General features: G+C 33.4%; 1 protein-coding gene across 4 annotated transcripts; it reads right to left on the bottom strand.

Moving 5' to 3' along the window:
• Window positions 1–2421: 2421 nt before the first annotated feature.
• LOC124370981 lies at window positions 2422–67626 on the bottom strand. Of its 4 annotated transcripts, none has more exons than XM_046829295.1 (8): window positions 67553–67626; window positions 63418–63529; window positions 8513–8674; window positions 8224–8322; window positions 7949–8073; window positions 7248–7445; window positions 5063–5296; window positions 2422–3484 (listed from the first exon to the last, which is right to left on the bottom strand). In XM_046829295.1, the coding sequence occupies exons 2-7, from the start codon at window positions 63524–63526 to the stop codon at window positions 5210–5212; spliced, it is 780 nt and encodes a 259-aa protein (XP_046685251.1). In that variant the 5' UTR covers window positions 63527–63529; window positions 67553–67626; the 3' UTR covers window positions 2422–3484; window positions 5063–5209. The 4 variants fall into 4 exon arrangements, with proteins under 4 accessions (XP_046685251.1, XP_046685243.1, XP_046685265.1 ...); XM_046829287.1 differs by lacking the exons at window positions 63418–63529; window positions 67553–67626 and adding an exon at window positions 21733–21862 and having other exon boundaries at window positions 5063–5099; window positions 5228–5296; XM_046829309.1 differs by lacking the exons at window positions 63418–63529; window positions 67553–67626 and adding an exon at window positions 27817–27928.
• Between the last annotated feature and the right edge of the window lie 76553 nt (window positions 67627–144179).

Here is a 144179-nt window from a genome sequence, read left to right on the forward strand (position 1 = left end):
CGCCACCTAAAACAAAAGCCATCGTTATCTCCAAATGCGTACCCTTGAGCAGCCAAACGCTCTCTTTGCTGTGGTCAGACAATCACTACCTGTGACAATATCAGATTCCTGGGTCTCACATTTGATACCCGGCTAACTTGGGTGCCTCACCTGAAAGATCTAAAAAATCGATGCATGAAGCGCTTGAACATACTGAGAGCTTTAAGCGGAACAAAATGGGGGGCTGACAGGACCATGCATGCTCAGGTTCTACAAAGCCACCATCCGTTCCTGTCTAGATTATGGATGTCAAGCATATGGGTCCGCAAGACCCAGTGCTCTCAAAATGCTTGACTCAGTCCATAATCTGCTTTAAGACTGGCCACTGGAGCTTTTCGATCTTCTCCTATAACAGTCTTCTCGCAGAAACGGGAGAACCCCCTCTTTCGCATAGACGACAACAACTGTCCCTAAACTATGTTCACGCTCTTTCAGGGAAGCCAGAAAAACCCTGCGTTTGAACCGGTTCCTGCGAAATCCACTCTATAATTCTTTCCTAGCGAGACCAAATCTTCCTTCACCCTTAGGCGTTGGGCCAAATCCTACGCTTATGAAATAGGCCTAAACGAATACCAGTTTTAAAGTCGTTCATCAATGTGATATCCCACCCTGGAGCGTCTCAATGACCAAAAATTATTTTTTAAATCTCTCTAGGTTTAAAAAAGTCTCCACTCCAGAAACAGTCTACCAACAAGAATTCCGTCAAATACTAGGCAGCCTCGCACCTTGCGATGTTGTCTATACTGACGGGTCAAAGGAACGTTGTAGAACTGGATGTGCTTTCGTCACTGGGGGTAAGACGATACGGATTTCGTCTCCCCAACGACTCTTCTATTTTCACGACCGAATTAACAGCCATCCAAAAGGCCCTAAATATAACGTTTCCTATGACTAAAAAATTGGTTATCTGCTCCCCACTCCCTTAGTGGTATACAAGCCATCAGCGTACATGTTTTTTCCAAAAACATATCATCATCCGTGAAATATGGCACTCTTTGTCTTCCCTTCAGTCCGAAGGTGTTGCTGTTTTTCTTGTCTGGGTACCTGGACACATTGGAGTATCCGGAAACGAGCTGGCAGATAGAGGAGCTAAGGAAGCATTACAACTCCAGCCTTACACCGCACGGATGATTTCTTCCGACATTACCCCGGTAGTGAAGGCCAAACTGAAAGCCAAATGGAATAGCGATTGGCGGGCAGTCGTCAACAACAAGTTACGGCTTATTAAAGACTGCGTTTGGACTCTGGGAAACAGCGAACCGCCTGACTCGTCGTGAGGAGGTTGTGTGTGTCGCCTGCGGCTAGGCCACACGCTTCTCACACATGGCTTCCTCATGAGTTAGAGATGATCCTCCGGTCTGCAACACATGTGGACACTGTCATTACTGTCAAACATGTGCTTGTTGACTGCCCTCGCTATTCGGTACATAGCGCAACTCGAATCTGCCGGCTTCGTTGAACGATTTTCTTTGTGATGACGAGACGGCAACTCAAAGATTGCTGTGTTTTCTGAATGCAACGTCGCTGATTAATAAAATATAATTTAATTTTAAACTTATTTATTCAGATTATCTATTGTTGTTAATATTTATAAATCTTATTATATTATTTTATGTATCAATTCTTGACAGCTGCCAAATTAGCCCCTTTACAGCTAACTTGGTGGCAGTAAATTGTGTTAAGTTTTTACAGTTTATTTAATTAATGTATGTAAACTTGTCCTTATTTATGTTCTATTTATCTTTTAGTCCTTATATAGGTTAAGACCTCTCTACAGTCTTTCCCTTGTTATATTTATTGTTATCTAGTTTTTAAGTATAAATTATTTACTCACCTACTGTTGTAAATTCCTATTTTTTGTTATATACAATGTAATCTGTATGCACCTAATTGACACTACCAGATACGAGTAGGTGTCAATTCTTTCTTGAGGGCAATGATAACCTCAGCGTTTTTTGCCCCTTATAAAAAAAAAACCCTCCCGTTTTAATCTCTACAAAAACTTTCACTGCTTACTTCAAATTAAGTTTTTTTTCAGGCAGAATTCTCCTTTTGATTACATGATGAAGTAAAATTGGTGCTCACACAATAAAAATAAGCTTTTAGTTCCTAAATGATTTATTCACTTGTCTGGGTCAGCACAATTTTAGTACAGCATAAACCCTGTTACTATAAATTTCTGTGCCATTGTTGTATTTTGGAAGATTCTCTGTTATACGATGTTCTAAACCTTTTTCGAAGACCTCGTAGTGCTGCCTAAGGAACACAGAGTGCATTTTCTTGACCAGAAAAGTATGATGAAGTAAACAAAATAATTAAACTTGCATCAATAAATATAAATAGAACGTTTTAAATATGTGTGTGACAATAATTAAAACATCATTGAAACATAACTGTTAGTTTATTTTAAACAGACGTTTACATTGCAAAGGTAATTTGTGGAAACCTGCTATTGTCACAGTAAACAAATATAATGTCCTCACCAACTGTTATTTAACGCACTAACAATTAGTTTTTTGGTATTATGTGAAATGGGATGAACAATTTAGTTAAACACACAATTCTGTTTATACTTTTTGTTCAACAAAACCTCATTTACAGTGGTATGTTAATTTAATATAGCACTTAAATTTTTATAATAAAACACCACAGTACTGAAATGTATTATAAATATGTTACAAGTAATTAACAGATATGTACAAACTGTTTCAAGAATAGTATATTACAAATATTACATGAAAATATTTTATTTTGTTATTGAAGTTTTAATGTGTAAATACATTTAACAGACATAGACAGTAATTGAGGCAAGACTTATGCTCATTAATAACAAAAACCATTATTATATATTGTTATATCAGGTTTCTTTGAACTAGAACTACAACACGAATTTTTGTACATAAAATTAAAGTAGACTTCTCTTAGAGGTAAAAGTAAAATTGTTGAATAAGTGTTACCAATATAGTTACCTCTTTACATAAATTAATTTCCTAGCTATACAACTAACCAGACCATTATATTGTGCTTCCTATTTAAATCTTTCGTCAACAGTTTCTTAACCCATATATGTATACTACTTGTTTCCAACTGTTGCAATTGCTTTAATTGAATCACTAAATCCTTCTGGTTATGACACCTTACAATTTCTTACAAACATGTCAAACAATAAAAAAAACCATAATGTTAACTTAATAAACAGTAAAATGGAATGTTTGAGTTTACAAATTACAAGAATTAATCTAAGTAAAAAAATGTTTTCGCTCCAAAATAAGAATAAACAAAGAATTATTGAAAAATTAGCATAATATTAAATATTCTTTTATATGAATCTTATACAAATTCCATGGTCAGAGACGGGTAACATATCTGACAGACTGTTCCAGATGTTTCTGCAAACGTTCTTCATAACTTCGCTATCGAGAAAACCTTTGATCCTCAACTGCACCTAGAAATGTGACAATTAAATTATTTAAAAAAATGACAGAACAGACACTGGTTTTCCTCTGACATCGAGGACATTTCCTCTGACATGGTTTTCCTCTGTTACACAAATAATTGTGTAACACATTTGACTTGATATACAAAATAAACTTCTTTACTGTCACATATAATTGAGGGTCACGTTTGGTGAAGTCATGCAGATATGCTACACAATGAGGACAATTGTAATAGGCGATTACACATGCCGTTTCGATAGAAGTTTGTACAATCAGCTACCTTTCAACATTTAATTTTTCTACCTTCACCTACTACCTTTTCAAATGTCAAATCCTAAGGCATTCTGTATTTCTAAATATGTCAGAAATTTAATCAATCAGCAAAATATGTCGATGAACATGTAAAGTCGGACACGCACTAAAAATAGCACTGCACAATACACATACACTACTACAACATTGAATATTACACCACAGCAGGTAAGTAGAGACTGGTTGTTCATTTTTTAATTAATGTGCACGTTTTAACGCATTTCTCAACTTTTGACTCCTAAGGAGCACATGTAAGATTTTAGAAACAATGCTTCAGTTCATGTAGCTCACACACATTTCTGGAATTATGTTACCCTTTCATAGCATAGTCCGTAATTAATTTGTAAAAGGAAGCAATTGTGAGCTGTTCCAACAGCCTCAGCTGCGAACTGCGACAGGACTTTTCACTTGCCCTCAAACGGTGAACGAACAGATTAAAATTGATGTTTGTTGAACGTTTTCAATTTTAAACATTTTCACTAACTCTCAACAAAATTATTTGTTAAATATGTCATGAAATGTTCCCGACATGTTCATGAAAAACCTACTTCGAGTTATCTATAATCATATCCAGTTAAAAAGTGTAGGATTTTTTACAACTGCGCTGTTGTGGTAACAATTTAGGAAACATGTTGTAGCACTAATCTACTTTACAGTAGCTTCTTAGTGTTTCGATATGGCACACTCAGTAAACGTAAAACAATTATAAACACTATACTGATACAAAGCAGCCTTACTTAGTCGTACAGATAAAAAATATAACTTTAACATTCTACTTTTAAAGAGAGTAAAATTATTTTTAGGTGTCCCGAAGAATGTTCAGAATTTAAATGATATCAATGAAGATGTAAATTTCAATAAGGGCCTTACATACTAGAAACTACCTTACTTACAGAAACTCTAGACTTTACACCAAATAGGAGCAATATTAAAGCGGAACTATTCAGTTGAATACTTTGCTATCTAGCAATTTTGGTATCCGGCGATTACAAATATATTAAGATAGTATTGGTCTTAACTATCACTTTGGTGGTTTGTAAAGAAGATAAATGTTCAAATAATTCTGATTGAAAAATAGGTTTGCATGCATACAACAAATTGCATAACATTAGCAGGACGGGAGACTTCGATTATTTACCTTTATAACCAGCGATCAGTCAGCAGATTTCATTCTGTACACTGATATGTAGACCTTCATCCTCTCGGCCTGGAGTCTTTGCGTGCATATAAAAAACTACATAACACTACCAGAACGGGCAAAATCGATTATTTACCTGGATATCCAGCAATCCATCAGTCAGCAGGTGTCACCCCGTACACTGATATGTAGCCCGTCATCCTCTCGGCCCGGAGTCTTTGCGTGCATGTACAAAACTACATAACGGCAAAATCGATTATTTACCTGGATATCCAGCAATCCATCAGTCAGCAGGTGTCACCCCGTACACTGATATGTAGCCCGTCATCCTCTCGGCCCGGAGTCTTTGGGTAAAGTCCAGAAGTCTCATCTAGAAATGTTTTATTCTGTAAGTTTTGTCATTGGGCGTTATCACTGTCATATCATTTCTCAGTAATTTCACAGCATATACTGCTAATTTAAAACATCTAAGATATGCGAAATTTTACCGATGTTCTCATTTCTGAGGTTAAAGAGAAAAATAATGAATTTCTATTTGAAAAAAAAAATAATAAACTGTTTACAAAATCTATATTAAAAAAATAATGTGCATCATGATGGGGGATATTTTAAATTTTCTAAAATAATATATTAACATTCAAACTATGTTTGTAAAAGTATTTGTGCCATCAGCGCTGGGCAAATGTTACCAATCAGTGATCATATTGGTCGTGGATAATTACACATTTTAAATAAATTTTTGATAACTAATTCATTCATATCAACATCGTAATTCTATACATAGGAATTAAGCTCAGCTAACGGTAACCTATTCTGGATTCTTTTGCCTAAGTTACAGATTAAGATTGATTGATTACAATCACTTCACCCCGAATATGCGTTAGATGATTTTATTAAGTAGTCGTAACACGTATTTGTATTTTAAACGTTAAGATGTATATATTTTAAGATTTTAATAATTTTACTGTTCGTATGTTTTGGAATGATTTGTTAACTGACTTTACTAATAAAGTTATTAACAAATCAATTGTTTGTGTATATTATTATCTTGAATTTTTCGGTGTATGGTTACTATTTTTACTTTATATATTGCGAAATTATAATAAATAACATGATTAACGATAATTTCTTTTGTGATAGTATATTAAGTTTCTAGAGTAGATTTTCAAAACTATTGTATTAGATTTAACCTTTAATTTTATGAGATGCAGAAATGATGATTATGAGAGAAAACATAAATAACTACCACTGTAAACTAAAATTTTAATACTAATAGTATAGAACGTATTAATTATAGTATTAAAAGGTATATAGCAGTCAACTATTATTCTAAAATTACAGTAATCGTAATAGATATTACATTTTGCAACAAATAATTTATTCTGTTTTGTTATATACTTTCTGACAATATGAAGAATTTTTTATTTTTTAAAACATATTTTCAATGTTAGAGAGAGTACAGAATTTTTAATGAATTGTTTTCTAGTATTTATCCCTTAAACCGTACATATGTTGAGCTTTGTGTCGTAAAATATTACAGTAATGATATGTTAATAGTAGAACAGTAAAAGTATATACTGTCGTACCATAAGAAATACAAATCTAAACAATTTTAAAACATAAACCTCAAAATAATATGATAATAAATAAGTGAGTTGGATCGTAAACCCAAAGCCCGTAACCGTAAAGTCTTGCTCACTCATCTGTTACAGCGTGGAGGTAACCCAAAGAAAGAACTATTTTAGCTTCTTCAAAAGGTGAAGAATTACAGTTATCAAAGTAGTTGTATTTATTCTTGCAAAGACTAGGCTTCCAAAAGCCTTCTATTACGTAAGCGCTATAATATCGTACACGTTTTACCAGCTGACTAAGATTTTAGTTACAAAATATCGAGATAAGTTAAAAATGAAAAGATCTCCTGCTAGCGAGGAAGGTAATTCCGATTCTTGTAAAAAGTAATCCTGAAGTGAACTTGCCTTATAATAAAAAAAGAAAGCCCATTCCGGTAAACCCTTATTAATTCACACATTAACGAACGAGTTTGTTGTTCAAACTTCCAAAAAGACTTGCTATATCTTCATTCTTACTGATTCTGATACCTGATACTATGTTCAGTAAATGGTTTTTGATTCATGGAATTCATTGTAAAATATTTAAAAATGTTTCGTAGAACGGCTCAAAACTGGTTTGCGGTTACCAAACAAATATGCCTAGGATTATTTCTTGGCTACAAAGCTAGCCTAAAGGAATTTTGTCCCAAGTAGCACACAGTATCCCGGAAATCATCCTGAACTTTGATGAAGGAAGTTATTAATCTGTACCTTGGTGCCAAGTGTTACCTGCCGCTCTACGTTGGAGACGTTACAACATTCTACCAACACCACGTACAGGAACATGTTGAGGCTGTGAGGAGCCTCTCTGTGGTAGAAGCTGATCTTGCTGAGCCCCATTTCGTCAGGTAGGTACATATAGATATGTCGGGCACCCGTCCAATCCTTCCACGAGTCCACCATCACCTCCTGTAGAAACAGTGTCAAGGATATAGAGAGATGATGGGTTTCAGAGGCCTTTCAAAGTTTATATTATCGTTATTGTTTAAATTATATATTGTTATTTATTAATTTTGTATTATTGTTATTATCTGTAATCTTTAAGACGTTAATTAGTTTGTAAGCAACTTGCATGTTGCATCCTGTTTATGTAATTTGGACATTAAATAAAATGACTTAGATGATGACAAAAAAAGAATTGCCAAAAAAATGAAAGGCCCAAAATATCTATAATATAGACCAATCTAAACCATGTACATGTTTACAAATCTTTAACTTGTATTTGTGGAGTTTACAGTATAAAGTTAAATTCTTTTTATAAGACTTGTATAAGAAAGTCAGAGACTCAAGAGACAAAAATAATATTGACTATTTGCGGAAATTAATACAGTATGTCTAAATGAGTAAAACTGCCATTGTTTGTTTGCAAATAACCGTATATATTCAGTAGGTATAAATGTGGTATATGTTACCTGACTAAAATTTTTGTCCATGCCCTTGAACCCAATGACGATATAAGCGGTACTCTTGGGGTTACTGGCGTGTCCATTCTGTACAACGCCTTCTGGTCTGATACTTCTCACTTCTCTGTACACTCCTGGATAAGAGTAAAACCATATGACGATGTATTGCACTCTTAAATAATGATATAAGGAAATCGAAACAACTGATAGGCCTGGACTTATTTACAATGGTTCCAACTTTAATGGCATTGCGAATATGTTGATAATTTCGTGAAAGAACTAACCTTGATGTAGAACATAATCATTGTCAAGAGCGTGTTCATCCGAGAGACGTTTCTTGAGGGAGTCTCGGTCATCAGTGAAATGAATGACGGGGAACAGGACTGCAACAGTAAAAATACCCTTTTTAGTAGATATAGCATTAGTGGACACTTTAAATTATAGAGATGTTATTAATTTCGTCTCCTAAAAAGTAACCTATTGAAAAAATTAAATAAATTGTTGAATTTAATATGGGGACAAAGCAGTTCAACGTGGTTAGAATTAGTCGCACTATATAGAGCCGACACTAACCTCCCTTCTCTTTGGTGTCGAGGTAGATGCCAGTGTTGAAGTGACTCTGTAACGTGTGCCACAGCTGCTCCCGCTGCTCCCTGTCCGGCACCTTGTCGGTCCTTGTGGCGGAGACGAAGGAGAAGAGGGCGAGAGGCCCTAGCGGAGTTTCACTGTGATGACCTGCAAGTAAATCAGTTTCCGATTACATCGATGTGGTAATTATTTAATTAATTTGCCTATAATTATCATGATTTCATATTTAAATCGTACTCCAGAAGTTTCAGTCATGGAGATAATACGGAGATAATGCCAGCATTTACCCGCATTTCTCATTACCGACTAGTTTAGTTATCTGAGCAGTACTTATAGTTGACAAAGAGGAGTGCACTTTTTAATAAACCAATTTTGATTAACTGTCAATAGTTGAGCTATGTCGATGAACGGATAATATTAAATTAGATTAGACGGCTAATGGCTTATATACTTTGAGAGAAGACCCCATTTTCATTACCTGCTCGTCGTATCTAACTACTTTGACTGAGAAAGATAAAGATAAATATTGAAGGGCAGACGAGTTTCTACGAAGCCTGGACATTTACCTCAAGTGTCTCCAGTTATTGCGGAGTTAAAAACAAGAATAAACCATTAAGATGATTTGATTTTCATCTTATCTCTTGTGTACAGTGACACAAATTATACACTAAATATTAATTAAATTAATATTTTTGACGTATTCTCTGCTAATACGTTATAAATCGCCTCGGCACAAGATAATGAAACTTACACGGATACATTATTCTAACCAACGTTGTTAAATTTGAAGGACGAGATGAAAAATACGTATTGTGGACGTATTAAAATTTGAATAATAAAACCACAGTTTAGTTTAAAAATCAATTAAATAGCGTAAACAAAAATGCACGATATTATGCCGTAAAATACGGTTCAAAGAGCTACAAGTATGAGACATATCATTGCAAGCCTGGCTGTTTGGTTTGATTGTTTATTGATAATTTACATTTATGCCATTTTAAACGTAATACCACTCTAATGAAACGTAATAAAAAAATCTAATCCTCTATGCGCATGCGAAGTCTAAGCATTATACCTCAGGTCTATAAGTGCATTAAGCAACCGTTTATTTGCTAGAAGTCAGGCTTGCAATGATATGGCTAGTACTATAGTTCAGCTAATAGTAATAGAATGGCTAGCTGACGTTTTTGGTACTAAGTATAGCATTTATAAGTAATAATTTTAGTTATATTCTTAATTGATTATATCATGTGATAATGAAGTATAGTATAGTAGGATATTACAGAGTAATTAATTGATATAATTAAAATTTATATTTTGGGAAAGGGCTGTGGAAGATCATGTTCAAGGACTTTAGTCTAACATTTCAACTATGTTAACTGAAGATAATTGTACAAAGCGAGGCCGAAATATTTCCACATTGTAATTACACCAATTTTTCTATGCTATGCACTAATGCTAGTCTTGTGTTATTTGATAATAACATTGTGGAAGACGGATTATTTCAGTCCACTCTTTTTTGTTTAGAGAGGTTTGCAGCTAGTACCAGTGAACAGGATTTATTTTTGTCGAGTTAAATCTCATTAATGATAGTATTAGATCTAGCCGTCAAATTGCGTCGGAGACAATTGGCCCAGTGAGATCTGTGTGTCTTCTCCTTTCCGTAATATGAACATAAATTCGATTTAGTAACCTAATCCAGACAATCGAGTGTTTGCTTGCCCTATTGTTATAGCTGAAGTTTTGATTGGGATTTGGGATCTTCCAGAAAGTATCAAAATTTTGCTCTTACCGTCTTTTCTGTTAATGAAACAGTAAATTAATTTACATATTTTAATGACTACAATTTTAATTTCTACGTTTTTTATGTTATGATATAATGTTTAGAGCAGTTATTGCAAAAAGGGAATTATAACTGAATAATTACATTTATGAAAATAAAATACGATTACGTTAGTGCGTTCTGTTCAACCAACCTCACCAATATCAGGGGCTTGGTCCGGACTTAAGGCCCGGGGAATATAGTTAATGTAAATCTGTAATTCATAAATATGATTATTTGTTTTATTTAAGTGTTTAATCTGAAAATGTATAAAACATGGATGACTATTAAAAGGATTAGATTGTATTATTTTCTACAGACGATTGAAAAGGGGAACTGAGTAATGCTTGGATTGAGTATTGAACATCTAGATAATAATTTCAATCCAAAATTATTTACTAATTTCAAAACAAATTTTACTAACAGAAAAATGCTTGCTTTTTGAAACATTCCTATGGTTTGGTACGCGAGTGCTAACAGAGAGAAAAAATTCAGTTAAAATGGAGAATGTGGCTTTATAATCCACCGTCTACTATTACAGATAATTTTATTCCAGATAGGGTAGGGCAGCTTGAGCGGCCATGAGTGCCGCCATATTTAATGGCTACATGACCTGACCTGGTAGAGTGAGACATAACGGAGGGCGGGTCGCAGGAAGAGACAACGGCTGTTTAGCATAGAGTAATGAGCGAGAGGGCTGAATGATGTCATTGCAGCAGTGACGACGCCACAGAGAAATGGAATCGTCTACCTCTACAACTGTAGCAATCTGTATTACTCTGACCACAATTAATTACAGAGGAAAGGTAAAATACGTTAATACCTTAACATAAATGTACTGTAGAACTTAATATAATTACGTTTTGTTTAAAAAAAGATAATTTTCTGACAAAGTGCACATACAGTGGGCGTTATTCATTCTTAGCCGTAAATACTGTGTATTGACATATAAATATAATTTCCTGAGAGATATATAAGTAAATAATGAAGATTATAGTAACAAAACAGAATATACGCTTGCATGGACATTTTGACATACCGCATGATACCGCATACCGCTTCATCTGTGTCGATCTGTTGATATTAATTACCAAATAAATAACAACAGCGATATAGCGTGTGTTGTGCGACATGTACAGGTACAGTACACAAGTGATAAACACGCTGAACACTGCAACCCTCACAAGCGGTTCATCATGGCCACGACCTGAACTGTACATTAGCATGCTAGACTCGCTCTACACCACTTACACTGTGTCAAGCACTGCTGGAGAATATTAATTACCAAATAAATAACAACAGCGATATAGCGTGTGTTGTGCGACATGTACAGGTACAGCACACAAGTGATAAACACGCTGAACAGCGCAGCCCTGCAGCATCACAAGCAGTTCATCATGGCCACGACCACACCTGTACATAAGCTTGCTTGATCTCGCTCTACACCACTTACTCTGTGTCGGAATCTGGAGAATATTAATTACCAAATAAATAACAACAGCGATATAGCGTGTGTTGTGCGACATGTACAGGTACAGCACACAAGTGATAAACACGCTGAACAGCGCAGCCCTCACAAGCAGTTCATCATGGACACGACCTGAACTGTACATTAGCATGCTAGACTCGCTCTAAACCACTTACTCTGTGTCGCACTGCTGGAGAATATTAATTACCAAATAAATAACAACAGCGATATAGCGTGTGTTGTGCGACATGTACAGGTACAGCACACAAGTGATAAACACGCTGAACAGCGCAGCCCTCACAAGCAGTTCATCACGGCCACGACCTGAACTGTACATTAGCATGCTTGACTCGCTCTACACCACTTACTCTGTGTCGGAATGCTGGAGAATATTAATTACCAACTAAATAACAACAGCGATATAGCGTGTGTCGTGCGACATGTACAGGTACAGCACACAAGTGATAAACACGCTGAACAGCGCAGCCCTCACAAGCAGTTCATCACGGCCACGACCTGAACTGTACATTAGCATGCTAGACTCGCTCTAAACCACTTACACTGTGCCGCACTGCTGGAGAATATTAATTACCAAATAAATAACAACAGCGATAATAGCGTGTGTTGTGCGGACATGTAAAGGTACAGCTCACAAGTGATAAACACTCGCTTTGAACAGCGCAGGCCCAAACAAGCAGTTTCTTCATGGACACGACTTGAACCATGAAACATTAAGCATGCTTGACTCGCTCTAAACCACTGTACACACAGTGCCGCACTGCTGGAGAATATTATTTACCAAATAAATATCAACAGGCGATTATTGCGGTGGTGTTGTGCGACAATTGTACAGGTACTGCACCATACAAGTGATAAAGCACCGCTGATACCACCGCACGCCCTCAACAAGCAGTTCATTCATGGACACGACTTCTTGAACCGTGACATTAGCAAGCTAGACCTCGCTCTAGAACCACTTACTTCGGTGTGCCGGTCTGGGGGAGAATATTAAAGTACGCAAATAAATTACAACAGCGATTTAGTGTGTGTCGTGCGACATGATACATGTATCAGCATATCAAGTTGATAAACACGCTGAACAGCGCAGCCCTAACAAGCAGTTTCAGATCATCATGGCCACGACTTTAACACTGATTACTTAGCATGCCTAGACTAGACTCGCTTTACAACCTCTTACAACAACACTGAGCCCACTGCTGGAGATGAATATTTAATTACCAAATCAATATTTAGAACAGCGATATAGCGTGTGTTGTGCGACGATACGTACAAGGTACAGCACACAACAAGTGGATAAAGCACGGCTGAAACACTCGCATCCACTAACAAGCAAGTTCATCATTGACAAACGACCCTATGAACCGTACATTAAGCATTAGCATGCATGAACTCGCTCTACATACAAACATTACTCTGTTGTCGGTATCTTGGGGCGAGAGTGAAAATAGATATACCAAAAAATTTAACAACAGCGATATAGTAGTGTGTCCCGTGCGACGATGTACGTCTGGTACACAAGTTAACCATACAAGTGATAAACACGCACTGAAACACCGCAGACCCTCACAAGCATGTTCAACACCGGCCACTACCTGAACTGTAACATTTAGCATCGCTAGCTAGGACTCAGCTTTTAACAACCACATTACTCCATGTGTCCGGACTGGGGGGAGGGAATATTAATTACCAAATAAATACTAAACGGCGATTTGTAGCGTGTATTTGCACGTATAACGTACTGGTTTTCAAGTACAGAAGTGGATAAACACCTGCTGAACACAGCGCAAAGCCCTCACAAGCAGTTCATCACGGCCACAGACCAGAACTGTACATTCGCATGCGTAAGACTCGACTCTAGACCCCCACTTACTCTGTTGTCGGTCTGAGGGGAGAATTATTAATTACCAAATAAGTAAATACCTCACATACAGCGAGTGTTTATAGCGTGGTATTGTGCCGAAACGAACTCTGGTATCAGATACAGCACACAAGTGATAAACACACTGAAACAACCGCAGCACCTCACAAAGCAGTTCCAATCACGGGCCTCGACCTGAACTTAACATTAGCAAGCTAGCTAGATCGCTATAACAACCACTTCTACTCACTTTACTCTGTTCTGACTGGGGAAGATATTAATTAACCAAATTAAATAAACTAACCGGCAATGTATAGCGTGTGTTTATTGCACGAAACGTACTTTTTCCGCACACAAGTGATAAACACGCTGAAACAAGCGCAGCCCCTCACACGACGACCTGTTCATCATGGACACGCTAGCTAGACTCGCTTTACGCACTGTGCCGCACTGCTGGAGAATATTAATTACCAAATAAATAACAACAGCGTTAAGCGTGTGTTGTGCGACATGTACTCGGTAAGCACACCATGTGGATATAGAACACGCTGAACAGCGCAGCCTAACAAAGCTGGTCATCATGGTTCACGACTTGAACGTACGTAGAAGCTAGACTCGCTCTAAACCATTACACTGTGCCGCACTGTGGAGAATTATTTAATTACCAAATAATAACAACAGCGATATACGCGTGTGTTGTGCGACATGTACGGTACTCAGCACACAAGTGATAAAACACGATGAACAGCGCAGCCCTAAAAAGCAGTTTCATCATGGACACGACTTGCTACCGAATTGCATGTTTGACTCGCTCTATACCACTTACACTGTGCGCACTGCTGGAGATTATGAATTACCAAATAATATAACAACAGCCAATTTAGCGGTGTGTGTGTGCGAATGTTACAGGGTGACAGCATTACAAGTGTATAAACACGCTGAAAACCGCAGCCATCACAAGCAGTCAGTCATCATGCGACACGACTTGCAACGTACATTAGCAAAGCTTGACTCGCTCTCTATCCACCTTACACTGTGCCGCCACTGCTGGAGAATATTAATTACCAAATAAATACAAACAGCGATAGTAAGCGTGTGTGTTGGGCGACATTGTACAGGTACAGCACACAAGTGATATAACACGGATGAAAACAGCGCAGCCCTAACAAGCTGATCATCATGGACTACGACTTGATAACCGTACATTAGCATGCTTGACTCGCTCTAAACCAACTTACACTTTGCGCACTGTGGAGAATTATTAATTACCAAAACTAGATTCATCAGCGATTATAGCGTGTAGTTGTGCGACATTGTACAGTAAAGCACACAAGTGATAAACACGGTTTCTGAACAGCGGCAGCCCTAACAAGCAGTTCATCATGGACACGACTGGAACCGTAATTAGCATGCTTGACTCGCTTTCTCTAAACCACTTACACTGTGCCGCACTGTGGGAGAATATTAATTACCAAATAAATATCATACCAGCGATATAGCGTGTGTTGCGACGATACGTACTGGTTCAGTACACAAGTGATAAACACGCTGAACACCGCAGCCCTCACAAGCAGTTCATCACGGCCACGACCTGAACTGTACATTAGCATGCTAGACTCGCTCTAAACCACTTACACTGTGCCGCACTGCTGGAGAATATTAATTACCAAATAAATAACAACAGCGATATAGCGTGTGTTGTGCGACATGTACAGGTACAGCACACAAGTGATAAACACGCTGAACAGCGCAGCCCTAACAAGCAGTTCATCATGGACACGACTTGAACCGTACATTAGCATGCTAGACTCGCTCTACACCACTTACTCTGTGTCGGTCTGGGGGAGAATATTAATTACCAAATAAATAACAACAGCGATGTAGCGTGTGTTGCGACGATGTACAGTACAGTACACAAGTGATAAACACGCTGAACACACCGCAGCCCTCACAAGCAGTTCATCACGGCCACGACCTGAACTGTACATTAGCATGCTAGACTCGCTCTAGACCCCTTACTCTGTGTCGGACTGCTGGAGAATATTAATTACCAAATAAATAACAACGGCGATGTAGCGTGTGTTGCACGATACTTACTGGTTCAGTACACAAGTGATAAACACGCTGAACACCGCAGCCCTCACAAGCAGTTCATCACGGCCACGACCTGAACTGTACATTAGCATGCTAGACTCGCTCTACACCACTTACTCTGTGTCGGACTGTTGGAGAATACTGATCGTTTGTTAAATATTGTTTGTTATGTTAATAGTATTGTAACGTTCCTTATAGCCTGTATTAGTTACGTTTGCAAAAGTAAAACGCTGAACCGATTTTTGGGCCGTCCTTGCTAGTCACGCTCAACGGCCAGCCACCGATTACTATTTAATTTATTTCGTTATTACAAACTAGCGTACAATTTCGTATTCATATTATTATCGTTTGCTATTTTAACTTTTAAATGGCAAGAAGTAGTAACTAACATCTTCGTACTAAATTTATTAGCAAAATTACACCCTTGTTAAAGGTTTATATATTTCCCTGTGATAGTTTTGGAAGGGCTGGGCTCGTCTCCACTACTTTTGACATACGTTGTTTCACGTTAGTTACTTTAGCTATAGGACAGGTAAAATAAAATTGAAAGGAATCTCGAAAAGAAGTTCGAAAACCCTCGACACAAACCAGATATACTCTTCAAAGTAGATATGGGTGAATGCAAATCTCCAATGTTTGCTAATAACTATACGAAACACTAAATCATCATTATAACCGAAGGAGCCACAGAAAATTCAATCTGGACGCTGCAGTGTTGATTAACGGTCACTAAAGCTATTAACTGAGATGAAAGCTAACTCTCACCACGACAAGTAAATGAGTAAGCTAACACGTAATTTGGTGGACGAAATGTCCGGTTAAGCTCCTTTTCTCGATGTTACTATGAGGTCGATACTGCCTCTAAAGGCGATCTTTACTTGATTTTGGACAGGCCTGCCTTGCCCATCTATTTCAAAATTACCGTTCATATAAAAACAAACACTACTATTTTTAATAATTTATATTTATTTTACATGGACTGAATAAATTAGGTTGTGTTTTATAAATATAACGTTAGTCTGTTTATATCTTTTATAAGTGTATAGAAATCCACATTGTTACGATTAACGAATAAAAGTTATGATTTGGCAAATGTTAAATATAAGATCTCAATCAAAATTCATTAGTCATTACAGCTTTAATAAAAACAATTTTATACGAGTAAATAGCGACAAAATAAGTTTTACTGATTTCATTTAACAGCACTTTGCATATTGACGTACTATACTTTCATAATATATCAGTTGATAACCCCAAAAATAATATTTTTAGAAAGTATTAACTGAAAAGAAAGTTTTACAAAATTTTTCCAGTTAAAAATGGAAATCCAATAGTTTTTCGACACATTTAGTACCCAATTTACTACGGTTTGAAATAATAGTTAACAAACGTTGTATGGAAATGAGTTAATAAATCAACTCTTAATTTACAAATATGGTACTGGAGAGATTATATCTTGATTCCTATGACAATTTCTCAACAAAATACCAATTCCAGTGGTTAAGAGAAGTTACGCTCTCAAACCATAGTGTTGGATTGGCTGTATTGATAATACAAGGTGATTAAAAATGAATACCACAAGTTTAGAAATTTATAACACTGTAGGGAATAAAAGGAGAGCTAAGCACTATATGTCGGTAAATTAAGGAAGCTCTAAAGTTTAATTTAGTTGCTCATTTGTTCACTTTAGGCGCTTTTGATAAAGCGTCAGCGTCAGTTGATGCCAAGATGGCGACTGCTAAACAGAAACCTTATTGTGTTATTGAGTATGGCAGAAGTGAATCGACGACAGTTGTTCAGCGTGCATTTCGGACGAAGTATGGTGTTCAACCTCCTGATAGGTGGTGTATCAAACGTTGGTATAAACAGTTTATAGAGAATGGGTATTTGTACAAAGGGAAAAGTTCTGGACGGCCGCGCACAAGTGATGAAAATGTAGCACGCATAGGCCTATAGCAAGCATTTGTTCGCAGCCCGGGTAAATCGACTCGAAGAGCTAGCAGAGAGCTGCAACTTCCACAAACAACTGTATGGAGAGTCCTACAAAAAAGGTTAGTAATGAAACCTTATCGTCTGAAATTGGTTCAAGCCCTTTCTGCAGCTGATAAGATCAAAAGAATCGATTTCTGTGAGTTTATCCTTGCTCAAATAGAAGCAGATGAATCTTTCGTTTCGAAGATTGTGTTTAATGATGAAGCTACTTTCCACACAAACGGGAAAGTCAACCGGTACAATGTCCGTATATGGGGCACTGATAATCCGCGGGAAAAAAATTGAGCATGAACGTGGCTCGTCTAAGGTGAACGTTTTCTGTGCAATTTCAGCCAATAAAGTTTTAGGTCCCTTTTTCATCGAAGGTGCTACTGTAACTGACTACAGTATCTGGAGATGTTGGAGAATTGGCTGTTCCCTCAGCACGAAGAAGAAGCACAACAATTCATATTTCAGCAGATTGGATCGCCAACACATTGGCACTTATCTGTCCGTGATTACCTGAACGTCAACTACCCGAGGCGATGGATCGGCCGCCAGGCAGCCCGCGACAGAGCACTTCATCACTGGCCTCCAAGAAGTCCTGACCTTACCTCCTGCGATTTTTTCTTATAGGTTGTTTTTGGCCACCTCTCCCAGCCACCATTGATGATTTGAAACAAAAAATAACAACAGCTATCTAAACTGTTACGCCTGATATGCTACTGAGAGTTTGGAATAAGTTTGAGTATCGGGTTTTTTTTGCTCGAGTGTCTGGAGGGGGTCATATTGAATATCTCTGAACTTGTTTTTGAGTGAAAAAATTCTTTTTAACACTCTTTATAATCATGTATAACAGAGGTTCTATTATGTTTCTTCCATTAAATACAAATTTTTAAAGTTGTATTCTTTTTGAATCACCCTGTATACTAAAATTCAGTTTCTATCTAAATTATTAATCTAAATTTTCTTGTCCAAACTACTTTACAAGGCTAGGAGAATGCAGTAGGCCTGAGATGACATAAACGACGCCCACACACAGTCAACCCAAAGAAAAAAACCCCGCCACAACCAGGCAGATTGTTGTATACAGGATACGACAGCAAATTGAAAAGTCACGTCAGAAAACGGTGTCGGAGCGCGGACCAAGGGAACGTCCAGGAATGTGCACGCCCGCGGCACTCCGAGTAGATCACAGCCGTAAATTATTGTTTCGTGAGCACGCAGAGTAGACCGTGACCGTGACCGGATCCAAATGGTCACAGTCGTGGTCGCAATCTTTTGTTTCAGTTTTTTGTTCAATGCAGCTGTCTAGACACTATTTTCAGAGGTCAAAGCTTTTAAAATGTATCAATTAGAGACAATTAATGGTCGTCAATCGACAATACATCTATCAATTAATCATCTGCAGCACCCACTCCGGTTCAATTAATAAAATTTGCTGGATCATTATAAAGGTTACAAATAGTCACCATCCGCTACCCAAGGACGGCAAATAACATTGGCCGGTGCAGTAATGGCGGATTGCTTGTGTTTAGTGTAATAAACTGCTTACTAGAGAATATTCACTGGCATTGGTTTGTTTTGTTCGTCGCAATTATAACTGTGTACATTGGTTTTTGTCATCTGCTTTGAAATGTTTCTTTGAAGTTACTTGAACAACTCCTTAAACGTTTTGGCTCTCTCAACAATGCTTCATGCTCTGCTATCAGCAGCCATAAGCTACCAGTCTGTTATGTCTGCAGGTTATATAAGCCCCTGTTAAAGTTACTTGCCAAGGTTCCTACCAAAAGAATGAATAGCATTATATAGAATAACATATAAGTATTCACTACGTAGGAAACCTATACTCAGTATACAAACTATCGGCTATATACATAGCTTTTTCAAAACGGAAGTTTGAGAAACACAATATGGTAAATAAAGTAATTTTATGGTAACAAGGGTCTACGCAAACTGCAGGCACAACTGTACTTATCATTAAAGCTCAAGAGGTCTATTCAAAGCTTTATTTTTATGAATTTTACTGTTGTGTCATATAGAGGTACTAACGATATACGAACATAAAAGAAAACTCCAACAGCTTGCTCATGTGAGAAAATAATAAAAAAAAGTTCGTGTAAGTTGGGAAAAAGTTTTAAATTTGCCTACAATTATGTATTATTTAACGAATAAACAGATAACAACATACAATTCAGAAATAAAATATAAAATGGTTTGAATAAAGGATACTTAAAGTGAATATTAATTGTTATTTGGAACAATAGAAAAATATCTTAAACTATTGTACAAAAACGTAGTAAATGGCTATTTCAACAAATGTTGATAAACGTCTCAATCAATAATAGATTATAATATTATTTTATATATTGTAATATTATTTTCTGACGTTTTATGTATAAATACGCGTGTCACTAATGTGGGCAGCGTAAACTCTATAAGTTGTGACATTGTCTTCGTAAAGTGCGTAAGGCCAGATGATCTGGAAGGCCAGTGTACAATATTTCCGGCAAATACACTTAAGAGTGACGTCACCGTGGTGGGAGTGAATCCGCATCTCTTCGTACCAAATCTAGGAACTACTATCTAGCAAATTCTGCTAACTGGTCATAGTTACTAGGCTCGGTGATTCGATTGGTTCTAGATTGTCTTTGTTAACTACTCTTGGAAATTAAATGGTAAATTCCACGGATTAGATAATAAGATATTTTAAATCAAACATGCTTGTCTGTCATTAGGATAAATTGATGTATAATTTATCCATCTAAATAGATTTATCATAATATTTATTTCTACTTAGCAGTCTGAAAATGAAACTGATCAAAATACTATGATAAATAAGAGCTAATTAATTCTCGGGGCTGCTAAAATGTTTAGCTATATTCAAGATTTCCTCAAGAATCTTAATTGTTTAAACTGAACGAAGCCTAAAAACTTAACTCCAACTACAGTTCTCAAAAAGTCAACTAAACATTTAATACCTCGTATAAAACCTGTTTCGTAGAGAAAAGGGCGTGTCCAGTCTGTAACGTGAAATACACGATCTTGATGGTTAGAAACTCAACTAGCGTGAAATGCTCGAGTTCGATCCTCGGTCATTGACGGGCTTCATTCCTTGTTCGTTGACGTATCATATTTTGTGGCTTCGATATCAGGAGCCTGATGGCAGAAGTAATGCCCAAGAGAGTTGCCAGAGGATGTTATAATACTGGACACATACTGCTATGTTGTAGATGAACACTAACGCAATTGAAATTATGACATTGTGAATTTATTGTTGTGTGAAAACCAAACCATGTGTCGATTCATTTATACGAAACAGTATTTAAAGTTTGGGAACATTTGATGCGGACCGTTTTTAATAGTATTATTTTATGATCCACGAATACGCAGTAGAAAGTACAGAAACATTTTCAAACATTTTTGTACAGATGTATATTAAACCTGTACAATACAAATAAAATCAAAATTGTAACAACCATTATCATTATTACAGGCCAACACAAAAACTTCCATAAATGGTTATGATTGATTTAGTAGTTATATACATATACAGTTTCAGTATGTTAGTACATTTTTGTAATTTAATTTAAGGATCTAAATTTATAAGAAATTGAACAATTTGGAAAGGTTAACAAGAAGGATACATTGGGATTTGTTACTGAAAAGGCAAACATAAATTCCAACTATTAATTACTCTAACAAATGTTGACTTTGAAATAGTAACATTATTTTGCAATGTATGGATCTGTCTACTATGTAGTATAAAGGCAGTAAAATTAAAAAAAAAGAATAGTAAAAGTTATAACTGTAATGTTTAAGATTATAATCATATTTTACCCTTAAACTAGAAGACAGCCAAAATTTAATGGAAAATTGGTAGAATATACAATTTTGGCCATAAGCTTGACAGTAAAAAAAAACTAGGTTACAGTTTATAAAAATAGTGAGTAACTGAAAAACAGGGCCACCTGGCGAGGATGAAGCGCCGAACTCCGAGTTGTTGACACCGCGCCTAGGAGTAGAGCACATAGTCGTAGTACGTGTCTCATTGACAATATCACAGCAACTGACACATTGATCCATTGACTGATTGTCAGAGGCGTGGCCTCGGAGGTGGTGATGGCGTCACTGATAGTCTTATCAGTTTAGTCATCTCCCTGTTATCCGGTGAGTGAACTGGCACTGATTTCTCCTGTTACGCCATTGTTTGTGTACGATCGGTAATTGTAATCAGTGTAACCTACATTTGGAAATGACCAAAATGATCATTTTCCTATTTGCAGTAAAAGAGTTGGTATTATGGTATTATAACCTATACTTTTAGATGTATTAAACCGATATTATATACTCTGGCTTTAAGGTTTTAAGGGCTTTAAAATATCGATCTAAACTAGTTTAGAGGACAACCAAGAACTAATATTTTGCAGTGCAAATTATAGTGTAAATTGTGTTGAATAATAAATCATGCGTAGATGAATGGTCACTTAATTATGAAAGTTTCATTACTGTTTAACAATTTTCCTTCAAAATATTGATTAGCGAAAACAAAAAATGATTTACTAATAGGAACAAAAATGTAATATCTTAGTCCTTTATAAACAAAACGCCTTATTGATGTTTTTACCTATTTATGGTTTTAACTTTTACATTCGATACAGAGGTTTGACACAGAAGCATAAATTTTCAAGCAGTTATACAAATGTAATATTACAATATTGTTACCTCCTTCTTTAACAGAGCATCTTAAACAGGGTTCTAGTTTTTCTTGAGTTATAGTTTTAACTTTTACACAACTATATTTAATGATACAAACATAAACGTAATATCACAATATTGTTACCTTAGTTTTAGCAAGTGAACATCCTATACTTGTATTAAAGTTTTGACTTTACACAGCGGTATTATGTACTAAACGGCATAAAGTGTAATATCGCTATATTACAACATTCAGATATCAACTATCAAACGATTATTGTCATAGAATATCTAATAACTATGAAAACAATAACTGAACATTTATTTTCAAAATAATCTATTTAGTTTATCTCGAACTTCACTCACACGAACTATAAATAATGTATTCATTTTTTTATATAATGTTATGTTAACAAAAACGTTTACTCAGAAGAAAGGTTTACACCTGGCTTGTTTATACCTTTGAGTTGAACCTAGACTGGATACAGCAAAAACCGATAAGTTATTTACACGTGGGACACGTTATCGATATCCAGGATCGGTACATCACTAACCGTTAATGTTGAGACATTGAGGTCTAGTCTACTGTGGAGGATGAAGTGCTGAAGAGGGTGGAGCTCTCTTACTGTTAAAGGCAGCCTGGACATGAGAAAGTGTTGTCCCCGCTTGGACTGGAAGATGTGAAGCATATCTTTCTTCCAAGGTAACATGACTGATAGTGCTCGCTATCTCTCCTCATAGACAGGAGGATCTCTATCCCTAACCTTATCCATCATAAATATCCTGTCACTCTGGAAGAAAGCGCACAGATCCTTTTTAAGACAAAGAGCAATGAGAGGGGTTTCAGTTTCTTGTCTTAAGTTCTTTGATATGAAAATGTTTATTGAACTCGGAGTCCCTGATTACCCGAATAAATGTTCTATTAAACTGTTCTGTTGCTAAACTTTTCTATTGGATAATTTTATAAAAGTACATACATTTAGTGCTTCCAGATACAATTTTCATGATGAATTTAAATTCATTAATGACAGCTGTTCGTCATGCAACGAAACTCAGAAGTAAAAGTATTATTTAATGGTCTGCTAAATTCTTATTGTATGTTCGATAATAGGTATGACTCTATTATTCGAATGATAGTAATTATACAAGCATAATAGAATTTAACTGTCCAATAATCTTGTTAAAGTGTTAATTTGACTCAGTAACGCGGGGTGATGATTGAATAAATAATATTTTCTTTAATTTTATTTAAAACCTACTTTGGAAAAGAAACTGATTTAATATGATGAAGAAGTGATAGATTTATTTTATTTATCCGTGGGTCAAGAAATCAAACTTAAGATTTGATATGCTTTTACATTATTAAAAAGTAGAATGCACTTTATTTTTATCTTATGCTTGGAATAATATAATACAAGGTAGAATAATATAGTGTCTTTAACAAAAGTCAATCAGCTCACTGTTTCAAGTTTTGAATAAGCCAAAAAGCTAGAAACGAAATAAGATTGATTCTTGGAACTAATTAAAAGTTTCAGTATAACTTTCCCCGGCTGAAAATCAAACACGTTTTAAATGATTACGGTCATTAGGAGACGAGAGGTCTGAGCTGAGAACCCATTGCCACCATTTAGTCTGCTGATAATTGGTTCTCTTTGTGTAGATCAACTGTTGCTATCAGCACTTAGGCTGTTTACTGCTTCGCGCAGCTGCCAGCAGTGCTGATACAGAACTGGTTTACAGACTGAGACGTCAACTTTTTGTTTACAGCTTAATAGCTTCTCGAGATTCCTTGGAATTTAAATACCTTGATAGGAGAGCTATGGGCCTGAATGTGCCGTATATTCGCATTTACCTCAATATAATTACTAATGACTCCACTATAAGAATATATAAATCATGTAGAAATAAATACAATCCTGTAAATGATTGGCGGTATAGTTAAAAAAAATGAAAATATCTTTATTCCTTTTACAACATTACACTTCATGCATCATATAAAATGGTAGGAATATAAGAATATACTCCTATACAGTTTTGATGGCCGGCAGTCAAACAAAATACACTATTATCAGTCATTAATTTTACACACTGAGAATTGGTATTCGGCCTCTGTAGTGCTATCACTTTATTTGCTTACAAACTACTGTGGACAATCTTAAACCTTACTTATTAACATAAAATTAAGCAACCAAAACATAATTACTAGAACAATTTTACACACTTCTTATCAAATACTGCTACTTTCGTAGTTTATTTATTTTATTGTAACCCGTGAAAGTTAAATTTCGCTATACTTTATGTACAATCTTGTCAGCACTCACATGTATAAATTCAGAAATATTTTATTCAATTATATCTGTTAATAATTGTTTGGTTTCCTCAAAGTTCATCAGTAATTTTTTCAGGTGAGCTTTAAATGTTTTATTAGATTTACACTTTTTATATCAATTGGTAACATGTTAACAAACTTTGGACCTAAAAAACAAACGATTTAAAAAAGATTTATCAACTTTTGGTCTTATAACTGCTTTGTTTGTTACGTTCCGCGTCATGTACGAAGGCCTATGCTTATATAAATGTTCTGTTCCATTGCGTCCGCTTCTTTTGAAAAAATTGTAATACTTTATGAATAAATAAATGTTGGAGTGGTAAAATATTCAGCCTTTGATACAGAGTTAAAGATGATTCTCTTTTGTTCTTAAAATTATACGCAAAAAATGATTTTGGCTTGCTCTAAATTTTCCTATTGAATTTTTAAAAGCTCCTCCCCCCAGCTAACAAATATTCTCCGGTTTATTTCTCTGGATCGTAGTTTAACAATCCAGGGAAATAAACTACAAAAATGAGATTACTTAACTTAAAGCGGTTTTACGAGCGAATGGTTTAGACAATAATAATAATTTCATGATGGTGTAGTAGGTTGATGTTTTAAAAGCTCCTCCCCCCAGCTAACAAATATTCTCCGGTTTATTTCTCTGGATCGTAGTTTAACAATCCAGGGAAATAAACTACAAAAATGAGATTACTTAACTTAAAGCGGTTTTACGAGCGAATGGTTTAGACAATAATAATAATTTCATGATGGTGTTGTAGGTTGATGTTTTAAAAGCTCCTCCCCCCAGCTAACAAATATTCTGTTTATTTCTCTGGATCGTAGTTTAACAATCAAGGGAAATAAACTACAAAAATTAGATTACTTAACTTAAAGCGGTTTTACGAGCGAATGGTTTAGACAATAATAATAATTTCATGATGGTGTAGTAGGTTGATGTAGATGCAATAAAAACCGTGGAAAGTGACTGAGTGACAGCGGAAATACAAATTAAGAGTGTTTCTTCAAGCATTAGTGCTCCAATTGTTATTACACCTAACTAAATAATTGCCCGAGGAAGGTCAAAAGAATACGGTTTCCTTAAAGAGAAATAATTAATAATAATTCCAAGGCTACAAATAAAATCAGTCTTTCCGGCTCAGTCGGGAGAAGTAGGTAGATTTTCATGTACTCAGTATTTTAAAAACAGTTTGAGATACAAAAAAGTTTGTTATAACAAAATATTTATTAATTATTATAAGTATTTCAGAAAAACCTTTTATTTTCTCTCTAGGTTCATAAATAACGGAGTTGTCAATTTAGTTAAAGTTTGAAACGACCGCCATCTTGAAACGAAATGGTCGAGATATTTACAAGCTCAATGACTGAACCAAATTTCAGTTTGTTTAGGCTTTCTGTGGGATAGCTATAGTTTCCACAAGCCACACACTATATAGCATATAGCATGTTCGGTGAATTTATGCAAACATTTTCGTTAAGTGGTACCATAAGAGCAATTGTAATACGCTGATTTTATATATAAAATAAACATAATTTGGTAATGTTAAAGGGTTTTGAAGGGATTTATTTGTTTCCTACAAATGTGTCTGTGAATCGTCTCTTGTGGTAACTTCAAACAAAAGTACGTATACGAGTAGAGCTTTACCTGGTAATAAGCTAACCACTGAAGCACAGTTAAACATTACAATTAAAACAAAAGGAGCGCAGAGCGGAAGTAACCAGACTCCAGTATTTAAAGTGAGAACGACATCCATTGTTACCTGGTTAGTTGTCTGATTGTCTTCACTTTTGTTTGTGTAGCTTTGTTCTACATTTTCGCATAAATAGTTAGTTAGGAGCTTTGGACGTTTGGTTTTAAAACAGCGTTTTATATGGCGCAGTCATAATCCTATATAAACTCTATGGAAGTAATGTAAATATAGATAGTAATTCTTATTAAATTACAATATTTATATTGTAAACTATTATATTTATAAAAAAATCCAAATATTAAGCCTAGTCTAATGTTAATTAAGTACCCTCGAAATAATAATAATGAACTACTACGCATGTAGTTTTATTCAAATAACTTTATTATATGTCTGTGAATAATTAATATACTTTAACTTCTTAGAAAATTTAAGAATTATTGATATTCTTAATAGTTGTAATAATAAAAAAATTATATTTTTACTCTGATTAATTTAACATTTAGTACTGTCTAGTTCTAAACAGTTAGTATACATCATTAAAATAAGTTCATTACGTTTTATTACATTACTGGCTAAGGAAATATTTTTGTCAATCTCAGTAGTATTGTTTATTCACATCTTGTTAGCATAGAGTTGACAATGCTCTCAAAAGAGCAACATGTTCGTATAAGACATAAAATGGATTGAACCCAAGACGGAAACCTGTAGGGTCTCTGACAAACTCGCAGGTTTTTAGAATTCATTCCGAATACAATGGGACCACCGGCCCAATACAATTCTAACTATCTCAGGGATTTCGATTAGGCAAGAATTGTAATGCGATTTTTTTACATATATAAATACTACAGACATTACAACTAACCTCATTATGATTAGGAATTAGAATTGTATTACTAGTTGATGTGAGAAATAATAATACCTAACATTTCCTGAAAGTAAGCGTTCGTTTGAAATTAAATTTGATAAATTTCTAAAATTTTCCTACATAAATTGTGTACTGATGTCTGTAGTTATATTCAGAATTTATTTGTTCCCTAATTCTAATAAATAAAAGTTAGTGTTGCTCAATTTTTAAAAATTTCAACATCTATTCAACTCCACTGACTTGCACATTTTGGGTAAGGTTGTTTAAAGTGTAAGAAATACAAATAGAACTTGCAATTTTCTTTATTTAAAAGTTTGGCATTATTTTACTGTAGTGAAGATTTTTTGTTATGGAGAAACACGTTATGAATCACTAACGTAATTTATTATCTGCATGCTAGAATATTGCTAAAAAAATTCTCGTAACACAATATTTTGAACAGTGGACTCTAGTGTAGTAGTTAGTCTACCTGAGACGAGCGTGACGTAGTACGAGGACTCCTGAGACGCCGACGTCATGTTGTGGGCGCATGGCGCGCTCGCGATCTACTGCCGATCACAGATACTGCCGCGTGCTCGTGGGTGGGGAGTGCGAGCGTACACGGTGCTCTGCCCATTCATTACAGTCCATTTAATATTCAAATCTCGCTAGGGAATCTTATACTACCTTACTGCTTATGTTAAAACATGCGGATAACTATTCTATACAGTAATCGGCATTTCTGGTACTAGATGCTTCATAGTCAAAGAACAGCGATTGTTATGTTTTTGAATTAGAAATTATGACAAATTATGTGGAAATATGTCATTTGGGGAAAAATTGCGAATGATAATAATTGATGAAATTAGTAAACACATTATCGCTGCTGTGAGAGCCTTGCTAGGAGAAAAGTACATTGCATGGCCACTGCATTGAGAAATATGAGATTCACGTTACTTTAGAAGTAACTATCATATGAATTATCCCCTCCCCACACCCACATAGTCGTAACGAATGAAATCCAATATTACCTACTCGTTATTTTCTGTAACCATAAACATGTATTTTATGTTTATGTGTGGGTGTGAACTTCAATGAAATCAAAATAGTAACAATCACTAACAGTACATCTTGACAATGTTTGTTATTGTTATCGGATGATAAAATACTACGTTGTATTTGATTAGTTTTTGCATTCCACATCAAGTAAAGTACGTATTTATGAACCTAAAACAATAAATTTATAATAATATGACATTTTATAAATGAGATTTTGTTACGTATTGTAACACACGGAGGCCTGTTTCTCTCCAAATCCGTTTTTCTAATTAAAAACTTCTATGCTGGTCAAAAAAAACCAAGTGTAGATCAATTTATTTTAATTAGATTGAAACAATATATTGAAAATAAACTAGTCGATATACTGAACTGGAACATATCTATTATATCTAAATAATAATATATAATATTTTAGTATGTTTAATAATAGTAGTGGTTTTCTTTATTTTTGTATTTTTATATATTTTCGTTCATTAATATATAAGAAAAGTAGGGTTACAGTTCTAAAATCATTCATATAGTTAATTAATTTGTTAATAATTAGTTTTAATGCCTTTCAGTAGTTCTTAGGTATTTCAACTTTTACCGCTACACCACTTCGTACTACAACTCTTAGTATACTGTATACTGTAGACGATGATGGAAACCCAATATGCTCCCTAAGCTATACTGCACATGCACGGGTGTGATATAAAGTAGTATTCGGATTTGTAAGAATAAATATTTTCCTTCTACTTTAACATACAAAAAACAATGAATTAAACAAGGTTGAAACGCTGTGATAAAGATATATGACCATTTTTATCCATTTATAAAATTTAATTTAGATTTATCCTAGTTAAAAAAAATTCTTACTAACTTCGTCCACATTTGTATTGAAGCGAACTTGGCTACATTTACGAAACAGTTTGGGATTAGAGACATATTATGTAAACTTTTCTTTTATGTTGAGTTTTACGTCAATAGATCTCTTCTTCTCAACTATACAATAGTCCGAAGTTGGACACTTGACAAGTTAGTGACTCGAAACGGTCTGTTGTAGCTATTCAATCTCCCTGCACCCCGCGCCCTGATAGCAGACTAAGCAGACCTTCCCTTCGCTTCGCTATTGTACGAGAGTCTGGACCTCATTATGTCAATCAGTTTCAATGCACGTTCCTACGTGGTTAACTTTACAAGTAGTGGTTTATTCTCAGGATTCCTCTAACAGAGCTTGGATATGGACATGATTGGCCTACGTTTGCCGACCCTTGGGCCTTCTATATTTTCAAGGGAAACTACATACATTTTAAATTCTACTTATACAATATCTGACATTGTATCTACTTGAAATATGTTTGGAAATGAATAATAAATAAACAAATACTGTTTATTTAAAAAAAAGAAAATGTGAAATACATGGTTTAATTGAAATCTAATATTGTTTATTGAAAATAACTAGAAGGAATATTGTTTTTTTTTCTAATTTGTAGTGAACTCGAGAGATACTGTTGCTTGTTCATTCATAAATTAACACTTTTAACCTTCAACACTTTTAAAATAAGGAGTTCATACTCGATGTTGATTAATAATATTTTAAGTATAACATATCTTTCAAAAAAAAAAAAAAAAAAAAAAAAAAAAAATAGATGGGATGGACGAGTTCAAACATATCTTAAATAATTTATTTATTAAGGCTCTTTCTTACAGATATATGTATTTTTAACGAATAGTTCTTTTGTATAATATGCATTATGCGTAGAAGCTTTAATAATTAAATAAGAAATCCATAAGATAGTGAATGGACTTTCCCGTACATTCTTTGACGACTATTACAAGACAAAATTAGCTCAGAACAACTTCATAAAACAGATAAACCTTATATAAGCATTACACTACAGCAAATGTTGTAATATAAAACAGAAACAACAATGCAGGTCGATACAAAGAAACACCTGCAGAGTTCATCCACCGTATAAGACACACCTATAGTCTTTTCACGCATCAGGTCCGGTCTGGTTACATAATGCAAGGAACCACTAGTAGAGTAAACCACCACATACGGAACACCTATAGTCATTTCACGCATCAGGTCCGGTCTGGTTACATTATTCAAGGAACCACTAGTAGAGTAAACCACCACACCCGGAACATCTATAGTCATTTCACGCATCAGGTCCGGTCTGGTTACATGATGCAAAGGGACCACTGGTAGAGTAAACCACCACACACGGAACATCTATAGTCATTTCACGCATCAGGTCCGGTCTGGTTACATGATGCAAGGGACCACTGGTAGAGTAAACCACCACACACGGAACATCTATAGTCATTTCACGCATCAGGTCCGGTCTGGTTACATGATGCAAGGAACCACTAGTAGAGTAAACCACCACAACACGGAACATCTATAGTCATTTCACGCATCAGGCCCGGTGTGGTTACATGATGCAAGGAACCACTAGTAGAGTAAACCACCACATACGGAACAACTATAGTCATTTCACGCATCAGGTCCGATGTGGTTACATTATGCAAGGAACCAATAGTAGAGTAAACCACACCACACACGGAACATCTATAGTCATTTCACGCATCAGGTCCGGTGTGGTTACATAATGCAAGGAACCAATAGTAGAGTAAACCACCACATACGGAACAACTATAGTCATTTCACACATAGATCTGACCTGGTTACATTAATGCAAGGAACCAATAGTAGAGTAAACCACACCACACATACGGAACAACTATAGTCATTTCACACATAGATCTGACCTGGTTAAATAATTCAGGAACAACCAGCAGAGTGCATCGCAACTTACGCCACACCTATAGTCATTTCACGCATCAGGTCCAGCCTGGCTGCATAATGCATGTAATCACTAACAGAGTGCACCACCGTATAAGCCATACCTATAATCAATTCGAGCACCAGATCTAGTTATATGATGCTATCTGAAAGATGCAACCACCGTAAAAACACACCTAATGTTAATTCACGCATCAGTTCTGGCTTGGCTACATGATACAAGTTGAGTGATTACAAACGGAAGTTAGAAATAAATGATAAGGAGTTATTGTAATAAATAATATTATTTAATTATTATAAACCGATATTTACAGGGGTATTAGTAACTAAAATGGACTTTTATTTGAAGAGATAAGAGAAATATCGGTTTGGAATAGCTAGGATTAGCTAATATACATTTTAGACAAGAAATCATCTTTGTTAGCTGAGTACCCATAGCGCATAATTTATCCAAAACATAACAAAAACCAAACGTGAGTAACGCCCCCACACATGTGTACAATGTCTACCATCTGGCGTCTAGTAATACCGCGATATCAGCTCCTGTCTCTTGACCGAGTATTTGTCATGCAGACAGTACTGTGGTTTGTATCTAAATAAATGATTTGCTGGCTCTAGGTTGGTCAGTTGTAAACAGGGGCCCGCACATTCCGCGCCTACCTGTGAACTGTACCTGCTAATTATTCTGCAGTATACTTTGTCCTCGTGTAACGTTCAAGGTCATACGTCCAGTTCTTCATTAGCCTTATACACTGGATTAAAGGAGTGGTAGACAAGCGAGCTATTGTCTATTTGATACGAGGAAATCGAAGCGTTAAAATATTTCATGTTCTGTTTTGCGTATCATATTGTATTCCTAGTACTACGTGGATGTCCTGTACTCCATTATATGGCACAACCCATTTTATAGATTTCCAGGTTACGTTTGGGATTTCAATGAGTAGCATGGCGTTAATAACGTTTAGTACAGATATATGCTATATTAAACATTTCCTAATTTTATTCCTAGCTAGTACTAAGGCCTGACTTACAAGAATAAAAATACGACCTTTATTATGAAAGGTAGATAAACCAACTCAAAACTTGAGCTATACCAATTCTAGTTATAACTAGTTATTACAAAAAATCAAAATGTACTCACATTCCAATTCATGCAATTTTTAAAATAAAAAGAAATTGCATGTTAAAATATGAATTTAGTTAACATTTATTGGATAGGTTTGAAATATATGCAGAGCTGAAAAGTGTTAAAAGGTTGCCCATAAATAAAATAAATATTAATAAAGAGATAAAAAAATAATGTAATACGCCCAGCGATGGGCCGTGCCACTATTGAATCAAATATGCCGCCAGAAATACTTTACGGGTACTTTAATGAAACTCATTACTCTGTTGTAAATGTTTGATATTTTTCAACTATTCCCTAAAAATTGTTCAGGTATTTGTAGTTTATACAATTCAATTTATAATACCACTATTTGCCCACCCAGTACATTAAACTTGAATATAGGCTTGAGTATCAACTCAAAGAGTTCGGAAACGTTTGTATTCGATTTTTATATGCTCGAAACCGTTACGTTATATGATTTTAAATTCAATAATAAACTTAAATAATAAACTGTTAATGGCATAAATAAAACAAATATCATTAAAGACTTTCACGCCATTAACTTCAAAGTAGAAAACTTATAAAAAATATAAAGTTTTACTAAACAAATAATAGAATCTGGTCTAATGCTGAGGTGCGGTATGCAGAATGTAGGCTATGAGAGTTTTAACATAGAAATGTCACAGGCGTTGGGAAACTGTGACGTAACAAACAAGGGAAATGTCTTGGCATCAGCTGTGACCCTGAGACGCTGGACTTGAGCCAAGTAGGGTGGACAGTCTAGGGGTAACCTTGAACCAGAGGAACATCACGTATTGACTGATTTTCTGATCCGAGGATACCTTCCATTCAATGTATTAACTGGTAAAGAACTGTAAATGCGAGCGTTTTTAAACAAGCAGGTACTGAGGAGGTTTTGTCTTTAAGCTGTTTTTGCCTCCAAAAATCAATCAGGGTAATGTTACCGTAATTTATGTCAATCAAGAACACCATTCCAATTACACCAGGGAAATACCACTAAACATGCTATAATTCGGAGGGTTTACATTGTGGGAGGGTTTATGCTGTTTTATGAAATACACGTAGTTATTCTTACTGAAACAATTTTATTGGGCAAGTATTCTTAACATCCCACTACAGTATGTAGTTTTAAAAATGAATACATATTATGAGTAAACATATGCACGAAGAGGGAAATCTCTTGTAGCAAGGCAAGTAAACTTTTCCTAACTAAGACACATTTATCATGATGTGAAAATAGTACTCGGTAAGCTTAAATAGTATAGACTAAATGGTCTTAAATTATATTAAATTATATATAGCCGTTTCATCGGTTTATTGCTATCCTAAACATGTTTTGAACAGTTACTCGAAACTAATTGTACCCTAATATTCAGGAAATAGTACAGCTGAAAGATCTCCTCTCTTCTTAAAGTATAAAATACAGAGGAGTCGGATGAACCTATCTACCACATGATAATACTGTAATTTTCGGTTCATGTACCTCAAAAACTAATATAGACGTCTATTTTTTAATCACTAACACTTTCTAGGTATTTATGAAATAAAACGATTTGATTTGTCCTTTATTTACGATAGGTTTAATTTTAAATAAAATCAATACCAGATTGTGTAATTTTAAAATCGCGAACTATGTTTTATGAAACAGAGTAAATTAAAATATAAATTACCGGTCCCAAACTTAGTAACAGCTTACATGGTAACGACTATAATAACAGTACTGTATACTACAGTATTACGTAGCTAGTAACAGAAAAATACGTCTAACTCACATATGTAAGTATAGTTAAGACAAATTTATACTTGGAACCATTGAAATAACTTTAAACGTTATTTAAACAAATTTATCATAAAAATGTAATGTCCAACCAAAATCGAAACAAATTTAATTTATACGACACTAATTCACAAGGATGTCGGGTCGGTGAAATGTGGTGTCTATAAACATCATTGATGAGAAGAATATCCCGGTTCACACGAGGATGTAAAGCAGCTGATCTAAACATGTTGCGGACATCTGGGCACTGGCGATGACGTACTGAGGATATACATCCTCCAGCCAATGTTAATAATTTGAGCTGTGTTATGTTTATTACCAATAAACTTCCTGAATCCATTAACTTGTGACGCTTCCATACACCGTACTGTGGGATGTCAGGACTACAGGGACGGTCCTGATGACCGACTCTCCCAGGAATGTCTGAGTCAATCACCACGTCACACCACGACATTGTAACCTCTATCAGGTCTTGCGGTGGCGTAGTTATCGCAATATTCTTAGTTTCTCTTTTCTGTAAGTCTGATTCATATAACTTCTTCTTTAGCGTATTCCACTCCCATGGAATTTTGAAATGATTCAGACCAAATACTTCACAAATACAGACATGTATGTTTTTACGACTTTGAACTTGTGCAACAGACCTTAAATTGTATTCACATTAGTTTTTTATTTTAATATCTTTATTTTATCTAAAACACAAATAATTGTAAAAATTATCACTATTATGTAGCTTTTAAGATATACAATGTAAAGTAATGTACATATTTTGATTTGTAGCAATAGAACATTTGCCGAACTTCAATATAAAATTGTAAAGATACTCATATATTCGTTTTTCTGTAGATAGAAAGGTAATGGGATTTTAGAGATTCTAGGTTAAATTCAATATATCATCATATAAATAGTATTCATTTTACTAGCCTTAAATGGAAAGAGAATTATTTGTATCTAAGAGTTAAACAGTACAACGTCCAAGATCAATAACACAATAGAAATTTAACAGTATATAATATTACTTCACGTGTTCGACTCAAGACCCCAGGCATTGGTTTCATAGCCCCATAAAATAGTTATTACGTCAACATTTTTATTATATTTAATAAGTGATGTTTATAATGAGGAATGTAATTGATGCCTCCTACACATGTTACTATTGGGCCTGGCCTCATTGGTCATATGAATTTACAGAATTGGTTATATGAATAAGCCATTCATAAAATATCATGCCTATAATAATATATGTTTATTGATTGAGATCAGCGAGAATTAACTTTCTGTAGAATATTTCAAATTGTAAGGAAGGGATGGATTTGAAAGATTGCATGAAACTTCACTTCTGCATACGCAAGATCGATTTTCATAATAGTGCACGCCCTTTCATGGGATTTGAATGAACGTAGTGAAGGAGTATATTCGAGAAAAAATTGCGTTATTATTTAAATTTTATGTTTGAATTTCATTGAAGCCTGTTACCCGAAACGTGACTGGCTCACGTTAGTGCCTTGGACTGTAGGGTCGACTTAACCGTGAAATTATTATCAGAGCGTAATTGAAGTCTCAGGAGGCTGAAAAAAACTTATCTATTCAATGTCTGCGCTATCTGTCTATCCGCAGGATATCTCAAGAACGAATTGAATAAGATACCTACATGTTTTTATAAGACTTCTTGAAATTCCTATACAGACAAGACCGAGTTCGAGGATAATGCGTATTCCTTTATCTACCCAAGATTTTGTCAAGAGTTCGCACATGGCCTTCAAAGAGTGGAGTGGGGTATCTGGGCACGAACCCCCTGCCATGGTTACAGGGCACGTTTTAGTGCATTTTAGCCAAAGTTAGCTGAAAGTGGCAGCTTTCTTCTTTTATGTATGTCATTTATATACAATATCAGGCATGACATACAAGCACAGTCTCATGATTCTGTATTGCTATATTACTTTACGGGTGTAATTACAGTGGTATTTTCCAATTAAACTTTCATTATCTAATTGGCGTACATTTAATTTTGCTATATTATTCATTTTAATACTCGATGGGAGAAATTACTTTTCTTCAGAAATTTATACATTTGATTTCTTTTGGTTTCAGCAAAGCTAGCTCTTTTATGTCTCATTCAGTTACCCCAAATTGTTTATATGTAATACTTAGAAAGTGTGTTTTTTAGGATAAATTCTAAAAAAATAATTAAAAGGGGAAATTATGATTTTTCTTTTTCGACTTGGATAAATATGCCATACAATAATTAAAATATATAATTTCAGATATACAGATATTTTTCAAGGAGGGGGCTGAGACTCTCTCTCCATTGTGTTTAAACTTACTACCATTTCTAACAATGTAACACTTTTTAACTCATGAATAACTTCTTCAGATAAGAAACACCGCAAATATTGTTTTGGGGTAGATATAAATTGCAAAAGATACAGAAAACAATGTTTCCAGTAAATTAAAAAATTAAAATGTTTTATTAGAATACAAATTTACATCAGAATAGTTACTTTAAAGTGCTATAGTTTTAGATCTATCTACTTCAAAAGCTTATGCTACAAAGAACAGTAATGTTACATATAATATGGTTTAAATGAAACAAGATAAAACAATTTAATTGATTACTAGTAATTTTGTATGGATTTATAGTAACGTCTGTAAAGTGCATAAATGACTATAACTCTTATAAAACCTCCTTGATAATGAAATGTAACAATATATCTATGATGATTTTACGTATACAATAGTTCACACAAGTAATTAGGCTATTATTTAAATTATGTATGAAATATTGCTTAAATAGGAGGAGAGACTCAGTATGTAAAGAAGATTTGAATGGAAGCACCATAACATTCTCCTCTCACCTAGTAGGCTGTCTCGTGGCAGATAGACCACAATCACACAAATTGAGGATGGAATCGCAACTGTGAGATTCCATTTCTGGTCATAGATAGAAAGCCAAATTCGGCAGCCACTTCGACACCCAATTGGGAGAGAATGTGAGAGGCCATAATTCACACTGCTAGTAAACCTGATGGAGTTTTGATTATAGTATATCGTGTATTCATTTAAAATTATTATTTGTGTAAATTATATTTTATAATATCCTAATTTTTATAATCTTAGCGTTTGATAGAATGACAGTATTATTGTGTTGATTGAACTGAAAAAAACTATTTCGATTTTACCCAAGTTTTAGTGGATGTTACGATATTAAAAAATAATGGTTATTGTAAGTTAAATGATAATGATATGTATGATGAAAGATTATATCAAAGGGCATTATATAATTATAATTTGATGTACTCATTCAAATAAAATTTTTTTTATATTAGGACAAGAACCTAAGGCATATCAGACCTCATTGCACTTAGTCACAAAAGAACCTTTAATTTCAATTGCGTTCGGAGTAACAATGTATTCAGCGTGGGTAAAGATGGGTGTAATGGTCACCTCCTGTTAAGATTACATGGCGAGGGATAGCAAGCATTACAGTATATCTCAGTAATGTTACCTTGGAAGAAAAGGAGGCTAGTCAGTTCCTGCCTCTTCCAGTCAAAATGGGTAGGGGACAGTACTCTCTCAAGAGGAGGCTAGTCAGTTCTTAGCGAGATCATTTAACACTAAGGACATCAATCTACTCCAGCGGTCTTTTTCCGCTGTAAACTTTACATATACTCTTTCATTCCAATATCTCGACATTTGCTGTTAGTGGGTGAAATTATAAATTATGCAGATATAAATAACACATCGGTTTTTGTTACAACCAGTGTAGATTCTACTGGAAGTTACTTCATCTTCTTAGAGAATAAATGATATGCAAAGGGACATATACCAAAGGAAAAACACTCATTGCAAAATATTATACGTCAATAGAAACTAAAATGTTTTGAAAGACTGTTTGGGAGTCAATTGAATCCTAGGCATCAGTAAACAAGTGGCGAGTCTCAAGAATGAGTCACGACACCTCTTGGCTCATACTTCTCTCGAGTATTTGTTTGTGAGAGCCATTCTCCCTCTCAACAAAAACAAAAGACATGTTCAGATCTCTCTTACAGTTATTGCCCTTCCTGTAACTATTTGAGTTCTTATATTGAATGTCCACGATCTGAAACATAACATACTGGTCCAGAATATTATTGATTTAAACGTTATACATGTGTTACTGCAAAGCGGATACTATTCCTGATTGGCAATATCTTATAATAGAAGTCAATCCCTCAGACAATCTTATAGTCGCCACACTTATTATTGTCGGTGAGGTCTCAGTTGGAACCTGTTATTCTCTTGAGATGAACAGGTGAGGTCAACTGTGCAGCCATTAATTGACCGAGATGTTGTACTTGTGTACGTACAAGTCGGGTACTACTCCTTATTGGCAATTGCTTACTAGAAGCCAATCCCACGACAATTGTTTAGCCGCAGCCCGTAATTATTGTCAGGGAGATCTCAATTGGGGCCGCTTATCCTCTTGAGGCGAGTGGTTAGGTCATCTGTCCAATTAATAATTGGTATTGTTTTATATCACAAATAAGGACCGCACTGCAAAAGTAATAGTATTTTATTTCATTTTGTTCATTTTTGTATAATAACAAATTGCCGTATGTCATTAAAAATACATCTCACTTGAATGCTGATAAAACCTTTACATTAAAATCTTCTTATCACCCGGGCATAATTGGTAATTTTTGGAAAAGCATAACAATCATCTAGTGTTAAAATAATCTAGTTTTAAAGTACACAATTTTTACCGGATGGAAAAATTAAGAAATGTCAGTGACATGCATCATGACAAAATGCAGAAAATTGTAAGATGGAAACTGTAAAGTATTAGGAAGATAAAATAACTTGATATTAGACAATCATAATATCTTTATTCAGATTAGTTAGCATTTATTTCGTTTAGTATATATATATATATATATATATATATATATATATATATATATATATATATATATATTATATATATATTTTAATAAGGCTCTCACAGTCAAGTCTCACCTCACGACTTCTCATTAGCCAATCACGTCCTACCATTAACTCCAAAAATCATCTGAGGTCCAAAGGCATGAAAGGCCTGAAAATGAAGTATTACTTGAAAATTTCTGATTACGAGAATAAGACTCTTTTTAAAAGAACATTATCCCAGTCGTTATCTATAAAGTCAAAATTTTAAATGATATTCCCGTTGCCAGTACATCTACTTGTTACATATTTTAATATAGTTACTAAAAACGGATCTCTGAAACTATAGGTATACGTCAGAACTATTTAAAATATAGTTTTTTAGTTGATATACTTATGGAAGTCCGGTATTTACCCCAGACGATGGAGACATATATCGGTTCTGAGATCCGGTTGATCCACAGAACAAGAACCAAGTTTCTGTACTTGCTACCAACCTCCTCCTGCTGTTGGCAGCATATGTTCACTATTATATGTAACATAAAAATGTTAATGTTCATATGTATTCACTACTTAAGGTTTATCCTCGCATGTGTTCTTTATAAAAGATGTTCGGACGCAAAGTTCCTCAAATCTTTGAGCTCAACAGACTGACGTCAGTTAGAACTCCGCGATCAATACTGGCAGCTGGAATTGAGGAGAACCCTCTCCCGAAACTGGTGAATATGTTTCCAAATGTTAGACTTCAAGACTCTTTTAATAGTTCTAGAATCATGCCTTCTACAATCTATAGAAAAAGTTCTACTTTAATTCCTTTAAACCAGCTAGAATATATTAAATATTCGTTTATAACTTCAGAGCGCTTACATTTTCTATCAGTAAAACGGCTCTAATTAATTAAAGTAATCAAGTTGGTTAAAAACTACTTCACTGGACTGGTTGTCCTGCTAATGTAATGCAGTTGGCACATGAAATTAATCAAGGCTTCATTCATTAAATTAGCGGACCAACCACTCAGTCAACCTCCAGTTGAGATTAGTTTCCTATAGTAAAAAGACTAACGAAAATGGAAATCTAAAAGTCACAGAATAGAGAGTTCAAATAAAATGATTAGCAGTCACAATATGGTCCTAAGAAGTTCGTCTATAATGTACCGATGCACACGAAGCGCTCCTTCATGATTTACCGCTAACCTTGTTTCACCATGGCATTTGCCATTTGTTAATGCTACTGGTTAACTTTTCGTGGTTATTGCGAGCAAGCATAATGTGTTCCTCATTTCAGGTTTTAATAATTAATTTGTTGAAAATCATGGTTTAGAGACACAACATTAAAGTAGGTACCCATTTGACACACAACATTTATGTTGTAATTTCGGACTGCTGCATTTTAAATCGCATTTATATGATATGTCCACTTTAACGTATTTTCTAGTGTTAATATTTTTACGTTAGTTCTCCACCTGAAAAGACATAAGATTACACATCTCGTTATGCTGTTTGTTTATTTTGTTTAACTAAAGTTGGAAGTTATTAGCGTTTGCACTCAAAACAAGATCGCGGATTTATTAAAGGTAGACTAATTTGTAATTGATCCTATGGGATACAATTAGTTGTAGATAGGTTTCCTTTAAAATTCAAAACAAGGTTTATGATTCTCTATGAGTCATTCAGCAATCACCAATTTCTTACAAACCCTGTGTTGTGTTTAGAAATTTACAAGTATTTTTACATCTATTAAAATTGCTATTACACATTTTAGCACAATCCAATCTGAATGCGGTTATGAATATATTTGAATCCAGGAGAAATTATTTTGCGTAAGTTGCCTTAAATGTGCTGACACAACACCGACTCCCTTGATAGGAAGTATAGGAGGACCTCGTAGTTGTGATTACTAGTGTGGATGTTGTGTTACGGCTATCTACACACCAGTTACTATTATATCGATCACCGCGAGGCAGGTGTCGATACTCACACATTAACGCATTATATACCATGTGTAAGTTGCCTTAAAAGGTCAGAGATAGTGTCCGGAGGCAGTGTTGATAATGCTAACACAGTGACAGAACCTGCAATTTCATAAATCCGTTCGCATGAAACTTGGATTTGAATTTGCGGGATTAGAGATTTGATTACATTGTAAGGATTGATAGTTTTTAAAAATAAAACAAAACTGAAATGCATGAATGCACCTTTAAATCAATCATCTCAAGCATTAAAGGATCATTTTAATAAACGTCCAGAATTATTTTTAAAAGACCTTCCAAATTGGAAAATTTATTAGTTTATTCAAAGTATATTAAAAAAAGTACTATACATTTACTTCGACCCGTGTCTGCATATGCTGTAGAACACACTCAAAATTTTAGGAAATATTTGTCACTAATTGGAATCTAGAGATTTGAAAATTATGAAAATAAAGAACACACCATATGTCCGCCTAGAACATATGAACAAGCCCATGTATTATCTTTTCAAATAAAATCATCATTGGGATTAAATCTTAGACATAGTTAATTAAATATTTATTTCTCTTTGATAGGAAACGTGACATTATTTATTTCCTTGTCTGGATACAATATTGCTACTGGTGCCTAATATGTTTGTACCATTCATAATTTTTTAATTTTGTTTATTAAATAAAATTGGAATTTTAGCATTGCCAAATCAAAAGAATTCTTAAATCTAAAGTAATTAAAATTTTGAAAATTATGTATATATATATATATATATATATATATATATATATATATATATATATATTACTGACGAGTGTAGCATAATCTCTGATTAACATGTATATAAGTTGACACAGTTACTAACACCACAGCTGCCTGAAAGGAATAACCTGTCGGCTTTATCCGATAAAGAACAACTTTATATTCGCAACTCGTAGCTCCAGCTTGTTTGTCTCGAGATAATATTTATGAGGAGGATCTCGGACTGGTCGTGCCGGTAGAAACAGGGCAGACCTTGACTGGTATGAGGGGGAGGTGGAGGGAGTGGAGCAGGGGTACTTAACACGAGATCTCAGTATTAATTTGATGAATTATTACAAGTTAGCTTGTTATATATTTTTTGCATTGATGCTTATTAATGTAACTGACCAGAAAGAAAAGTTGACAACTTTATGTAAAGAGAGATGAATAAATTAGAACTAATATAATATCATCAAGGAACTCATTTACAAAGCTTTCTGAAATACAAACAGAAACACAGATGATTTTAAACACGCAGACCCAACACAGCCTACATACATTATAACCGATTGAATTATAACACTTTAAAAACAGGTTTAGACGCAGTGAATGTAAATTTTAAACATTAACGGTAACATTTGGAAATTATATTAATTAAAAAAGGTATTTATTTACATTTCAACTCACTAATTTCAGTCTAATGGTTTTATTCAAATATATTAGTAATTTTCAATAATCATACGAGTAGTATTTGTAGGTAGTTGTTGGTGTAATCTTAGTATTCAAATTATCACAATAAGTCAAGACAAGTCGTTGTAATACAAAAAGAATGTTTGGCGCCGTCAGGCCAGGTTGTGACATCTCATATTTGATGGCGAAAACAATAACTGCATCTATAAGAAGCGTAACTTCAATGTTGACAATTCAACCTATTTTATTTGAGTTTTACTACAAGCTTGGCGTGGCCGCTTCGCTGCCGCCGACATCGCGTCGAACCACCGCGGTACCAAGGTAAGCCTACATGGTTGAGGGGGAGAGGGGTGGAGATTGGCAAATTGTGGATTGCCCAGGGGCGGCATATCTTCAAATCCGCCTCTGGTTATCAGTGAATAATAATAAAACATATAGTTTGGGCAAGTGAAATGCAGGAGCTGTGTACGTAAGGTGGTGCGTAGTAATGTAGATGGTTATGTATAAAGCTGTAAGGGCATCGCAAGGTAGGACTGTGTACGTGAAGCGTTGCGTGATGTAGATAGTTGCCGATGAAGATAATTGCTGACGCCGCGCGGCAACTGCAAGAAGGGCGAGGCTCTTTTACATAACCGCGGTCGTTTGTTCTCTCAATAAGGAGAATTCCCGGCGGTAGTTACACGATATTCGCTAACTTAATCGCGATACAAGCTCCCGCCTGGGGGGCCTCACATTACAGGAAAACACGGTGCGGTTTTTAGTGTAGGTCTATAACAGCCAATTATGTTTATGTTATTCATTTGATGATCTCACTTGCTACGCTTAGCAAAAAACCGCTTGATTTGTACACCCGAAAAGATGAGTTTCAGATACAAGAACAATTTATTATGACGCTATGAGCATACGATGTATGTTATAAATATCTTTATGAGTTCTACCGCTTGTAAAGGCAATATAGTGTTTAGTAATAATTATAATATTTACTAAACCCACGTGCTGTGAGTCCAATGTGAACCTCTGACTTGACTGGCGGGCCTAAATGTTACATTACACCACAGAGTCCTTATTTCTTGTCTGTACAAATATAAGATTATATTACTGAATTTATTCACAGTTTACAAAATACAAAACAAAAACATGCCTAACATTAACTTATATGTGTATCTTCCCATTATTAACTTTTATAATTATTGTTTTCTTGAAAAATAAAAATGTACACTGTCAATAACAAACAAAAGAGTTATTTTGTGTTACTAATTTAAAACCATATACATACACAATTTATTAATAAAATAAAGCTAAAATCTAGCTTCCATATCAGTGAACCACTTTTATCGTATATGTTATAGACTGAATTTAGCTTCTATATTGATCGATCACCTCTACATCGTGTTTCTCGTATATAGTAATAGAACGACTATGGTTTCCATACTCGTCGAGCTTCTCTTTATTCAGCATTTATCAAATACTTCTGTTATATATGTTAGTAGAACAACTCTAGCTTCTTATGGTCACCCAGCTCTATCTTATAAATGCCTATAAAATATTGGAAAAACGGCTCTTAGTTTCTTTGTATCTACCAACTCTATATTCTGTGTCGTTTATATTCCTGTAGCATACGTGTTTGATAAAAACGTCTCTAAATTCTATGTAGGTCGATAACTAGTTATAATTTATTCCCATCATGCACCATTCTTCAAATTACACAAGTGATCTCTTACATTTAAGAAAGAATGTTGGTAGCAACGCATGATGTCGTGCCTGTGTATGGTTGATGCTCATGTTTGTGGTAACATTTCCCGATAGTCAGTTTTTGAGCCTGCCTCAATATTGTAAGGGGTAATAACATCGACCACTTTCAATAAGTCTTTAGACTGTAATTATTAATTGGTTTGGGTTAACCAGCGGAGACGAACACCTCAAGGGCGTTCCAAGGCAGCCAGGCTATTTGACCAAACAGAACAACAGACCTGAAGTACTTTGAGTCTGATTCTCCATCCCTTACTTCACCTGTTGCAAGCGTCGGCTCGATTCTAAAACTGCAGTAAAGCGATGACCAGTGCTTTTAAGTACCCATATTTTTTGCCCTATGTCTGACTCATCTCCCCCAATTTTTAAGGTCGTAAAAAAGTCTAAGATTAGTTAATATCCTATTTTAAAATAGTATATTATTAACTGTGTGTACGTTTTGATGTGGTAAAAACAAGCAGTTTTTATAATTTATGGTAATATTGAGACAATATTACGATAGTATAATATCTAAATGAAATTATTTCATATTGACAATTAAAAGTCAAGAGTTAAGTAATTGCAAGTTTTAAGGCAATTCTTTAAACGTGCTGTTAGCTTCTCGTATACTAAGAATAGTTCCGCGAGAGTGAGCTTCGTTATATTTTCAAGTATTTATTCTTTGTCACATAAATTTAGTATGTACCTACCTCATGACTAATAACAGAGTCGTGATTGATAATTCTGTGGCTCAAAACAAAGGCAAAAATGTTTTTGATTAAGTTGTTGATTTTGATAATTGACGGACATCCGCCCAAATATTACTTACTACAGCTACAGTAGCCACATATATTTTTATAATTCTACAATTATATTTTTCCTTGCATCTCAAATTATTATAAACGTAGTTAATGTCAACAGCTCGTGTTCCAAAATTATAATTTAAAAATTCCACAAAATGTACCAAACTCACTGCTCAGGTTATAACTGAATGTTAAAGTTCAATATGAAGAGACCTCGCGGCATGTCAATAGTTCCGTGACCACTTTAGTGTAACAACAATAATCTGAGTAACAATTCCTAAAGCAGTGCCGCCTCATTAAATAGTAAACTGTGTGAGAAAACAAAAAAATAGTTAAGCACGTAAATATTCCAATCCGCCACACCTCCCCCTCTCACACTGTCAAGGCCCGTGAGACCGGTATAACGCCTTCCTCATAAATATCTGTACAAATAAACAAACAAGAGCCGGAGACTCAATTGGTTGATTACGTCACGGCCTCTCGTTGCGGATGCTGTGTTAACTGTCTGAATAGGAAATTGTATTAAAATTCCACTATTAAATTAATTATAATTTTATTACCGGATGATACGTAAACTTTGTTTATAGTCGTGGTTAACGCAAGCTTTAAGAAACAATGTTATTTTGCGTGAGCGTCTAGATATATATGCGGCCTACGGAGTAGACCATGAAGAAAGTAGTACGTGGCAATTTTAGTATTAAATATTATTAAAATTTAAAATAAATTCTTTAATTTTATGTAGTTATTTTATAGACGGAGAAAGATTATACATAAATGCAACATTCTTTAAAAGTGAATTAAACATAAATTTTAAAACAGTATAAAGACGAAAACTACACGAACAGCAACTGAACAAAATATCGTAACTGTTTTTGAGTTTATAAGCGTTTTTAAATTTAATTAGGTTTATAAAAAATTCTGTCGGGATTGTTCGCGAACTGTATTTTTTTACCATTAAAGAAAGTCAATGAACTTAAAACGTCAGTTTCTATCCAATCATTGTAATTAGTCCTTGAAGTGAGACATCACCTAAACCATAGTTTTTGTTGACAAGTCGATTAAAAGAAAGGGTCTTGATACTATTCGGTCCAATAATTACTGACATACGTACTTTGTGGTTTCACTCCTACATCTGATACCTAATTGAAGACAGTGGCTCAATAATGGGAAGATTGACCATTAGGCGAGTACATTGAGTACTATAGATAGAGAAGTATTGTCATATAACCCAACAACTGGTTCGTCCGGCAATTGTTGATAAAGTTAACAGGCTCTAGAGACATGGGAACTAAACATTGATACGGAAATGCATAGTGTATAACAGATGTCAAGGAATCCTAGTGTATCCCTTTGACTACCATATCATTTAGTAATTACGAGTTTTAAACACATCGATCGACTGATAGAAAGAGGGCAGCCCGATAGTAGAACATCCTATACTAAAGCTAGTTAAATATCTCATATAGTCCTTTCACGTCTCATGGTATTAATCATTTGTAAATCACTGAGAGAAAATGTACGGTGTAAGAAAAAGGTTGGAAGAAAAAGTGTTAAATATTTGTATTAAAGATTCGATCTTACAAATTGCGTTAGGAATAAACTAAAGTAACAATTACACTATTTAATTAAATAAACTATTATTTAACAAAATATTTTAACTCTTTTTGAATTTATAAGTGGTTCTAAACTTAAGAATGGTAGAGACCATTCGCAAATTGTATGCTTTGAATTCAAGATGTTAAAAAGATGTATACAAAAACGGAACGGCATTTAAAAAATATTAATAATACAATACATTACTAAAGGGTAAAATCAGTAAAAGCCACAATAAAATTAACCGGTTCGTTCTACATGAACTGTTGTAGAAGTATTTCACAAATTGAAAATGTTCGCGTAATCAATTTAAAGTGCCTCCTAGGTCAGGAAACAAACCTGTTTTAGTGATGTAACAATTCCTTGGAGGTAAGGCAGTGCGGAATTTGGCATTGATTTCCCATGTTGATAGGCTACTTACGTAATATACGGATAAAGCATCTAAACATTCAAATTTTTTTAGTTGTTTAACGGATAATTTGGAAACAGTTTCAGTTGAGTACAAATCTTACCGGTGATAATAAAAGAGTAAATGGTGGCACAAGGTCGGCGAACGCCAAGCTATGAGGGACAGCACACATTTACATGTTTAACAATTTAAATGTTGCGACCTGCAAAGTGGTTATGACGTAGCAAGCACATTTGTCTCAGACAAATGGTTCCTAACCAAACAGGCCTAACACGCTAACTGTATTGTTGAACACATGAATGTTTCACAAGGCCTCTGGCTCTGTTTCTGTTTAACATGAATATTGTTGGTGAACATAACGTCCAGGGATTATATCCCATTTAGTGAACAGTTTTAGGTAGATTTTGTATACGCAGTCAGCCTGATATCTGACGCTTCGAGTGATATCATTCTCGGTTCGTTACTCGTACCGCTTGCTGGATTATAAGTACTTTTGGCACAAGGAATTCATTGTTACTGTCACTGCGTTATTGGGTTTTACTGTTCATTAATATACTATTATTTTATGATACTTATTATTGTGTTTGCACGTTTGTGAGACTTCGAGCTGGGACAAAATTACCGCTTTGTCTCAACTCTTTTGAGAAAAGTTTTTCTCTGACAACAAAGAAGTGGTTCATTAGCCCCGTAAGAAGAGAAGAGGCGTCACAAAAAATTTAAAAAATAGATAAAACGTTGATGTTTACTTATGAGTCCTAAAGTATCTAGTTCAAATAATTGTTGATTTTGTGCAATAATTAAATTGACCGTGCCAGAAAAACAAACTGATAATATTGGAATTATTTAACTACTAAATATTTATTATTTTCAAGCAGTATGTTCTTTTGACATCCACGTGAGTGGTTACAAAACTCGTACCCGTTTGCCAAATTATTTTTTAAATTTAAAAATGTATTTGTTTTTAGGCCACACAATTTGCAAAATTTATAGGTAAATAGTTGTAATTCAAGAATCAATCTTGAATAATGTTATAAAGCAGCTGCAATTATTCAACTGTTATGTACAAAACTATGTGGAATGTTGCATCTTTGGTTAAGGTTAACATTTGTATTACTCTACATATAATACAATATAACATTTATTTTTTATTTCGAAGAAACTTATGCAAAACAGCATCACAAGTAAAATGCGTTTGAAATTGTTAAAAACTGGATCAGTTATAATTTACTTAAAACTTATAATACTTAAAAAAATAAATATAAATAGTATAAGACTTAAATTTATATATTTTAGCATAAAAATCCAATATATATTATTTCTTAAGTTGACATATTTTAAAGATGCACTATTCCTTTATCACTGTGTGGTGGTTACATGTACTATCGAGTTCACTCATTATCATGCATTTTAAAAGTTAATGGATATGCCATTCATCATCTCGAAACATTCCAGCTTGAGAAAGATATGATGAAAGATAAACATAAAAATTTAATTGTTTGACGGTAGGATAAAAAACCTTGTTTTTAAGTTATAACACAACTTACAAGATATTAGTAGGCTACCTACTATAAAAAAATTTAATATATACTGAAATACACTGGTTCAACGGAGTATCTAATAATATAACACAAGGAAATGCACAGACGGACGCACTACAATTTTGCATTTGATCTCAGTATAAAAATAGCTCTCCCTTGGACAAAGAAAAGCTTTTATACAAAGTTTAAAGTCTGTAATTTAAATTTTCAATCGGCAGACAGACAGACGGACAGTAACATGATTATAAGAAGGCCCTTTTGGTGCTTAAGAAAAATAGCCCTTTATGTTAATGGAGCTATATACAAAAACTATTTTTTCATAGTACATTGTAGTAAGTATGGAAGTATGCAACGTGCAGTTGACCCATAGTCCTACATAGAACATACGTGAAATCCAAATTTTTAATTAGTGTTATAATTTAAAAATAATAACGTCTTTTAGCCTACCGTAAAATAACGTAATTTTTCACTTTTTTGTATTTTTATTTCATTATATCATTCTTTAGGTGGCATGTTTCGAGATGATGAATGACATCTCCATTACATTTTTAAATACATGATAATGATTGTACTCGGTACTACATGTAGCCAGTTTGTCTTTTGTATTGGTAGAACATAAAACAGCTAACGCACAACTTTAATTTGTTTAATAACTTCTTTTATATGAGTGCTAAATATCATAATACACCTTGGTAATAAAGTGTATTGTGCCAGAACTGCAATGGTGTACTGTGGAGCCCAATACGTCATTCTGCACTGAACAGTTGTAATATAACGAAGGACAATAGACGTAATTGTAGTGCCCCAATAGCGAGTTTTGAACAGTCTGTAACGAGCATTTCAGCCACGTCTCTCTCTCTCTCTCTCTCTCTCTCTCTCTCTCTCTCTCTCTCTTGCTCTTTGTTACTTCCATGACATATAAGCACTGCTAGATAATTTTCCGATGTAATATAAAAACCACCAGACAAAACACATTTTTCACAGGCATTATATCATGCAGTGTTGTAGTGTGAAGCCCAATACATCATTTTGCGCTGGACAGTTGTATTGTAATGAAGGACAATAGACTTAATAGCAGTGCCGCAATTGCGAATTTTGAACAGTTAGTATTGAGCATATTTCTATCACGTTCGTGCCTTGCTCTTGTAAATTTTTCAAGCCTTATGTAAGCGCTACGAGATAATTTTCCTCGATATTATAACACTGTATGACAGTACATCACAGACAAGAACGAGCAAGCTGTATTTTAATGGATTTTGGAAAAATCTATCTCCATCTTTAATCCAATCTATCTTCAATTTGAAATAATCTGCTGATCATATTTACCAATAATACGTAAAAAAATAAATGTTGACTATGTATTTATAACACAATTCGACAGCAGTATACTACTGGAAGAGATCTTTTTAATAGTAAATGAGAGGTGGGACCGTTGAAGGAAGTAGGGAAATGAATAAACGAACACCTTCTAGAATACGTTAAAGACTCTTTTACTGTTTATTTAACTCCAATAGGTCGTAGTTCAGCTTTTGATACTTAGTTCAGTTCATGATTCTCTTGGTTTTTAAGGTTTATAGAACAGCAGAAGATCTGAATGGTATATAAAAGCACGCAATGCATGTTTAATTTGCTATCGAATCTAGCGGAATTCAACATACAAAAATCGGTTTTAGATAATACTGCTAGAACAAGTAGTTGGAAGCATCGAAGTTGAACGACAGATAATTCGATTTTCACCTTTGCTATTCTAACTCTGAAGTTACCAATCCATTTTGTTGATAAAATATTCAAAGAAGACTATTTTGTTAGGGATAAGCGTGTCTTATGAAAAGTGCAATGTCGAGATTTTATAAAATGTACACAGCTTTAAATATTAACAAATTTTATTTCTATGTGTATACATATGTTGCAAACCAATTAAAATAAAATAACTTTTTAAATGTGGATTTGGAACATCTTTAAACACAACTCAACTGTCACATATGGGCAGTAAGTGTCATTATATGTTGTGATTTATGACAGTGTGGAGAACATATTTATGTATTAGTGTGAAATCAGTTTTTCTGTTTGTAATGTACATAAAATAATTGCCACCAGAATTAACAATTAAGAATGATTTGAATGACCTTATTAAATGCATGCTTCATCATGATTACCTCTTCATTGTTTAGCTCCTATACGGACGATTAAATTACCTTAGAAAGGCAATAGCTAGCCACTCATATTACCTAACGTACATGATTTTTAAGGTGAGTAAACTATATATGCAATCAAACCACTCCTCCTTAAATATATCGTACTTCATTAGGTAATAAATTGGTAATATTATTGAGCTGTCATGCCTCGAGGTATCATTGCGCCGTCAATATACTCGTAATTTCAGAGACTGCCTCGCCTCGTGCCGTATGGTTCTCGTGTTTTTCTCTCTCTCTCTCTCTCTCTAGTCGCTGGCCACACATTACTCTCATACCTGGTAAAGCGCAAATTGAAATTCCACCCGGGTGAGGTACCGCTTCTTCATTTGGCTCAGCTGGCGGGCGGGCGTCCCTGGAGAGGTCACGCCTGCCGCCGTGTCGAGCAGTCAACGGTTAATCGATTAGTTTTTATAATGGGCCTCGGAGCCGGCCCCTCCTCCAGTGGAGGTATTGCGGTTTAATATGGCAAGAATGGGTTCTGCTTGGATCTCACTTCGATTCTTGAGTTATTGCATAGTTTTACAATGTCTGAAAGTTCAGAATAAAGACAGTTCCTTCTCTTAACACTAGAACTGCTTCAGGTCAATATTAGATCCGTTCCGCAGACTCCCTTATTTTTTTAAATAAAAATGCAATACTTCGGGGAAATACAGAAAGGTTTAATCGGGTAAGATATAGATAGATATACGTTTGAGATCCCAAGTCTTGAAACGTATTTGAACTTTAAATGTACATATTGGAATCATTAAATTAAACAAAACATAAATAAACGTTTCTATAACAAATAAGTTGTAAAAATAGGTAACAATTGTGCCATAGATTTAATAAATATATCAATATTTAAATGTTATTTTGATAATATTTCAGACAATGTTCTGACATTACATGATGAACTCAAGGGTTGAACGATGTGTTCAGGCATTACATGATGTAGTTACGCTTTGCACGATGTAGTACAATTATCGGCGTTATACGACGTATTAAGACATTACACCAAATACATACAGTAAATTATACAGTAACAAAAAATTAGTAAATTATAAATATTCTAATCAAAAAGATAATGGATGTCATCAATGGACGCACTCATTGTTTCCTAAAGGGTTATACCCACAATTTTTTTACTATTAATGGTGGCAAATATGGAATCAGCTTATAATCACAATATAAACTTAGATATTACTTTACACTTCTGATTTTATAGTTATATTTTACTGTGATAACGATAATACAGTAAGTTGACTTCTCAAGGTTCAAAGTGGAACTATTTTATGATTCATAAAGACTACTGTAAGGTGGGATAGATTAGATTCTGTTTGTAGTTGTTTCCTTTCTGTATTCTGGAAGGAAACTGTGAGACATTCACTTTCACAATACTTGGTTTCTGCACAGTATTAATGGCTTGTGTTTATCTTACACACCTTGAGATTGAACAATGACTACGATTGAGCAATACTGAAAGAGTGAAGTGTGGAGTTAATTATTGACTTTAATTGTAGAGGTCCTTGTGGTTTTCTATCCCTGACAAAGCAAAGCAGAGAATATCGCAGTTAAATATGTACCAGTCTCTCGATTATATGTAATGACATATAGAAAACCTCAAGTACAAAGATTACCACAGATACCACAATAAAAAAAAAGGTTTTCTTATTTTTTAAGTTCTAATACAAAAGGGATAACGGATGTATATGGATCTTGTGGCTATTAAGTACCAGAACGTGTTAATATAATTTGAACTATTAAAATAGAACTAAAACCTGTACATGTTGTCAGTCCACATGGAAAAATCCTTTGACAGGCATTCAGTGGACCGCAAGGAGTCAGAGAAAACGATTTAATGGGAGCGTAGGTTGAGTAGCATATCACATCAAAGCTACTTATTAGCAGAATACAATGCCAAAAATCAAACCTAAAATCTTTCGTCCTAACTCGGCTCGGCGGCTTGTTGACATCTCAGAACATTCTTAGTATTAGCTTTTGTATTATTTTCATATTATCAGTGAAGAGCAAGTACAACAGAGAAAGAACTAATGTTCAAACTCCAAACTACAGATTTTTATTATAAAAACACAATTCAGCTTTATTTATTAATTCTTAAAACGCCAGGATACAGGTTATGTTCGTATAACGGATAATTAATGCCGCATGGTGATTATAAATTTCTTCGCCATCTGGGGAACCCGGGTTACCTACTTTAACTTAAAAAATGATTGTTTACTAACTAACCGTCTTTTCCTTACCGTGTTTTACTATCGATACTTTAGCCGTTTATTTAAATGTCATTGTACAATTCTTTACTTCTGCCTTTTACAAAGTAAATGATACATGAATAAATTAAAACATTAAGTTTAATCGGTTATAATCAACTGTTGTGTTGTTGTGCACCAACGTTTTGATACCTCTTATACGAACACGATATGACTGAAGTGAATACAGTTTGTGTCTACTTGTATGTGATATATAAGGAAATACTACAGTAATATTGATCATAAAGTCTAAGTTTACACCATAAAAATGTATTCATTCATTTAAAATTTGGCAGTAATGTCATTATACAGGGTGATTCATGAAGTATTCTCCCCCAACTTCTACAGCACATTGTACTAGTAAAAATAATGAAAAAATGTTATATAAATATAGGTCCCGAAAACGCTTCGTTAGCGAGTTACAGCTAGCGAAAGATTTCACCTGAATTCCCGGGTAAAGAGTAAAATAAAGCCATACTGAACTTTTTGGACAAGGTTAATTAAGTAAGAAATATCGTGGATTCTTATGTATTTTTACCTGATAAAGCTAATAAAATAGGTTTCAGAACTGTACCTGTAGTAGTTTTTGAGGATTCAGGGTTAAATGCAAAAAATTGGGGCACGAAACAATGTTTTTTTAAGTTTGATGTACAATAACTTTGTTAAATTGGTAATAAAATACATAAAATCAACAAACATTAATTGTAGAGAATTTAATTCTGAGAAAATTGATATAATCAAAGTCTAAATAAATAAAACAGAAATAAGTACCAAAAAAATCGATTTTATTCAGTATAATACATTACTAGTTTTTAAGCAAAATTAATCAGGTTGGGCCAACCGTACGCACCTTTTTATAATAGATGTTCGAAAATGAGGCCATCATTATCATACATTTTGCAGCACGTTTGTGTGCTTTTTGTTGCGTTTCTTAATTTTTTCAGGACTTCCCTGTATCTGCACAGCCGAATCCATAATACGGGCAATTAATTCATCACGAGAATTCACTTTTGTCTGTATACAATGTCTTTCATCCATCCCCAGATGCAATAATCCAATGGAGATAGATCTGGTGATCTTGGTGGCCAAGAGTGAGGCCCTCCACGACCAATCCAGTGTCCAGGAAATTGATGATTTAAGTAAGCAGAAACGGCACGTGAAAAGTGGGGAGGTGCTCCGTCATGCTGGAAGTACAAATATTTGTCTGAGATGTAAAGGAACATTCTCTAACAGCTGCGGCAACTCTTCTTGAAGGAAATGCAAATAGAACTCAGCATTTTAGGCGTCCAGGGTAATATGAAAGGTCCAATCAGCCGATTGTGCAAAAGGCCACACCAGACATTGACGCTAAATTCGGTGTTTGAAAGTTCTGTTTCCACTACCTCATGTGGATTTTCTTCTGCCCATGAGTGTTCATTGTGCAAGTTATTGACACCATCCCGAGTGAATTGTGCCTCATCCGTAAACAAAATACGCTTGTAGAGTTGATTATTAATATTCAAAAAGTTGCAAAACCTCCAAGCGAAGCGGGACCATCTCCCTAGCTGTAGATGTTGAACCTTTTGTTTATGAAACGGAATAAAATTTGTTTCGATTAAGTGACCTCCACCACCGTTGACTGCGAAACTCCTATCCGCCTAGAAATACGGTCGTGTACTTACAACACCTGGACTGCGATGAACAGCATTAATAACAATATCATCATCAAGTTGACAGCTCGTTCATAATTGGTTCTAGTACTTGGTAGTGATCCTGTTTCCCGAAGAGTTACAAAAAGTTCCTGAAATTGTTTTGGTATCTGGAATCCTCCTATTAGGGTAACGTAGTTCATATTCTTCTACAGCAGCTCTAGCATTACCCATTACAGTATCCCAAAATAAAAACTCTTAATCAGCGTATTCCTCTGATGTAAATAAGTAAGGCATTTTTTCGCTGAATAAAACAATCGAATTATAACTCACAGAAAAATTGCATTTAATAACACGATTCACTGAACCCGATCATTCCTGCTGTAGCTTGCAAAACACCACTAATACACAGTTCTAACGTACAGTACAGAATACCATTGTTGATCAGCTGTTATTCGTGCGTTAGCACTTAGAAATTAATAAAACAAAAAACTGCATTTCGATGATTAGTAAACAATAACGGGAAAATGTTTGCTTCATTTATTTTCGAACATTTGATGTAAATTTTATTAAAGAAAAAAATAACAACGTAATAAAACATGATATTTTTATTTACAAAAAAAATTTATTTAACAGTTAATCTTGTTTTCTCAAATTTAATCTCATCATTAAGGAACAAACATTTTGTTTTTGTTTTATTTTAACTAACAAAGCGTTTTCGGACCTATGTTTATATAACATTTTTTCATTATTTTTACTAGTACAATGTGCTGTAGAAGTGGGGGGAGAACTTTCATGAATCACCCTGTATGTAGTGATTTATGACAGTGTGGAGAACATATTTTGGTATTAGTGTGAAATCATTTTTTCTGTTTGTAATGTACATAAAATAAATTGCCACCCAAGAATTAACAATAAGAAATGATTTGAATGACCTTATTTTTAAATGCATGCTTCATCATGATTACCTCTTCATTTGTTTAGCTCCTATACGGACGATTAAATTACCTTAGAAAGGCAATAGCTAGCCACTCATATTACCTAACGTACATGATTTTTATAAGGTGAGTAAACTATATATGCAATCAAACCACTCCTCCTTAAATATATCGTACTTCATTAGGTAATAAATTGGTAATATTATTGAGCTGTCATGCCTCGAGGTATCATTGCGCCGTCAATATACTCGTAATTTCAGAGACTGCCTCGCCTCGTGCCGTATGGTTCTCGTGTTTTTCTCTCTCTCTCTATCGCTGGCCACACATTACTCTCATACCTGGTGAAGCGCAAATTGAAATTCCACCCGGGTGAGGTACCGCTTCTTCATTTGGCTCAGCTGGCGGGCGTGCGGGCGTCCCTGGAGAGGTCACGCCTGCCGCCGTGTCGAGCAGTCAACGGTTAATCGATTAGTTTTTTATAATGGCCTCGGAGCCGGCCCTCCTCCAGTGGAGGTATTGCGGTTTAATATGGCAAGAATGGGTTCTGCTTGGATCTCACTTCGATTCTTGAGTTATTGCATAGTTTCTACAATGTCTGAAAGTTCAGAATAAAGACAGTTCCTTCTCTTAACACTAGAACTGCTTCAGGTCAATATTAGATCCGTTCCGCAGAACTCCCTTATTTTTTTTAATAAAAATGCAATACTTCGGGGAAATACAGAAAGGTTTAATCGGGTAAGATGTAGATAGATATACGTTCGAGATCCCAAGTCTTGAAACGTATTTGAACTTTAAATGTACATATTAGAATCATTAAATTAAACTAAACATAAATAAACGTTTCTATAACAAATAAAGTTGTCAAAATAGGTAACAATTGTGCCATAGATTTAATAAATATATCAATATTTAAATGTTATTTTGATAATTATTTCAGACAATGTTCTGACATTACATGATGAACTCAAGGGTTGAACGATGTGTTCAGGCATTACATGATGTACTTACGCTTTGCACGATGTAGTACAATTAAATCGGCGTTATAACGACGTATTAAGAACATTACACCAAATACATACAGTAAATTATACGAGTAACAAAAAATTTGTAAATTATAAATATTCTAATCAAAAAGATAATGGATCTGTCATCAATGGACGCACTCATTGTTTCCTAAAGGTTTATCATATCCACAATTTGTTTTACTATAAATGGTGGCAAATATGGAATCAGTTTATAATCACAATATAAACTTAGATATTACTTTACACTTCTGATTTTAATAGTTATATTTTACTGTGATAACGAGAATACAGTAAGTTGACTTCTCAAGGTTCAAAGTGGAACTATTTTATGATTCATAAAGACTACTGTAAAGGTGGGATAGATTAGATTCTGTTTGTAGTTGTTTCCTTTCTGTATTCTGGAAGGAACACTGTGAGACATTCACTTTCACAATACTTGGTTTCTGCACAGTATTAATGGCTTGTGTTTATCTTACACACCTTGAGAATTGAACAATGACTACGATTGAGCAATACTGTGGAGTTAAATGATTGACTTTCATTGTAGAGGTCCTTGTGGTTTTCTATCCCTGACAAAGCAAAGCAGAGAAATATCGCAGTTAAATATGTACCAGTCTCTCGATTATATGTAATGACATATAGAAAACCTCAAGTACAAAGATTACCACAGATACCACAATAAAAAAAGGTTTTCTTATTTTTTAAGTTCTAATACAAAAGGGATAACGGATGTATATGGATCTTGTGGCTATTAAAGTACCAGAACGTGTTAATATAATTTGAACTATTAAAAATAGAACTAAAACCTGTACATGTTTGTCAGTCCACATGGAAAAATCCTTTGACAGGCATTCAGTGGACCGCAAGGAGTCAAAGAAAACGATTTAATGGGAGCGTAGGTTGAGTAGCATATTACATCTAAGCTACTTATTAGCAGAATACAATGCCAAAAATCAAACCTAAAATCTTTCGTCCTAACTCGGCTTTCGGCGGCTTGTTGACATCTCAGAAACATTCTTAGTATTAGCTTTGTATTATTTTCATATTATCAGTGAAAGAGCAAGTACAACAGAGAAAGAACTAAATGTTCAAACTCCAAACTACAGATTTTTATTATAAAAACACAATTCAGCTTTATTTATTTAATTCTTAAAACGCCAGGATACAGGTTATTTTCGTATAACGGATTAATAATGCCGCATGGTGATTATAATTTCTCCGCCATCTGAGGAACCCGGGTTACCTACTTTAACTTAAAAAATGATTGTTTACTAACTAACCGTCTTTTCCTTACCGTGTTTTACTATCGATACTTTAGCCGTTTATTTAAATGTCATTGTACAATTCTTTACTTCTGCCTTTTACAAAGTAAATGATACATGAATAAATATTAAAATATTACATTTAACCGTTATAATCAACTGTTTGTGCAGTAACTTTTTGATACCTCTTATACGAACACGATATGACTGAAGTTGAATACAGTTTGTGTCTACTTGTAATGTGATATATAAGGAAATGCTACAGTAATATTGATCATAAAAGTCTAAGTTTACACCATAAAAATGTATTCATTCATTTAAAATTAGCCAATACGAGGTTTAATGACTGAGAGAGTAGCGGAGTCTCTACCACTAGGTGACGATGAAGCAGTTCTGTTTGTTTGTGTCCGCCTATATACACAATAACTTTGAATGATCTAACTTATAGGGTTAAAACTTTGGTGTGAAACCCCACCTTTACAATATCGAAGCGAAATTGAAAACTGTAACCATCGTTCAGATGGCAGGTTGATAGATGATTGGTTACGCTTAAGCTATGATATCGCACCAACCAATCATCCTTGCAAATGTGGATTATTAGTAATGCAAGTTTTGATTTAACGTTTGCTGACAGAAGACGGATTTCCATTGCATAGCTGTTACATCTCAGGATTTTAATTACATTACAAATTCTTGATGATACGTTAACAGAAACACTTGGATGGTAGGGACGACAAAGGCCGCGTAAACCCAAACATTATGAGTAGGTTTATTTGCAGTGAAGCCCGAAGATTGTGAATGATTGGGCTTTAGCGAAGCCCGCACTTGAAATTTTTCACGATGCTTCATATTTATATGTGGAAATCTGAGGTAGATTATTGTGCATGTCACCCCATGGGATTTGGCTATGGATTAGTGTATATTGTTTTGGTCTTATGGGTAATCATGATGGAAACAAGAAAATAGCAGAATACGTATATTTTGAAACAAACTCAGTATACACTTAAGAGATTTTACATGTGGGCTATTTGGAAATATAGCCTAATTTTCCAACATATCCAATATAATTTTATGATGACTTGTTCAATAAACTTTAATTATTCACTGATGCGAAACCCAATTTAATACACAATTGAATGTACCTTTTGGTAAGATATCTTGAGAAAGTTTGCATGCAACTTCAATTCTACATAGACCACAATGAAGTCTATGATTTTGCATGTCCAACCTACCACTTAGTAGGCAGCTACATTTAATTTTTGTTTGCCAGTGAATGTAAAATTTTATTTGTCGAGTTATTTTTATTTTTGCATTGAACCTCAGCGAAGCCTGGCTACGCGATGCGTGATGTGGCGTATTACTGTCTTGTTTCCTATATAGATATGATATGCATTAATTAACATTGGCTACAAGGTCATTAATAATCGTATCATCGTATACACATATAAAATTACAATCATTGGTTTTTAACTATAGTGTTGATACATTAATAATTTGCATTAGATTTAATTTTTGTGTGTGTCAAAATAATTTTGTGATGTCCAGTTGAACGGAGAGCATAGACAGCATACATAGTCTGTCACCATGTCCGTGATGCTTTCATGCAGAGGAATTGCTCCCATGCTCTTGTTTCGCATATTGTATATATATATCCACTAAACTCAACACAGTTGGACTCGGGGAGATGAACTGTCACCATGTCTGTGTCTACTGTCATGTAGTCACGAGTGGCACCCCTTTCCGCCGCGCATATTCTACATAGAGCCGCCCGGTTCAACACAATCGACCTCGAGGAATCTGACTATCGCCGTATTCGTGACTTTTATCATGTACAGGAGTTGCTCCCCTTTTCTGCTCCGCATATTGTACGTTGAGGCATCCAACTCAATACAATGAACCTGGGAGAGACGGACTGTTATTGTGTCCGTATATGCCATCATATAGAGGAGTGGTATCCTTCATCTCGCCGCGCACGTGTATCTACAGTCACCCCAACTTGACACCATCGATCTCAGAGAAATGGACTGAAATCTTGTACGTATCTGATTTCATGTAGAGGAGTGGTACCTCTGGTCTAGGCTCTCTTATTGTATGTACAGCCACCCCAACTTGACACCATCGATCTCAGAGGAATGGACTGAAATCATGTACGTATCTGATTTCATGTAGAGGAGTGGTACCTCTGGTCTAAGCTCTCTTATTGTATGTACAGCCACGCCAACTTGACACCATCGATCTCAGAGAAATGGACTGAAATCGTGTACGTATCTGATTTCATGTAGAGGAGTGGTACCTCTGGTCTAAGCTCTCTTATTGTATGTACAGCCACGCCAACTTGACACCATCGATCTCAGAGGAATGGACTGAAATCGTGTACGTATCTGATTTCATGTAGAGGAGTGGTACCTCTGGTCTAAGCTCTCTTATTGTATGTACAGCCACGCCAACTTGACACCATCGATCTCAGAGGAAATGACTGAAATCGTGTACGTATCTGATTTCATGTAGAGGAGTGGTACCTCTGGTCTAAGCTCTCTTATTGTATGTACAGCCACGCCAACTTGACACCATCGATCTCAGAGGAATGGACTGAAATCATGTACGTATCTGATTTCATGTAGAGGAGTGGTACCTCTGGTCTAAGCTCTCTTATTGTATGTACAGCCACGCCAACTTGACACCATCGATCTCAGAGGAATGGACTGAAATCATGTACGTATCTGATTTCATGTAGAGGAGTGGTACCTCTGGTCTAAGCTCTCTTATTGTATGTACAGCCACGCCAACTTGACACCATCGATCTCAGAGAAATGGACTGAAATCGTGTACGTATCTGATTTCATGTAGAGGAGTGGTACCTCTGGTCTAGGCTCTCTTATTGTATGTACAGCCACCCAAACTTAACACCATTGATCTCAGAGAAATGGACTGAAATCGTGTACTTATCTGATGTCATTAGAGGAGTGGTATTTCTGGTTGAGGCTCTCTTATTGTATGTACATCCCCCCAAACTTGACACTATCGATCTCAGAGAAATGGACTGAAATTGTGTACTTATCCGATGTCATTAGAGGAGTGGTACCTCTGGTCTAGGCTCTCTTATTGTATGTACATCCACCCAAACTCGACACCATCAATCCCAGAGAAACGGACTGAAACCGTGTCCGTGTCTGCTATCTTGTAAAGGAAAGGGGCACCTAGACCCACCCAGCATATTATACGCCATTCTTTCTGGTATCGTCCTAGTGACATAGGTTATTGTATGCATTAAATCTTTTTTACGTTTACGATTGGATAGATTTTTCATCCAAGGGAAGTTTTATACTGTATCTAATAGTGACAGCTGATTTGACAATTTAGTTTGTTTGTAACATTGTCACGGGTACTATATGAGGTGGTTCGGTTGATCACAGATCTCTTGGGATGTTTAACATATAAAAGTTTTTGCTTTATTCCTATTAGAAACTGTTTTGTTTATCTCTAAACTTTTAATAGAATGGTGAAATTGTAGAACGTGTGTTCACATTTAATACTGAGGCCTAAGATTTATTCTATCTTCCATTAAGTTGCAATTATAATTCTGTAATAATAGTTACATAATGAAAATCCATTATCGTAAGTATTTAACACTGATGAGCTATCTGTCCATTCTTTTGGAAGTGTATATTCTTGAGTCTACAGTGAGCTTTTCTCAATTAACAAGATTAAAACAAATTTTTTTGTAAACAGCAATTTGCAATGGAAGTAAAATTAAGCCATCCAATAATCATTTAGAAAAATACATAGTATTAAAAACAACGTTTTAAAACTCTAGATTGCAATTAAACATAATTAATTAAAATTCATAATTTGTAACATAAACTACATAATAAACAAAAAACTAATAACTATTTAATACACAAAGATATAATAACTTGAAAAAGACTATTATTTTCAACAAAAAAGCTTTTGTAACTTTTAAAACAAGAAATAAGTATCTAATACAGGCAAAAATCAGTGTAGCGTTAGTCAACTCCTTCACCGGATGGACCGCCTGAAATTACGAACAGCAATTTAAAAACATTTATGAAATATTATTGCGTAAAAGAAATTGAAGGTGCTTACAAAACATCTCGTTCGCAACACAATCTCGAAACTCATTGCTTTTAGTAATGCCTATTTAGTTACCTTCGGCTGCTGTCCCGCCTTTTCAGGTTATTAATTGTTTAGTTTATACACCTACAGTATGTAATTACATCACATTGAAACGTTATGCTGGTTGAGGCTGGTTAACGAACTTATCCAAACCATTTGCAAGTTCATAAATACGAGTATTTCTGTAGGAAGTTCAGTCCAAATATTTCACAAATTATAACGTATGTTTACATTAAACTGCAAAAACCCATACATGATCAATTATTATGCTCATAACATTATATATATATATATATATATATATATATATATATATATATATATATATATATATATATATACGTTAAATTGTATAAATGGCAATAGCCTTATTTAATTTCAATAAACATTGAATCACAAAAAGTACTTGCTCCGCCGGGAGTCGAACCCGGATCTCTCACTTGCCGGGTGAATGTGCTACCATTACACACCACAGAGCGCTTACTTTTTCCGATTCAATTATTTTGTATTTGGCCGTATCTGTCACATATGCGTATCTGTCACTCCCGGCGGAGCAAGTACTTTTTGTGATTCAATGTTTATTGAAATTAAATAAGGCTATTGCCATTTATACAATTTAACGTAAATAAAAGTCGTTTGACAGGTGTTTTGGTCTTCCGATCATATGTTAGTTTGCTTATTTAAACGCATATGTGACAGATACGGCCAAATACAAAATAATTGAATCGGAAAAAGTAAGCGCTCTGTGGTGTAATGGTAGCACATTCACCCGGCAAGTGAGAGATCCGGGTTCGACTCCCGGCGGAGCAAGTACTTTTTGTGATTCAATGTTTATTGAAATTAAATAAGGCTATTGCCATTTATACAATTTAACGTAAATAAAAGTCGTTTGACAGGTGTTTGGTCTTCCGATCATATGTTAGTTTGCTTATTTAAACGCATATGTGACAGATACGGCCAAATACAAAATAATTGAATCGGAAAAAGTAAGCGCTCTGTGGTGTAATGGTAGCACATTCACCCGGCAAGTGAGAGATCCGGGTTCGACTCCCGGCGGAGCAAGTACTTTTTGTGATTCAATGTTTATTGAAATTATATATATATATATATATATATATATATATAAATTATATAATTTTATAAACTATTTGTTACTTCATTAGATTAATTTTTTTAATGTGCTGGTTTAGAGTTTTAGGAGTGATTTTTTGTAAATATGAAAAATATGCGAAAATTTCATTACAAGAGAGATTGAAATAAAAAAATTTGTATAAAGTTTACCAGGTAGATTTTAAAACATCTACGAAATAAACTGTTGTTTGGTTTAAAATCATATTTGATTAACAATATAGTATATAATGATTATAAAGCAATATTATTAACTCGAATTCCTGCTTTAAACATTGGTCTGGAATCTTTAGAAATAATGTAAAGGCAAAGAGTGAAATGTAATTCCGCCTACATCGCTATTTTAATGACACTTCTGGCGGTTTACCACAAGAAGCGTGAGCATATTTGAGATAGTTTCCTTAATTCTAGTGATTACCTGGAGATACACCAAAATGTCGGAATGGCGTCACTTTAGAGACTTCTGTCACTATAGTTTCTCTAAACTTGACTCCTTGAAGAGAGGTTAATTCTTCACCACTGTCCATTTCCTGGAGCAAACACAATTGTGTAGAATTACATAAGTTTCCTCGTAAAAGCTGTAACTTTTAACATGACCTGACCTAGCTTTAGTTATAGAACTACGTCTTGAGCTTGTGGTTACTGAGGCACTACAGTTCAAAACTTCTTTCCCAGACTGTAAAATCAAAATATATTTTGGAAAATCGTCAGTTGAAAAAAAATCTACAAGTACTGTGACTGACATAATTCAAACAGTAAATAACATTTAGATCCACCATACAGTAGGGTAAAATTAACAAATGTCAATACAATATTGTACTGTTATTGGAAGCATGAAACACAAAAAGTACGCCTAAGTACTTCAATATCATAAAATATTCAGAAGTAGATACATGTGAAATAAAATTATGTAAACATATGGACTCATGATTGAAAGAGGTTATTTTACATTTAAATAACAAGTGATGGTATTATTAAAAATATAATTGACATATACACGTTATTTAATACACGTGATTAAATAGGGAAATAGCTACTACACAGTACTGATCCCTTTTTACTGATAATCTTAAGTTCGATTGTACCAAGTATAATATTACAGACACATCATTAAATGTTAAATACCAACTACACAGTAACGATCCTTTTTTACATAAACTTCCATTGATCCAGAGTAATTGTTCTTGTTTTTATAACTGACAGATACAGACACGTGATAAATTGGGGCTACTACACAGTAGTGATCGCTTTTTTTCCCTTATAAGCTAATGTTCCATTAAACCAAAATTATTGTTCTTGTTTTTATAACTGACAGATACAGGCACGTGATTAAATGGGAAAGTAACTATTACACAGTAGTGATCCTTTTTTTTTATAATAAGCTTAAGTTCGGTTTAGCAGAAGTTTTCGTTCTTGTTTTTATAGTTGACATATACAGAAACGTGATTAAATGAGGAATTTGCCACTACCCAGTAATTATCCTTTTCTTGTAATAAGCTAAATATCTCGTTCATGATTTATGATTGATATATACAGACACATGATTGTATAGAGAAATAGCTACTACACAGTAGTGACCCCTTTTTGCAATAGGCTAAATATCCAAAGAGCTAAGGTTCTCGTTCATGTATTTAAAATTGACATATTGAATAGGGGAATAGCCACCACACAGTAGTCACGTCTTTCCTCTCATAAGTTTAGGTTTGAATGAGTTAAAGTTGTTCTTGTTTTAAACGGTAAATTGCCTAAATTAATAAACTCGGAGTCAAACGCAAGTGAATACCTCACTTTGTCAAAATAGAATTCGTTTATTACAAAATTAGTTTTGCAAATGATTTAGACTACTGTACTTTGCTTTGCCTATCTACAGTATGACTGTGATTGCGATTATAGCTGTCTGAATGTGATATCTCCGTGTCACGCCTAATACTGGATGGACGTGTACTATAGCGGTTAATGCCATGTACACCCAACTCTCGGGTGTGGGTTGTTGTTGATTGCTGGGATCAGAGACTGAAGCTGGTGAGACCAGTTCTCGAAGTGTAATTACACAGCTGATGGAAAGTCACTTGAATAAACTTCACGTTTATCCGTTTTTGGTTGGCAGTGATTTGTATTTTACATAAAACTGCCATAACTGTCTCGAATACCTGGGTCACCCTGGTACTAAAGTTGCAATATTTATAACATTTCCAGAAACCAAGTAAGACCCATAGCACAATATTTTAAAACCCTTCATGTAAAATTAACAAATCAAAAACTTTATTAAGGGATAAGAATTTTATAAAATTCACAGCCATAAACTACTGTCTCAGGACCTACAATCTGTTCAATAATATTGAAACTTGTGAATGAAATTATGTGGTTATTTGTAATGCAGATTGTGTTTCAGAGACTTTATATATTTTATATATAGTTATAGATTTTAAGCTAACAATCTTTAAGCTACTTTCTAACAATTCAGTAATTATTTGTATTTAGTTATGTAGTTCTAATTATTATTTGAATCAATGATAACGCCATCCTTTGATTTAAACGTTTTCACTACTATTGTGTGGTTGGAGTTTCCTCCAATTTTGAACTTGTTTCAAACTTCAACATGAGTCTTTATGAAAGTCAAATTTCCCAAGAAATTAAATGAAATGAAATATCCTTCATTAAGGACAACTGTCCTTAACGCTATGTCGTTGTCTGTCTGTCTGTATGATAATTCTTTATTGAAAAATCCTAGATACTTAAATATGGTACTTAGTTTCCTCGTGGTCCAAGGAATTTAGGACAATTAAAAGTAAAAATCAAACTCTCAAGAATATTACATTGACCTTATGGGTAAACATGGCGTCAAAGTAAATTCACGGAATAATCAAATTTGTAAATAAATAAAGAATACTGTGAACGTTTATCGAATGAAATTATTCAGTCAGTTATAAACACATATTATGCTATGTTACTTTGTTGGTTTGGTGGGTTTCGTAAAATAATTTGTAAAAAGTAATATATTGCACTGTTGATAGTTTTTTTTTTTATCCGAGAAAAAGTTAAAGAAAAAGTATTTTAAAACCACGAAACAATGAAACTAGAACAGGTACAGTTTGCGAATATTGTTCATAGGTTAGAGTTCATTAGTTGGTTCAAGATTTCTTATGGTAAGTATTACCTGGGATATTGTTCTATTTCCCAAAATTAACGCCACTAACTATTGTAGCATACAATCTCTGACCAGTTCAGTAACTAACCACTACTTTGTACTTTATTTGTCTGGTAGATTAAGTAATTCCTCAGATTAAGTAATTTCTCATTCTCGCACTAACATTGGCAAGTCATTTAAAGAACGATTTTTCAATGAAACATAAACACGGCCCAATATGAAGACATAATATTTCATATAGGTTTCGTTTAGACTAACTATTTATTTTTTAAGGGAATTTATTCTTAACTCAAAGTAATTTTGGTTATTTTTACGCTTTTATTCTTTATTTTTTTAATTCTTAATACGGAATCATGTAAGAATATTTACAACAACAATAGCTTCTTGTTTGGACCTATTTTTAACGAGATCTTAAGGAGAAACTATTACGCTATACAAAACGACAGGGAATTTAATATGTTAAAATATCTCGTTACGAAGTTTATTTTACCAGTGCCACAAGTTACGTATCAGACGATAGAAGATTGCATGCCAAATTGGTGGAAGGGAGGGGAGGGCGAAGGGCCCCCTACTAACTCACTAACTGTCTTCTCTAGATATACAAGCAGATCGGCTCTTTCTGTTGTGGGAAGAATTTAAAATTTACAGTATATTGAAACATTATTATGCTACTTACTGTACTATACTGTAACATATGTCCAAACAAAATAAAATGGTATGGCAGCCAAACACAATCAATCGTTTTGTGGAATGGCAGCATTCTACTGAATATTGTACTTAAATGAATGATGATCCTCCAGTTTTGGAATTGAGGGGAGGGATTACAAGAATTGGGTTCGGTGACTTATTAATTACACGTCCTCAAGTCCTAATTTGTGTTGAGTGACTGCTTGGAGTTGTTTATGCAATGTGCAAAATAAATGTGCAATTTATTTATTGCCTCACACGTATCAGGTGGATCCAATCATATAATATATCCAACCAGGTGGATATCTTAAGATAATTTAGAATAAAATCAGGCTAGTTATTATCAGGACGTCTGACGTCACGATCAGACCTTGATATGTGATAACACATTTTTCCATTGAAGCAACACAACTACTAAGCATAACTTACATGTAATCAATACCGCAAAACATATAAGAGAATTACAGTGACGAGCATTAATTTTTTATAAATCATTATATCCAACACGAATCGTGTATTGAAATTTTAAAAATAGTAAATGTTAACTTACAAATGTATTAACATCTAATTTACTATGACAATGGCAATGTTCGAATGTTCGTCTTGCATAATATTGTGGCCTATAGTGTAATATAGGCTTGTTATTTATTTTCTAAAGTAAGTAATTAACGTACCATCCGTAAGTAATTATTGTATATTGTACAAGAAACACACTTACGCGCTAGAGTAGATGCTTGTATACGTTGCGTTAGGCTGACGCACGGACTCTGCTACATACAGCGTGCCCGCGCAACAAACCTGAAAAGGCGAGGTCGGGGCAACCTACCCGCCTACAGGAGCGTGTATGCGTGTGTGTGCGTGTGTGTGTGTGTACGTACAAACAATGACAGACACGAGGCAGGTTATCCCACAATTACGGTTTTTATTTGAATGGTCTTCCTGGTATGTTAACCTTCATCAGTGTCAATAACATTTTGGAATCTAACTGTATCACTATTTATATATTTTAAAATTAAAAGAACGTATATTTCCATTAAATACATATCAAGGAAATATCATGAAAAGCACATTACAGCACACATAGATTTATTGGTGGCCATAATTTTGTGTTTGACGAAGAAAATTTTCACCAATATTCAAGAAATTAACATACAGAGTAATCGTACAGCCCACCTCCCTGATAATTTTAAAAAATATTAAAGAAAACAATTTAAATTTGGGAATGGTGTTTTTTTAATAATAATTAGGCAATAATCTATTGATTTTCATTGATGTTTGAAGTTTTCATCAATATTAATTTTCACGATACTTATCCGATTCTTATTTCCAAATGGTTTAAACAGTCGATTAACTCCTGAACACAATTATAAAATTATTTCAATAATTTAGACAACAGTTAAAATAAAAAAAATGTATTAAAAATACAAAATTGAATAACTCCACTATTTTGGAAAGGGTCAATGTACAAACCTATAATTTTCATAATCCTTTACCTCTACATGAAAAAAATAACACGTTTTGGGCAATTGATCCAAATTTTGGGACATCTATTGCGTTAATATAAAACAAACAAAGATTCATGCGTTTGGTACACTATAACTGCAATGTTTATATTACCCTCTGCTCTAATGCAACAGTTTGATTCATATTTCTGAGGTGTAGTGCTCATGGTGTTTAATTAAAATAAAGTAATATATAAAACCATGGCTACGGCTAATCGATACACAATACCGCTCTGACCTTGTAACCATCCTAGCCTATTAGCTTTTTTCATATAAAATATGCATTAATTGTATATTATTTAAGGATTAATATATTCCTGTTTACAATTTGTTTGTATTTATTAATTACAAAAATAATTGGTCTCGGATCTCAAAAATCGCTGTGGCGTTTACGGTGAACTCTATAAAACCACATATACCGCAGTGGCTTTCAAAGAAATAATTTTTAAATTTTTATCATTTACCATAATCATAATCTAAGACTATTTTATAGGAAAAAGGTTACAGTATTAATACACTATTATTTTTACATCCATTGATACAGTACAACCTTGATAAATAATAAACCTTATCGAGAATTATAGTCGCTTTAGAAATTTTAAACAACTTAAATTGGTATTACTTATTTAAAAACTATCAGAAAACACAATAACAAATAATAAAAATGCTGAATTACTTAAATAAAATGACGTGAAATTAGAAAGCACATATATAAAAAGAATGCTCAAATAACATTAGTAAAATATCCCAAAATAATCTAACCGTAGTCAGATTTAATCTGTTAATGTCCTTATTCGTCGAATAAAGTAAGGGAGATTTTTTTACAATGTGATATAAATATTATTCTTTAATATTTCCACGAAAGCGACTACAGTATGTAATGTAGGATGGAATTGCTAATAAACTCCCGCTGTAGTTATAGCCGGCGTGGCGGTTTTTTAATTCACGTAATACCATTAACGTGTATAAAATTATTGTCAGTAAGCAATGTTCTACTCAGCGTAACTCCTAAGCTATGAACATTATTGCCAATGTTCTCACCTTAATAAAATGTACACTAGCTTTGATCCACGGCTTCATTCACAGTTCCCTACTTTATCGCAGGAGTCTCATACTCTTATACATTTTCAATTTAAAAGCACTGATTTTCAATAAGTAATAACGTGACGGATTGCATTTTTTAGCCAAATTCCCTCTGAGACTTTTGAATTGCTATTGCTATTGCTAATTGCTATTGAATCATATAAGGTGAGTGGAGCGGAATTCTAAAGTTATATTCTATAAACCTTTAAATAATAATATTATATTTTTGAAAAGTAAATAAGGATATTTCACTTGAATCTTATTTGGATGTTTTGAATAAGTTAGTAAAACATTTCAACACATTTGTAAATAGTAGTTTTAACGCAATAGAAGTACAATACAAACTCTCACTTTTATAAAGTTCAAGGTTAGGAGAATTCCATAAAAGTTCATTACAGCCCACTTTGAAGAGGTCACCCAGTTAACTGTGCTAGTTTATACGCTTTTGTTCCCTGGAAAGTATGAATAAGCTCTATGTAAAAGTGGGTAGCATAGTGGAAGCATTAAATTAGCTTTCCTAACTCTGTTCATTGTATTATGCTAATTCCCTTTTCTTTATTCTAGGAATGATATCAATTTATACTCGCAACCGTCATGGCTGCATAACGAGTCGCTACACTCGTTGGTTTTCTATACCCTCGAAAACTTTAACTTCCTGCCTGGTTAATTATTTTATATTTTCGGGACACATGTTTCCTAGTTACCTCGAACACAAAACATTAATAAATAATTTTTAGTTTTGACATTGTGTGTAGAATTTGACTTGGGGTGTGTCAATGCCACGGCAAATCAGTGTTTTATTTCAGACTAAATAAACATGTCGTGCCACAAAATTAAAGAAGTTACATTAAATTGCTTTCCCTGTACAGATTCACATATTATTAATTTTGGTATATATAAATAGCAGTGTTTAAATAATATCTCCAATGCTTTAACTAGTCACTGTAATAAACATTTGCCGTTACTATTTTGAGTTGTAGATGTAGGACTGTATATTTAGCATTTTTTAATGTATTGTACTGCATTCTTTATTAATAACGATACAAAGTATTTTCAATTTAATTAATGCGCATTGAATTTTGAATGGTTGGAAATGAAAATTAAATTTACTTGAATACACGTGGATTTATTCTATGTTTGGAGTTTATTTTAGAAAACCTAAGATATATATTTCACTTACAATTCTTCTTGCTTTGAACATAACATTCATTCACACATAAAAAATAACTAATGAATCTGGATATCTTGCAAAGTTTAAAAATTCATCTACGGTACAGTATATTTAAGCATAATTGAAGCCGATTACCAAATGTTCTGGGTCAAAACTCTATGAACAAATTTTGCGGTTTGATGAGATAGAAGTGTCAAGAAGGCCAAATGTTTAAGAGATTTTCGCCACTTTCAACATCTCCATACATTTGAATTGGCCTGTATATACTATTTCAGGGTTTAATCTAAGTTTATATAAAATTTTGACTGAATAGGTTCAGTCAGCAGCCCTGGTATGATTACGTGTAACTATTAGTACATTTGGAGATAGTTAGATCGAGGCAGATTTTCATAAAAAGTGATGAACAATACCCCTTCAGTATGGCGTGATAATGCCCAGGCCTCATAATTTGGCAAAGCCTGTTACGACACATTATCTCTGGCGTACTCATATCTTGTATTAGTAGTGTATATTGTGTGACGCAAGAAGAACTTAGTGGGGTATCGGAGCTTTAACGGTTGCTTGTAAATTATTACCCATCGCTTAATAGAATATACGATTTTGGCTCACCATAATAATAACTGTTCTGATATTCTTTAATTTTACGATTCTAAAATACAAGTTCTTGTTTTTAATTTAGGACTTAACATGGGGTTTTAATACATAGCCCGAATTTGTTGAAGGTTCTTCTGTATACTAATTATATTATACAGTTATTTCTACTGTCAAACAGGCAACTTATTATTTAGTTATAAGGTACTATATTAAATTATGCCTTATACGCTATTGAGAAATTACCCAGTTATGTAGTTCTATCAGTTATTTATCAACAGTTATGAAATTCTATGGTAATTCTGGTTATAAATTGGTTATATAATTTGCTGTAAATCTTTATTCATTTATACCTTTAACCTTTCTTAATTTTATTGTTTATGATACACAGAGCATAAAATGATGCTCTGTGATCATAAGTTGGCGAACATGTTAAAGAATGTCTGTCTGTCTATCTATCCACATACAATTTAAGACTCAGTATACAAAATTAGTGCCCATGTATATCTTTGCCAAATTTGCCCCTTTTTACTGATCTTTTGCGTTTTTTGAAAACACACCTGAATCCCGACAAAGGATGGCATAGATTGAGAGGCGAAGGTAAGTTAATAGTTTCTTCTCGCCTTTATATTTTCAGAATCTCAGTGTCATCGTGTATGTACGTTTTTATAATTTACCTAGGGTTCCTAGTTTTTGTTTTTCTTGTCATTGGTAGCGAAAGTCGTGGTGCTGTTATTTAGCATTGCGCCATCAATGAGAGACTGGTTCGTGATGAAACGGCCTAAAGCTTAGTGTAGGTCGATTTATATGTTGAAGGATCTTGATCAGACTATAAAGTTCGGTTACATAAAGTTTGGGTTACATACAAATGAAAAATGTATAGAATTGGGTTAATGTTATTTTGATTACTGGTTTAAATACAAAATTCTATCCCTGTCTTTCTGTCTGTCCGTATGATATCTCGAAAATGAACTGATCTATAGATTTGAAATAGTTTATAAAGCTTAATTTCTATATGAGACAACAAGACACACTCACAAGGGATTTTAACATTTGACATGATAAAATATATAGCACACATATAGCATTCCTATCCCAACATAATCATACAACTTATGTAATGGTGTCTTGGTACGTAAACTTTTGTTATTCTACCAAGACACAAACAAAAGTGTCTTGTAGAACACAAATTGTTGAAGAATAAGTTGAAGAATAAAATTGCGAATGTATCATGTGGCAATCTCGAAAATGTTCATCTCTAGATTTGAAATGTTGGATGAAACTTCTAGATAAGAATGATTTTAATGGTGGTACACGCCAACCATGGAATTTGGTTAAGCGTCGCGTCGTTGAAGCCTATCACTCAGTACGATGACGCAATTTCTCTTGTGGTGGTTGGAGGATGTACATATTTATTTTCTTTGGTCATATACATATACATGACCATATACATCATATACATATGATGGTCTATTGTTCCATCTATCAGAAATGAAATGAGCTTTAGACTTAAAAGTTTGCATTGGATCTTAGCGAAGCCTGTTACGCGGCACGTGGGGTGGCTTATACCTATCTCCTATTTCTAACGAATACAAATTGTGGAAAGATTTATAAAATACATATTTAAATATATATAATTACATAATATGTAATTCTATATATTGTATCTGAATTCTACATAAAACAAGTATAATACTTTACATTACAGAAGAATATAAATGTAAAATTACCAACAATAAACAAAAACATTTTAAGTATTAATACGTTTAATGTTTTATCTCTTTATAATTGATTGAAACTTTTATGTTTAAAGTTGTTAAATTACTACAATTCCTACTTCTATTCTAATAAGATCGATAATTTTGGTTTTAATGAATAACACAATCTTATAATTATGACTGAATAAATTTATTTGGTGTTAACAGCGGTTTAGAAAACCTCTAAGAATTGCTTTGTCTCAACGTTCCCTTAGAACTACTACATTCCACCAATGTACAACAAACAATTACGTTGTAATTAAGTTCTCTCCCAAAAGCGTCAGGTTGGCGAGAAGACTGCACAATTAATTAAGGTTGGTAAAGCTACACCCTTTACATCATATTGTCCCTCGTCTTGAATAAAACACTACAGTAATATTTTATGGACCTTCAAACAATGAACCACTGCTGTAATAGAACAAAACAAATACTATAGACATTGTTTCATCCAAGCTTGTTTTGTTACATTCTTTTTATATAGGATTGTTTTTTTTACATCAATGAATCAGGCTCTACCACAGCTGGCAAAGTAGTATAACACACTGTGAACTAACATATACTGTAGTTACAAGTATTTAACTAAGGTTAACCTGAAGTAAGTAACACCAATAAAGTTCTATGTACTGAAAAATAATAGTGAAAAAATATATTAAAGATTTATACAACTAATTCTTTAACCTTCATTATATGAACCTTAGATAATTACACCAATTTTCAACGTCTCTTAAGTATATTGTATTTACAAACAGTTAAGTATTTCATCAATAACTTTAACCTTCTGATTCAATATTATGATGGTTGCATGATTAACTGTAATACTTCTAAAACAGTACTCTTATGACGTGTACGTTAACATTTATGCAAATTTACTGAGCCAATAGGATGTTATTATAGTTTAAATTACAAGCGGACAATTAATGTAACAGGAAAACAAGTAGTTCAAAGTGGAAAATATTATTACTACGAGTCGTATGTATCCGGAAAAAGGTAAAAATCTGAAACTCTTTCCCTATCTTAACCTTTGTTAATACCTTGAAAATATTAACAATTTACTGCACGTAACCCTAGAGAATCTAAGTTTCTTCACGAACTTGTTCAAACTTAGTTAAGAAACTTATTAAGAAATTGTCTAAAATAATAATAATCTATATATTATTCTTGTTATCTATACATTATTTTCTCAAAATTACACTACATATCACAATCTTCAATTTTTAACCCTAATAAGAACAATTACTCATAGTCAAACTTAAAATGTCACAAAAATTTCTAAAATATTTTCACTGTCCTCAGTTCCAGCCTTTCCGTATATCATATATCCCAGTGGCGAATCACAAACTCATTAGCAGAGTAAAATGCTTTGGACACCAAAAGCGTTTGAGATGAGTTTTAAACTAATTTGGGTTGTTGCAGTTTTTTTATACCTTCAGGGAGATTGTTGATTAATCTGACACTTGCTTGTTGTGGTATAATTTCACTGTATTTTCGTTGTTCCATTAAACTGAGTTTTTGACAGTTTGTAGCCTAACGAGTGTCTAACGTGGTCAGAAATTAATCGTGGCTATCACAGTTCCCTTTCCATCCATCACAGGATATTAGAGCCTTTTATTTAGTTGGTTTTTTTCTTTAGCCTTGGTTTAAGGGTAGTTTTATTTGCATTTGATTCAGAGATTTAATTAGTAGAAAAATCACAGTACTCAAAATTAATTTTTTGGACTAATGTAATTTTTTCTTAATATTCATTGCTGAAATGTATGTATTATGGGGTGAGATTGACTTTTTGACGTTTCTCTTTTCTTTCAAAAACTCAACAGTCCAGGAAATGTTTGTAGTAAGCTTTGTCCAGGTTCATTAAATCACAGATTAACAGATCACCTCTTAACAAGTGAACAATAAACAGTCCAATCAAATTGAATTAATTCTATCCAGTGAGTTTTCACTTAAAAGAGATGTTAGCGAACATTTGTTGCTAATTTAATTAAACTGAGAGTGTCCTGTAACTGCATTAACAGTTTATGCTGTAAAGTTGGATGATCAAAAAGATAAATAATTAAATTAACAATATAAAAATATGCATTAAACTCCTCTATAAAATTGGGATGTTAATGTATTTAAAATAACAGGAGTAATATTGAGTGATAACTAAATAAGTAAAAAAGGTCATTCCGATGGTATAAATTGTTAGTTCACTGGATATCGCTCCGTTATTGGTATAATTTCGTAAAATTATTCAAATAAGCTTTTTAACTCTCGTTCTGTGACCAAACGAACGTTGCAGAACATATACAAAGATGCACAATCCTGCTAATTGTACCAAGTCGGCAAAATCATCGGGAAGCATAAACACAAGATAGTTTTTGACCCATCGACGTAACATTCTTCTTTTTAGCGATACCATAATTTCTTCAGTGCTTTCCTTAGACTTACCACACTACCTCGAGTCCAAAAAATCTTTTAAAGTTTTATTGCATTTAGATTGAAATAAAATTGATACATTGTAATATAATAAAATAAATTACAGTACAAATGGATTTTTCTATTCTAACATCGCAATACGCAAAAAAATAAATAATTAATTAATCAAACTCGTATAGAATGTGATCAGATAAAGCATTGTATTCCGCAAACAGGATGAGCTTTAAACGAAAGTCGAGAAGGTTCAAGCGGGTAATCAAGTCGCTAATGTCAAAAATTAGTCAGCTTTTTTAAGAACACTCATATGGTTTTTCTATAACGCGGCGCCTACGCAACCTTTCAGTTTGAAAAAACTTTCATCAAATCTTATTAAATGTAAAAAAAAAAAAAAAAAACAATTACGTTGAAGGTAATTTACTACTATATAGTTTTATACCTCAAATTGCAGTTATATTAATTAAATTATGTGGAAGACATATACTGTAAGTCAAACATATATTTAATCCTCATATAACCACGGTTTGGCACAGGGATATGATACTGACGATAAGCAATATATATTCTAGTAGCAGAGGCGTGTTCAGGTGCCTCATACAATTCAAATACAAGGAGATCGTTGTATTACCTGTGGCGGGCGGTACCTCTTGTGAACTGCGTTGGGATATCACGGTGCTGTATGTGAACTGGGGAACAGGTAATACTCCACATCTGTAACAAAGCAGTAAGAATTTGTTATGAACAGAAAGTTACTTGTTTTATAAACTACATACCCATAGATAAGTGTAACAAACTTATGATTGTTAAATTAATTAAACATAAGGTTGTTCTAACATAAAAAATGTTTAAATAGAACAGTTGATTACATTCAACATACCCTTTCAATTAATAACAACAGTTTACTGTAAGGCAACTTTAAAAGACCAATATGGTAGTTTTTGGAACGTTTTTTACTGGTAGGGCACAGGGATATTCGAAATAAGAATACGCCTACATACCAGGCACCCTAAAAGTGTCCATGCAAAATTCGGTTGAATAGTTTACGCGTGAAAGCGTAACAAACAAACTCACTTTCGCATTTATAATATTAATTACGATATTCAAATAATTCTGATATGATGCTTTTACGCCTTCATTCTGACAATTCCTTGAATACTTTTTCAAAACCATTTCAGATTATGCCAAAAAAGATGGTTATAAGTAAATATTTCTGTATGTCTTCATTGTAGTTTTTAAATTCTCTTTCGTGCAGAAATGCCTTTAGGAGTTTGGAATTACAGACTTTGCCTTGCCTCTATATCCTGCAGGTAACCATGCATTATCGATACAAATGTTGTTGGGTACAGGGCTGTAACGTCCATGAAATAATACGAGGGCAAGGGACAACTTGAGAATTCTCAGAACGATGGATTATGAACAACTTCCATCTCGGGTTGGTGTCAAAGTGATCAAACGCACTGCGTCAAAGAATTGGCAACAAAGAAATGTTTTAAAGCTTGATTAAGAGATCTTTTAGTGTCGAAATAAAACTTTTTTAGCTCTATTTCCGAAATTAATGGAATTTTAACGTTGGAAATTGTAATGTAATAGATTAACGTAACATTAAAGATTAACGCAAGTCGAAATGGATGTTTTATACTTAATGCAAATTTTGTATAATAATATTAATGTAAGCTATGTAACTGACGCATGCAATACAATTGTAAAGTAGTGCCTACTGCAATAACAAATTTGAACTTGAAACTTTAAGAGGAACACTTCAACATACAATAACTCTTACTTTGACTGTTTCAAAGCTAAACTAGCCTTTCTTCTAACGAAAGTTGTGTAGTGTATATTAGTGAAGAAATACCTCTCCTTTTTATACTCTTCTTCTGTAGTTGCATTATATGCTACTATTGCTATAATTCTTGAAACTTTAGAACTTGAACACTTTATGTCAGTCACTTAAGCCTTTGATAAATGCCAAAACCTATTACTGTGTCTATTGGCAAGATATAAGCAAATATCAGCTGTTCTATATCTTTAAGGTATCACAACAAATACCTGAAGTAGAACATCGAGCTAAACAGTAGAACCAGAAAAGAAAATCCTCCATAAGCCTGTGAAAAGAATTATATTTAGAGTCAAGTATGTTTTTTAAGTGTTCTTTTACTTCACAATGCTTTTAACATATCGTTGATCGCTGCATATCGGCTTTCTGATTCTTATGCAAAAATGGTATAAGCTCATTGCAAAAGTCATAAAGGAAATGAGATTCTACACATTTCCCAGCCATATCAAAGATCACAATGGTAATGCTGGTAACGAGCAGGATGTACCAGTAGGGAGAGGGTACTCCGCTGACAATCGTAGTTCTGGGCCCGGATTTTATGCGAATGTAATGCATATGTCTCTTTACATGAAAGAGTTTCGACAAAGATCTATCAACTTGGCTACTGTATAGCCAACAAATTACTTTCCAAATAAAAGTATAAACTCATTTTAAATAATGACATCAGAGACCAAAGAGAGAGATATATTGGGCATAGGCGAGTGGTAAGAAGTAAGATCAGAGCAATAAGGAATGGGGAATACATTCATGAGCCATTTATTATCGAGGCTGTGTATTTCTCTAATTTCACTATTGTTGATTAGTACACTATTATTTTGTTTACTCGAACAATGGTAGCTCATTAAATAAAACAACATTAACAAATTTGATGTATTCTGAATTTATTACGTAAACAACAACCAACAGTTTATTGTATTAAACGTGGTTTGAGGTTTGATAAAATCTCGTTAAATATACATACTAAATTTTTTATGAACTTTCATACGCAATATGTAAAGACTGTAATATTATTTATCATTTAAAAGGGCTTTGCTATAGTACACGAGTTTCTTTTGAATAATCCATTTCAACTGTGGTTTCAAAATCAGGATATACATAGACCTTTTTCATATTACTAGACAACTGTCAACAAAAGCCACCCTAGAAAATTAATGGGCTAGTTTAAAGAAATAACATATATGTAGTAATGTTTCATTAATTCACATTTGTACTATATATTAATAAATTGTAATAACTTAGATAAAACAAAACCCCATTTATTATAAATATATATATTTAGAACGTAACACTTTCTTATATATACTTTTTTTGTTACGTCCAACGTACATTCACACGCCTCGTAACACACCGACTAGTTTACTATCAGCGTGATGTATTAGCAATGGCACAAACATAGGATGTGCTGTAATGTAACTAATTTGTTAACTAGAGATAAGATTAAATGGCTCTAATATTTTCAGTCAAGACCACTAACATTCGACAGTATTTATTTTTATAGTCATAAAGCCTGTCTGGCGCTTCTTTACATTTTGCATTTAATGAGTTATTCTGTACTATTATTTTCTTCTATTATGATATTTTATGTCAATAGAAATTAAGAAATATAAATTATAATTATAAAGTATTTAGCTGATAAGAATCAAGTCACAATTAAAACATAAATAAATAAATAAATAATGTTATAATATCAAGTAGTTATATGTAGTATATTTATAATGTAGTTGTATAATATATAATAAGCTCTGGTAGTTGTCATATCACACTAACCTATGGATGTTACACAGAATTTAAGGTTTATATGAAAGTAAAATTCATAAACGGTAAAATTATGAATATTTGGTTGCTAAGTATATTTACTGACTAATTGAATGTTAAGGTAAACAAAGTTATTCTTTGCACCGGTAATATGTTGAAGTTAAATAACAGTGGTATTGATACAACATGAAACATGGTAAAATGAGAGATTGCTACTTTATCTGTTAATAGAGACGATTTAATTTTAAATAATGCATTTATATCAATTTGAACGAAACGTAGTTTAATTAACGCAGGGGAAATCGTTAACATAAATTGTACGGACACAATGAGATAATTTTGCGAGTACAGTGTAAGGCTCGGTACAGTCTAATCTTAGGAGAATTTGTAAAATTTAAATATTTCTTTATTAGGATTGTGACTAACCATTTTTTGGACCTCCAACCTTATTTAGAACTCCTGCCTACTGCAGCCACAGTCCTCCGGCGGGTATTGGCTTCTGGTAATTCCACATATTAGGAAATTCTTGGATTTTCTAGAACTTACAAGCTCCTGGAAATTTAGAACGGTTTTACCAAGTTTCGTAAGGATGTATTAGAATTAGGAGCGCAATCGTGATGTTGAATAGAAATAGAAAATGTTTATATTTACACATTTCAATAGATAGATTAGCAACCTTGAAACGAAACAGACAGTAACCATAACAATGTTTACGGGGCAATGATGATATAATAGACAGGCTCAAGTTTGACCTACCCTCTATCACACCCGTCAGTCACAATCTTCTCGTGCCAGTAAGATGGATAATTTATTTTAATTGCATTTTTTGAAAAATATATTTTATTTATCATATGTATCTTATGTTGAAATATATTAAAAAACATTGGCATCCCCTTGGCCTCTTAGCCATGGGATCCAGATGAATTCCTCATCGCCCTACTTATCATTCCACGTTATCGAATGTGTTAGTTTTAGTGTAAAAATGTGCTCGTTTGCCGGTGGTCTTTTAAGGACAAGTGGTGGGCGCCTAAATTGAACCGGTTTACGTGGAACCTTAAGTGGGACTGTCGCGGAAACACAAAAATTCCATTCTAAGTAATCACTGGAGTGAGTCAAGGTGGGTCACACAGCTAGAGAAGGTAGAACAGACACGTAATTAAATTCTCCAGTTGGGTCAAACAAGTCTATTGTTGTGTTTTATAACTTTTTTTAAATAGCTAAAGTGTTTTTAATTCAAACACCTACTCACGATTTGAAATGTTACTATTAATATATTCCTCTTTAAAACTATTTTAAAACGATTTGTGGATCCAGCTACAAGGAGCATTCGAGCCATTATTTCATAGAGTCAGTGTTTAAATTATCAGGTATGTAAATAATAGTAAAGAGGAGAACGAATAAAACATTACACTGACACCTTACATCAGATAATTTATCTGATAATCATTAGATAAATAGTGAATAATCAAATATCACTAACGGAATACATTTACTATTATACCAACGGATCACTCCCAGAAAAGTAGTTGGTCTACATTTTTTACGCGAATGTTTTTGACTGGAAAAATTGGTTCACAAAGCCATTGTGAACTTGCCCAAAACGTGTCAAACTGAAAATTTGCCACCATTGGATTGGATTAACCATGACTGTACGCACTAATCTGAAAGGTAGCGGAAACATTAGACTGGCTTTTGCATGAAAATATGTTGTCGATTTAATAGGTAATGTGATTTAGGATTAGGCAAGTCTGTCGCAATGTTATCCTATTAATAATGAGAGGGAAGGCCGAGAATCATATATTTCTGGAAGTGTAAGTGCCATGGCCTGTTCAACGAAAAGAATATTAAAGGTGTGGTATTATGGAAACACGAGCTCAAACGATAAGAGGGCAGTGTAAGATGTTTATCTGTACAAATATTGTAAACCTGAATGTACGTAAATAAGTAATGGTTGTACAAACGCATACAGCGATTATTAATACATTTTTTCTATATTACTGTGAATATCCTGTTACAATAGTTTTTTAGCAGTAAGCGCAATGAGAGGGTTGTAAGCTTCTCGTCCTAAGTGAAAAATGACTTGTCGTTATTATAATTTACATTTAAACCAATATGTTTCAAATGTACTAAAATGAAAAACTCTCAATAATTGTATATTAATAAATAATGCATCATTGGTTTTTACAGCCAATTCTCTAACCAATCTCCAAATTTAGCCTTTATGAAGCTGCGGAGTTGTGTTGGAACGCGTAATCTAAAGTACTACAATAATCTCTTACAATCGCAGAATTGTGACATGTTACCATTTAATTACTTAGATATCTTTTGAAAACTTTTCATCAACATATTTACAAATGTTTCTATTAAGGACTGACGTTAAATTTGCAAATTGGCCTGATAAGAAAAAAAATCCAAGCCAAGAAAGATTTAGTGCAATTTAACTTCACCACTGATTCGTGCAGATTGAGAGATTGAAAGGTTAACTTAATGCAATATATTTATTCATTAATCATATTTAAGAAAACATATGTTTTAATAATAGCTTGTTGTGTAGAAAATAAAAGCAAACCAATTGACACGTGATGAACAGGCTGTAACCTGATTCCGCATTTAAACAATTTTAAACCCTAAATAAATTTACGTCCTTATTTTCTGTAGTAGTTTATAGGAGATACTTCATTTTAAACATATCAATACAGTTAAATCATGATTTAGATTTTTAGTTCTTTGTTTGAAGGTTATTTTTGACGATGGAAGGATTGTGAAGGAAACAGGATTTTTCCGGACATTTGCCATCGTTCAGTGAAACAAGAAATCAGTAACACTACGTTTCGAGATCTCAATCTGCAAGCGTTGTGGCACGCCTAAGTCAATAATTACAACCACCATGTTTTTGTCAACTTCACTAACTCTATTAACATGCACTTAATAAAAAACTATACACAACACTAATCATTAAAACTGAACTACGGAATACAGGTCACAATACGTCTTACTAATACATTCGTCTACTAACCACCTACGACTAACCAGAGGGCACTAACCAATGGTAATCGTCACGGCAGACAAAAACAAGATGGCGGAAATAAAAAGGGAAGGGGACAGGAATGGGCCCTTTCGTTATTATTGGTTCATGCGAGATGAACTTCTTAAAACCATATTGTGACTCCGCATTGGTTTATTACAAATATCTGATCAGTTTGATACTTTTGGTTTTCTCTTTAGTTCATTTTTTAGAATTGGAAACCAAAGCGGCCTAATCTCGACTGATGGTTGACTGATTGGTTGGTCTGCCAATTTAATGTATGTTGCCTCAATTAATTTCCTTTTGACGAAATGTGGTTCCCGATGTATTATGTTAGCTTCATCCCAATTCATATGATGGTCTTCGGACCAACAATGGCGTGCAATTTTTGACTTTTCTGTGAGACCCTTTCTCGTGTTTTCTTTGTGCTCTTTTATCCTTACGTTTAGTGGTCTTTTTGTTTCGCCTATAGATTTTTAGATACGGGGTTTAAGAAAATATTGTGTAAATACTAAAGAAAACAAAAAAATATATGAGAAAAATTTGAAACCGTTTGAAGAACTTGTTACTTGACTACCAAATACAAGGGTATAATCGTGTTTAAGGTTTAATATCGTTTTCATAGGGTAAAACTTGACTGCAACCGGTCTTAGGAGCATTTCTTTAACACTGTGCGGATAAACGTTGTTCTAATGAATTATTACATTGTATCTTATTGTAATTGTATTTGTATTATAATAGATTACATACATATAGTATGTTGTGGTAACAAGACCAAAGATTATAACTAACATTCTCATATGAGTTATACAGTTAAGCTAAACTACCCTCATTGCATGTATAGATAGGACGTAAAATGCGCTTAACAACACGTCTCGCTCTCGAGCCTTGTATAAGTAATAATTTGGCTTGTATAAGGGTATAATAGCTGTACGGCTAAATATACTCGCAAACCATAAACTAAAAACTTTTTTAGTTTACATTCACAGATATCGCGGTAAAAGATTAATTAAATCTGTGGTCTGCTGTTAGCGGTTTGTGGTTTGGATTGCAGTTGCATATTAACCTCCCTCTTAGTCAACCATAACTAACTTATGAATATAAATTTATACTTTGATTACAGTAAAATTAGTATATTTGTAGGTAAATAAAAGATGGTAAATAAAACATTTGCTACTTTGTGCGGAGCCTGTGCCCAGGGAAATCATGTAGTCTGAGTGGTGACAGTTGAGATGGATTTATGTCGGACATTGACATGACTTATGTCAGCTCTGTGGTTTGCGTGGTGTTGAGGGGAGGGGGTAGTGAGAGGGTGGCCGCGGGTTATGGTTTACAAATGATTTACAAATCACATTAGTTCACGCTTTAGTTTACAGTTACACAAAGTTGGAAATTGCATAACTTAAGCGGTCAGCTCGTACACCCGTCTACAGTAGAATGTATAACAAAGTATAAATACATAATAATTAATAAAGACTTAACAGACTAGTATCAGGCAGTATTATTGTCTGTATCTTATAGTTGGTTAGCCGACTATGTTATAGCTACATGGTATTCCTACTTCACACAATTTCTCTCGGACTCTTATTTATTTATATACATAGTATATTGTAAGCATAGGCTAATTGAAAAGGGCTGGTTCTTAAATTTATCAGCTCCAAGATATGATGAAATATACTCAATAATCATATCGTAGGTCAAAATTTCCTAACATGATGTTTCATAATTGAGTTTGTTATACATAAATATAGTGTATGAGCTTATATACTTTATTAATGTAGGAGATATTAGGTTTTCAACATACATTTTTCTTTACTTATTATCCATACATATAATCTTCAGTGAAGATTGAACTACAAATATTCTCCCTTTGGAGAATTGTTCATAAAGATTTATACATATTTTCCCATAAAATTCACTTCACTCAAGAACTGAAACACTATGATCATAGACAATGAAGAACGTATGCGTATTGGGTGTTTTAGCAGCAGGAGGTTGATGCAGAGTTTTCAGAGAACATTGTATTCTCTGATGCACATTTCAACCTCTCTGAGTATGCCAATAGATTAAATTATCGCATATGGGGTGATGAAAATCCTCATGTCTTGTATGTGATTTGCATACCTCAACCTTGCATACCCAAAAAAGTAACTGTGTGGTACTTATCATGGTCAGGTGGAGAAGTTGGACGCTATTTTTTTAAAACAATAAATGCCATACAGTAGCCGTCAATGGTGAGCGGGATAGCCGCATTATAACCGAGTCATTCTGGAATGAAACTGATCTGAAAGAAACTAAAAGATTTTGATCTGGTAAATTTGAACTTTTACCAAGACGGCGCAACTTGTCACTTATTATCTACAACTTGTGATGTTTTGCAACACTCCAGAGGTCACATTATTTCATATAACAGTGAGGTCAATAGACAACACCTCAGGATTTTTATGTGGTGATTTCTAGAGAGTCGTGTCGTAAGATAATAAACCTGCAATGTTGGATCAACTGAAAGCAAAAGGTTCGCCCAGTTATAGGCCAGATAACCCCCGCAAATTGTTAAAGAAAACTAGCTTGAAAGAATCAACTGCTATAGGAGGTCTAGAGGTGGCTATTATCTTGATATAATTTTTCATTGTTAATTAAAAATGCTAAATATTTGCTTAGTAAATGAATACCTAAATAAATGTAAAATTTTGTGTGTTCTATCTTAAATAAAATGTAGGAAACTTGTACATATGTACTGTAACTAAAAAGAGGAGCTCAACTTATTTTTTATTCAATCAACTAAATTTTACTTCGAAGTATCAAAACTTAACAACAAAGTTATGTTATGGCTTAAACGTAAAAAACAGGTTTTATTGATATGTTTATGTGTATAACTGAAGAAGAGTTGTACTGTGATGAATCCAAAATGAAACGGAGTTAGTGAAGAAATCTAATAAGACGAAACAACCAAAAGAAAATTTTTGAAATGTAAATAAGAACATTGAAATTAAACAACAATGCTTTCACTTTAACACCGCTTTCACAGAGAAGGTGTCAAGGTAATTTGTAATCCAAATATCAAAAGCTATATCGCCTTCAAAGGAACACATTTAACTGTAATTAGCATTTTAACCAAAGAGGCAATTAACTCCTATTAAGTATTCTATAATCAAGTCACACAAACAAGTGTTTTATTATTTTAATATTACACCGGACACAATAATCAGTTGAAATTTACGCGCTGCACACGAGAAAATACAGTTTTTTTAAGAGTGTCGGTGTCCTTTATATATACATATATAAATCAATATTGTTTATAATATGTAATATGTCAGAAATATGAATATATAACATCAAAGGCCATGTAAACTCAACGATCTAAGAATGACAAAATTATAGAATAAAATAGGTTAACTTTATTTGAAGAAAAACCTCTGTACTCTGGTCTCAAATTTAACTTCAACCTTTTCGGGACTTCCTATTACATAGCTATGAATAAAAAAGAACTGTTAAAAAAATTCCTACAAGCTGTGAATGATATGATTTATCAGATTTTCTTGGTCTTGATAAGGGGCAGCCTGTTCCAGTTACCCGACCTCGTGTCTCCTTCAACATCATTGCCTTGGCTGATGTTTCTCGAATCATATGAACATGACATACAAATGATAAGTGAGTAATACGTATATGGTTTAAGATACATCCCAGAAATGCATCGTAGTTTACGATATAACACGCAATTTTAATATTGTAGAATTAAAATTGCTGCTTTGGAACCAAAGGTATATAACGCTGCAATATTACAACCTCTGTTTCCAACGGTAATGTCTTTGCCACACAAAACACTAAAGGTATAGTGGATAGTCAGGTTTTGTTTGGGAAAAGCAATACGTAAATTAAATTTGATGCATGAAATCACGCTGAATTAAACCGAGTATTCCAAAGCTCCGTATACAAATTGACTTTTTTGATAAATTCCGCCTGCTTCACACACCTGCTTTGCTTTTAAGAATTCAGTTGCATGTCGCTCATTTGCAATGAATTCCATTTAATGAGATATGTTACATGCAAGAACTGAAAAATAGTTCTCTAGTCCTAAAAATTCTTCTTTTTTTCAAAAAGTGCAAATGTCCACAACTAAACAATTATTATAAAGTGTTTACGTTAAATGTCATCTCATTAAAAAATTCATTTTGAAATGTTTTAAATCCAAAACAGTATCTGACATTGAACACTTTTCATAATATACATTTAAGTATTTACCCAATTTGAAAGTATTAGAAAAAAATCGTAACAATCTCTAAGCGTGTTTGAGTAAAAGCTTTTCACTATTTAAAATAAAGACATACACATGTTGTACAATTCTATAATTGGTATGCTAAAAGCTAGTTGTAATGTGTAAGTAATGTTATATAGGCTACTAATCCTCATGAATGATTAATGGAAACAACTGTGGACTTTTTCACTAAACTTTAACTAACTGTGCCGCTAACAATATTTATTGCACATTACTAACTCAAATATGTCGGTATGACATTTCAAGGCAACTTCAGCATAGTTTCTCTTGTACCAATTACGGTGAGCCCTAACTAACTAGTTCTGAAACTTGTGGACCAAGCTTTCGAGAGTCCAGCTCCTTTGTACTAAATGTTGCCATTAAATAGTAAAGTCACAAAGCTCTACAGAGTAGTTCTCACATAGTTCTAAATTCTAACCACAGTTGGCGCGAGTATAACCAGTGTTACGCTGTTGAAAACAAACTTTACTTTCAGTTGAAAATGAACACTGGTGGAACGCGTTTATGTTTGAATGACATCCAACAATGCAAGAAATCCTTTCCTGTAAGTTATTTATAGGTAATTGTGACATTAAATTTGTTCATAATGGTGAAATAGAAATTAATCATCAGTTACATAAGTTATGCAATTTCAAACTTCTTCCTTTCATTCGTTTCTAATGAATTTCTTATTTACATTTTACCAATAAGAAGCGAGCTAGAAATAACTAAGGCCTACTTTTACCAGACTTTATTGACCCAAAATAATTTCTTATTCTCTTTAACTTAAAAATGATTGCTCTTTCAAAAAGAGGACTTCAGTGCAATTCTAAAAGAGTTGATCTGAAACTTAAGATCAATATTTAGATCTTCTTCATATTTTGCAAACAGGATACTCTCAACTCAGGAGGTCTCAACTCAATATTTAAGAAAAGAACCGTAATTTATAATGTAATATAATAGATCCGTGTTAGTTTAAAAAAAAGAAGTATGCAAATGTCTGGTACTTTCAGTGCCATTAGTATGAGATTCTAAAGTTAAATACAATTTTTAGTGGTTCATATTTGTTTTGAAAGTGTATAGCCATATATATCTTAGATAACACAGTTCAGTTTGCCTGTCCCAATACTTCCAGTCTATTTTATTTCTGGTGCCAGAGGTGACTTTGGCTTGTTGTCCTTGTAAAGAAAATAAATACATATGTTTTCAAGACCTAATTTGGTCAAAAGTGTTAAGTACCGGACTTTAAATCTGCTTTTCATAAGGATAAAGAAAATATACATATTTTCGTACGACTGAAAGTTTTCAAACACAAAAATGTGTATAAATCTTGACAGCATATCAGATAAGAGTCGTATGAATACCCGAGTATGTCTCTTAAATAATACAAACACGTCTCTGCTTGAAAGATCGAGGAATACAAAACATTTCCCCCTGTAGCCAAGGAGTATCTGTGCAATATTTATAAGCCATTTCTCTTCCCAACATTTGGTTGTAAATAAAAATTTTAGTATATTACGTCCAATTTATTGCAAGTTAGCTTGACAGTTACCTGTTACAGTCAAAGGATTCTACAACGACTATTTACATTCAATAACAGTGAAGTATAAATATAAATTATATTAGTTTTAAAAATTAAATTGCTAATTTAAGGACGGATGGTTTGCTTGCTTGGTAATTTGTCCTATCACGTTTAAATATGAAAAGTTTATACATTAAAACAGTGATGTAAAAATATAATAAATAACCTCACCTAATTTAATGAAATATACCAAACATTTTTATTTGTAGATTTATGTTTAAAAAAGTTTTATCTAGTTATCATTCCAAAAAATTTTTTTATTTGAAAAAAAAAAAAATTGAACAAAGATAAAAAAGGAAATAAGAAATAAGGAATTTGAGTAAAGTGCCATTCATAACACAGGAACCCTTATTTCTACCTGGATACAAATGACACACGTATGACGATGCTCTTTGAAAGCCATGTCATGATGAAGGTGTCCTAAAGGGTCCAGCTAAAGCTTGGACACGATTGATTATGATCCAAAATCCAATCATCGTGAGATAAAGCAGACGTTACCGTGACGTATACACATAGTTTGATGCGTATACAATCAATCTGTAACAACTCTTAGCCAACAACTAGAGTGACTGACAGCTTGTATTGTATACTAGATACGCCAATTGACAACATTGTTACAGACAACCCTTGCAATTCAGTTTCTATAATTACCGTTGGCAACGTTTGTATTAATTTATTTTATTTGTATAATTTTAAAGTGGTGTATGAAACTTTGATTTCTCTCGGGTTTTATGTAACTTGTGTATTCAAAAGAGTAAAAAATATAATGCATCAAAATAGTATGCAGCTATTGGAACTTTCATTTGTGTTCACCAAAAAGAACTTGTTCTATGACTGTTTCTAAAAAAGCGCTGAGATTCTCATAAATTAGTCTATTTACTATTAAAAATGTCTGTATGAGGATCAAGATACCTGTAAATTGTAGATTATTCATCTTTGAAAAGATTACATAAGAAAACTGTGTATTTTATGTTTTTCACCTCCTTATTATGATTACTTATTTAGTTGTTATGGGAATGGTTGAAATAGTCCCAGCTGTATTTAGTTTAAGATGTCTTAGCTTTGTGACTAATAATTACGAAAAAAATACAAATTTCTTTAAAAAAAAAAAATTACAAATTCACAATTTCAAATGTTTAAAAACATACGAGATAATTCGTATTAAATTGTACACAATTTAAAGTTTTTTCTAATCAGTGTAAGATAGCGAGATCTATAAATATACATGTCGTATGTTATAAGTAGCGTTTCATAAAATATATATTTTATCCTTAAAGACTCCATCAATATGTTGTTCAAACTTATAACACGATTACAAGTTATGTAATCGAAATATTGTAAGAATGACAATTAATTCAGTAAATAGTGTAAAGATTATTTACACCTAAAATATTCGAGACAGGATTTAAATCAAGCAGGTGTACAAGCAGGTTAAAGGTTAAAAATATCCCGAACTGAATGAAAGTAATGAAGTGAATCCGACGAAATACACATAATAAAGTATGGAGTTATCTCGACAGTGAGAGAATTTGTTATTAAAGCAATCTAAGGCTTCTTCGTCCTCTTTCTAGCAAGTTGCGAAGAAGTTAAAGTGAGTTTTCAACCACAACTAACCTGGCAGATATTTTCCTTTGTAAACTTCACCAAGATTAAAACTTTCTTACATTTCGTAGTCTATTTTTTTTGACTGAAGCGAATGCTTCAGTGTTATCTTTCTGAATTATAAGGTAAAATAAATCATATCTTTCTCAATTCTAAGGTAAAATGAATTACCACAAAGTTTCTTTATGATAGTAGAACTTTAAAAATGAAATCATGAAAATATGAAACTCATCTTTTAAAACAACGGAAACGTTTATAATTGACAATATAAAAACTAAAAAGTAGTCTGACCTATAAGTTTCGATTAAGTTAAACTATCATCCATATTTGTAGTAGCTGACTTCAGCTTAACAGACAGGGGTTGAAAGAGAAAATACCCATTTGTTTGTATGTTAGATTTGTATAATGTAAGGCATCTACTAAAGTTTTTTTTAACAAATAAGCAGCTAGAAATTAAGAGGTAACATTACCTAGTATTGTCTGACGCATCTGAGAGTCCGTTTTTAACATAGAGTAATATTTAAAAATGTTTTGTAAATAGCTACTTACCTCAAAACCATATAAATTTTCACCTCAGAATTGTAAACATACGAGTTTTTATAAACAATTGAAGTTTATTATTTATATTCAATATAAACTTTCCCATAACAAAATTAATACAATTAAATATAAATATTATAAATATTTATTACTAACAGATAATTGTATTTACAAACATCGATAGCGTTGAGATACTAAAATCTAACTGACTGAAGTGAAACAATGTGGAATTGAAACAAGTGCCTATCTTCGATACAGTTGTAATGTTTCACAATGTTAAAACAAAACCTCAGTTGTGCGACTGGATGCTGACTAGCGTTCCCTCTTAGTCTTAACTAACAGAACATTTATCCGGTTCGTAGTGGGTCCACACATTGCTTACACAATTAAATGCCTGAAATATCTCGGCCTCGCTGTGTACAGCTATCAACAGGCGCAAGTCACTGATAACAAACGCTATACCTAATATAATCTGCTAAAGAGAGTTGCCAATTGTGTGATTACACTTATTTTAGTATTGGAGTTCTTGCATTGGTAAAATTGGCATTCTGCTCTGGTGTTATACAGAGTTTACCAATGCAACCTTCAGAATTTGACAAACGCCGAAGCTGTGACCCTGGGGTGAGACCAGACATCCCTCCAACAACCACCCGTCTCAGATGTGAGGGTAAGCGTTTTAATTAATATGAACATTAGAGTTCTTTCCCTTTTTATTCCCATATAGTTCAGTATTTCTTTCCCTTAGTGTTATTTATATTTTAAATTAAAAATAAATACTCAGGATTTCATCTCTCACAAAAAAGTTCTTTCTGAAATTTTTCAGAAAGTACACCAAGAAGATTGTCAAATTTACAACGCAAAATTTCAATTGTATGGTTTATATGTTGTGTAATGAAAATATTTTAAGAACGATAATTGACTCTTTAAGCTTGTATATGTGAATTATTTATTCCATATTCCGTTTTTGCCTTCCCTAGTAAAGGTTCCCTTGTGTACTCGTACCAGTACTAAGTAAAGTATAATGTATTTGTAAATCCCGTAGGCAATCAGGGTTCAAGCATATCTAATACAAATCTAAAGAGAATAAAAATAGGGAGCCTTTGTTTGACTTCTTTAATAAAGCACGTTTTCTTGTACAAAGGGAGTATTTGTGGAGAAACCTTTCAGCTACTGAATCGCAACGATAAAGGTAACACGACAGTGTATTTGTTCAAGGATATAATGCGCTACTTTGACATGAAATGTAACAATTTAACTAATCCAAAACTTCCAGTCCATTGAGAATGAAAAGAATTTCGTTCTCTTAAAACTGTTTTTGAAGTAAAAATAAAGGGATATTTTATATACGATGTAAAACAGTTTTAATTTTATGCCAAACTAAACAAGATGGTAAATATGAAATTTAATTAATGTATTCCGATTAAATCTAGACTGGTACTGTTTTTCTCCTCATTTAATAATTATGCTTGACAACATTAATTTTGTTTTTATGACTACTTTACAGATCATTAGGCTCCAATATATATTGACATTTTTGTATGTAAAATAAAAATAAAAGTGGTTATTAATTTAGGAATAACAACAAAATGTTTTAGTAAAAACCTTTATACTGCTAGTTAAACCATTCGGCTGAAGTCAGATACTTTGGTTTTCTTTCTAGATTTTAACCAGAAGAGTAGTCATCACATAATCTATGTTAAATAATAATCTATAACATCCACGAAACAAAACAACTTTACGAGATTCTATACTACTAGAATATAATGTCGATATGTTATTACATAGTTACCTAAGAGAAACTAGCAGGTTGATAAGTAGTTAACACGAAACACAATTAAGTCATCTTCTGCCTACTTTTTATACGTTTATTTGTCTCTTACAATGAATCTACAATCTCCTCCTATTTTTAAATATTCTGAAATTCTTGGTTTTTATACCGACTCGCAGTTGTACATCAAAACTCTGTCGATGACACTCTTGGCCGTTTAAGTTGTAACGACTAGTGGTGAGTAGGCTTACCTGTAAATTTCTTAAGTTAAAACGTCTCCAAGGAAATTTAAGTAGCAGCGAAATGTAACAGTAAGAGTAAGAACGGTAAAAAGTTACATTGATTCTGACTAGTATTTTGTAACTACTAAAGTACTAGACATATCATTGCAAGCCTGGACGTTTGGCTTATTACTTATTAATAATGTAAATTGACGTCAGTTCAAATTTTAATACACAGAACTAATCTTCTATACTCGTAGAAAGTTTAATCAGTATATATTTCAGGCCTCAAGCATTAAACAACAGTAATTTGCTACAACACATGCTTGCAATGATATGTTTATCTGTTAAATAGCGAACTAAAGTGGTGAACGGTGAAATGAGCTGTGAATTTAACCTAAGTTACTTTCAAGGTAATTAACAATAGTCGAAAAAATATAAATACAACATGTTTATTTATAAAACAATTAAAATAATAATTATCTAAGATTTTGGTTATTATTTAGCACACCGGAATACTTTGTTTCAAGGTTATTTTTGACGATGGAAGGATTGTGAAGGAAACAGGATTTTTTCCGGACATTTGCCATCGTTCAGTGAAACAAGAAATCAGTAATACTACGTTTCGAGATCTGCAATCTGATCTCTTCTTCAGGTAAAGAACTAACCTAATACATAATTACAAACTAGGTTAAAATAAACAAATCATACCGAAACGTTGTGGCACGCCTAAGTCAGGAATCACAACCAACATGTTGTTTGTCAACTTCACTAACTCTAAAAACATGCACTTTAATAAAAAACTATATACTATGATTAGTGTTGTAGTTTTGTACTGGAATAGTACTGAACAATCACACCAATTATTAATTCGAAGTTATCAAATAGCAAATATTTAATCTTGTTGTTTATTTTATTGTTAAATTATATTCCTCAAATATAAACAGAAGAAATAACTATTATTCGAGATATTATTATATTCTTCACTTATAAAGAAGTGGCTTATAATTGTGGCTTCACCCACAATTTCGTAGGCTTTGCACGTGTATGAGAACTTCTGGTTCGATTGAATTATATTTCTGACGCCAATGTTGAGTTTGCCTTGTTGCCACAATCAAGAAATTTTGTAAAATGTATATATTTATGGTCATTAAAATTTACACTAGTATTTGTATTTTTGTCTCATAGTTGACTTCTTCCGATCAACAAATTATATACAATACACAGGACAGGGAAGTCTTCTGTCAAAACAACTAAGATGGGTTTTATAACAAACTAGGTTTGTAGCAAAAGTTAGATAGTAGATTTCTCTTTTATATCTATTACAGTACTGACCAAGCACAATATCCTTAAAATTTACTACAATGTACAGTTAAAACTATATTTTTATTAAAACGTTTAACTTAATTATCTGGATATTGTCTTACTGTATGCAAAACAGCGGTTTCAGAAAAGGTTGATATTGTTATGAGAAGTAATGAAGCTTACTCTTTGCTTTTAAGATTATAAATTAATGTAAAAAATAGAAAATAGTAGTTAAACCAATAATTAAACATATTGTTTTACTGTCATAAAACTATGTATACACAGAAAACCTGATTACATTTAACAGGCTATAATAATTAATAATACTTGTTTGCTGTAATGCAACTTCAGAGATCAGTGGAGCGTATATATGTAATAAAATATATGTAAGACTGAGAATCCTAATTCGGTCAAAAAGCCTCTACTTTAGGCAGTTTAAATTCACTTCCAGCTTAACGTATTTACGGTCTCAAATTTGGTTTTGATTTATTGTCCTGATCAAGACAATATAAACTTATGTAGGTCTCAGAAACCTACTTCGATCAAAAAGGGTCTACTTACACCTTTTACAACCTTAGATCCTCTTCTTTCTTAGATATTTCCAGTGCATTACACTATCACTAAGCACTGTATTTCTAATGTTTTCTCAAATTTAAATTTAAATAAATGTTTCTGCCTCTTTGATGAACTTCAGATGAAAGTGTTAACAGCTTTTAAGTATCAGCTCACTTTGGATTACTAGTCGTAAATATTTTAACTATTTTTCTGAATTCTTACAAATTCTGGATAAACGTTACTAACTTTTATCTTTATAAACCTTCCACGGTCTTCAATGAATATTAAAAAAAAATAGCCGAATTGGTCCATCCGTTCTGAAGATTAGCGCTTAGCAATACATTTAGCGATTCATTTTTATATAGTAGAAGTAATCGCTATAATATTTTAATGCTATCCCTTGGCACTCCGAGTTGTAATATATTTAATGTGTTCACGTTAACATAAAATATACTAGCAATATCGCCTGAAAAGTTAGTTACACTAAATCTATTGCTTACAGTGATGCAAGATTAGTATTAAAAAGTTGAAGGCGTGTTTCAGTTGCCATGTTTCACTACCGCTGACTTCCCAGTCCTTGTGATAGCACAAGCCGCACTACTGAACGGTCACAAGACAAAAGAATTTAGGTGCGTTTAACACAGCATCCGTAAATGGTATTAAGTGCCATATGAGCTTTCAGCCCCCAACGGGTTTTCTCTACCATAAATCTAAAATATTTTTGCTCTTCATTATTTGAATATTACAAAATTATAAACTATATAAGAAAAACTAAAGTGTTTGAAGACAAATTAATCGTATCTTAAAAATGAGAGTCGCCTTCCATTTTTCTTCGATAAAAAATAAGAGCTTAAAAGCTTTAGAGATTTGACATTGTTTCAATATGGTAAAATTCAAGATAGTTTCACAACAAGAGCACATTTTAGTTTACAGTTTTGTACAAACGCTGGTCCATATTTCTATATGAGAATGCAGGAATGTAAAGACATTGTTAGACGAAAACTAAATTATATTCTTCGCCGCTGCAGAGATGATTAACGTGTCATTTGCAATATCGTGTATGTGTTGCCCTACATTGTTTTTACTATTGGGGGTAGTTAGCAAGGCACTCCTATCTCTTGAATATTCTTTCTTTAAAGAAGTTTTGAGATTTACGTAATATTTGTAATATATTAGGATATTTTGTACATATTTTAAATTTAATGGTTTGTCTTCGTTCAAAAGACATAACATTTGCTTGATATATTTCCATTATTGCTGCGAATATTCTTTTTCTATTATTTTGCGTATTGAATCTGATGTAAGAACTGGTGCAGGGAGCAATTTAATTTACCACCTAATTATTTTAAAACTTATATCTGAACATATAAATAATCGCCTGGTCAAATGTCACTTTTAGTTAATGAAATAATCTGATTAATATTCTATCAAATAACAAGGACAAGGTTGATGATGATGAATGAAGAATATTTAATAATTATGTTCATTTTTAAACTTGAATATACAAATTAAATCACCGCATGTAGGCTATAGGCGAGCGGTTCACTCCCAAAATTAAACACTATTTGTCAAGTGAATATAACAAAAATATCTGGAACACATTTCTTTACTGTTTACAACTGAGGAAGTTTTTGTTGATAATAAAAAATTTCGGCCCACTCGGATCACATTAAAAATCAATTTTATGTGGTTCCAACCCACCACCCTATGGTCGGAGGTTCCCACCAAAAAATCATGCAGCTTTTTTTGGACGTGAACCGCTGGCCTACCTAAACGGATTCAATAACAACCAGATTCCAATGAAGATATTTAGTTTAGATGCAGAAGAGCATCATTTCACTAAATTAAAATAGTTAAAAAAAAAACATTTAGATGTATTTCTCACCCCCTTCGAGTCGTTAACATTAAACCGTTAACAGGGCTGAAGATTCTTGAGCTACTTTTTCTCTTTCTTTAGCTTTTTTACAAAACTCGGAGCCGGATGGTTTTTTTATATGATTTTAAATATTATTATTTGAACCAATAAAAAGAAAGAAAAATAAAACTAATAGGGACATATTACACGTATCCCTAGCTACTGACTGTTTCTATAGGTTATAATCAGCATATGTGTGGCGCACCGTATTTCCGTGACAATGGGAAACCCACGAATGGGAGATCAAATACAAATTTATTCCAATCCGTAATAATATGTTAGAGAACTTTATAAAAAGTCACTTGTTTCCTTTTTTGGAGCCCGGGGCTCCAGCCCTTACCCCTAGTTACGTCTCCCCGTTACCAACCAATAGAGTGTTTTGAGTAGTATGCTGACAACAACAATATCATGTTTCGAGGTGATTCGCCGAATTCTCTTGATCTATTTATACGCTCATTCCTCTAAATCAACGCAGTCCTTGGTTTTTGTAATACAGTTTTTCTTTATACGTAGGCAAATTAAAAATTATGCACTTTAGAACACAAAGGTACCTGATGGAGATTGCTGCTGTGCTGAGAAATATTAAATTTTTTGTATCGGGTTAAGTTTAATTTCTTGGAATATATAATAATAACAAGTTCAAATGTAGTTCTCGTATTGTACATATAATTCTCCAAATTAAGCAGCGCTATTATTCAACTGAGATAACTGCCTTCTTTTTAATATAAGATGTTATATTGATTTTCTTTTGGTGAACTGTTCCCAAGTTATCCTTTGAACGTCTTCATTTTAAAACAAGATTCCTAGCATAATATTTGCAGAAAATGGTTTTATTGTGGGGATATGCCACGTGGCTCCGGTTGGACAGATAAAGTGAGCTTGTTAGCATTTACAAGATAACTTTCATACTGCTTTTGTAATTTTGTGTAAACGGGACATAACCGCGGCATCTGTAGTGCTTACTGACAGACAGACGAACAAACAAGCAATACAATGTTTCGCAGTATGTGGAGTAAGTCGTAACTGTGTTCGTTCAACCATTTTGAGAGGTTTCCTTCAGTATTATAGAGTTAGTCAAAATTTATACATATATAACCATTTGTTTACTTTAGCAGTTAAATATCCAACAAAAAAGATGAGTTTTTCCTTGACGTGAGTGATATTTTTGCCCTTTATATCGCTAGAAGGCCCCGCCCAGTACCGCTACACATAAAACATGGATCTGACACAAAGCGGGTGTGATTATAACTACACCAATATGCTTCTAATATCAACACATTACTAACAGTTTAAATGGAATACCATCGTATAATTAAGTCTAGGATAAATCATAGAGTAATTTGCTGAATTTTGATAATTTGGCTTGGCCAACAATCAGGGGGCTGGTAATATTTGTCTTGTGTCTATTACCACAGAATATGACAAATTGTAAGGGAACTATTAGGAAAATAATACTACATACACAAATCGCATTCAATGTACTAATGTGAAACATATATTAAGTACTCATTTTTAATTCAAGAACTATTATCCCAGTAGTTGTTAAAATTACCATTTATGTTTCTTGTTTGAGACATTAAATTAAATAATAATAAATCTGAAATATTGACTGCAGCCTCATTTATACATAAACTAGCTGACCCGGCGAACTTCGTACCGCCTTAAAGGGTCCACAGCATCCACATTGGTGCTTGAAATGTGCAGAATAAAAGACAAAAGTAAAAAATAAATCAAATTAGGTACTTATGTGATTTTTTTTCCTTCACAACTAATCTGAAATTTAAATAGAAAAACAAAATATAAAACACAATTCGTAAGTTATATAAACTAATTTAAAATCGCAATAAGCAGCAAAGCCACATATACGAGTACATTAATTTATTAATATTGAATTCTCTTTCTTCAGTCGAGTACCTTGTGATATACATTTTTTGTCTTGTTATTAGGTGCAAGAATGAATAAAGCAGATGGTTTGCCGACACGTGAACATGCCACATATAGTTGGACTTTCTAAATTTAGTCCACAAACGCTCCAAAGATTGGGACATTGTTATTTATTGATCGTCATGGCAAATGCAAGACGAATCGGAAACTGAGTTCGTTTAAAATTCAAAAGGCATATCGGTAGGAATCATCGGAATCCTTGGAATAAGAACTTCCTCACCTTTAAATTTTCCTTTAAGAATCGTCGCGTGAATCACATTTATCATCAATTTTTTACAACCAAACGCGTTCCATTGCATAATTTTGGTTGATTTAGATTGCGAAGCATTATGAACTACTGCACCAACCTTCAAAAGTAAATTATGGGGTGGTGAGCCCGGGCACATCCAAAGAGTTTAAAAAATTCAGTTGGATAGTTAGTGGCCTCATCTTCATTTGTTACGCAATCAATAGATTTGAATGTTTTGCAGAGTACCATCAATTTGACTCTGAATAAAAAAGTTCAAGTCATCCACATCCTTGTTCTTAGCTGCCAAGATTGCTCGCTCACTCAACCAATTGTTATTTTTGTGATTAGTGATGGATCAAGAGGGGGAGTCAGTATTGGCCAATTTTACTTTGCCATTAAGACAACACAATCCAAGCGACACTCCTCCAACAAAATTCAATGCACTACAATGCCCACAAACAACATCCATTGGACCAATAAGTACAGATACATGCGAACTGTAATCATAAGTGCAATCATAACTAAATGATGCTCTAATTCAAATCAACAGCTGATGTATTCCTTCTTGCGTGTCGAACTTGATTTAGTTGTTGATCAGTACGATTAGCTCGCCGATTTCGCATAGCCAAGCGAGCTGTTTCACGGCTTCCTCTCTTTGCTCTTGAGATTGAGAGGCACGAAGTCGGGCCATACCAACACGACGCTCTTGTCGTCCGATTTCAACGTTCTTCTTCAGTAGAATTGTTCACAACGTTACGAAGCCTTCTTGCATTACGGCTTTGTTGAGACAGATTTGATCTTCTGGGTCGCGGCATCTTTATAATAATCCTCTCAATGTTCACAAACACTCGCAAATCGTTTAATTTCGTGCGAAACAAAGTTATCCGAACCGAAAGCAATCGAAGTAATAAGTTGTTTGTCTTTTTTAAAAACCAACAGATTATTGCTAAGGTAAAAAAAAAACATTATGGTTGCCTGTAAAGTCGGTTTTACGGGCGAAGATTTTTACGTGACAACGTCTTTTTCTCGGTAGAATATTTATTGATATGAATATTATTAAATTGCACAATAGGAACAAGGAATTGAATGAAAATAAGAATTGCACAAATTTTTAACTATAGAAATATATTTTGTTTACTAAAACATTGTACATTAATTTGAAATTAATTAAAATTTGTTATTGTAAATGGTAAAGTTGAATAAAACATTTACTAAAATTGGAATTTGAAATTCTTGCTAAACACAGTTTAAACTCCGCGCGTGGTGATTGGTCGTTTTAGGTTCGTTTGTTTGGTCGCACTGTTATGACAGGTTAGAGGTTATAATTTGTTATTTTTAAATGTTTGACTAGCAATACGCGCTGTTTCTTCTCAATCGACTGAATACGATTGATTGCAGAGTGATTTAAACTAATAGTTTACTTAACACTATCAACATTTGTCAATAGTATGACATAACCTATAAACTCAGTTTCTCAACTTTTGTGTCAATCTAACAATTAATCAATCAATCATAGTTTACGATAATGAAATATCAGTGTACAATTATTTACCTTATTTGTTGTAGTTGTTGTAAATGACGAATCTAAGCACTCCACATTTTCACGAATAAACATAGTTATCTGCTTTATCCCGTGCGGCGGACCCACAATTATCTGCTTTATCCCGTGCGGCGGACCCACTGGACGGGCATCGTAACGTTACCCGGGCGTTACACTTTTTTCATGAGTGACTCCGAGCCGCAACCTAATTTAAGACGTTGTCACGTCAAAAAAAAAAATCACTTCATGAATTGACTGATTATCAAGTAAAACTGAAAGGACAATCTATATGTCAGTAGCCATGGTTTCATTTTTTGTTTGACTGAGTAACCCAGAAAAATGACACAGGCAGCTGTCAAAGTTTCAATCAAATTTACAGTTGTTTGATTACATTTTGGAATTCAGGCAATTGTTTTTTTCAAGATACGGTTTTTTTACTTTATATGCTTTCAAACTATAGGTGTAAAGAAATTTAAAAAATAAAAAATAGTAATTAAATGATATAAACATATCTTTTTTCGCATTATATATGTTTACAAAGAACAGCTGATTAAATTTGAACAGGCTCTTTCATTTAATAACATATGTTTGCTGCAATGCATTTCCTAAGGGTATTTCCGTAACTTTTAGAGACCAGTGGGGCGGAATCCTGAATCGGGAACGGGATAAAAAGTATCCTATGTGTTTTTTCTCCCAGTTCTTAGCTTCCTCCCTACCAATTTTCAGCCAAATCGGATCAGCCGTTCTTGACTTATAAATAGTGTAACTAACACGACTTTTCTTTTATATATATAGATAAGATCAAATTCGATGATGGTTCATTCCCTCCAGAGGATTTGAATGATCATTAGCAAAGGCCTTAAATAATGTAGGTGGATATCTAAAAAAATAAATGAAACTGTACACCTTTTTAAGGTTCGCTAACACTTAGTAGGTTGGTAAAATCCTTCTTATTTCTGAATATTTATCTGTTTGCCTGTTTTCCAAAAGATATTTCGAGAGCGAATTTCTACTGAAGCAACATTGTGTTTGATGGTAGTGCATGTCTCTGCAAAGGACTTGTCTGACCGTCATCGAAGCCTATCACATAGAAAATTTCCCTTCTGTCTGTCTTGAGGCTGAACAATTTCTCTCTGATTATATATTTGTCTGTCTGTCCATACTTGGAATTTTGCATTCAACTTTAGCAAAGCCTATTAAGCGATATATGGTCTGGCGTACTCGGACTGGTTAATTAAAAGAAAATGATAAATTAAAATTAAACAGTGAAGAATTTCCACCTATTTAAGCGTCATGTATAAAGGTTAATGTTATTATGAGAATTAATTGGTTATCTGAAATAGATCTTTGTTTTGTAGTAGTATAGATTCTAAGGACTTTCGTTACTTTAAAATATCAAAGAGCTAAAAACAAATTTGATTAAGAATATTAAACGGAAACTGTCACGCTTCGTCCCCTTCTGGCTGATATTAATTGGTGTGAATATTTGAACCTAATTACGTAACTAATTTTCCACCGCCTCATCTTTGCCTCCAGATTAGGATGGAATTATTCTGTTAATCACAAAATACTGAGCGTACACTCTAATTTACAAAAGATAATCTATTTTATTGATAAACTTTCAGGTTATTGCAAAATATGCGTCAATAAAACAACATAACTAGCCCACTGCTGTTTAGACTTTATTGTTTTACTGTGTTGACGGTTAAAATTCACTGAAATATGAATGTAAGATTAAATTTAATAACTTTTATTAGATAACATAATTTACATTTTGGATAGCAATAACTAAACTTCGAACTCCCAATTATAACTAATTTTATATTAATTTATGGTAGAATTGCTATCTCTAAATGAATAAAAAGAAAGGGTTACGCAGTTTGTTTTTAATAAAACGGTCTACCATATCATCACTTTACTATTTATTTTGAGTTCTGAATTACATTTAACATGTTCCTGGTTAATATTAAGTTTTCAAGCAACTTCCGCATTTTTGGATTTATTCCAATCTTTCAAGAAGCTCATTTTGCGCAGAGTTCGTGGTGAGTACTGAGTAGGCTATGCAAAGTTTTTAAAGTATAACTAGGTTTCGGGCATTTGTCATAGTTATATGTTGCAAAAGTGAAATACACGTGCATAATAGTAGCATAGACTAATACAAGTATCATAATAGTAAACTCCCAAATATAACAAAACAACATATCAGTGAAATGACAAACAACACATCAATAGAAGAAAAATATAACAAGAGTTATATTTAAGTGTTATGCGTAATCTAGTAAAAATATATTAACAATTTATAACAATAAAAGGGAATATAACTAATTTCAAAAATATTATTATTAGCTATTGTTCTATTTTAATTATTACTTATAGGCTACAACGCAAAAAAAACTTGAGGTGTATGTGGTATTCGCCCTTTAAAGAGCCGTTAAAATAAAGAGTTTTACTCCCGAATTTCACAATATTTTGGGTAACTGGGAATGGCAGCTCTTCTGAAAGAACCTTGTCAGTCCACCAATACGGTTACCAATAGCCAGGATTCTTGGAATGTGATTGTGAAATAGGAAGTTAGTACCTACGTCCAACTTTGAAGGTGATCTAACATTTCGTTCCTGCATCTGAAATGTTTTACTGGTAATGGTGGGACAGTTAATGATGCCAAAACCGAGCTCCTCCCGATCCTACGTTTTGTTGTCTTTAATTAGTTAACATAAAAATATGAAACAGTGTTCTTACATTATATTAACACCAATTAAAGAGAATGAAAATAAAAGCAACAATTCAAAATTTATAATAAATAAATCATAAATACATATTCTTTAGATAATAAAATTGTGATAAAAATTAAAAACTCCTTATCTCTCATCTCTTCTACGAATATTACCGGACATCCTAAAAAGCATTAAAACATATTTTATAAAAATATTTACAATAGTTAAATATAATTAACTTATTATTTATCTTGAAATAAGAGGCTGATTCCATTTTATAATCTAAATAGGATATAGCCACTGATTCTAGAAATACAAGACTACTTTTTTTGTAATATTATTTTTCACACAACACCTTTTGCAAGTAAAACTTTCTATAAGTAGTTAATTTAACTGCAAAACGTTAAAGTTACACACGGTGAAGAAGAACGATCACAAAGAATTATTGCCTAAATTTAATCTTGCCGTACGCTACTTTGAAGCCTAACTTCAGCGAGAGAAAGTTACAGGTGTCGAACTTATATCTTGTGATATCCTCTTTGTTCGCCCGTAAGTACTAAATTGGATCTTTAACCATATAAAGGGATACAAGATATAGCAGTTGATGTTAGTGCAAATGTCTTATATTTAGATACACATGTTTTAAAGTTGTGTTTTCACTGAGAAATTAATTACGGAATATTATCCAACGATTTAACAAATGTCTATGAACAAAAATATCTCAGGATGCGTTTAGAGCCTATTTAAAATACTCCGATTGATTAGATTTCCATCTCAAATGATATGTAGAAGAAGGTCATGGGTAATAAAAAGGTTAATACACTCATGTTGTTCATGTGTAATGGTAATCATGACAATGGGCGTGCAGCGAGACAAACAACTATCGGATAGGGTTGTAAATGTTAACACCTGAGTAACCCCAAATAACAATAGTAGGCTGCGGTTAGTGAAAAAAAATGGTAGGAACATTTAGATCAGATTGATATGAGCATTTGGATTGTGTCGGATATTCTGGAAACGCCTCTTTTTACTTATAGTCCTAGTTGTCTGACCAACAGTCAATAGGTAGTTAACAAAGAGTTTCAGAGAGACGGGTGAAACAGTGATATGTAACAAGTAAATGCCATCTTTGTAAGTTTACATGTAGCAAATTACATTTCGTGTTGGAAATGACTTGGAATCTCTACTTCATGGATTCAAAACATGTGCGCGAAAGAATTTAAATGTGCAAAACAATCAGTGCAATAGCTTGGTGTCCAAGCTTCCAGATAAGAAGTTGATGGGTTGCAATTAAATTTTACATAGTTCTAGTGGCATAAAGGGTTTCGTATAAAAACTAATGCAGGAAACGTTCTCGTATTGTAAATGGCTAATTTGAGCGTGAATAATTACAAATAATTTATATATTAAAATAATAAATTATAAATAATGGTTCATGTATGTATTGCCTTACAATTTTTATATTTTGAAACTAGTAAAATGGTTTTATTGATATATTCACTGTTAATAAAAATAAGTATTCTTTTTTCTGATATTCAATTTACAATACCGGTACTGATTGTACAATAAATAAATCAAATTTTTTTAGATATTTCGCTACTAGTGCGCAGTTAAATACACCACGTCAGAAAGTGATTTTAATTCGGGTTTAGTAGTACAATATCAGTAAAACCTTTTAAACTTGTAATACTGCCAGTAACGGCTGGCACTTTTTTCAAAAGATTGTTATTCGTTACAATATTCCTGCTGTACTATTGTGCACAATCGCGCATAAAATACTTTATGAATGAACTGTCGATTTTATTTGCTTCATAAACACTGGGTTTTAGGGACGAGGAGTTCAATAACAGAGTTAGCTATTTAACTTATAACATATTTACGATAGCCTACATTTTCTTGTTATTTCCTACGTGGTGGACTTAGAGAAATAGTTTTAAACTTTAGTACGAATAATTCTAAAAGAATTATAATTTTAAGTGGAAAATCACTAATACTTGAAACACAAGCCAGCTGTGGGCGGAATATTGGTTTCCTAACCCGCTGTTGTTATCGACCTCTACAATGCTTCAGGCGAGGTTTGGTTCTGCCTTCGTTCCAATACTACACATCTGTTCTCTCTCTGTCTGTAATTCATAAGTTACTTAGACCTAGTTTGTGAAATAGTGATTTCTATGTTCTCACAATCCTACATGAAAATAAACTCAAATTTTATACTCCTGTAAAACATTATATCCTGTAGAGAAACTATCTACAATGACAAGGAATACCTATGGTTGTTTTAGCAACACATTGTACTGGCTCCAAGGTTTTGGATTCTACACGTAGTTCGGTAAAGTTCCTTATACTGATAATTAGTTTAGCTGCTAGTCTATTTTGTTTTTTAAATAAAGTGTTATTTCAGTTTTAACAAGATATGATGGAAACATTTGAAATCTTTTACATTATTGGATATTAAATGAGTTAACAACAATTTACTATCGTAACTAGAAACATAATCGTAACGTAACTGATGAGATTTATGTGTTGTACCTAGCTATACTGGTACAGTATCGTTAAAAATTAGGCCTCACTTAAAAGTGACTATTTCTGTTTAGTACTGATAAAAATGTATATGATCTTGCCGTAATAGATTTGTTTTACAAGGTGTTTTTGTGTTCCTAATACAAGGCCGTCACTCAACCTTAGACCTTACAAGTCATCTCATAATTGGACAATGGCACACGAGCTATATGTCGGAAAAGAATGGAGTGTCCAAAACCGTGAGTTCTACGCATGCAGACCTTGAGATAAATAAAGTTTTATTTATATGAATGCGAGAGTGTAACATAATCATATCTCACACTAATTATTCCTAGAACACTTGAGGCCAAGGATCTGAATAGCAAAATCAAGGAATATTTATTGTAAAAACTATGATGGATAGATGAAAATACTACTTTAAACTAAAACAGCGACTGTAAGTGAATTACCTACCATAGTGCATTGTGACAGTACTTCATTAGTTCAGGAAATATTTTTTTAGAGAATGAACTCATAAGCTGGAGGATACTGGGTCTCTAACTTCCCAGGAGAGCACGTTACGACAACACTACAGAACCCTTACTTTTCACGATTAAATGATTTTTTATTGAATATACATATATATATATGTGTGTGTATATAAATAACACATATGTAAATTATAAATATGTGTGAAACAAGAATCATTTTATAACATCCTGTATTTACTTGAAGATCAATGTAACACTTATTATAGCAACCTTCCAGGTATTATCGAGCGTTAGGAGAGTATTGGTGACGATATCTATTGCTCCCCAGAGGCTCTATGTGACAACAATGGCCACGTTAAACATACAATTCACCTGATAATATTATCGTCAGTCTTCTGATTTTGCCAGAGAGAAACAATAGTAATTTTTTCTCGTTAATTTATTAAATTATTATAACGACTTGGATTGTAGATATATTAATATTCCAGAGTATTAATATTTCAAATATCAATGAGACATCCAAGACGATATCAAATATTTTTTGATTAGTAAGCTCCTATTCAATATTATCTGGTTTGTCTGAAATAAAAATCACAGTTCTAAATAAAAACAATGGATTTATTTTTAAACTGGAAAATTAATAAGTTCAACGTTTCAGAATTTTCATCACTATATTTTCCACCGGTTAGTAAATTTAAAAGTTCCTTTGGCAAGAAATAAAAATATTAATCAAATATATTAAACTAAAATCAGAGCTCTCTTCTAAAATAAAATAATAAAGTTTTAAAATAAAAATCAAATACCACTTGGAAATAACTAAAATAAAAATATTCACTTCTAAGTACACTCAAAATTCAAAATAAAAATTTAAACTTCTCTTTCCACTAGTTGAACCTTAACTTTCAAGTCTCTGCAATTCAGATTACAACTCTCTCAAACAATTATTAAAGTTCAATTAATTACCAATTAACGATTCACAATAAAACAGTTTCAATTAAATATTAATAAATTACCAAATCTCAATTAAAGTTATTAACAAAGTTCAATCTTAATTCACTTTTCTTGCAAGTATGAACCAAATGTAAATTGAATGATTATATTATGCTCTATTGTTCATCGAGAATTAATTATGCAGATTGCTCTGTAGTTTCTATGAATTTAATTTTTTCCTATAAAAAAGACAACAAAATTAATTTAATATCAGATCTGGAAGACTATTTGTATAAAACGTACAATAAATTTGGTGCTTACCTCAAAATCCCTCACGGAAAAAATTTAAGAAACACGGCGCACTGTAATATTCTTAATAATACACGAAAATTACCAAAAGAAGGGCGAAAATTATGAGTTGGCGCTTTTATACTCCCTCCCTCCAAGCAACTTTGCAGGACATCCGCGGTGTTCTCTCATTGGTCCAGCTGTATCAAACAAGGAGAAAAATAGTCGTAACAAGACAAGTTCTAATCAATTCAAGGCAGTCAACCTGCCTTCCTAACAATTAAAACTACCATTACTAACTTGCCAAAGGATTACATGTTCGTTTTTACCCTGACTTTTCACAATCTAATTTAAAATTAAATCCCAATATTTCGTTCCCAAAATTTTTATTTAATTTAAGTTTCAATAAAAAATATAAACCAATGTAGCTTTAAAAACGCTACAATTATCAATAAGGTAAAAAAAATGTAAACATGATGATGTGTTTCATAGTATATAATACATTGTGTACTACATGTTTATTTATAATTTAAAATCAATGTATTTTTATAGTCCATGGGTAGTCTATTTCCTGTAGATTTAGAAATCTGAGCTTAGGCTGTATTGAAAGCTGAGACTGTGACTACTTAGTCAACCTACTACAACAACGCGACAGGACCACCCCGAGTTCTGCGGTGAAATTACCGGATGTAACGTGAATACGTTAACAAAAATCCGAGTGTCGGGGGAAACTTTACATTTAAACATATAAATAAACGATAATCGACAATTTAATATGTTTTGCATTATTACTTAATGCCGGAATAATATTATTTACACAATAAAATGTCACTAAAAATAAATGTTCCCTGGTTGTATTATTTAAAAGTTTTTACGTATACTATTATAGAAGAGCATACAAATGACGTATTCGTACAAAATGTAAAGATTTTAGTGAAGTGATTTTTACAGTATTTGAAGTATTTGTTAAAACTCAAAATGAAAGATATTAAAAGATCATTTAGATAGAAATTTGTTGTTCGCAATGAACCGATTTTACCATAAATTCAGTGCTGATGTAAAGATAGTAGAGAAGACGATACAAACAATTTCAACCCTCAAAGTAAGCTCATACGCCCGTCAATGTGCGTACAGTCATACATAAATTTGATTTCGTTCATCGGCAACTCAGAGTAGAGGCTGAGCGCTCAACGAACTAAATCGCCAAAAGTAATCGTAAAAAATTATATATCCCTGTTAATGAAGTTTCTTTTAATATTTTCAAGTGACGTGTCAAAAAGTATTAGTCACTAAAAATTTGGAAGAAGATACATTGGCAATGAATGCCCAATAAATATGGAAATAAAAACTAATATCGAACACACAACTTACATTTCCAGTGTTTTAAAATTACGTCTATTCTTAGGTGAGAATTATTGAATTGAATTGAATAGTAATTTACTTTACCCTCCCTGACTCCTTGATAACAGTACGTCATCAATGACTTTTAAATAGATTTTTTACACAACTACAATACGTGGCTACGCACCACATTGTGGAAAACGAATAACTGTCGAATCATGAAATTGAATATGAATTGAAATTCATATCATGAGAAATAAACACAGCATGCTCTCTACCATAACTGGCCACTATATTCAAATGTCAATGTTCAATTGTAATACTTCAATTGATTACCGGAAGCAGTAAGTTACTTTAATTTTTTCAGTTAAATTAACGCCTTTGATTCAATAACAGCTCAGACCAGCGCACTACATGGGGCAATAGACAATAAATCACTGTCTTAATTCAATATCCATTTCTTTTTCAGTAATGTCCTGTCCAGCTAATGGAACCAATTTAGGTCACTTCTATCTGTCAGTGTCTGTGTTATATAAAAAGTCTACTGAACCTGTCGCAATTCAGGTCATTTCTATCTGTCAGTGTCCGTCTCTTTATCAACAATCTCCTGGACCTCCAGAAATATAGGTCACATATATCTGTCAGTGTCAATCTCTACGTCAACAATCTGCTTAACCTGCAGCAATTCAGGTCTCTTCTATCTGTCAGTGTCCGTCAGTGTCTACATTAACAATCTCGCGACCTGGACCAATTTTAGTCACTTATATCTGTCAGTGTCCGTATCTACGTTAAAATCTGGCAATTATTAGTTTTCACGTAATAATGTCGTAATTATATTAACTCATGATATCTGAAATTTCACTTGAAGGTAACAATCTTCAACTATATTAGAATTATCACTTTACTGATTTCCACCTAATGACAATAATTTAAAGTCAAATAATAAAAAAAATCAGTGTAATTAAACAAACTTTTTAATATACCAGCTATTTTTTTTAATTTGTATACCAATTCCAACGGTAAACTCTGTAATGAAATCTATCAACGCATAAGGAAACTCGACCACTTTAATGATACGCTTGCACAAGACGGGAGCAACTAACAGCTAATACCTCTCAACTGATAAAATCTTTGTTGCTCCCATCTTGTGAAAGTATACCTATAAAGTGATCGTTCTCGCTTATGCGTTGCCGGATTTCATCATAGAAGATACCGTTGGAATTTATATAAAAATTATTAAATAGTTGGTATCTTGTGCATTCTTATAATTATACTGGTTGGTTTGTTATTTGACTTTAAGAAGTTTCAACAGGCACCATTTTTTTAATAATAAAAGCAAATAACATAATTATTTTTTAATATTTCCCTCTTACTTACTACTACCAATGTGGGATGTTTGATAGCTGCAGCCTTACTAGATCTAGAGATAATGATATCTTCGTAAAACATAAAAAAGTGGCTGCTAGTGGCTAAAAAAGACGATTATCAACCTATTATTATATAAAAGTTTTGTTTGAAATTATGTTTACCATCATCCACATAAGTTTGTGACGTCCCTTTTTGAACACCCTGTACTTAATTGGAATGAAGTTATATTTCCATACAATACGTTCATAAAGCGATAACCAACTTAATGATTTAAAATCTTGTCATTTTAATGCAATAATTGGAAAGTATAGATAACAAAGCTTGAAATATCAAAGATGAAAGGAAGCCTACAAGATACAGGATAATGTAAAGAGAGGGCCGGTGTATCGTATGGGACATTTATCTTACCCTAGGGTGAAGCAGAGCTCTCAGCTGTGATTCTATAATAAATACGGCTTTGTACAGAGCTCCATTGGGCGGGAAATCCGTTCTCAATAATACTTCCTGTGATTTACTGTACACTAGCTGTTTATATTCTGTTCTCCAAGCCACTGTAAAGTAGAGCACAGAGCGGTGATCGTATAAAAAAGAACTGGTTCAACAGACTTAATTGAATGTAGAATAAGTTTTCGATAATCCCGTGATTGATTGTACACTAGCTGTTTATATTCTGTTCTCCTGAGCCACGGTAAAGCGAAGCACAGAGCTGTGACCATATAAAAAAGAACGGTTTCAACAGACCTTAATTGAATGTAGAATCAGTTTTCGATAATCCCGTGATTGATTGTACACTAGCTATTTATATTCTGTTCTCCTGAGCCACTGTAAAGTAGAGCACAGAGCGGTGATCGTATAAAAAAGAACGGTTTCAACAGACTTAATTGCATGTAGAATCAGTTTTCGATAATCCCGTGATTGATTGTACACTAGCTATTTATATTCTGTTCTCCTGAGCCACTGTAAAGTAGAGCACAGAGCGGTGATCGTATAAAAAAGAACGGTTTCAACAGACTTAATTGAATGTAGAATCAGTTTTCGATAATCCCGTGATTGATTGTACACTAGCTGTTTATATTCTGTTCTCCAAGCCACTGTAAAGTAGAGCACAGAGCTGTGACCATATAAAAAAGAACGGTTTCAACAGACTTAATTGAATGTAGAATCAGTTTTCGATAATCCCGTGATTGATTGTACACTAGCTGTTTATATTCTGTTCTCCTGAGCCACGGTAAAGTGAAGCACAGAGCTGTGACCATATAAAAAAGAACGGTTTCAACAGACCTTAATTGAATGTAGAATCAGTTTTCGATAATCCCGTGATTTACTATACACTAGCTATTTATATTCCGTTCTCCTGAGCCACGTTAAAGTGGAGCACAGAATTGTGACCATATAAACAAGTACGGTTTTTGTTGGATTTAAAATCCGTTCTCAACAAGTCTCACCCTTGAATTGCTGTACACTAGCTACTTACGTATATTAAATTCCCCTAATCCTGAGTGAAGAAGAGCTTACTAATATGGTTTTACAATAACTATTGGTTTGTACAGAGCTTTTGAGTGACGATGCGACTTAGGTGTCTAACATACATTTAATAATGCTCCATATGTATTTATATTGAGGAAATTACACCTGCTTAAGTAAACTAAAAAAAATACCTCATAAATGACACACCTGACCATAAATATTTTATTTATCCAGAACCATTGTTTATTCACCACTTACGCCAGTTTAAGACATGATACCCCATTAAAGAAGGGTTCTGGTGGAAAAACTCAAATTCCTACGTGTTGTGACCAGGGAATTATGTATATATCTTTTGATCAGTGCAGCAATCTAAATGCTACTTAGACACCGGGAAGAAGATTGCAAGAACCACAAGTAGACACTTGCAAGAAGATAATCCACCCATAGAGGTCGAAATTGGATCGCAACCCCTAAAATAACTGTATTTTTGTTTTTAAACTTCCCAATATCCAACAACAATGACATTTCGAACACATGCGCCTTCCAAGGTTTCATTGTGAGTGGTATGCGTAGCTAATACGTTTTAGCATAATGAATATATTGCATTGTGTTATTCATACAGGAATACTTAAGATCACAGCGGATAGTGGAGTCACGAAGGAACAAATTTTAAACTACTGGTAAGAAATCTGTTGAATATTAATATAATTTGCAACTATAAGGCTGAAATAGTAAACAAGAAAACCGAAAGAAAAGCCATATTTGTCTTGGGAACACAATAATGTTGGGTTTGTTTCGAGTTCTGACAACTGCGTTTGTACCAAAGCTGCAGTTCATGTAAGACAGATCTCACCATGAGGAAATTTCCTTATCGATTATAATTTTAAACACAATGGATATTTGGAATTTTGTTACTTGCTTTGCGGGTTCTCTTAATCTCTTCTAGGTAAACTTGCTCCTCTCCTCTTTTCATAAAAGCTATTGTAAGGCTATGGAACAGTGGTGTAAGGTAGAACAAACATATGGAACAAAAGCTTTAATGATCACAATTAAGGAGTCTAAATTTCACGGTATGTGTCAAAGCTATTAAAATTTTAAGTTCCTTGGATGTAGTTTCTTGAATGATTTTAACCCTAAAATATAAGGTAAAATATACTCAATGAACAGTAAACATGTAATAATTTTGTGTTTTTGAAGACATCTTGACAATACAGCGAACAAAGGTTATTACAAGAGTACTGTCTCGTCTTTCTTCCACAACTTATTAGAAATTTGTAAAACTATATTACAGTTACAAAATAAACACCTCGACATTTTGTCCAGAGCTACTTCATTTTCATGCAGTTTTTAAGTCATTCACTAGACTTGATCACATAATTGTTCCGCCCTACAAACCAGGAAAATAGTGTTGTATTATTTGACTAAATGTTCTGCAACCCTTTGTCGGTAATTCAATGTATTATTTATTTATTTATCAACGGTAATACACCATTTTACAGATAAGGATACCAAGATGACAATACAAATTATAGAAAAACAATACAAAGGTATCAACAAAGAACAAAACAATAAAATATTGCAAGCACGTCAACCAACAACAAGCTAAATCAATAAACAAACTTAATAAACTAAAACAAAAATTCAATAACCAAGCATTCATTTTTTTTTTTTTGGACAACCAACAATAAGCTAATTCAATAGGCAAACTAATAAACTAAATCAACAATTCAATAAATAGAGGTAATACGAGGAAAGCAGTATAAATAATAACAATAACAGTTTAACAATAATAGCAATAGCTAACATAACAATGACAAGAAACAACGATAACATACGTAAACATAAAACAATAAGTAAGCTCGAGATATAATATATTTATTTATATAGGAGAACTCCATTCCGGAAAACAAACATTCACCGGGGAACTCGACTCTGGAAGACTCCTCTGATCACAGATTGGCTGTCATCAAAGAAGTCGAACTGGCGACACAGCTGGTTGCCCAGTCGATGCAAACGTGGAAGAGGACCGTGCATGATGTAGTTGGTGGGGTGCGACCGACCAAAAAACAGGTTACATGAGCGGGTCAGTCTTGAAGCTCGCAGATCAATGCGACAGATTAGGTCAGGACAATCGACCGTGCCACGAAGAACTCCCCATAGGAAAAGAGCATCAGCCTGTTGCCTTCTAGTAGACAGAGGGAGAAGTCCAAGAGAGGCCTCAACTAGATCAATGGGTACATCAAAATAGTTGTGACCCAGCCTAACACCGACAGCTCGGACGAAGCGTCGCTGGATCCTGTCTAGACGTTCAATGTGATTGTGCTGATAAGGAGACCAGACAACAGAACAGTATTCAAGTATACTCCTTACCAAGGACTTATATAGGATATTAAGTCAAGTCCATCAGGGAATATACCATCCTCAAGTAATCTATTGAAGATGACTGTAAGTTGAGGCGCAACAATGGGAGCACAGAAGCGCAAGACGGATGGAGGAATCAAGTCAGGCCCAGTTCCCTTGGAAGTGTCAAATGAAGAAAGTTTTCTCTCCACATCCTCAACCCCAAACGAACAAGACGACATATTGATCTGGGTAGAGAAGTCAAACTGAGGGATGAGGTCAGCCGAAGGTCTATATACAGATGCAAAATAATCAGCAAATAGGTTACATATACCCTCAGGACTAGATTCACGTTGATCATCCGAGAAATATTCGTTTGCTCTGGTAGACTCAGATTTCAAGTTCCTGACAAAACTCCAGAAAGCCTTGATATTTAGGGGAATAGAGTTGTTAACTCGCTCCATGTATGTTGCATGGCAAAGGTCACTCAGCTTCTTACAATGGTGTCGGGCCCTCTGGAATTCTAAATAATGCCCATAGTTACCAGTAGCCTTGTATTTTCTGTGCAAGATCTTTTTGCACACGACAGCACTCCTCAACTCAGGAGAAAACCATGATGGAAATCTACACACACACCGCCTCTCTTCAATGGAGTATGCTTCAGAACAATATCATGAATGGTCTTTTGAAACTTATCGAAAAAATCATGACTATCAGGTATATGATAAAACACCTCACCACAGCAAAGACTAAGCTCGTTGTAAACTTCTTGAGTGTTGCATTATTATTGTTTTACAACGTGACGAAGAATTTACATAATTTATTTCTAAATCATCACTTTTAACTTGTTAATTACCATTGTGCATTTGGCATAAAACATCACGTGCATTTGGCATAAAAGTCCGTCAGTAAATCTTGTACAATCATAGAATATTTTGAGAAACATTACTAGTGTTGTAGATTAATTCTTACCTAGATGTTCCTATGATAATTGATATTTAAACCCTTTTGATAATCTCCCATTCCGTCTTTTAATAAAACTAGCGTTGCTGACAATCAATTTCTTTGTTTCAGGGAATTCAATCCATTTCAAGAATAACAAGTTCCAGTTCCTATAAAATGCAAATAGGTTTTCTGCTCCTGGAATATTTACGTTGGTTTACAAAATATGATTCACTTAATATAAACGTCCGTCATATCGAATCATTTAATGAAATAGCACAATATTTCAACTTTTTCCTTATTTCCTTTAAAGCACAAGGAATATAATCAGCTTGCTAGGTTTGGTATCTCTGAAAACTACAATAAAAAAGAAACATCTATGACATATATTAAATAAAGAAAATAAGAGTATATACGTTGAAAAAGACTTTTATTGACGTATGAACTGTCTTAATTCCGAGACTGAATTGTAGTAATTGTTACTGTACAGTTTATCATGTAGCTTGTAATAGGACTTATATTAATTCTAAGTTAGTAAAGCAAATAGCTACCATTTAACTATTTACTCGACACTGTTTTGAGCCTTTATTTGCCAACTGTGACACAGAAAGAAATGTAGTTTTGAAACTACAGAACCACCTCATATTTAAATTGTGAAATTTCGTACGGTATCTAAACTTATTAGTAGAATTATTATAATTATTGTTATTTTATAAATATCATATCTATATGTCTTAATAATTAAATACAATAATAACATATTAAACATTATTAAATTGTGTATAATATTAAAGAATAAAACAAATAGATACATACAATATCAATAAATATTAACATTAGAAACTTATTACATTATTTTTCAACATTTAGTTTTTCGAACATTTGCTTATTCGTTACCGACTTCCCTTACTTGTATGGAAGGAACAATTTTATTTGGCTCAGTTTACATAAACCGAAACTACATTTAAGTAACTCGACCGAAAGGGGAAGACTTTTATTTGTTTCACTGATATCCGGCGCCAAGTTGAAGCGTGTTCCGGTATAAAATGAGGACAAGTCAGTATAACTAAGTTAAATTGAACGGAACCATCTGTAGAACAGTCTACATCCTGTGGCTCGGGGCGAGGAAGGAAAATTAGGTGTTAGAATCCAAACATATATATATCGCACTAGATTGTGGATATTGTTTTCAACAAAAATATGTTCGCAAACGTCTTAACTTTTACATTGCGTACAACTTGAAGTTCTCAATAAAACTACTTTCATTAATATGTGATTATAACATCAAAAGTGTACAAGAAGTTGTACTTAATAATCATGGAATTTTATCTATAACTTTATACAATACATTAATTAATGGGGCTTCAAATAAGATTTAAAGTTATAATTAGGCTTGGATTCATAGAGTGAGATTACATAAATAATAACTTTATGGAAAAATTTGGTAATGTGGAGCTTAGAGCAATCTTAACAGGATCCAAAAATAAAATTATCCTTTTCTTTTACTTATCTTTACGATGCATACATGAAAACACTCTGTCCCTTCCATAATACCGACTGAACGAGTTGATAAAAATGGATTTCAATTTACTTATAAGAAATATTTAAGAAACATCATTCAATAGTTGTAAGGAAAATTGTATTTTTTCAAATATTAAAATGATTGGTTAATATCATTTTCCAATCATACACTAAAAGCACGTTTGAGAGTTTCCTTAAACAAGTAGTAAATAGTTAAAATCATTAAAAGTTAGCTGTAGGAATCGTTTACTGCTTCTAAACTAGTATGTATCATTTGCATTTAATTGTTTGCTGTTAATATGTGAGCCAAATATAATATAAGCTCAACAAGACCTTGTAATTAGACGGACACGACCCGGCCGCTGTGTGTAACAATAGACCAATGGGTTTCTGATTGGCAAATTGCACGCTGTTCGGTTACCCCTGATAATTGGAATGACTATCCTTTGTTTTACAATTGGGCTCATGTGGTCTGGAACTCATCACTTTCAACAATACGACTAAAATACTGCGTAACTATTGCATATCAATAGTTTAACTGGATCTAATAAGTACAATTAATAATCTCTCATTTCATAATATCTAATCAATATGAGTTTTTAGTCTGTTCTCAGGTTATCAAAACACACATATACATATGTATGTTGTTACAAACCCCACTTAGTTGTCAGTTGATCGTAAGAAAATTGTCTAAAAAAATACAAATTTGAAAATTTTATCTGGAATGTTATATATTTCTTCTGTTTATATCGGTTATCTCACAGCTATTTAAGCTGCGTGAAAACAAAGTAAACACATTTAAGTATTGAGTTACTTTAGCTTGGCTGTGGAGAAACTTTCAATAAACAGATGTTAAAGTGACATTGCCAGTATTCGACCAAAGAGAAACATGACCAGAGATCGATATGGGTTATTTACCACAGACAGGCAACATTTTATAAACCAGAACTATCTTATTTCTTGAACTTATTTCCCATTTTTAATTTTATCCAAGGGTTCTGTCTCTACCCTTGGATAATACAGCACAGAGCAGGATCTGACACACCACTAAAAGAGTAGAACAATAGGTGGAAATTGAACTCATTTCAAGTAGTCCAGACAATGGTGGCATTTTGCTCAACGTATCCCACATAGTTTCTCTATTAGCATTTAATAAATAGAGCAAATAAAACTAGCGAACTTTATTAATACATTGTTGTTAATCTTTTTATGACCGTTTATTTTATGAATTGCTAGTTTTATTATTGCATTTCCAATACAATTATTTTAGATTAAACATTTAAGACAACAGTAAATCTTTTGAAGTAAAATTATTATTTCCTTCTAGAATAATAATTTGGATATCATTATAAAATAAGTATTTGGCATAGTTTCATCATTAGTTTATAAAAATAAAAGTATACAGGTCTTTTATTTAATTTAAAATTAGATCATTGCCTCATTAGTATTAGATTAGAACATAATTTGAAGTATTTAAAAGAACATTACGGAATAATTCCTCTATAATAAATGTTAACTTAAGGGTTAACACAATCATTAATGTTCATTTCGTGGACATATTTCATGTTAGTACATAAATATTGCTTTACCGGGTTGATAACACTATTTTAATATTTGTGTAACGTAAGAATATATATAATATTATCCTCATGAGTTTGCAAGGATTCTTATTTTACAACTTGTTACTGACGCTTTGTTACTGACGAAATTGTTTACAACTGACCAGATACGCTTGCATGCTAGTATCTGGGTGTATAGCTATTGTGTCCTTGATCGTCTATTGAGATACGATAAACGCAGATAAAGATGTTGAATCTGATAAGATACCATTCCACTGTGTTAAGAGCTGAAAGCGAAATTAACTCTAAATGTTAAACGGTTTCTCTATTACTACCACTAAGGAAGAGAAGCGATTTGTGTTTTAGGGCTTGCTTGAACTAATATTGGTTTTAGTATTCAATGAAATTTTAGGACAAAATTCATGTTTTGTAAAGAATTTCAATCATGTAAACCAAATCCATCAGAATAGGTATGCGAGTTCTTAAATGTTACGTTGCCAAACCATTAGATTGAACACTCTGAAATGAAGACAGACCTCTGTTGCGCTGGCCTAACGTTTGCCTAACTCAATTATTAGCAACTTATACTTGCTCCAATTCGTCAAGGACAGAGTTTTCTAACTTTCAATGCCTCAAAACCTGCGGCACGTAACAAAAGCAGAGCATTACTTAACACAGGAATGTGGCAATCTGTGTAGGTGGAGTTGGACTATCTACTTTGGAGAGTGACTAATGGTACTCATATTGAGATTAGTGTATAAACTTGTTAACAGAAAACATTCTTTGATGCAGGTTATATGATTTTGTGACTTTCAGTCCCCAAATTATTGTTTTTATAATTAGACATTTTTGAGCATTCTTTTTCAATAAACCTGAATTCCATTGCGCAATAATATCGGAAAGGAATATTTCGGGTGATTGTTCATAGATAAAGATAATTTTGTTGTTCTGCGTGTTTCAGTTATTACAGGACGCAGTAACGTTTGTTAAATACGGCACTGGTGTGATAAAATAGTACAACAATTTCTCCATATAAATAAATAACTGAATATAAAATGTACGACAGATGGTAGATGTGTGATGGTAGGACATAAGCTGTGTTTATCCGCGCGATAGTGACAACGGCCCGTGTTTTGTGGCTGCAGTTGAAACGAGTTGTAATTGATATAACAGCGCTGTGTTCTGTTGACAGAACCGTCACCATGTACGATTCTGTCATATTTACGACATATATGCTAGATGTGTGATAGCAGGACATAAGCTGGTTTTACCCGCGCGATGGTGACAGCGGTCCGTGTTTTGTGGCTGCAGTTGAGGCGAGTTGTAATTGACATAACAGCGCTGTGTTCTGTTGACAGAACCGTCGCCATGTATGATTCTGTCATATTTACGACATATATGGTAGATGTGTGATAGCAGGACATAAGCTGGTTTTACCCGCGCGATGGTGACAGCGGTCCGTGTTTTGTGGCTGCAGTTGAGGCGAGTTGTAATTGACATAACAGCGCTGTGTTCTGTTGACAGAACCGTCACCGTGTATGATTCTGTTATATATACGACAGATGGTAGTGTCGTATAATAATTATTATTATTCTCTCTGTATCTCTTTTACGGTAAACTATTGTATGTGGATTAAAATTTGTATTTGTAACTCACAGCCGGAATTTGTCTTTGGATAACGTTTTATCTTTCCTTAATTTATTCCCTGTAAATAACGGTTTGCAACTGCAGCTCTCTTTTGGCAAACATATGATAAAAGAACGTTGTCAATACTTTAAAAAGTAACATGATTCATAAATAAACAAGGTAGGAGTACATCACATTATGTGTTGTGTAACGCAGAAGTTGCCTTACAAGTCTTCGTAGGATTGACGTTTTCGTGATGACAGACAAAAAGAAAAACAAACCAATAGCGTTAAAAACAACACTCTTCTTGGTAATGAAGTGACCAAACTCAATATCTATATTACAAAGTGAAATTATAATCTTTTAATATTATAATTATTTAAGATTACCAAGTTTAAGAATCATTAAAAATTATTATGATACGCATAAACGGGTGAGTTTCTGTCACCCTATTCCATGTTATAAATATTAGCATATTACCTCTGACTTAGCTAAGAATAATTCTTTGTTGAAAATTTTCCGTTTAGTTGTAAAGTACGTGCTTAATATTCATAAACCTGGGCAATTAAATGTAATAATCTCTTACTAACATTAAAAATTTCATCTGTGTAAATATTAAATCAAGTGAACACTTTCTTATTTAACAGCCAAAGAGTGCCATATTACTTAAGTAAGGAAGGAATACGTAGTCTCTTTCTTATATTGATAGAGTAGACACCCAAGTTTACAGGCTAAAAACCACATTCCCTTTAAGTTTTGATAGTCTGGATTTATAAGATTGGATTCAAATTTAAAACTATGGATTTTAAAAACACCTTAGTATATAAGAAGTTAATGAATCGATAGCCTCAATTCCTATAAATCAAGAAGCTGTTATTTCTTTCTTACAAACAACCTTGCCGTGTATTATCTCGATCATAATTAAGCAAAAAAGACGTTTCATGGTTTTGAATTAATGAAATTCCTTTATATTAAGGGAACCATTTTGATAAACTAAAATATAAAAGTGTAATTTATATAAAAGCATGATACTTTTCTTCGTTGGGTTAGATTTGTACGTTACTTCAACCAAGAGAATTCGATAATTAGTTTTTGTACGAAGAAAATGTATTAAAATGTGAAAAATTTGCTGTTTATATAATTCAATATGAAGTAATCTCCTTTACCAAAAAAATAAAACAAAAATTGCTAAACTCTTTATGAATATATTTGTAAATATGTATACAATATTTTGTCTTAAGAAGTACGCTAAGACGTATGCAAATTCATAAAAGTTGATTAATTTGTGGTTTTGAATTTTGTAGAAGGAATTAACTCATATTGACATATATTATAATAAAATAAACTATCTTAAATAATTTTTTTAATGCTTATATGTTTTGAAACTGAACAAAAAAACTATACCTAATACATGTATTGGATCAAAGTACTGTGTATAGATCATTTATAGAAATGATTTATATTTAAGATTTATCTTTAATTTTACAAAAATTGGGTAGTTATTATTGTTAACCTGAATACTACATAGTTTATTTTATGGATATTTGTTATTGAATATTTGTTATTGGAAACGTATATACTGGGAAACAGTCATAAATATTATATAAATCTTCTTGAAGTTGAATTCCTGAATAGTTTATTTCAACATGTATGACTTTTCCGTTATTTATCGTTATTTGAAGTAACATAACGCTCTAAACATGCTAAGCATAACTATAAACATGTAAACAAATACAGATACGATATTTAAAAGTTACTTTATTTTACTGTATATTATTTAAGATATAAATACTACCTATTTATAAAATCTCAAAATAAATATGGAATATACAATTTTTAAGAATGAACTACGTTGATTTATATGGTTTGCTGTGCTGATTCAGAACTGATTACGCAATTATTAATCAGAGATAAAAATGATTAAAATTTGTTGTTACTCGAGAATGGACTTCATTACCTCGTAATTTCATTCCTCTGTATTCTGTGTGGTTTATGAAATAGACAAGTTTCTTCGTTTCAAATCTTTTCTCTGATAAGTTTCAATTTCATTATATATAAGAAAATTCTAACTAAATAAGTATCTAATTAAATTAATAAATAAATTTTCGAGACATATACGAGTATGTATGAATTTAATTATTAATAATTGTATATATATATATATATATATATATATATAATTATAAATATGCAAAATAAACTGTATAAATTATAAATATATAATATATATAATTATAACTATATATAATAAATAAATACATTTTTGATATCAATAAATAAATAAATATCTATTTATGGTGACAATTTTTTAATTAATAATTTTTTTTACATTTTTCAATTAATTTTTGAACACGAAATTAAATTTTTACCACTCAAAAATTCTCAGAGTCTATTGTCATACAATGTTTCACATAAAAAAACTAAATATGCCGTACATTGGATGTAGTAGTCTTTGATGAAAGTCTCTTAATGAAAAAGTGTAATCATGGACGTGACAGTTATTGTGTGCAGAATATTATTAAATTTATGAACAATATAATATTGCAGGAATGACTTTTATACCATAGAAATTGTAAGGTATCAGTAACACATTCACCACGGCTCCAATACGTGTAATGAAAACGCGTTAGCAGTAAGAGTAATCGTCTCACCACACCCAGTGTTTTGCAATCCCCTGAAGCCACCAGCAACTTAATTGAAACAGCTGTTGATGATATTTCTTCTGTTATTACTTTCTGTATTAAGGTAGTACAGTTGGTTCTCGGTCGTAATAGATTTTTTAATTAACAAATTGGCCACAACCCGTTAAGATTTGTTATTATTGCTCGAGAAGAGGTAATTTTAGTATATTTATAATGAGACTAACGGTTAAAAATAAGGATATAATATTTAAAAATTGTACTTAAAAGGTGACTGGAAGGAATGACATATTTTTATTTATTGTGAATGTAGTTTCTTTGAAAAAAAAAATCAACATTATTGTTTTATATTGAAGAATAAAAACTATTTACAAAATTTATAAATTATTGAAACACATCCAATTTCCTGAAATGTACATATTACTCTTTAACAGTTTTTGTTTGGGTATAATCATAAATTTGCATAATGTTTAATTTTAAAGGTCTGTAATTTCTCGTTGAGTAATTTAAACAATTTTCCTATGTCTGTGTGAAAGAATTTTAAAGGGCTATATATATTTAAAGACAACATTTTCCAGCCTATAATTGTTTCTATCACAACCACTATAAAATATGAGAATGCTTTATATACTATTATAAATTACAAGGCATCCGTAATAATTTATCTCCGTCAACAATACATGTAACACTGAATGTGCCCAGTGTTTTGCATTACCCTCAGGGCATAATTAAAACAGCTGTTGATGATTTTTCTTCTGTTATAATTTGTTATTATCAGTATATAGTTAATGGAACATAATACAAGATATTCTTGTGTTTTAATGGAAAAACAGTCTATATTTTATAAGTGTAAATAAGTATTTCTCTCATTATGCAAACTTGTTTAGAAATGAAATTTAAATCTTACTTGTAATTTGGTGAATTTGGACGACTTTGATAGTACATATCTTGATACTTTTGTAAATGTTATAGTTGAATATACTGAATGATATAGTATTGATTATCATTGTTTATTAGAGCCTACAACTTGAGTAGATTCTGAATATTCAATAGCATTTGTTGTATTTTAAAACTTCTTTTGAGTTGTAAATATATATTACATGGAGTAAGAAAAACACATAGGACCTACACTTAAAGATAGGAGCGGCACTTGTACAAGGAAATGAAGAGTGCGTATTTATAGGTTTGCAATAACCATCCCGTTGTAAATGTTTTCATTATATGGCAATATAACATGGAATACTAAGGGAGCTATTAGTATATAATAGAAAATGACACAACACACACTCCAGTGATTTCATAATGGTTTCCATTGAAAGGATTTTCGAAAACTTATAGTCTTAATGCAATTTAATTAGACTTTTCACTTCAGGCCTTGGATTAAATTTGCAATTATTAGGACTTAGCATGAAATTCAAATTTGCACTTCGAAGAAGAGATGAATTTTGTTGTATTTAGTTGTTTTTATTCAATCAATAAAAACAACTATCAATAAACCCAAAAATAAATCCAATAAATCTATAAATAAAAAAATTGTGATTTATTACCAACTTCTAAAAGTAATTTTAGCTATACTCGTTCTATTTAAAGGCCTTTAAAGTCTATTCTGCAGGGGGTATCTAAAGGCTAGGATGATGAAAATATGAAGTAGGACGTAAAAAAAGTTTCTCAGTGAGCATTCAAGAACTAACAAGAACTCATGCTAAGAGTTTAAATGGGATTCTGTTCAGTATTTTATTAAATCTTCTACTGGTTAATAAAAGCAGATATCTCGTACCATAGCTCGTAGAATATTTAAACATTTAAGACAACATAACAGTTGTTGATATCATCAGTTAAAATTCATCAACGAGGCTGAAAAATTTCTTTAGACTAAAATTTTAGAACAGTGTTTGATCGGGTAGAAGCAGATATCAAAGACAAAGTTAATATATTTTACTTCCAATTTCGCTAGTGACGAATTTAAAACTAAATGCATTATGAATTGTAATTAAACACTGCTATTACATTAACCTTGATGAACAAAGCTGTGAATGTTTATACATAAGTTACTGGTGGTCTTTCTTGACGTTATAAAATGTCATTTTTACAGTGGCTTGAGGGAAAACAGAGAAATGAACATTAACATGCCTTAAAGAACTATTCTTTACCAAACTACAGTCCGAAATAACAAGAGTTCTATAACTTAAAACCCTGTAAACGGTTATTTTGAAATTTGAAATAAACTTATTATGAGTCACATCATTGGAAGCCCGGCCACATGACCAGTTCCCTAAACATGCGGCATGCCGTTGCGCATTGTCACTCAGTGCTTCTCAGTGCGAGGTGACTCGACGACGCCTTGCTTGGTTCCGATTGTTTACATCCATTTTATTCCTCGGCGTTCAATTATTCTGCATGTTTTTATTTTGTTTATTATTTTTTATCATGTTCATGTTATAGCGTAAACACGTGTTAATTTAAAGCGTAAAGGAGTCGAGAAGATGAGAATATGAACAGTAGCGATCAATCAATTATTCAATTCAATCGTTATTCTCCCGTTACAGTTGGCAACACCGCTTGACAACCCTGGCCTGCATTGATTTGTCTCGTACTATAACAAGAATTTCTCCCTTATACCGGATGTAGGTAGGATTTCTCCCTAAACCGTATTGATCTTCTCAGTTATACATATATGTCTGCAGATTTTCCTCATTGGATCTATAAGAAAAACTCAAATATCGCAGTGGGAATATCTTTGAGCTAGAAGTAAACGCTTTTTTAACGAAGTAGATTTCTGAGACCTAAGTATTTATATTTTCTTGCTCAGTGCAACAGTGTAATCTCAATTGTAGCGTCGAATGTATGTAATGAATACAAACCAGACATTCTTCACGCGCAATACATAATATAAAAGTCAATTTTAACTTTAATAAAAAGTAGCGGTGTTTTAATCTTGACTTGACACTCAATCTAGAAGAAAGGAAAAATATGGAGGAAAGGTAAACCTTTACAGTAAATATATGAAATTCGAAATCATATTAATATGAAGGAATTACTAAAGTCAATAAATAATACAAAAAAATATATCATCACTTATTACAAAACAAACCGATAACAACAAACTATATTTAGAAATACATTGACTTCATAAATCGTTACACGTGTCAAAATATTTAAGTTACTTTTTGTCGTATGATTTTAATGTTAGCAGGATTAGTATACACTTTAAGTAGTTTTAAAAGTGATCGACAAATGTAAAGTTATAATCACAATAAATAGTGAAACACTGACGCCGATATTGTAGAACGAGGTTGGCTAAACAGTGGAGTACGGTTGCTACAGATTCTAAGCCAGTTAATAGCAACCATAACACGGACTGATGCTCCCAGATAATTGTTATTGCTCTTGAAGTACTAACTGCTGTGACTTAATATATTATCCAAATTAAACATCTATCTCCTTCTTGATTTATATTATAGTTGCAATATTCTTATGAAGTAAGATGCATTTATATATAAAGAAATATTAAAATGTGTATATAAATAGTTTATCTATTTTAGTTATAATATTTAGTTTTAGAAGACTTTAGCTGTAGTCAAAATCCTAATAATATTATAAATGTGAAAGTATCTGTTTGTTTATTTTGTTTTCACGCATAAACTACTCAACCGATTGTACTGAAATTTTTATGGACATTCTTAAATTTCCTGGGGTGAATATAGGCCTATTCTTATTTTGAAAATACCTCCACGCTACGCCCCACTGGTCTTTAAAATAACGAAAAATACTATCTATGAAAACTTTTACTATAAATTTAAAGACTGATATAAAATCTGTTATAGTTCTCTTTTGACGTAAGTATGTTTCTCTGATCTGTAATATAGTTTAATGTAATTTAAATTAAAGTAATTTAAAAGTTTACTTTTACAGTGACCAATATATATTTATGTTTGTCAAATACTGCAATAAAGTTTTGTTCTATTCTGTTTAACCTTAATTCTTAGAGATCAATATGTTGGGGCGTTTAGTGGTAGTGTCACCGCCTAGAATTATGTAAGGCAGAGGAGGAGATCTTACCTAAATAGCTCGTAGAGATTCGGATAGACAGTCGGACATTTAAATAAAAGTTATAAATGTAGTTTATTTTTTTAGGAATTTAATTTAATTTCACTACTTTCTTCACTTCAAATTTAAAAATGTTTGTTACGTTCTAAACAGTACATTGCAACTATTTTTACAATTCGAACTAGCTTATTTTAACTACGGGCGTTATCTCAAAGTCAGGATGGCTCATCCCATTCTCCGAAGAGCTGCCTTGACCTAACTTTCACCAAAAAGGACTAAATGTGACCGGTAATGATGGCTGGAGGTCTGATATCATCGTATAACTTTTAATATTTTAGTGGGGTTCTAAAATTTCACATAAGAAAAATAAACTATGAACTGCATTTACAGCTTTATATTTGATTACGAAAATGTAACACAACGCATCTTGATAACAAAAGTAACATAATGATGTGCATTGTAGTCAAGTTAGAGAGAGGATACCAAAATAAACTAAATACTGAGAATCATATAACAGTGAGATACGCAATTGAACACAGTAATTGGGTGCCCGGGGAAATACAAATTGTAAACTGAATCTGAACTCTATAACTTGCAGAAGTTATTGTTGGCTGTACTAATATTTGAGTTAATATTACAAAATGCCAAGCAGATAACCCGTTCAATGTTCATTCACTGCCTACAAGTTATCAAATTAGAGTTTTGATTGGATGTAAGAGTTTTATGCGTACAGTGCTTGATAACTACTTTGGAGGTACTGTGATCAATTAAAGAGTGAGAAAAGGAAAACTTCAAATGCAAATAAATACTTACCACTGGTGTAATAATTTATTGGAGCATCTCCCATTAGTAGCAACTGTAAGTATACTTTTAATGGACACAGAGGAACTAGAAAAATTACCAAGAGCTCTACTAATCCATGTATTAAATGTTATAGAGAAAGTTGCACATTTGGCACTCTTCCATACAACACTCTCAGGCATTACTAAAACAAAAAAAGTAAAAAAAAGCCGTAGGACAATTTTATAAAATTTTGATCACATAAGTTAAGAAATATATACTTTTCCCGAATAATAATAGTTGGTCTTAAAGCCACAAAGAGTTGGGTTTCATAGTTTTATTCTTGAATAGCAGTTATGAGTGGTTTCGAACGCAACTACCTGCTAAATAACAAGACATGGCATATCAAAAACTCGTGACAGAAGTAATGGTCACTGAAAGACATTCAAAAATTTACTTTGGTTAAATAGCTTCTACGTCTGGCCATTTAAATCTAATTATGGTCTAATAATGGATTTTCAGTGGCATATATTAGTTGGCCGAGTTTGCTATGTTGTCCATGCTTATATTTGTATGTGTACATACAAAATTTAGTATAAACGTTAATTTAAACAATTAAGTCTTATTGTTTTTTGGTCTGTCGATGTCGGTTGGAAAAGAATGGCGCCCTAAGGCGTTTTATTATGTCTGTTCCTCTGTTATAAACAACGCATAGATTTATTTATATTTATAAGAGGTACTTATCAATATATATTTTATATATGGTTTTATTAAATATTTCACTCTTACCTCTAAACAGGGACGATTTTGAAGTCTCGCAATGAGGGGAGAAGAGTGATGCGGAAACCTGGACGTGTTAAACGTTATCGAACGTTTTTTTAAACGTATAAACTGATCAGAGAAAAATGATCGTATACTTTGGTTGGGGTGTAATATTTGTTGTTGTTGGCTCCACTGCAAATATCATTGTCACCACTGTGTTATATTATTGTTTTCCGTTATCTTTAACGGAAGGAAACGGGAAAAAGGAGAAGACATTTAATTCTCTTGATTTACGAGGATCGTGAGCATGGTATGGCTGGGGAAACTTGATTAATTTGCCTATAAATCTCTCATAATTGTGACCATTTTATATTATACTACAAAGTAAAAAAACTTAAACAACATAAAATCTTTCTTCTATTTTAACTATGCACAGTGAACTTCACTTGTTTCCTAGGAGGACGCTGCTGGTTTCTCCACTAAGCAAATAAACGCGAGAATTGAACGAGAGGGAATTTAGTAGCTTTAATATTTAGCTTTAAGTTTATTTTAACTATGCACAGTGAACTTCACTTGTTTCCTAGGAGGACGCTGCTGGTTTCTCCACTAAGCAAATAAACGCGAGAATTGAACGAGAGGGAATTTAATAGCTTTAATATTTAGCTTTAAGTTTATTTTAACTATGCACACTGAACTTCACTTGTTTCCTAGGAGGACGCTGCTGGTTTCTCCACTAAGCAAATAAACGCGAGAATTGAACGAGAGGGAATTTAGTAGCTTTAATATTTAGCTTTAAGTTTATTTTAACTATGCACAGTGAACTTCACTTGTTTCCTAGGAGGACGCTGCTGGTTTCTCCACTAAGCAAATAAACGCGAGAATTAAACGAGAGGGAATTTAATAGCTTTAATATTTAGCTTTAAGTTTATTTTAACTATGCACAGTGAACTTCACTTGTTTCCTAGGAGGACGCTGCTGGTTTCTCCACTAAGCAAATAAACGCGAGAATTAAACGAGAGGGAATTTAATAGCTTTAATATTTAGCTTTAAGTTTATTTTAACTATGCACAGTGAACTTCACTTGTTTCCTAGGAGGACGCTGCTCGTTTCTCCACTAAGCAAATAAACGCGAGAATTAAACGAGAGGGAATTTAATAGCTTTAAGTTTATTTTAACTATGCACAGTGAACTTCACTTGTTTCCTATGAGGACGCTGCTGGTTTCTCCACTAGGCAAATAAACGCGAGAATTGAACGAGAGGGAATTTAATAGCTTTAATATTTAGCTTTAAGTTTATTTTAACTATGCACAGTGAACTTCACTTGTTTCCTAGGAGGACGCTGCTGGTTTCTCCACTAAGCAATTAAACGCGAGAATTGAACGAGAGGGAATTTAATAGCTTTAATATTTAGCTTCAAGTTTATTTTAACTATGCACAGTGAACTTCACTTGTTTCCTACGAGGACGCTGCTGGTTTCTCCACTAAGCAAATAAACGCGAGAATTAAACGAGAGGGAATTTAGTAGCTTTAATATTTAGCTTTAAGTTTATTTTAACTATGCACAGTGAACTTCACTTGTTTCCTAGGAGGACGCTGCTGGTTTCTCCACTAAGCAAATAAACGCGAGAATTAAACGAGAGGGAATTTAATAGCTTTAATATTTAGCTTTAAGTTTATTTTAACTATGCACAGTGAACTTCACTTGTTTCCTAGGAGGACGCTGCTGGTTTCTCCACTAAGCAAATAAACGCAAGAATTAAACGAGAGGGAATTTAGTAGCTTTAATATTTAGCTTTAAGTTTATTTTTATATTTTGTTTGTGAAATTAATAAATTCAGGCTACTAGTGTTTTCATGGTCGGGAATAAAACACATAAGTGTGTAAAATAATGCTGGTATGTACTTCTTCGTATCTGACAGTTAAGATTGTAGTGCTAGAGAACTCCGAGTTACTGTCTCGGGTGTGATCTTTAATGCCCATCAAAAGTTCTTAGTTGTAGAAATCATGTATGGATGTTGTTAGGGTCATACAAATTTACCAAGTCCTAAACTCTAAATTCGGTTACAACTTTGGCAATAACGGGCCGCCAAGTCCGCTTCGTACGACTTGTTCCCGTTCTGTCCTGTCTATCACATCGGCCATTAGAGTTAATGTGTTGCTTCTTTTTTGGAGTTTACATTTTTACACCAAAATCATTTTACTTGAAGAAAAGGGATACAAAAATAAGTTTACATAATGTATATTACGCAAGCGGTTGCAACTGCAATGAGGCACTTACTTCAAAGCTGTGTCTACGGATAAAGCGGAGGAGTATTTATTTGAATCTTATAAATTATTCATGTTCAAGCAAATAATTCATTATAGTTTTATCTTTGTTATTCCCTGTGCATAATCCATCTCTGGATCTATTCATAATGCATACACTCTCTATGACAAGTTTCATTTGGCACAGAAGGATTTGGGTTCTGCAATTTCAAATACCGCTCTCTTAAACAATATATTTTCATACGGAGTAAAAGGTAGAGATAATTTATCTGATATAACGGCAAATATAAACCATCCGGCACAGGAATATTAAGTAGTGTAGTTAATACATTATCACATATGTGCGCTCGATCGGATCAGGAAAAATGTGTTCATAATCATTCTGTGTATCCAGGAACGTATGCAGTTCTCCCCTACGCCATACCCCACACCACCCTCATTGGCCAAGGTCGCGGGAATAGGTAGTCGCCTCCTACGGTAGAAGAATTATGGTTGTAGTACGAGTAATATATTAATGTAATATATCATATGCAGTGTCAGAAAATACCTGTCTTATTTTTTTATAAATTTACAATATGATATGTAAAATAAACGTAATCTGGCGATATGTTATCTTTCAATCTGTAAACATTTTTTAAATACTTAATTTTTTATCTTACAAATGTAGAACTAAGTCTATGACTTCAGCTACTTATGAAATGAGTTACACAGAAGTCAGTTAATTATACTCATTTACTAATTAATTGTGTATACTCGTATAACAAAGAGTGTAATGTTATGCGGGATATTTAATCATTAAAAACAAAAACCGCCTCAGTCTACCTGTTATGTGATGAATTGTAAATAATAAGTAACTAATTAATTATGATCAGGATAATGCTAAAAGTCCACCTATTTCGTAAGGGAAATCGCGGTGACGAACAGCATTAGTATGTAACTTGTTCTTACTGTCTGTACACTATGGCTGTACTTTTAAATAGCACTTTGGTTTTCGACCAAGAAGTCCCTTTAGACTTACTACAACACTTTAATGAAGCGCAAGTTTTACGATCCTAAATATAGTGTTATATAGTGTTTATGTACTGAACTATGTAACAGAATAATCTCAATGATCTTGCTGCGCAATGGCAAAATGTATAAACTGGGAAATGCTGTGTCATATTTTTGGATTAATCCATTTCAAGTGGTAGAGTATTATAGTTGTCCGGTAGTAAAAGTGCATTTATAATTAAAGAAATTTCTCATAAGCTTAGAATTGGTAAAAACAATGCATGCACAAAATTAAATATAATAAAACATGTACTACATTTTCCTATACTCATAATGTTTTTATTTATTAAATGCGTTATTAACAAGTAAGAGTACCGAATGAAAAACACTCCTCCAGCAATTACAGCTTGAAGTCACGTCTGATTTCGTTAACTATATAGTTTTAAGTAAAGTTATAGTTGAGTATGTCACCATCGTTGACCTCTGGTGCAAGATGACGCTCGGCCACAATAATTGTCGCCTGATGACATAGACTGGACTGTACTCCCGCAGCCACTGTTCAGCCGTTTAAATACAAAAACTCTTTTGGATTATATTCTATTTGTGGAACGGTGTAGAATTGAATTACCACGAATTCTATTTAGTTTTCATAACCAACACGTATAGGATCTCACTCACAGTCTTCAAAACATTAAAATTATAACTAATAACCGATATCTGGTATATCGAACTTCAAGATATATACAACAAATTCTGTATAAGAAGTTTTTTTATTCTCATTACTTTTGTAATAATAAGTACAAGTGGACAAAGCCTAAATTTTAAATTGAAAGCCATGTTTTTGGAAATATGTTTGGTTATCGCAATCCAAAATAACACTCAAAATATTTTTATTTCGCTAAAATACATGGAAGAATACTGCTTAAACAGTAAAACATTATATCCGAGACAACATAGGTGTATATTTTAATGTGGTAGACGTTTGAAGTGAGATGTTTAGCGTGTGAGAGAGGTCATTGAGATGTGGATCCGTCAAGGATCTTCTTTGGAAAACAAACTGTAAATATATTATTGGAGCCCTCAGTGAATGTGTCAGTTTACAATGCACAACACAATGTACGAAGCCCAAGGCAATGCTTTCACTGTGCGCACAATAGACATTGTTACCATATTTGGGCTCGTATTATCAGTTCCATCTTGTAAACATCGCAGCTCAAATAAACAATAACAGCAATAGTGATATCGCAAATGTTCATTTCCCTAACGAAACCGAAGAACCTCTTGGAGTGAGAAAGTGGAAAAAGTAGTTGTTTGCGTCCATATTAATCACCTACGTATTAAATAATGTATGAGATCAAAGCTGCATTTAAACATCACCCAGTACCAAGTATTAAATAATACTAAAAATGGCATCTAGATTAAATAACTGTATTTATCTACAATATAAAATGGGACCAAACAACACGCTAACAATCCGAGATACGGTTGTTGTCACGCGGTCTATGATATCAGTGTTCTTGTATGTAAAGTCCTTTTATTAGTGATAAGTAACATGAACTTGTATACTAGTCACTAGTTAATGATGAGCCTTACTTTTACCTTTAGGCTATGACGGTTATATCCATGATTCTAGGTTGCATAGCTTAAAAGATGTCAGGTATCCCTCTTATTCAAAATAATAAATTCGTACATATTCGTATCTAAAGTTCAAAAAAATTTATAACAACATAGTCCGGTAAAATAAGGATGCAACCTCGGAATGAAAGATAATAAGCTAAAAAATTTGCATACGTCTTTATTTTGATGGTATAAAACTTACCTCAAAAGTCTCATATAATCACGTGTACGCGTCTTTAGATATTTAAGGTCAAAGTTCATGAAAATCAGTTTTTTTGCAAATATCTCGTTTACCTTACGCTAAATGACTTTGAAGGTGGGTAGAGAAATTGTAGAACGGAAAATTCTCTTCAACTTTTGTCTGAAGTAATTTTATGTACGTTCAACCCTTTTTGAGATACAGCGCATAGAGTAGGGGACCGCTTACCTGTATATACGGCATACGGTAATGCGAGGTCAGCCAGTAGAATACAATAAATAAATGAGTTATATTGTTATTTATTCACTACCTATTTATTATTATCATTACTTAATACTATTATTATTTTTAACATTATTATCATTATTTTTAGCATTATTATCATTATTATTAATATATTAATGTTAATGTAATATACCATATTTATAGATATTAATTATGAATGATGTATTCTCTGAATAATACATATTTTATTTTTACCAAACAATACAATATTAAAAGAAATATTTCAAATGAAGTTTAATTATAATATATTTATTTATTGATCCAATAATCAATTTATTAAAATTAAAAATATAAAATTTTGTTTTCATGATTAATGATTAATATTTTTGTTTTAAATTTTCTTCTTGTTCATCGTCTTCTTCTTCTTCTTCTTCTTCCTCTGGCTGTTCAATATCGGATTCATTATCATCATTCTCGTTTACTAAATTATCAGAATAGAAAGATTCAAGAATATCAGGTGCATATTCACTTTCTTCATTGAAACCATCTGAAGTTGATGAATCGTTGAGGCATGATTGTTCATTACACTGCCCACAAATTAAAGTGCAATCGCAATCCTAATTTCCTGCATCCGCAATTAGAACCACAACCTTTCTTGCAATTGCAAAATATTGTATTCAGCAGTTCATCTGGTGCTGATGGTAATAATGTTGTTATTGGTTCCAGGAGTTCATTTTGTAGTACCCAGCCGAATTCCTGGCATTTGGGTTTGATAATAGACACGAAGGATATGCTGACGAGCTGCTGTAACTTAAAGGAGGAAGACTTGATAACTGCACTGGTTTGTTGAGTCTTGTTGATTTGATGAACTGGGTGTATCGAAAAGAGTCTATATCGTCTTCTGATTTCGGAGCATTATACGTTGCTAAGAAAATACGTACTCCATTTTCAAATCATTCTTGTACAGAGCAGTTTTTTTTGTTTAAATAGTTCAGCTGATTGATTTAAATCGTGATGTTTTTTCGAACATTTTTAATAAACGATATTTTACCTTTTTTATAAAGCGCAGAAGTCGTATCACATCCACTAAATGCGTGTAAAAATAATATGTGTGTTTCTTAGAATGAGGGTATTTATCAAAACTTTTCGTTCTATCACGCAACGTCCTATCAAGATAACTAGCAAATCAGTATCTTCGCCTACAATGACAGAAGTTTTTCTTTTTAAGTTCAGACTCCAGCGTCTACAATAGCTGTTTCTTCAATGAGAGCATCAGCATCATCTCTGGCTTGTTTTGTAGTGATATTAACAGTTTTTTAATTTGTTGATAAGCATGTCTATAAATATTTCTTATTAGATATATTCGATAAAAACTTTTTTCTTAGCTGATTGGCACCCTCCATTGTTTTCATCAAAGCTGAGTTCGTAAGATTTTGAAACACCAGCAGTTTTTTCTTAATTGTTCCATTGCTTTAATGTTTTTAGTGTAGTCTGAGTAACCATCAACAACGATACTTGACCCATAATGTGTTTGTAAATATTTGACGTACTCAAAATATCATATATAGTATCATCTTTATTCCATACAACGCGATGCAAGACAAAAACCACCATCGATGATAGGCTATATGTTGTAGTGGTTTCCGTATCGGTATATTAAATAATAAATAATAATAAATATTTAATAATAATGATAATAATAATAATAATAATAGTATTGAGAGTAATAATAATAATATTCAATGAATAATTAACAATATAAACTCATTTATTTATTGTATTCTACTGGCTGACCTCGCATTACCGTATGCCGTATATACAGGTAAGCGGTCCCCTACTCTATGCGCTGTATCTCAAAAAGGGTTGAACGTACATAAAAATTACTTCAGACAAAAGTTGAAGAGAATTTTCCGTTCTACAATTTCTCTAACCACCTTCAAAGTCATTTAGCGTAAGGTAAACGAGATATTTGCAAAAAACTGATTTTCATGAACTTTGACCTTAAATATCTAAAGACGCGTACACGTGATTATATGAGACTTTTGAGGTAAGTTTTATACCATCAAAATAAAGACGTATGCAAATTTTTAGCTTATTATCTTTCATTCCGAGGTTGCATCCTTATTTTTGCCTTATTTTACTGAGTTAACAAGATAATAATTTAAACCTAAAACCTAACTTTACAGAAGTTAATACAAATTGATCTAACCAATAAAGTAACTGTTATCATTTCATTCTTTATTTTCTTAATCCTTGTATAATGCAGGCTCTTTGAAAATGTCAAACTGAAGATGATTGATACTTTGTAATTTTATTTGCACAACACTGATGGTACGATGACTCGAGATGGAATATTAATATAGTATAAAACCTTGAAATACTTAGAATCTTTAATAGAAAAAAATTGTTATAAGAATAAAATATATAAAATTATGGACTTGATTTAGTTACAATGAGTTCAAAACTATGTTTTTAAACATAATAAATTACAATCAATGCTTTTGAAAACTTGCAGAACTTTTGGACAGTCATCATTTTGAAACCTTAAGAGATATTGAATAATGTATGTTTAAAGTTCAACTGAGTTCCAGGAAAAATATCCAAGTAAATGTAAAAGGTGTATACTGGAACTAAGCACTCAGTTGAAGCAACTCAATTGAAGCGAAGCATTATTAACTCAGTCTAAGTTTAACAGCTACTGGAAAATCATACTCTGAATGGCTGAAAGACCACTTACTGTTTCTACTGCGCATTGGGCAGCATAATCTTTGAAAGTTACATTCAAGCCTATATTCATTCTCTTGCAGATCTCACTAATTTAATTATTACTTGTCAGATTAAATTTAAATAAATTAAAATACAAATAAATTTATGAATAATTATATTAGGGATTCTAATCGTAAAATATTTGCTGTAAGACACAGTTTTATAGCTTTTGCAAGGTAAAACCTATTAAATATCTTTATCAAATAGCTATCAAAATACTTGCGAATTAGTATTAATTATTAAGCACCGCAACAGAACAGTTTAATCATGTGTGACGTAATATAAATCTGAAGTTATCATGCGACTCTAGGTCTGTATTCGTTCTACTCCGTCGAAAATTACTCGTAATACACATAATGCACAACTTTAGACATAAATATATTGTATAAATAAGCTATAACCTTTCCACTACATATTAACGAACTAAACGAATTATTTAAATCTCTAAAGAATGATTTTTTATGTATAACGTAGGGCCATTTATTGCGTAGTCGATAACGAGCTGTAAAGCGATAAGTGAAACATACACTTAAATATTTATCATTACTAATATCCGTTAATGTATTATTAATTAGATTATCGCCACTTATTAATTATTGTTTTATATTTGTCTGCCTGCTTAAATCGATGCCTTAAGATTTAATACCTGCAGACAAGCATAAATTACAATCCTCGAAACAAAGACGTACACTTGGCTAGAGCTAAACTCGGGGGAAAGTATGCACACTGGAAATAGTAGCCTATGAGTACATGATATATACCTTCTGTCGTATATAATAAATGCATTGCATTACAGGTGATATTTCATAGTAATAAATGTACGATAAAGAAATAATACATTTATAATTATAGAAACTCAAGATAACATTTGGAATAAATATAACCAGTAATGTTAACAGTGAACATTTCAAAGGATTGTAGTTTCATAGTAGATTTTCGACAATTGATTACAACATAAAGAAACGATAACAAAAGTTAAACCAATTTTTTACGCTTAGTAAAATGTAGCGTTATTAACGTTACAATAATTGCTTCATTGCTTCGATAAGCTAAATTTCGGATGATAAAAAGCTCATGTTTGCTTGTCGGATATCTGACTCGTGTCCCAGTGAAACTTTACTAATCGAAAGTGTGACGTGTGCCTGACGGATAGGTGAGGACAACTCGCGGAACCCACAAGAAGTGGAAGTCCGCTCTTACCTGGAGTTAAAATAAGTCTAATTAGGTACACTACTAAGAAAAAACGAGGCAATAAGTTATTTGATTTAATTAGTCGAGAAGAAAGTTTGTAGCTTCAGTGCACGTCTGACTGTGGCCAATGGAATTTCCTTGGATTAAAAACAACAATACTAATTAGATTAATTACTAAGACTGTAGAGAAAGGAACATGAGTTGTTTTCATAAAAACAATGTTAAGCCTCATGCAACTTAACGCCCTTATTTTTGATTCTCATTATAAAGATACTTTGAATAAACATTCAAATGCGTTTGAGTCATTTCTGTAATAAATAAACTTCTTTAATCTTGTAAGAAGGAAGTAAACACATACCACGTTTTCTTAATAATAACATTATCGAGAAAAACTGTTTGCATTAATGTTTACAAATTACGATAAGGTCCTAAAAGTGCATACAGTTTAACATTGTTAAAGTTAAGATGGCCGCTACAAGAGCCGGCTCTCTAGGAATCGTGTAGGAATACAGATCATAAAAGCTATTCATAGAAACTAGTACACATAGCTATCTTTGCTTGTCAAAAATATATTGATTACATAACATATTTATTGCTTCTACGTTTTTGAAAAAAAAACAGTCACGTACACACTTATTCAGGCTACTTTGAAATCTTCATGTGTGATAACCTATAAAATTATATTTTTTAAATGATTAGTTATAATAAAGATAGTGTGAAGTTAAATAAATATAGTTAATTAAGTATATATTCAAGGAATCCGTAAAACACATCAAACTAACATTTTTTACCACATCAAACTATGTAAAGGAGCAGACACACGCTATCTGGTTTGTGAATTGTTTGGATTTTTTTGTGATCACATCGTGTAGAAAAGACCGAGAGAGGTAAATTTGGACGATGCGAGATTAGAAGGGAAGGTTCAGGACCCGACCATTGTCCAGATCTCTGTCAACCATTTTTCTGATTTACAGGAATCCCTTTTTATTGCATCTTTCAGTCCTCATGTCACTCTTACTCTTGTATGGTGTGTAATATACTTTTATCAGTTTTTCTTCTTGAAATAGAGATAATAGTGAACGATTTAAGTAACCCGAATTATAAAACTAAACTAAGAAAGACTTTTATTTGTCATAGATTTTCGTTTATTTTATTGAAAATATTGTTAGTAGTATAAATTTAGTTGACGAATTTTTTTAACTAAAATAGTAAGGTTGCTTTATAATTTATTAACAGTTTATCAAATTGTGTTTAATTTTCTATTAATTCTTAGCAGTTAACCGCGGCTTCACATTCAATTTCTTACGGAAAAACATCAAAATTGTAGGCATATTCCTTTGAAATGACAATCTAACCACTCACGAGTTAGGTGATAATAAGCGAAAAATATTCCAATTTTCAGATCTATTTCATGTTTAGGTTTAAAAAATAATGATTTGGGGCCGTTAAGTCGGAGATTGCAACATAAGTCTCGTGGAATAACTTGAATTACCCTACTATGTATTTCACGATAAACCGTTTTAGTAACAATTTATCTATTTTGTTACTGGTCTCCAGGCCAGCGTGGACAATCCTAAAGTCAACATTCGTAACTTTTCAGTTAACACACTCATGATGTATTTAATATATGTCATACCTGTATATGATGGGCTCAATGGAGTTTTGAAGCGGGAATTGATTTTTCGGAAGACAAATGAGGCGTAGCCCGAAGTCCAGTTACGGAGTTTAGAAATACTAAGTCAATTACGCAAAATTTTTTAAAACTACAATGTTCATACAAATGGAACTACTAAAACATACTAATAAATATTATGTGGGAAATATGTTTAAAGCCTTCCTATTGGAAGGAAAATAAATTGTCCAATAATATTTAATGTTGTAAATCAGAATTTTCTGTTAAAATAAATACATAGAATACAAGTTAAAATATTAAGAAAATAAAATACATAAATTATAATATTAAATGAACGTACGTTAAAAACTACACTAGTAAACAACAATAGTAAGTGGATACAAGGTAGTAAAACAAATACGTTCATTAACTTCAGGGATCAGTTAAAGTTTGTTAGTCTGCTCTAAGAGACTCGTCCATTGAGTAATTGAATCAAATCAAATCTTTTTTATTGCGAAGACAATATTTACATTGTATGGCAAACGTCATGGGTTTTTTTTTAAATTTCTTACATTCATCACAACAATAAACACTCACACTTACAATTTTGCAGTTACGCCTCTTTCATCCATCGCCAATGCTACCCACTTAGTACAGCGGAGTCAGTCTTCTAATTGGGCGGTCTCCCAGTCGAATGCCAAAAACTCACCTGCATTATAGAATGCTTGTGACACCAATAGGCGTTTAAAGGTGAGTCTTTAACGCCTTAGGCGTTGGGGCATCTTTAATTGAATTGGGCAGTCTGTTGAGGAAATGAACACCTGCCTGCGAGGGCAGGCGTTCATAAACCACCGTTCTGTGTCTCCCAGTTCGGTAGTTAGCACTCCCACGTGTCCTCATACATGTGTATGTCTCGGCCTCTGGTTAAGGCACATTTACTTATACAAAAAAAAGTTGTTTCCAAAATGTAGAGGCACGGCAGAGTCAACAGCTGCAAATTTCTTGAAAGCTTCCCTGCACGACTCTCTAAATTTGATTTTGGCGATTATTCGAATTGCTTTTTTTTGAAGTCTGAATACTCTTTGAAACTGTGTGTTTGCGCAAGCTCCCCAAAGGACCACACCGTAAGCCAGAGGGGTAAATCAGTCCCATAATACGCCGTAAATCAGTACCTGACTCGGGCAGTATTTGGCTAAAGATCTCAGAACAAAAATTCCAGAGCAGACTTTGGCGCAAACATAGTCAATATGCTCATTCCAAGTCAGCCCTCGATCAAGTGCATTCCTAGGAATTTTGAAGAGCTGACTTCTTCCAGTGTGGAGTCATCTAACAAAATGGCAGGTCCACACTGGTTGCCTGCGGTGCGCAAGGCAAAATTCAAAACGTTGGTTTTTGAAGAGTTTGTTGTAAGATTGAGGCTGTGAAAGTATTGGACACAGTTGTTGATATCAACATAAAGCCTGTTGTTCCAACACTTCACTTGATGTTGCATTGAAAAAGAGAGTCGTATCATCGGCAAACTGCACTAATTTTCCATGCAGAAGCGATGATTTAAGATCATTGACGTAAAGCAGGAAAAGCACAGGACTGAGGATGGATCCCTGTGGGACTCCGTAACTCAGTTCTATTTGTTTGGACGACTTGCTAGATATCTGAACAACTTGGGATCTGTGAGTTAAAAACGAACAAAGCCATTTAAGAGGCACGCCTCGAATACCGTGGGACTCAAGTTTGTCAAGCAGTGTACCGTGGTCAAACGCAGTCGAATGCTTTGGACAGGTCTAAGAACACACTCATTGAGTGGTTACGACATTCAATCCCCTCTACATTCATATCGACAAGACTCACGACTGCGTCTGTTGTCGATTTGCCCTTCCTGAATCCAAATTGTTCACTTGAGAGCTGATATTGCATTTGTCCAAAAACCGAAGCATTCTTATAAGAAAAAAGCTTTTCAAAAATTTTGCTCAGCACTGGCAAAATTGAGACAGGCCGGTAGTTAGTGATTGAAGTTGGGTCGTCCTTCTTGAAAACTGGAACAACTTTAGCAATTTTCAGGAGAGAGGGGAACACACTCCTGTTTGGAATGAATAGTTTACCAATTGAGTTAAAGGTCTCACTAAATGCTTGCAGCATTTTTTTTTATGAGCCACGGGGACATTAGATTGAGGTCATTTGATTTTTTGGCTGGGAGCTGCTGAATAATTCGTGTGAAGCTCATCCTCAACGACAGGAGCCAACCGCCATTGACGATTTGGGGCTCTGTCTTCGCGAGGAGCGTACTTGGGGTTCAGATGGCCCGAGGACCCTGCCCACCAGCAACGGATGCGAAAAATCCATTGAACTGATTGGCAATCTCTGTTTCGTCCTCCACAAGCCTATCCCCAATTTTAATTTTAATTTCTTTGTGAGCTTTTGTTTTATTGTTAATGATGCCCCAAATTGTTTTTGGAACGTTTTTGGAAGAGAGAATGGATTTTGAGACATCATATGCTTTTGCGGCTTGGATCACTTTCCTGTACATTTTTTTATAATTTTTGAAAAAAATTTGGAATTGTTCGCTTGAAGTATTTTTATAAACTTCGGAGAAGAATTTTTGTTTCTCTCTAGAAACTAAAATAACAGTTGTGATCCAGTTGTTTTTTTTAAATTTGTGTGCAAACATTGATCGTTTTTGTAGGGCAGCAGATGTTAATGTGGAAATTTAGAGTGTCGTTAAACAATTTAAATTGCTGCTCTACAGGTTGAAGTGAATTTATAAAATCCCATCTTTCGTTAGAAAGGGAAATGTTGAGGTGAGCAATGTTTTTCTGGCCTTATGTCTCTTACTGTTTGTTTAATTTTGGACTCCCTTTGAATTGTACCCCACTAATGATGGCTTCTTGGCCATAGTGGTCTGAAATAGCTGTATCCACCACAGACACTGCGACACTTTGGGTGGTTGGTTATGATGTTGTCGATAGCCGATTTTGTTGTAGCCGTCACTCTCGTCGGAGTTTTGACTAGCAACTCCAGGTCAAATGACCTAAGTTAAATCGACTAATCGAATTGTGGAATGGTGGAGTGTTATCCAAGGCGTCTATGTTGAGATCCCCCCATCACGACAAATTCTTGACGTTGTTTAGTCAGGCATGTCAATAATTTTTCGAATTTAGAAAAAAGATGTCTTCATTACCACTGGGAGACCTATAAATTCCGATCACGAGTAATTTTGATTGTGTCGTTTGAAGTTTGATCCCGACTGCGACTGCTTCAAAATCTTTTTCGGTTGATTGTTGGATCGGAAAAGGTGTAGATTAACAAATTTTTTTTTAAGAAAAAATAGCAATCCTCCTCCTTTTGGAGTGGTTTCGACAAAACGCGGAAGCCAATTTGTAATTTGGGATTTTGCACAGTGCGATGTTCTCCATGTTGAAACCACTTTCGGTTACTACAAGCAGATCAGTTTTCAGATCCTCGCACATAAGTTGAATTTGGTCCAGTTTTGTTGGTTGCAAATTGAGAATTTTGATGAAGCAGTCTGAATTCAGTTTGTTTTTGAGTGTTTGTTTGTTTTTAATTGCGTTTTGTTAGTCAATTTTGTCCGCTGTTTCCAAGTGGGGTCCCTAAAAAAACAACGTTTGATTGAATCCTTTTCATCAGATGCATGACGTACATTTGGAGATGAAGATCTTACTGCATCTGCGTAGCTGTCGTGGGGTAGTGTCCAAGGTGTAGTCGGACTGGGTGGCACACAGGGAACCGCAGTGTCAGTAGTCAACCCCGGCGACAGTGTCGGCGGAGACTGCGGCTCCGCGGTGGTGATGCTCGGAGACCCAGCCGGGGCAGCATGATGACGGCAGAGGCGGTGTTGAAGTCCAGCAATACGGATCCTTCACATCTGGCACACAACTCCCTGATGTAGTGGTTGACCAGGTTAGTCCTGCTTGTTTATGGGGTGGTCGGTGGAGAGGTCGTGGCGATATGGCACCGTCGACACCACGACCTTCGCTGTGGAGGTGCGCACGATGATCTGCTGCTCCAGGTGCTGAAAGATTGGAGATGATTCGCCGGCTCCGACGTCATTCGCTCCGGCAATGAGGACACAGCAGCTTCCCGGAAGAGGGGACTGCCCGCCCTCAACCACACCTAACAGGCCGGCCCCAGGCTTGCACACCCCCGAACACACCCTCGTCTTCGCGGTGACGAGGGACTGGACAAGTCCAGCCAAAGAGCGAACATGGCTATCCCCCCTCGACAGTCACTGTTGAGAAGACCACTGGCGTAACAGATGTCTCGGTGTTGCGTGTTTTTCTGCTTGGGTTGCTTTTTTTGTCGTTTTTGTTTATTTTTATTTTGTTCATGCTTTTTCATGTTAGATTTTTTTAAAGTAGTTATTTTAGGAGTGATGGTTTCAATTACTTCCGCGGTTTTACTCAATATGTCATATTTGTTTTGTATTTTTATTGTTTGATTCTTTTTATTCCTGCAAACAGTCCATTGAGTGGAATTTTCCTCTTTCGCCTCTTTACATGTGCAACTGCTTTTTCCCGATTTCAGTACTTCGATCTCCGCTTCCAACACTTCGATGGTGGTTTTGAGGCTACAAGGTTACAAGGTCGCGAACCTCAGTGCACTGTTTGTTTTTGCATTCGGATGACCGCTGCTCGCCGGGTTCAATCGGTACAGTTTCAGCTTCGGAAGATGAAGTTGAGGGTGTCTCATTCCGCGAGGGATTCACAACGAACAGTTCATCAGTAAACTGTAGCAGGCGCCTATCCGACTCAATCGTATGGTCCAATACGTCATGCAACTGCTTGCGGAGTTCGGCTACCTGAGTCCTCAGAGAGGAGTTCTCCGCTTGTATCTCAGTCAAACAAGTTGATTTAGGCGTATTAGGGTGAGGGCCGTCTGGTAATGAGGATTCCACATTACTTGTAGTCGGAGTCGCGGGCTGTGTCGGCGTGACAACAGCGTTACTAGGAGCAGCAGCAGACGAAGGTGTGTGGACGCCGCGGAAGTGTGAGGCGAGAAGTTCGCAGTCACAGACGACAGTGAAAACATTGTGAAACATTACTCAATGGACGACGTCTCTTAGAGCAGACTAACAAACTTTAACTGATCCCTGAAGTTAATGAACGTATTTGTTTTACTACCCTTGTATCCACTTACTATTGTTGTTTACTAGTGTAGTTTTTAACGTACGTTCATTTAATATTATAATTTATGTATTTTATATTCTTAATATTTTAACTTGTATTCTATGTATTTATTTTAACAGAAAATACTGATTTACAACATTAAATATTATTGGACAATTTATTTTCCTTCCAATAGGAAGGCTTTAAACATATTTCCCACATAATATTTATTAGTATGTTTTAGTAGTTCCATTTGTATGAACATTGTAGTTTTAAAAAATTTTGCGTAATTGACTTAGTATTTCTAAACTCCGTAACTGGACTTCGGGCTACGCCTCATTTATCTTCCGAAAAATCAATTCCCGCTTCAAAACTCCATTGAGCCCATCATATACAGGTATGACATATATTAAATACATCATGAGTGTGTTAACTGAAAAGTTACGAATGTTGACTTTAGGATTGTCCACGCTGGCCTGGAGACCAGGAACAAAATAGATAAATTGTTACTAAAACGGTTTATCGTGAAATACATAGTATTAGATAGCACAGTGTAATGTGGTTATTTCTTACTTTTAACTAATTTTTGGCTACTTTTAAACCATCCTGAGTAATTATTAGTCAATAATAATTGGTGGGAATTATAAATTATTCTCTGCAAGAATTTAGGAAGAATAGAGAGAGGGAGTTAAAAATGTATTTTAAATTTTGTAACTCTATTTAAATAAAGAAATTCTTGATAATATTATTTTGTGATATAATAATTTATGAGATAGTTTTATTTTATTTAATAATGTATCGACAAATGTTTAATTTGGTAAAATAATCTACTTTTTATGTCTACTACTTTTGGAGAACGGGGCAAATATTGTTGTCAACTTCCAAATTCCTGCCAATCAGGGGACACTCCAGCAGTGGGCACTCAAGAACCCGCCAAGTATTTCTCTCGTAATGGTCACTCAAGTGCGTAATGGAGCACTTTGAAATACGTCCAATCATTCCGCTGTTCTTCCAGACGGCAGTTCCATAAATTCTTAGAAAAAGTATGTACTTTTAATAAAATTACAATAATGTTTTGTTTCACAACAATCATTGAATAACTTTAACATTAGTTTAAAGTGTAATGATATAAGTATGATAGTATTACACGTAATAAAAGTATTCTTGATTTATTTACTTCAAGCGAAACATAACTGGTATGTACCACCAGGGAAAGGAAATATTGCCCAATACCCGTCGGCCCCTATATATTTGTCTTCTATACCCTTTGTTGACGTTGACTGAGCACTGTCTTAGGTGACATATGTCCTTATTTCTTAGATACAACTTATCTTATTCCTGCCAATTTCATGGATTTTAAGATATACACTGATTAAATAAATATACACTTGCAGAATGAAGTCGATGATATCAACTGCACCAAAATTAGATATTCATCAGTGTAATATTTCTCATGAAT

Source organism: Homalodisca vitripennis, chromosome 1, assembly GCF_021130785.1.
Source record: "Homalodisca vitripennis isolate AUS2020 chromosome 1, UT_GWSS_2.1, whole genome shotgun sequence".
NCBI classification, from domain to species: domain Eukaryota; kingdom Metazoa; phylum Arthropoda; class Insecta; order Hemiptera; family Cicadellidae; genus Homalodisca; species Homalodisca vitripennis.

Coding starts and splice junctions, on each gene's coding strand:
- LOC124370981 (XM_046829287.1), bottom strand. CDS start 21,847: ATGGATCAATGTGTCAGTTGCTGTGATATTGTCAATGAGACACGTACT. Junction 8,323..8,512: donor CGACACCAAAGAGAAGGGAG/GTTAGTGTCGGC, acceptor TTACTGTTGCAG/TCCTGTTCCCCGTCATTCAT. Junction 5,297..7,247: donor AGGTAACACTTGGCACCAAG/GTACAGATTAAT, acceptor AAACATTTCTAG/ATGAGACTTCTGGACTTTAC.